The sequence below is a fragment of the Sarcophilus harrisii genome, chromosome 4 (assembly GCF_902635505.1).
Source record: "Sarcophilus harrisii chromosome 4, mSarHar1.11, whole genome shotgun sequence".
In the NCBI taxonomy this organism is placed as follows: domain Eukaryota; kingdom Metazoa; phylum Chordata; class Mammalia; order Dasyuromorphia; family Dasyuridae; genus Sarcophilus; species Sarcophilus harrisii.
The window spans coordinates 413,359,166-413,483,334 of NC_045429.1; the positions used below are offsets into that span (position 1 = coordinate 413,359,166).

The following is a 124,169-nucleotide window of genomic DNA, read 5'->3' on the forward strand; positions in this document are numbered from 1 at the left end:
GTAAGATTCACACAATGTTCATCCCTCTCCCTTCTTTCCCTCAAATGTAATAGGTTTCCTTTGTCTCTTCGTGAGATGTAATTTTCCTCATTTTACCTCCATTTTTCCCTTTTTCTGGTACAATCCCTTTTCCACTTCTAGTTTCTTTTTTATATTATAACAGTAAAAATCAAATTATACATGCATTCTCTATATATATATCCATGACAGAAATATAGTTCTCAAGAGTTCTTTTTAGGCTTCTCTTGAGTCCTATATTTGGAGGTCAAATTTTTTGTTTAGCTCTGGTCTTTTCATCAGAAATAAATGGAATTTACCTGTTTCATTGAATACCCATCTTCTTCCCTAAAAGAAAATGCTCTGTTTAGCAGGGTAGTTTATTTTTGGCTGCATTTCAAGTTTCTTAGCCTTTTAGAATATCAGATTCCAGGCCCTTTAATCCTTTAAGGTGGAAGCTGCTAGATCCTGGGTGATCCTTACTGTGGCTCCTTGGTATTTGAGGTTTTTTTTTCTGGCTGCTTATAATATTTTTTCCTTGGTACAATAGTTCTGAAATTTAGGCACTATATTCCTTAGAGTTTTAATTTTGGGGTTCTCTTTCAGGAGTTGTTCCGTGAGTTCTTTCAATGGCTATTTTTACCTTCCGATTCTATGACATCAGGGTAGTACTCTTTGATGATTTCCTGAAAAATAGTGTCTAGGCTCTTTTTTTCATCATGGTTCTGAGAGTCCAATAATACTTAGATTATCTCTCCAAGATCTATTTTCCAGGGCAGTTGTTTTCCCAAAGGTATTTTACATTTTTCATTTTTTTGGTTTTGCTTGACTGATTCTTAATGTCTCGAGTCATTCATTTCCATTTGTTCAATTCTGATTTTTAGTGAATTATTTTCTACATTTACTTTTTTACTTCTTTCTGTATTTCTCCAATTGAGTTTTTAAATGAGTTGTTTTATTCTATGGAATTTTCTTCCATTTCACAAATTCTGTTTTTTAAGAAATTATTTTCCTTTTCCATTTCACAAATTCTGTTTTTCAGGGAATTGTATTCTTTTCCCACTTTATCAAATCTATCTTCTAATGAGTTACATGCCTTTTCCAACTCCTCTTGCAAAGTTTCTTTTCCCCATTTTTCTTCTAGCTCTCTTTTGAGATCCTTTTTTAATTTCTTCTAGGCGAGCCTTGTGATGGGGACCAGGTTATATCACCTTTTGGAGCTTCATCTAGAGACAATCTGCTTTTAATCTCCTCAGGGTTTGAAATCTGTTCTCTTTCACCATAGAAATTATCTATAGTTAAAGTTCTCTTTGCCTTTTTGCTCCTTTTCTTAAAAACATTAGAATCTGCTTTTAGGGCAAAGGAAGTTTACCAAGCTTCCTCTACAGGCAGCAGCTGCGCTGGGTCAGTGCTGACTCATTCCCAATGCTGGGTGGACATGGCCAGATCTCATGAGACTTCGGCACTTTGGGGTTCACTCTTTAGCTTTTGTGTTTGTGTTGGATGTTTTATAACTTCTCTCCTGATCTACTGGCTTGTAACCAGGGCAGAGTAGCAAACACTGTGGTAGAATCCTCCCCATAGATTCTCCACCACAGGGAGTTTGCACCACCCCACAGAGACCGCACCCTGCCCAAGGTCTGCACAGCATGTATTGGAGTCCTGTGCCTGGCCACCTCCCTGCGCCCAACCAAAACAGACCTTTTCTGGTGATCTTCAAAATTATCTTCTGCTGGTAATTTGCTGCACACCCAATATTCTTAAATTCTGACAATCTAGAACTAATTCAGAGGCTGAATTTAGTAATTAGTTATGGGTCCTAGGAGGAGATTAGAAAGAAGCATGTGTTCTCTCAGCCATCTTGGCTCCGCCCCCAAGCTTTTTATTTTTCAAAACATATGCATGTACAATTCTTCATTAGCTCTTGTAAAACCCTGTGTTCCAATTTCCCCTCTTCCCCCATGCCCTCTCCTAGATGGCAAGTAATCCAATATATGTTAAACATAGTTGAAATACATTAAATCCAATATGTATATACATATTTATATAATTATCATGCCACACAAGAAAAAAGAGAAGCAAAACAAAATGCAAGCAAACAACAACAAAAAGAGTGAAAATGCTGTTGTGAACTACACTCAGTTCCCGTGGCCCTCTCCCTGGGTGTAGATGGTCTCTTCATCATTAAACAATTGGAACTGGTTTGAATCATTTCATTGTTGAAGTGAGTTATGTCCATCAGTATTGATCATTGTATAGTCTTGTAGTTGCCAGTATAATGATCTCCTGGTTCTGCTAATTTCACTTAGCATCAGTTCATGCAAGACTTTCCAGACCTCTCTGAAATCATTCTATTGGTCATTTCTTACAGAACAATAACATTCATGTACCTTAATCTATTCAGCCATTCTCCAATTAATGGGCCTCCACTTAGTTTTCGGTTTCTTGCCACTACAAAAAGGGCTTCCACAAACATATTTGCAAATGTGGGTCCCTTTCCCTCCTTTAAGATCTCTTTGGGATATAAGCCCAGTAGAAACACTGTTGGCTCAAAAGGTATGCACAATTTGATAACTTTTTGAGCATAGTTCCAAACAGCTCTCCAGAATGGGGGGATCTGTTCACAGTTCCACCAACAATGTATTAGTGTCTCTAGAATTGTTTTTAAATTAGCTATCTTTCTTCATTACACTAAAACAATAGCTCTATTTGTTTGAAAGGTGGGAAGTGGTCTAAGTGCTATTTACTCTTTAAAATTATTATTTTTTATTTTAATGATATATTATTTTCCCAATTACAAGTAAAGATGGTTTTCAACATTCATTTTTGTAAAATTTTGAGTTGCCACTTTTTTTTCTCTCTCTCTCATCTCCTTCCATCCCAAGACAGTATGCAAAGTGATATACATTGCATACATGTACAATCAATTATTAATTTATTTCTTATAAGTCATGTTGGGAAAGAAAAATAAAAGCAAAAGTAAAAAATGCAAGAAAACAAGAGACAACAAAGATGAAAATAGTATGCTTCAATACACATTTAGTCTCCATAGTTCTTTTTCTGGATGCAAATGGCATTTTCCATCCCAAGTCTATTGGAATTGTCTTGGATCATTCTATTGTAGAGAATTAAATCTATCATTTCATCATCACACTATCTAGCTCTTGGTGTATATGTTTTTCTGGTTCTTCTAACTTCATTCAGCATCAGTTCACATAAGTTTTTCTAGGCTTCTCTGAAATCAATTCATCTCTGAAATCTATTCATCATTTCTTCCTCTCCCTTTCTCTTTCCCTCTTCTCTTCCCTTATCCCCCCCTCTTTTTTTTCGCTCTCCCTCTCCCTGTTTCTTTTCTCCTTCTCTTCCTTCTTTCTTTTTCTTTGACATATTTTCTGGCTTTTAAAGTCAATCTGCTCTTAGGAAACAGTGGGTGTCTTCCTAAGCTACTCATGTGGCTTTTGCCTTTTGCATGGGAACTGGAGGCTCAACTACTGCTTTGCTGTGCTATAGTTTTATTGAGTCATATTGAGCCAATATTCGGGAATCTCAGTTGATAATCTGCTTTTGCTAAGAACCTTCTACTGGCTTTCCCAGACACCTTCTGCTTTGGGCTACCTCTTCATCCAAATGAGACTGACTTTTCCCAAAATCCTTCTAAGCTACCTTGAGCTGGAAAAATTGTTTTATTCCATCTCTTTGAGAGTTCTGTTGTTCCAGAATCTGTTCAGAGACTTGATTTCATATTGTTTCCTAGGCACTCTGAAGAGAGTTTAAGCAACTTCCTAGGATTCTCTCTGCCATCTTGTCTCCCTCTTTAAATGTTTTACAAATTTTCATTTTTATTTTTTCCTTAAAACAAATTCTATAGAGTGGTAACTCAAAACTCACTAAGATATTTCACCATACATTACTAAGTAAAAATTATTGCTTGCCAAGCTTTTTCATGATTAATCTCCAGTCTCCTTAGTTTCCAAACCTTCAAAATCTAATAGGATGTTTTCAATAATTTTAAAAACAGTAAATTAAAAAAAAATTCTTAAAAAGGAGAAAATTTCTTCTCTTTGATTATCCGACTTTATAATTTCATTTTGGCTGGAACCCAAATGAAAGAGAGAAAATATCTTGCAGGATTGGTTTTTTTGTTTGTTTGCTTTTGATTTTTTTCATAATCTCCTGCAATAGCTTAAAGTGAAATTAGTCTTGCTTACTGAGACAACTACTTCAAGAAAGAAACTCCATTAATCATACCCAGCATTCTAAACTCTTGGGTTGCAGCTTTTTAGCAGTTTTTCTTCAGTTTTTCTGGCTGGGTGATTTTTCCCTTTAAAAATCTTTCACGGCAACAGAATCTACCTACAATACTAAACATGACACAAGAGAAAGATTTGCCTACATTTTACAAAGAAAACAGAAACACAGACAAAACTGTAAGACAAATATATAGATTACAAAAAAAGAAATCAGTTTTAGGAGGAGGTGTGCAGAAACTATCACTTCAAGCTGATCAGCAAAATCAAAAGTTAATTTGATCTGAACGAGATGTTTCAAAGACTAGTCTTAATTTCCTTAATTTTCCATACACACACACACACACACACACACACACACACACAGGCCAATAATAGCCAAATTGGAGGGGTCAAAACAAATCATCACTTGAACTTTTTGCAGATTTATGCCAGATATTACATAATTCAATAATGTATTGTTAATTATTTTGATAACTACTGGAAGCACATTCTGGGCCCACATTATCAAAAGTCTGATTTATTAAAGAGAGAACCCACTAGCATTTTACTACTTCTGAAACACAACTTCCTTTACTTCCTCTGGGAGAAAACTTAAAAATAAAAATAAAACTATTCTAATCCTAAGCCACCCCGCTCCTGGTGAAAATTTAAACTAACTTAAACCATCCGCTTTGAGGCGAACATAATCTAAAACTAAAACTTAGATCAGAACAAATAGGAACCAACTGAAAAAATAGAGAACAGCAGTCCTGAGTACTAAAGCACTAAAGAAAAGTCTTCCATGAAAAAGTCCCTGGTGAAGGATTAACCTGAGTATTCTAGGAAGTTTTTCTGAAAGTCTTTTTGCCCAAGGGTCAGAGTTCTGACTTGACCTGGCTGGCTTTACCAAAGTCTATGGAGGATGAAAGATGAAGTGATTGAGGAAACAAAATTTGAGCTTCTGAGCTTTGACTTTGGCTTATTATGCCAGTTTCCCAACAAATCAAGACAAGATCCCTTCCTCAGCTTAGGGCTGGACCCCCAAATACAAGTTAGGCACATTTTTATACATTAAAAATAAATGAGATCAATTAATTGAAAGCAAACAACTAACTAGAATATTACACTAAGTAATATGATTTCTAATTGAAAGAAAGATTAGTGATTCAGTATTGTAGGAGGAGAATGAACAGATAAAATCCCGACATTACAAAAGGAAATATCCCACTATCCCTTAGTGTCTATCGAGTATCAAAGGAACATGGGAACACTGATTGACCAGAATGGGACCAGTTTTTAGATAAATCAACTGGGTTGACTGAGATGTATAATTGTAAGAAAATTTACTACATCAGTCTTTGGACCTGATTGGGTTTCTGGTCAGCATAATTGAGGTCTAGTTAGTCCTGGTCACTTCCTACTTTTCCAAATCATTCTCAGAATTCAACACAAGTACAGGGGAGAAGTGCAGAGTGGAGAGTGGCTATGGTATGATAGTAAAGATGCTCATCTTCAAGGTTAGAAGACCCGTTTTCAAATCCTTCTCTGGATACTTACTAGCTGCATGATTCCAGATACAATTTCCTCAATCGCACAATGAAGGGATTAGACTCAATGAGCTCTAAGCTTCCTGCTCTGAGCCAATAATGCTGCGATTTCTCCTAGACAAAGGCAGTATTACTTTGTGATCAAGATGTGCCATCCAAGTGAGCTAGCCTCAGGTTCAAATCCCTTGATGCAGAGCTGCTCTTGGACTCCCCATAAGTCTTGAAGACCCAGCATGAAATGGGAGAGCTAAACCTCCATAAGCAGTTTCCTTCTCTGGGAGTTCCCTACATCAAGTAAATTAGAGGTCTAGTCCCTTTCCCTATCTTCTTATCTCTGTAATTCAGGACACTATCCTTTAGCTTAATATATCACATTAATGTACGATTCATATTCAGTTTGTAATCCACTAAAACCCAGATATTTCTACACACTTACTATTACTTTGCCATGGGTCACCTATCTAGTAGTTATGAATTTGTTTTTAAATCTTCAAATAGAACTTCTTTATATTGCTATTAATCTTTAACTAACTTGATTTAGCCCACTGGATATAAAAATCTTAACTTTCCTATCAATGTATTAGCTATTACTTTCAAATTTGTGTCTTCTGTAAACTTCATATATGCAACATATCTTTAAGTTACTGCATAGCACAGGGTCGTTAAAATTCTTAAGGCACTCAACTAAAGAACTTCTTTCAAGCTGACATTAATAATGACATTTTTATTTAACCAGATATGAACCAGATATACTATTATCTACTAAACATCTTATTCACAAGAATGAGACTTTGTAAAATGCTGTTAGTACAGTTGGAGGGATATAAATGGAGAATGTTGCATTATTCATATGATTATTGTCTTGGTTGATGTTGCTGGACTGTTCATTACTGTGATACAAAAATATTTTAATATTACTGAAAAGTAAACTGTGTCCGCAATATTTCCAGCACACTAATCCAGCAATCTTGTTAGGAAAAAAAAAGGTTAGATTGTTCTCAATATACTCATTCTTAATGACCACAGATTTGCCCTGTCATCAAGTCTTATAGCTTTTAAGTTTTTAAGGTAGGATTCGAATTTAGCTTTTCTTGACTCCCCCCCCTCTCCATTGCAGCACTTAAGCCACCTTTCTTAACTCTAGGTGATGTACTCCACATCCTGAATTTCTACTATGGGACCAAGTCACAACACAGATATGCTGGAAATGACATCTACAATCAAATGAGTAAATAAATGCAATGCACTTTGCAAACCTAAACTGTTATATAAATGTTAATATTGTTATCTATGTCCCCAAACTGCCTTCCCTCAAAGGTCAGTAACCAAGGTCAAAAAAGAGGTATTACAAAGGAAATATTGAAACAAAAAGGCTAAACTGTAACAAACTTCCCAGCAATGGCTTTTCACTCCTACATTATGAACCTTTTTAAAGAAAAAAAAAATTTAAGGTTGAAAACTGTCCCAAATCCCAGATGCAACGCAAACCCCTCCTTCAGGGAAAAGGACCTACATGTGCAAAAATGTTTGTAGCAGCTCTTTTTGTGATACCAAAGAATTGGAAGAGGAATGAATGCCCATCACTTGGGGAATGGCTGAACAAATTGTGATATGTGAAGATAATGGAATATTAATGTTCTATAAAATATGGTGAACAAGCTGATGTTTGAAAAGCCTGGAAAAATTCATATGAACTGATACTGAGTTTTCAAAACAGTCATAGGCAGGAATACATTGTATAAAATAGCAAGAATGTGTGGTGATCAACTATGAAAGACTTGGTTCTTCTTAGTGGTTCAGAGCAATCCCAATAGATTTTGGATAGAAATGCCATCTCGATCCAGAAAAAGATCTGAGACTGAATGTAAAACCATACACTGCTGTTCACTTTTTTCTTTTTAATCTTTCCCATAGTTTTTTCCTTTTTGCTCAGATTTTTCTCTTCCAACATGATTCATAAAGCATGTGTGTTAAAATGTAAAAAATACCTCCTCCTAGACAATGGTGGAGAAGCCTCTATAGATCACAGCTAGTAACAGGTTCCAGTTGTTATCTTCACTAGCAGTGCTAATTCATGAACCAATTTTTCTAAGCATCTGATGATGTAAACTTTCTTTTTAAATCAAACTTTTATATATAACTTATCCCTTATCTGCCGTTGCGATCTTCATTAGCATTGTTGATCCATCAATCACTTTTTCTTAGCTTTTGATGGTGTACATCTTTTTAAAGCCAAACTTTACATAACTTTACACTTTATCTGCCCCATCATTTACAAAAGAAAAATCATTTGATGCTACCATGTTTGCTAGCTACTGTCCCTATATCTCTTCTCTCTTTGGTGGCTAACTCATTGAGAATGCTACCCTCTCTGTAAAGATGTATTAGTTGCCAGATCTAATGGTTGTTTCTCAGTCCTCATTCTCACTTGCAGTATCAGAATGCTTTCACTTCTGGATCTTCTCTTTACTAAGCTCTTATGACACTGTCCTCCTGGCTCCCCTCTTACCTGTCCAACAGCTCCTTAAGTTTCCTTTGTTAGTTCTTTATCAGCATCACACTCACTATGGGTTTTGGATGGAATGGTCTGCTCTGTTACCTCTGCCTTTTGTTTCCCTTCATGCAAGACTCAACTCAGTTTGCTTATGCCCCAGATCACCCTTACAATTTTATAGACAAAAGCTAGTACCTTCATATTAGTTTCCTGATAAGCTTACCTACAAATAGCCTGTAGTTAATTACCCAGGTTCACCAGATGCTCATTCTTATACAGACCTCTCATTACATGGCATGGGTGTCTTAATTCTTCCTTTTCTGTTCTTGACATTTTAAAAGACATTTCTTTAGTAAAATCCAGAAAAAAAATACATCATCATCAAATTGCTTAGACAAACTTTTAAAAAATTAATCAGCAATTATTTCTTGGGGCTTTGTCAAGTACTCTTGGATTGGAAATGTTAACCAAATGATTGTGAATCAGTGGGAAAAGGGCTAAGGCTTTCTTCTTAAGAAATTTCAGTATCTTTATACCACCGAGGATAGGGTTAACAGAAAGTCAAGTAGCCAAGAGATCCATCCAGAAAAATGCAATGCCTTTTCAACAAGGATTATTTAGAAAGCTGTACTGAAGGAACAGAACCAAGAGATCCAAACATAAGGATCAATCACGAAGTGAATCACAAAGGCTTAAGAGTGGTCACATTTGGTCAACAATGTTTGTTTGCTTCCTTATGGTCCATGAGCTATTTCCATACACAGATGCCGTCTCTGTGCTTTCATTCTTGTTAACTGCTCATTGCTGAGTTAATGAGACAGCTATATAACCCTCTTTCTTCCCTTAAAGTTAATCCAGTAATCTTTGTCATCACTTCCACTTATATCTTGGTGCTTGAAGCAAATGTTAAGAAATATGATTGATTTTGTAACAGGAAAAAAGTTGAGAATTCATTAAGACTATGCTTTTGCTGCCATCTTCATTAATTAAAGTTAAAGGCCTTGTTCTGAATGCAGTGTATAAAAACACTGCATGGGAATAAATGCCTCAAGTGAAGTTTCAATAGACTAGCCCATTGTCCATTCCAGATTTTTTATTCTCTTAAAATATGCATTAAGAAAATGCTTTCAAGGAAAGACAATTTGCAGTGCTCATCTGATATTTCTCAATAATTCATTTTAATCTACCATGTCGTTTAAATTTTCTTCTTGAACATATTTTCTTTAGCCTTTAGGAATAATAGATTCCATAAATGTATTGAACATTTTTGTTGGTCCAAGAGCTATCTCTTTCAAACATCAAGTAGAGCTTCAATTATTTCATGAGAACACATTCAGATGTCTGCTGTTCATCCACAGCATTCAGAATTTCATAAACTAATCACACTTGCCCTCTCAGCCTTCATTCTTTTCAGATCAGAGTCCTAAGGATTTTTTTTAGCTTTTCTTCATACAGTAGCTTTTCCATTCATACATCATTTCAGCTGCTCTTCCATGGCTTTCTGTAGCTCACTTGCAATTTTCTTGAGGTAAAATTTAGAACCACATTGTGTATTCCAGATGTAGATTTAAATTTTTAATGTTTATTCTTCTTTTTCCAGTATGTTTCCCTTTTGATGTAAGCATTTTATTTTCTTTGATATATTACTGGAAATGTTTTTAGGCCACAGGCTCTAGGGATTTCTAGGTCCTTTACCTGGTTCACAATCAACAGCTCAGATCTTTGGAGCAGAGCAGGAAATGTTTCTCAAATGCTTTTACTCGACTCTCTTGCCCATTGGGCTAATGGTCTAAATGCCACCTTTTGGATCACTCATGAACTTATGAAAGCCTGGAAGATATTCTTTTAGTTTCTTCTGTTCCATCTGGTTATTTTAGTGCTAAGAAAACCTTAGTGTCATCTAAAACTTGGAGATTTAAGTTGAATTTAAACCTGTGAACTGTGAACTTCCCTTAAATGTTAAAGATGTACTGATTCCTGAAAAACTCTTACCATGCAAATTTCTTGATAAAAGATTTATCTTTTCTGCTTTTTAAACCAGTTTCTTTTCAGTGACAAATGTTCCCTAATTCCCTACTAAATTTTTTAAGTAAATAAATCTTTGTCTAAATGATTTTTTAAAAATGGAAGTCAGGCAAAAGTTTTTGAGTCTAGGTTCTTACAAGAAAATGGTAGCCGAGTCTAGGTACCTGATATGGATTTCAATGGCAACATTATTTTGCTTAAAGTCAAATGGGGAACAGATTTTGGTTCAATTACAGTTTTTCAAAAAAATGAAATAAAGTGATCATTATTTCATAAGGCAGCTTGGCAATGCAATTATTCAAGCATAAATTGAATAGCTAACTCTAACCCTAATCTAGCATGAAGTTTCAGAGGGGTTCTAACACACCAGGTAAAATTCTAAAGTCCCTGTCAAATCAAAAACCCTATGATTTTGCATTGATGGTCACCAAAGTTCTTATTTTAAGCAGAACCTATCACTTTAAAGAGACGACTTGCCTTTTGAAAGTGGAAGTAAAATAGGCATGGATGCCTTCCTATTATGAATGTTAATTTCATTGAAAGATGACAATATACATTCATGTAAAAAATAAAAGGCAACTTTATCTCCATAATTTCTCTGGCTTTGCACAATTTCTATGTATTTATGCCTGAGAATTAATCAATTTCTTTTGCAACATCATCTACCCAAAGGCAACTTTCACAACAGCTAATTCTTTTCTTCTCTAGATTCTTTTCAGAACCTTCATCTTTTGTAAATGATTAAGAACCTTAATAGTATATGATTGCTTGTCGAGACAAGGCCTTAAGCAGAGGTCTTGAAAATTCAGCACTCTGATCTCAGGTATGAAATGAAAAGGTAGGAGAGGAAAAGTTCACAAAACTTGGTGCATTTGCCAACTATTTTCCATCTAATTTTCTTTTTTGTTGGACTTGTCTCTTTAAAAATCATTCACAGTTCTTTAAACAGATTCATGATTTTTTAAAAAAAATATTCTTTTCCATGGTTAATTATTGGTTACTTAAATTTCCTAGCTTCAAGAGATGTTCTATAGTAGACACAGCATATTCCAGTGGAAAAAAAATGTAGGGAAGCTCTTTACTTGTAGTAAACCTCTCACTTATCTTTGTTAGATGATGTACTTCAAACATGAGACGAAATTCTCCAAAACTGTTGTAAATATGTAAAGGAGACAATATTGATCCTAAGAAAGTGTCTAATGTTTCATGGCAAAACCAAAGCAGTACTCATCTTCATTCAATGCTTTGACACTGGGAACTTGAGGCCTGTGACTAGTTATCTTTTATCTGGATCTAGTTGATTACATTGTGAAACAAGTAGAGGCATTAGAGGCTCAAAGAATTTGACTTCTTTAACTTTATACTAACAATGTTCCTGACTGAGGTCATGTACAATTATAGTCTGTGGTTTAAAAAAAAAAAAAAAAAAGCTTAATTAACATGTCATTCCCTATGTCTAATTTTGGTTCTAAAGGAGATAACGATGAAAATCTAGAAGTTCCTTGAGTATAGAGAGTATAGAGAATGCTAGAATATAACACTCTCACAATGTACTAGATATATGGTGCTCCAGATAAAACATACACTAATAATTTGCAAGCTGTGAAAACTTTTTGTCGTGTGGAAATCTTTTTGCAGTCCTGTGCACTTCCAGCTGCTTCCATTTAAGAAGGAAAAAAAATAGCAATGATGATATATATGTGTGTGTATGTATGTATGTATGTATGTATGTATAGTCCTTTGGTTTTATTTTCCAAAATTTAAAAAAAAAAAAAAGGAATATGCTTTAAAATGCCTCTCTAGATAATATCCCTAAAAATCACTTATCAAATGGCTTATTACACATCATTTGAGTAACATTATTAAGCAGTGTCTTTGCCTTGATTAAGTGGTTAGAAATCTGAGAGCATAGTAAGAAATTTTCAGGAACAATATTGCCAATCCCTGAGATCATGATCATCACAGATACAGCTTCTCCCTTTGTCATGAATCCTTTGAAAGTAGATGGGTTCTTTCACTGTTAATAAGGCCAGGGGCAGTGTCATAAAGAGTCAGTCCTTGTATATTGGCTTCTATACGTAAGGAAATTTTCTGTAATACAAAAAGAATTACAAACAGCTGTTAGGATTTTAAGGATGGCTTGTGTCTGACATAGTCTTGAACATCATGGATTCACAAGGAATACAAATGGACAATGTGACTGAAATACTTATTCTACTTCTAAAGATATAATCTCTATGCAATAAATAGGCACTATGAACTTCTCAGATATTGGAAGATGCTTTTTTCCCCCCAAATATCTAGTAAAAAGTGATGGTGATATGTAATATTTTAAGTTTTAGTGGGGCTGATACAATTGTGGAACAAGATACGGATCATTATTTTAGAAAACTATTTTTAATAATTCAATAATTTAACTTATCTCTACTTCAAATTAAAAGTCATATTCTATAAAAATCTAATTCTATTATGTTTTGTCACAGGAATTCTTACCTGAAAATCACGAATGTAAGTCAGGAAAAAACCAAAGAAAGAAAAAGACATGGACCATTCTGCTGCAGTGGTGATCATATGAAGTACATATCCCTTGAATTAAAGAGGGAAAAAAGTGAATTGAAATGCTTAGATTTCAAATGGTCCATATTTTATCTTTTATAGAATGATCTAAATTTCTCAATTTTCTGTTCAGATGGAAGAAAGGGTAATCATTATATACAGGCAATAACTAATACTATCAAATGGGAGAAAAAAGTGAGGAAAGACATCCAAAAGCTTCTCTGAATTCATTCTTAAGATGTTAAGAAAGCAAAAGAACTTTCCCAATTGGATAATTAGGATGCAATTTAATTATCTGGAAAGTTACTTGCAGTGAAGATATGACTAAGATTTTGTCCATAAAACTCAAAAAGCTTTCCAAAAATAGTCATGGAAAAATGAAAGTCACTATTCCTTTCATCTTTAAAAGTATATTAGTTCAAATGTGAAGACTGATGTCCAGAGTTTTTTCTCAGAAGATGGTTGAAAATAAAATCAATTCTATTCAGTGCTTTACAAAGAAGCAGCATTTTTAGCTTTTATGTCTATCCTTCTTCAGTAGGATCCAACAATGCTAAGGAATTTTCTTCTTCCAAACATCCTGTGCTCCCCTTCCCCCTAAAAAAATTAAGCTCTTTCTTAGAGACCAAATTGCAAAATAATTAATTCTTCCAGGTTGCTAATAGCAGAAACCAACTTCAATTCAAGGATAAAAATGAGCTTTTTGCAAATAAGAGGATTTTTTTAAAGCACATAGTGACATCAGGTCCAAGGTTTGATCCTATTCAGTCTTGTATCAGAAAAAACCTCCTGATATCACAAACTCAAACTTCAAATGTATTCAACTGTTTTGTAAATGTATGGCACTAATCAGCATGGTATATTGGAGAGGGTGCTGGACTTGGAGACCATAGAGACCCAAGTTCAAACCCTGCCACTAAAATGTACTAGCAGCGTAATTATCGCCAGGCTATCTATCGCCAGGCTATCTCATCTCACCTCTCTTGAGCCTTCATGTCCTGCCTCAAACAGCAAGATGAAGGACAGCTCAGCAAAGGGGGTCAGAGTTTTAGAAAAAACCACGGCTTATCCCAAACAACAAACCCTCCTTCTTGCACTGTTTGGATTTCCGCTATGTGCACCCAAGCAAATGGCAGTGGTCACATTCATTCTTAGCACTTTAGCCAAGGCAATCACTTACTTTGTCCTCAGGGTTCCAGTGGAGTTTCTGTACTATATCAGAACCAAAATGGCCACTGTACAAAAGGGAGGAGCAAGTCAGCACTATAAACAAACAAGTCAAGGAAGTATCACCTACACTGAATTAAGTTCAAAACAAGATTAATGTACAGGGTTCAAAGACGGGGTTTAATCGATTGGTAAAAAATTCAAACTGAAAATTTTCACTGGACAAACTGGGGGTTAGGTTATGGATGATAATGCACACCAGTAGTCAGTGAATAAAAACTTAGAAGAACACAACAGGACAAGATGAGCTTAAGTCTCCTAAAGAAGAAAAGGAGGTAAAGAGCCCCACTTACGCTAAGCTTTGCTAGACATCCTGCGGGTGGAAGCAGGAGTTGTTTCCTCTTCCTCTTGCCACCCTTCCTCCCACCTCCGTGAAGCATGAGCCTGCCGTCCCTCGTTTCTGGTCCAGTTACGGAAGCTGCACTTCACATTTTACACCCTGTGTGCACAGGTATACCCATCCAAAAAGATCCTGCTTTCATCACCCACCCGTTATTCTTCCCCCAAGGGGAGCATAGCCTCTCCCAGGAACCAACAACATTCACTTCACTTTACTGCTTGGTTTACTTCTCCTTATAATCACAGTTTGCTGCAAAGGATACTGCTAAATGCACTCACTCCACACCAGATTACCACCAAAAGTCGGATCCAGAAGATTTGTTTGCTATGAATTTTGGGCTGCATTTTGTAGGAGAGGATTGTCTGAACAAACATATAAATGGAACCCAAGCCAAAAGTGAGCACAGCTCCACATATGTGTGCAGCAAAAATGGTTGTTTTCTGAGGAATAAAAAAGGAAGATGGTTATCTTAGAGTACAATTGAAAATATTTTTGATATTTTCAGAGATTTTCAATTAGGCATTCATTGTTCCAAAAATCTTTGGAAAACCTGTGTACAAATTTTCTCAAAAAGCTAATCATGAGTATTTAAAGATTAAAGTCAAACCTTGTTAAATATTAGGAATTTGATAGTTTAAACATAGGAAAACTTTATTCCCAGCCAAGTAAAAGTAAAATGTTTGAAATAATTTCTTTCCCTATGATATTTTCAAGGCTTAACTCCTACAGAAAAGGAATTCAGCTTTAAAAATCAAGAGCTCCTATAGAGCCCCAAAATTAAGATTCCTATTTGACACCTTCAATCTGAACTCACTTTCAGAATTTGGGGGCTGGAAAGGACCTTGGTAATTTTCTAGTCTATCTACTCAGTCCTAGACCCTAGTCTCCTAACTAATTACTGCATATTAGGAATTTTTTGGCATTTATGATATATCTTACATAATGAATCTTTCAGAAGTGTCATTTTCAAAACAAATTCATCTCATTTACTTATCAGCATTTATATATATCTTAGTTTATAATAGATAACATGTACAATGACATCTTGTCTTTTATTCTACAATCTGACTTTGTCATATCCTTTACAGTGTTCCAAATTAGCAAGGTTTCACTCTACTCCTTGACAGACTGTGAAGTGTCTCTTCCATTTAAAATTCTCTTATACTCTTCTTATTCTATTTTGTGGATGTAGGAAGAAACCCAATCAGTGTAAAAACAAAAGGTGCTTATGGGAATCTAATTTTTTAAAAAATGCTGACATGCCTCAATCTGATTTTATTGGTCAGAGTAGTCCTAATACCTTTAAACTTGAAGCCAATTATTGGGCACTTTGGCAGTTTTTGCAAATATAGCTGTGTAGGGTAAAGAGAATGTCTAGAGTTAGACAAATAAAACCATACATTGAAATTACTTGTATAGCAATGGTTGGCATCTGTTACTGCTATCAATTACTCTCAGCAAAAGAAGTTATCCAAGATTTAGTAATAAGGAACAAAACAAAACAAAAACATCCTTAGAATTGTCCCCTTGAGGTTATATTGCATGAAGTGACAAAACATCATATCACTGTAATGCTACATTTAACAGCAACATAAAGCACAAAACAGCAGCTTTAACAAGAGATGTTTCCAAATATGACATTTCACTTTGCCATTCAGATGACACAAAACAGAAATTTAGAAACACGTATGAATGACATAAAACCAAATAAAATAAAAATGGTGATGATAAAATTTATCTTCCTTTAACATAAAAACTTATTTTTTCCTTCAAAGGTCTATTTGTTTAGGAATTTTCAAATAAGGCAGAAATGAAGTCTTACCTCTCATTGAGTATAATGCTACTTCTCTAGAAATATCATATTCACTTGTATTCACATAAATTTAATTTTAATTTTCCTAAGTCACAAGATTTTTAGATAACAATTGTTCTTTCATTTTGCAAGGTTTGGTAAGTTTAATTAAATTTGGTAAAAAAAAACAAAACAAAAAAAAAAAAAACTTTACTGTCCTAAGCCTCAGATTCCTCATTTATAAAATGAAGGTAGAAATCATTTCTAGTTATTAATGTTGTTGCAGAGGAAACAAATTCCAACCTTGTTCCCTTACTTTTCCCCCACTCTATAAAAAACTTGTTATTAGCAAGCAAGTTTGAAGAATTATTTAAAGCAATGCTGATTCTTACATGAACAATGATCAAATTGGGATCTGCATAAGATAAATCACTCCATGGATATATTAATATTCTTAGAAAGGAAGATCACTACTCCTTTTTGCTCATACAAAGAGACAGTGTACTTAGTCTTTGTTAATGAAAAGGACTGATGAGTCTTCACAAGGGACCAACCGGCAGCTAAAAAGGGCAGGTTTTCACCAAAGATGACTTGCAAGTAAGAAATGGCATAACACATGTCCTTAAGGACATAAATGCTCAAGTGGGAGCTAAGCCATTGATGTAATGAGAGATGGCTAGTCTAAACGTTTACACATCCTTTTTTTTAAACAAATTCTACTGGGGTGCTTATGTCTACCACTGATGTGGGATGCAACTTCTTCCACTTCTTAGTAAATAGTCTTCATAAATTATGGTTGGAAAATTTATAACTGGGGGTCAACTTGGTGATATTTTACAAACTTAACTAGGTTGGTCCTTAGACAAAAGACAAAGTCCATCTCTAGGCTCATCCTTATAGTATCCCTATCTTAGTAGGATCTACCAGGCCAAGCTGCTCATAAATTAGAGAATAATCATTAAGTTTCAAGAACCCAGAGTCCCCTCCATTTCATGAATGATGAAAAAAGAACTTTAGTAGAGGTATTGGTATCCACTGAATATTCAAGTAATCAGAGGAAGGCCTTTAGCACACTGGATATATTCTCCATGTAGGATTTGTAGAAAGAACGAGATTTGCCCAGGATAAGATTAGATAAGCCCTAATCTGTGTACCACATTAAATGGTCATAATGAGTAGTCTTAACAATGAAAATATAAATCTAATTCACTCAAGTATCCTGAAATACAATTTATGAGATTCTTGTTGGGAAAAGAGGTGAGAAATATGAACAGGACTTTATTTCTAGGTGGGATTCACATTTTAAAATAATAACAGATGGAATTTACATAGTACAGTGCTTTAAAGGGTTGTGAAATGCTTTCAATATAGTCTTTCACTTGCTCCTCATAATAAATTCTGAGAAGCAGATACTCCAAGCACTATGAACCATTTTTTTTTCAAACAAGGAAGCAGAATCTCAAAGGCTAAGTGACTTGCCTATGGTCATACAGCTAAAGCCAGTTTCAGATACAGGATTTCAGATCAGTTTTTCCTGTCATTAAGTGCAGCCTACACGTTTTGCCTACATCAATAGAAATCAAAGAATCTAGGTCAAGCAAGAGTCTTTTGTGACCAAAGAAAAAGAAAAGTCAGTCTATAACAGGGTTAATCTCAAACTTTCTCTACCATGGGGAAATATACAAGCTGGGTTTCCAATAGTGAATTTCATTAGGATTCTTAGAAAATTATGAACTATCACACAAACCTGGAAGTTTGCCACGATAGAAAGTCCTAAGCAACTAAGTAATCCAAGTGCAAGGCCAGCCTTGTTTAATTTGGTGATCTGAGGCTCCTCGGGATTGAGAGCATGAACTTGCTTATAACGAACATATATGGTGGCAACACCTAGAAAGAGAATTCAGAAGTAAAAAAGCTTTGAACAAAGGGAAAAAAATCACAAAGTTCATTACCCTCTGGTAATGACCCATTTATGGGTCCCATCTTTAAATGACCCATTTAAAGATAATCTCAAAGAAGAGAGACAAGAACCAAAGATGACCAGAACTGGAAGGGGCCGAGTGTCCCCCTGGCCAGTGCCACCTTCTCTACCATGTCCTGGCAGCTCTGGCCACATTTGTCCTGACTTCCTGGCAATCCATATCCTGTCCCTGCTTGCCTTTCCCCAGACTCCAATCTGGATTATTCTTACCATCTACTTCCTCTGCACCTGCCTAAGTGCTGCTGAACAAGAACAGAGGAAGCCATAACTGCGCCAAGGCCGCCATTCATGCAGTCTCCAGGAGCCTCCCTTGACCGCGGGGAGCCTTCTCTCCTCCCTCGTCTCCACGTCACACCACGATGCGCGGTTCTGGCCTGGGCTTTGGATGGGACGCCCTTTCTCTTCTCTCTGTACACTCACTTGATGGCTTTATCAGCTCCCTGGCTTGTCTCTACTGAAGTTTTCTCCTCTCACCTTCACCACTTCTTTTAAGAGCCAATTCTTTATTTGTTTCAGGATTGAATCTGTATCCCCAGACTCTAGTAAAATATCTGAGACAGAATAGGTGCTTAATGCTTGTTGACTGGATGACTAACTTGAAGACCTCTGATTGGAGGTTCTCCAACTCCCAAAACATAATACAAATTAAATATGCTTTCTCCAGAATAACCATATGAATACTTAAAGACTATCTGCCCTCCCTCTACCTGCCACCCCTAAGTCTTCTTTTGGCTAAACATCCTAAGTTCCTTTGGACAGTCCTCATTTGCCCTCATCTTGTGGCCCTGAAAAATCCTGGTTTCCTTCCTCTGGGGGTTTGGTTCATTGGCATTTTTCAAAATATAGTAAGCAGAAGTGAATCCAATACAGTAGGCATGACATTAGCAGGACATAATACTATAACCATACTATCACCTTTTTAATATGGACATGAAGTTTATCTTAGTGAAGCCCAAGGTCACATTAGCTATTTTGCAAGAGAATATAAGCTCTTAAGATGATTCCCAGACCTCTGTATCCTGTTTTAGTCTCTCTCTTGGGCTGTGGTTTTCCCAATTAAGGAGAAAAGCACCACCATTTTCCCCAAACCCAAACTCACCACCTTAGCATCATTCTTGGTCTTACTATTTCTATTTTCTACATTCATAACAAGTCTTGGATATGTTTCTTTCATTTACATACACAGTCACAAGATTAATTTGGGCCTTTCTTGCCTCTTACCTTTTTTCATGATCCCTTTTCCTCAATTTTCAGCCTACAATCTATTCTCCACTCAGCTGCAGAAGGGACTTTTTTTCTTTCTTTTCTTCCTTTTTTTTCCGGGGGGGGGGGGGGAAGGCAATTGGGGTTAAGTGACTTGGCCAGGGTCACACAGCTAATGTCTGAGGTCAGATTTTAAGTCAGATGTACCTGACTTCATAGATACTGCTCTATCCATTGTGCTACCCATCTGTCCCAATGATGTCATTTTTTCCCTAAAACACAGATTTAAACTATGATAAACTTGGTTCTTCTTAACAATGCAGTGATTCAAGGCAATTCCAATAGACTTGGGCTGGAAAAAGCCAACCAAAATCCAGAGAGAGATCTATGGAGACTGAATATGGATCAAAGCATTATTTTCCTTTCACTTTTTGTTTGTTTTTTTTCTTTCTCATGATTTTTTCCCTTTTGGTATGTTTTTCTTGCACAACATGACAAATATGGAAATACGTTTAAAAGGACTGCACATGTTTAACCTATATCAGATTGCTCGCAGTCTTAGGGAGAGAGAAAATACAGGAGGAGGGAGAGAAAAATTTGGAACAAAAAGTTTTACAAAAACGAATGTTGAAAACCAGTTTTACATATATTTGAAAAGAAAATACTATTGAAAATTAAAAATAAATAAAACAAAGATCTAACCTCCTACCTACCTGATGCCCTGACAGCTCAATGAATTTTTAATAGCTTCTATTACTCCCACAATCAAACATAAACTTCCTTTGTTAGCATCAAAAGGTCTTCATGACCTGACACTTTCCCACTTTTCCAGTCTACTATACTTTACTCTTCTTCACTCATGCTGATTCAGCAACACCTACTATACCTCAATATGATGCACCACTTCCTACCTCCAAAGCTTTGCTTTGGCCATCCCTCACACCTGCATTTCTTCCCACAACTTGTATCTCTGGGTACCTCACTTCCTTTCCCAAGTTTCCTTGCTTAGTGCCTTCCCTCACAGATTCTCTTCTGTGCACCCTTTATCCATCATGTACATGCCTAGAGGTAATAAATTTTAGTGAGCTTGTCAATATATCCACAGTCATGATTCCCTTTATTATGGGCTGCTGGATCTCATACCAACAAAACTGGTATTTTTGAACCAAAATGCTTACATTTGTCTAATGTAATTCATCTTGCTATATTCAGTCATAATTTGTCAAGATCTTTTTAGCTCCTGATACTCTCACCCAATGTTTCCTAATTGTCTAATTTCCATATAACAGCTAAATATGCCAACTCTATCTTTATCTAAGTCATTTTTATTTAAACCACTAATAAAAATGTTTCGGAACACAAGGCCAAATACATATTCACAGAAAATCTTAACATTCAGTACATTCTGAATCCACCACAATAGATGATTGTCTAACCTATGTTTCTCTAGGGTTTTTTCCCCCCAATCCATCAACAGTATTTATTATGACAATGACAGACACTTGTTCTAGGGGCTGGGGATTCAAGTACAAAGAATGAAACAATTCCTCCTCCCAAGGTACTTACATTCTAATATGAAACTATATTTAAAACGATTACTCATGTATAACATATCAGATTGCCTGCTGTAAAGGAGGAAGAAAAACATGGAACTCAAAATTTTATAAAAATGAATGCTGAGAACAATCTTTACAATGTAACTGGAAAAAATAAAAAGCAAGTGGAACTTACGTTCTAATATGGAAAATAACAAGTAAATACATGTACATATACAAATATATGTACATATACAGATATGTGTGTGTATATACACATCTATACCATAAAGAATAAATTAATGCAAATATTTACAAAGTAGTTAAACACAAAGGCCTGATGCAGATGATGATACTGGAGCTATACTTTAAAGGAAGAAAGGGGAGGTTACAAGCAGTGGTGTGTTCAATACATGTGGGGCAGCCAGTACAAATGCTCAGTGATAGGAGGAGCGTGTGTGAGGAGCAGATAGAAGGGGAGTTTACACAGATCAGAGCATGGGGCAACCTGAAATGCAAGCTGCAGACAGTTGTGGCAGTGCTTTGAAAACTAAATTAAATAATTTATGTTTTATCCTAGAAGCAAGAGGAAGCCATTGGAATTGGTTGAGCAGAGGAGACGCATGGTCAACATGTATTTGAGGAAAATTACTTTGAAATATTGATACAGGGAGAGTAGTTAGAAGACTGTGGCAATAAAGGAAGAATGCTATTATCATTACCACCCTAGTTCAGGCCCTGATCACCTCTTGCCTGGTTCTTTACTACTGTCCCCTAGTTAGCCATTTGGCTGTCAGTTTTTCCCATCTGTGACAGTCCTACAGCACAAGTCTGACCAGTGTCAGAGTGAGAAAAAGAGTGAGTAATCAAAGGGAACTCTAAAAGTTGCACTTCTGGATGACTAAGAAAATGGCAATTATTTTGACAGTAATAAGAATAAGTAATAAGAGGCCTAGATGACAGTCACCTTGAGATATCCATAAGGCAATTAGTGATATGGGATAATGCTCAGGAAAGAGAGTAGGGATAGATATTGATATCTGGGAATTATCTCTACAGAGCTGATAACTGAATTCATGGGAATTAATAGGATCAGCAAACAAGACAGTAGAAAGAACAAAGGGGGTGAGAACTTATCATTTCTTACTTATCAGCAAGACCCTGGGTAAACAATGATCATGACCATGACAAAGAATCAGCACAAAGGGACTGAGATGGACTAGATGAACAGAAGGAAGGTGGTCAAGGAAAGAGCACTTAGGAGTTAGTGAGAGCAGAGGATCCAGAAAGAAAAGGTAATCAACAGTATCAAATGCTATAGAGAAATCAAGGAGGATCGGGACTGAGAAAATATAATTTTATTGAGCAATTAAGAGATCATTGGTTAATTCTACAGAAGGGACTTTTTATTTTCAAAACATAAACATGGATAATTTTCAACATTCATCCTTGAAAAACCTGTGTTCCAAATTTTTCCTTCGCTTTTCCCCATCCCCTTCCCTATATGGCAAGTCATCCAATATATGTTAAACATGTACAATTCTTCTCTATATATTTCCACAATTAACATGCTGCACAAGAAAAATCAGATCATAAAGGAAAAAAAATGAAAAAGCAAACAACAACAAAAAGTGAAAATACTACGTTGTAATCCACACTCAGTTCCCACAGTTCTCTTTCTGGGTGCAGATGGCTCTCTTTATCACAAGACCATTGGGACTGGCCTGAGTTATCTCATTGTTTTGTTGTTGTTGTTGTTTTTAAATAATTATAGCTTTTTATTGACAGTACATATGCATGGGCAATTTTTTACATTATTCCTTGCACTCACTTCGGTTCCAATTTTTCCTTTCCCTCCCTCCATCCCCTCCCCTAGATGGCAAGCAGTCTTATACATGTTAAATATGTTATAGTATATCCTAGATACAATATATGTGTGCAGAACTGAATAGTTCTCTTGTTGCACAGGAAGAATTGGATTCAGAAGGTAAAAATAACCTGGGAAGAAAAACAAAAATGCAAACAGTTTACGCTCATTTCCCAGTGTTCCAAGAAAGGACTTTCAAATGAATGATAGGAGTTAGAAGTTAGGTTGCAGAAGATTTTGAAGGAGGAAAAAGGAAGAAATGGAGGCACCTCATGTACAAAAGGCTTTTCTCCAGAAGGAACAGGAAGGGAGCTAGGTTGACAGAGATCAAGTTGAGGGTTTTTAAAGGATAAGAGAGATGGTTATGTCAATAGGCAGCGAGAAAAGTGCTGTGTGTAGGGAGATGCTGAAGATATCTGAAGAATACAGATAAGGTGGAAAAATCAGGAGGAGATGGAAAATTTCATACTGAAAGACTGGATTTGGCAAAGAGAAGAGCTACCACTTCATCCAAAGACCACAGTAAAGGAGGAGATAGTGAAGAAAGATGTCTGAATGAGAGGAATTTGAGGAAGAGGGGAGAAGAGGAAGTCTTAGTGAATGGTCCCAATATTTTTTGGTGAAGCTTGAGGCTATGAGGATGAGGGAATGGTTAAGTATGAACCTGAGAAGAGATGACAAGGTATGGAATAGTCTCCTTAGAGAGTAGGATAGCAAACTGAGAAGAACTTTTGTCTTATTACAGTGAGGCTCAGTTGAGATTATATCCTGTGCATTTGTAGTGCACCCAATCACAATGCAATTTCATAATTTTCTTTAAGGAGCACATGAATATGAGTGAAAGAGGTGGATGATGGGAATGGCATTTGGAAAGGCGTGATCAATGATAAGTGAAGGAGGGGCAAGAGATTTAAGAATGAAGAAGGTGTAAAATTCAGTTGCTTCACTGAGAGATGAGTTAGGGAAGAGAGAATACAGCTATGGCAGGGGTGATGGCCTGGGTTTAGAACTGAGACACGAAGGGAATGGAGATAGTGATGACAAAAGACACTATGACGGACTAACATGGAAACAGACTGATACATTAAAACAGTGGTGGGATACCAACTTCCACAGCCTTCTTAGAGGGACCACAGACACAAATTTTTGTTGTCCAGTCGTTTCAGTGCTGTCCAACTCTGTGACTCCACCTGAATTTCCTTGGCAGATTTAGAGTGTTTTGCCCTTCCTTCTCCAGCTAACTTTACAGGCAAACAGGGTTAAATGGCTTGCCCAGTGTCTTTGCTAGGAAGTGTCTCTGAATTTGGGAAAACAGGTCTTCTCCACTCCAGGCCTGGTGCTCAGTGCACAACAGCCCCATCTAGTGGCCACAATACGACTGCTCTATTTTTAACAGGCCAGAGAATCTGGAAGTTAACAGTTTAACGGTGGTTTTATGAGGAACCTGTAAGGAGAACTGGCAGTTAAATCAACTACTATTCAAATCATTGTTAAGAGGGGAAAAAAAAAGGAAAGAGAACTTGGTATTGCGAGAGAACTGAATGCTGAGATTTTTCCAGAAATGAGGGTTGTCAGTGGTCAAAATGACAGTTAAAGGTGACTTTGGTTGTGAACAACTTCAAGTTGATACGTTGTAAATGACCGTGTATGGCTTTGTGTGTAAATATACACACACTTACATATGTGCGTAGAAACGTGCGCACAAACACACAAACCCCCAGAGACGGGAGCAGGGGGAGGGCAGTGACGTGAAGGGAGGGTTCTCCAGTGGTGGGTGACCCTAAACCACTTACAGGGGCACAACTAGGGCCCTCCACCCGGACCTACTACAGCAGAGCATCTTCCATTATGTTACTGGGTGGGACCAATAGGGCTTCTTGTTTCTCTTTCTCATTGTTCATCACTGACTGTTGGGTAAAATAGGAAGACATATCTATTCAGCTTAGCTGCTTATGACTGACACAATTTCTCCTTGGGTCTAGAAGGGCTGAGAAGAAAAATAGATTGCTTAGTTACTATGAAACTCTCTTATTCTGCAACCCTGTGACCCACAACTACTACTTTAGATAAGCCCTAGCAATATAGCTACTGTAACATTTTGCAAATGTAAATAAAAAAAGAATCAATGTGTATTTATTTACAACTTCAATAATTCAATTGAAAAACAATCTGGATGAAATTTGAAGTAGTTTTTCACCCACTATAACACACACAGGTCTGGTAACAGTTTAAATGTCTGAGGGCAAAGGCCTAGAGCTGTTAAATTGGTCTAGAGCTGTTAAATTGGAAGAGGCTTATTACTATCTGGGCTGCAAGTAAATTTTTCAGCCAAAGCAATTTTTGAAAATGCTTTAGCAAGTTGCTTAAGGGGCTCAGAGATCTGGTTTAATGTGGGAGTTGATGAAATTGTATATTCTTAAAATTGGAAAAAATAAGTAAAATTTTAAAACATAAAGAACAGGCTTAGTTACTACTACTTTTAACTATTTATTTCAATCAACTATTGTCAAAATTCTCTGTGTAGTTACTTGCTACTTAACATAGAAGAAATTAAGACTATTGATATTACTTACATAAGACTGCAGCGATATTTAACATTACCCCAAACAAGCATTTTTCTGGAGCCACTGTTCCAGTGTCACTGAAAGAAAAATATCAGTATGTGGATACTTGAAACAAAAATACTGCCCATTATTCACATGGAGGAAGAAAGGTATGTCAGAATCTTTTATTCTATAGAGAAATTCGTTTTGGTATAATTTTTCTATTGATTTTCCTTTTAAAAAAATATTTAAAATTTTTCTTTTCCCAGTTACATGTAGAACAATTTCCAGATTCTCTCCCTTCCTCTTCACCTCCAACCCCTTTTAAGGAGACACATGTGAAGTTATGCAAAACATTTCCATAAAAGTCTTGTTGTGAAAGAAAACAGATCGCCCCCCCAAAAAAATATCCTCAAGAAAAATAAAGTTTTAAAAGCGTATGCTTCAATCTATACTCAGACAAAATCAGTTCTTTCTCTGGATATGTATAGTAGCTTTAATTAATTCTTCAGAGGAGTTGTGGATGACTCTATTCCTGAAAATAGCAAAGTCATTTAAAGTTTATCATCCCACAACATTGCTATTACTCTATAAAAATTACATTTCACTTTGAGTTCATGCAGGACTTTCCAGGTTTTTCTGAGAGCATTCTGCTCATTACTTCCCACTGAATAATTAATATTCCATCATAATCATATATCACAATTTATTCAATCATTTCCCAACTGTTGAGTATTCCCTCAAATTCCAATTCTTTGCCCTAAAAAGAATTGTTATAAATATTTTTGCACATATAGGTCCTTTCCTCTTTTATAAAACCTCTTTTGGGATTCATATCTAGTAGTAGTATTGTTGGGTCAAAGGATATACATGATTTTATAGTCCTTTAGGTATAATTCATATCTTTTGATTATTTATCAATTGGAGAATGGATCTTATTTTTTTTATAACTCGGTTCCCTATAGATTTAAGAAATGACTTGATCACAGAAACTTGGTTCAAAATACTTTTTAATAATTACCATTGCTAAATATATTTTCCCCATGTTTATTCTATTTTCTCTTTCCTTTCACCCTGTATCTCTTCAAAAGTGTTTTGGTTCTGACCATCCTTTCCCTCAATACGCCCTCTCTTCTATTACCTTCCCCCTTTCTCATATTCCCATTCCTCTCCTACTTTCCTGCAGGATAAGATAGATTTCTATACCTCTGTTGAGCATGTTTGTCATGGCTTTCTTTTTTTTTTCCTTTTTGCTGAGGCAATGCTCTATCTACTATGCTATCTGATTCCCTTCACCCCCTCACTACCATGTTTTCTTAAAGAGAATATAATAATATGATTGGTTTTACATTCTTTTTATTTAAATCTATGTGAATTTACTTATGATCATTTTTTATCCAAATGCCAGAAAGGAAACCTTCATGAGAAGAAAGGAATAATTAATATGATGATTATCATCCCTGGCTTATGAAATATGCCTAATTCAGTATCGGTTAAGCAACTCCAGTGGAGAGCAGAGGAGTCAAACAAATTAAAATGTAATACAATACATATAATATTAATGTATTTTCTCTGAAGCAAGATGAACCAGAATGGATCAAGCTCCTTGACCTGAAGAAGGGAAGAACTAACATCATATCTAGCCTCAGGCACTTACTAGCTCTATCGTCCTAGTCACTTAACCTGATTTGCCTCAATTTCCTTATTTGTAAAATGGAGATAATAGTAGCAGTTATCATACATGGTGGTTGTGAGGATCAAAAGAAAAATTGACTGTAAAATCTTAATTAGCACACAGTACTAGGCACATTGAAAGTGTCATATAAATGTTGGCTATTATTATTATTCATTATTCTTATTTATGGTTCATGACCCCAGTTTGACATTACTAGTTTTGTGAAGACTGCTTAATTCATATACATATAAACAAATAATTTAAAAATATTCTTTCTGATAAGTAAAGATTATGTTATTTATCCATCATCATTACTGGGTCATGGGAACCAATAATAGTGACCTACTACTCTTAATTCATCATGCTTACATGTCAGGTATTACGAATATATAAACTGAATGCCCAGGATGAGGAGAGCTTTTTATGCCAGAAAACAGAGCTTTACTCTATGATTACAACTACTTGAGAGACTAACTTAAAAAACAGCCTCATTTAACTGTAGATTCTATCCACTGATACTCAATTCACAAATATCATCACTGATTTCCAAAATTTTCTGCCTTTTAAGGAAAAAAATTGATGAACCTGATGTTCTATTATCCTAATATGGTATGCATCTGGATAATAGTGCAAAAGGAAGGCTAAAGTTAATGGATCACATGAATTTGGGAGTTGTGAAGCTGCAGTAGGCTAAAACTGAGCAGGTGTCCTTTCTAAGTCCAAATAAATATGCTGAACTCCTGAGGATAATCACCAGACTGCAGGACGGTCAAGTCAATCTAGGTCAGAAAACCTGAACAGAATGAAGCTTCCATATCAATCGATATTAAGGACAAGGTCTGTGAGTGGCTGCTGCAGTTTCAGCCTGAATGAATTAGAAACATCCTGTCTCCAAAAAACAAACAAAAGAAATATCTCACTAAGCTCTATCTACAACACTGTACTTCACAAGGACAACTTCAGAGTATTCTAATTAATGCACCAAGATGCATGTAAGAATCGAGCCAATATAATGGGAATTATTAAACATTCTCTATAAAGATATCTCAGTCATTATCTACAGTGAGAAACTAATAAAAATATTTTAAAACAATAAGTATTCATTCCACAAATATTTAATAAAAATCTAATGTGGGCAAGTCACAATAATGTTTTTGAAAGTAAAGATGACTTCACTGTTACATTTGTATACCCAATGGCTTGCAGGATCTGGCACAGTAGGTGCTTAATCAATATTTGATAATTGACTGAACTAGCCTAAATATAAGCATGTTCTCAAAGGCGATAGAGGAATGAAGAAAACACCCTTTGACAATGATATAAGGAACAATGGAATAAGTGGCAAAAGAAATGTTCTGGCATAATAATGTGAGCAATTTAAGAAATAAAGATCACTTTTAACTTGGTCAGAGGAGTCCTTTGAGGACATTTTTACAGAGGAAGTATCATCTGAATTGGACACTGAAAAAAAAAGGATTTCAATAGATGGAGGTAAGTGTTTGTATGAAAGCACAAACAGCAGTCTGTGGTAAGAGCAGGACAAGAATGAAAAGGCTGCTGTCCAATCTGAACTGAACGCAGACTCAATGAAGAAGAGTTGCATAAGCCAAGCCCGACAGATAAGCTGAAATTGGAATGTAGAAGACCTCAAATATCAGAGTTTGGAGCTTATGTTTTATTGACTGAGAAAGAGATTTTTGATCGGAAGAGCAAGATAACCATAGTGATATTAGAAAGAGTTGGAAAGTAATGTGGACAACGGAAAGAGTAGAGGCAGGAAAACTGTGGAGAGGAATACTACAATGGTGTGGAGAAGAGATGAGGCTCTGAATGAGGATGACAGCAGTGGGGCTTCAGAGAAGGGCCAAGGAGCAACAGAAACTGCTAAAACAGAAATCAATAGATTTGGCAAGATGGGGAAGAAATTAAAGTAATTGCAAAATTAAAGCCTTAGTAAACATGGTGCTTTTAACAAAAATAAACAAACTGGGGGAAAAGCAGATTTAGGTAGGGAAAAAGAAAAGGTCAGTTTTAGAAATGCTGAGTTTGAAGTATCAGCAAACCATTCAGAGGAAGTATATATTAGCAGTTAAAAATATGGAACTGGAACTGAGGAGGTTGCGGTACATTAGATTTAAATTACGAAATCATCTGTATAAAGGTCATTTTTGAAGCCAAAACTGCAAGACAGAAGATAGAAAAGGGTTTATACCAGAATCTTAGGAAACACTTCCATTTAAGGGTTGGAAAGAACATCAGGAAGCTGAAGTAGGTTAAGAGGAGAGTGAACTCTTAAGTGTAATATTACAGAAGACAAGGCTGAGGAGTGTATCAAGAGAAAGATAATCTGTAACTTCTGTCTCCCTCAGTTTCCTCATCTGAAAAATGAAGATAATAATGGTGCCTACCACCTGGGGTTGTGAATATAAAATGAGATTTTTTTAATGCACTTTGAAAACTCTAAAGCAACATATAAATGGTAACTATCATATAAATGATTTAAATATCATCATGTACTGGATTGTCTCATTAGAATCTAAATTCCTTGAGGATACAGACTATCTCTTTTGTGTCTGGATCCCCAAAGCATAAATGTTTAATAAATGCTTTTTCTCTCATTCCCTCTTGCTAAAAGAATAGAGGAAAGTCTGGGTTTCAGTGAGAATACAGGAGATAAAGGAATTCACCAACAATGAATTAAATATTGTTAGCAAAGTAATAGGCAAAGTCATATGGTAAGAATCAAGTGGGAAGAGCAGTATTGGGGTCTGGAGAAGAAAAAAAGTTTAAAAATACCTACTATGGATAGAAGGAAAGAGCCAACAAGTGACTGAACAAAGGATTACTGTGCAGCCATGAGGGCTCAGTTGAGGCAAGAAAGCATAATTATGTAGGAAAACCTATTTAGTGTGATTATATTACTTTCTCTGAAAGTATTCAGCAGGTCAATAGTAGGAACAAAGGAGTTAGGGATTAAACACAGTTGAAAATTAGCAGGATGGAGATAGCAGTTCAAAGGGGCTAAAGATTCATGTGGAAAGAAGGGGATATTACCAAATATGGTAAGCCAAGGACATAATTGAAGTAATCAAGGCTGAGTAGAAAGAAAAATGAGTAAGACTAGAAAGATTAGAAATAAGATAGAAAGATATATAAGAGGTAAACTTCTAAATTTACTTAATTAGTAAATATATAACATGGATTTGCGATGTCAACCACAATTTTTTATCCTACCCTCCTGGTTTACCACCACTGTGCAGAGACCTACACAATCTGGACTACTCTATGGCAGTAATGAAGTGAAACACAGTGAGGATGGATAAACTTAGATTCACTAACACAGTACCCTAACCAACTAAAATAATTGTCTACTAGGTAGGCTAACTGTTCTAAAAGTGAAATAGCAAATAACAAAATCCCTCTGTTATGACAATATCTACATTCCCATAGATAGGACTCTAGATGTCTTTGTTGTTCTAGGGAATTGCTTTGTTCATTTGCCAAAATACAGAAACAAAAATCAAAAAAAGAGCAAAAGAATGGTGATCGGAGTGCTAGGTTTATCAGGAAAACATGCTAGAAACTGAAATGAATGTAAGAAAAGGCAGCAACACCCTATTAACTGGATCATGAGAATTTAAGTGATAAGAGGAATTTAAAACAGAACCAGCAGTGTCCTCAGATAAGGAAGTGAAACCACTAAAAAAATGTTATGGATGCTACTTATCAATCTTCCCATTAAGCACTGAGAAAAAGTGACCAAGTGATTTAATTATATCTTGCTTGGAGATTACAAAAGTAGTGATTTTTAGTTAATTAAAATCTTACAGTTGGGACAGTGAATGCCTAACTCCTTTAGGGATTCAGTTAAGTTTCAGCTCACCCTACTTCCAATCTGCTATCCTCACTCCATTTCTGTATCTATTTGTGTATCTGTCATATCTGGAGATAGACTTGCCCTAAAATTCTAAGTCTAACTCAAGTTTTTCAATGACTTTATGAGTTATGTAAGTTAAACCAGGTGGTTTATAAAAACTCTTAAAAGTTTTTTCCTTTCCAAGAGATCAAGTTTTATTTTTCCAAATCAAAAGAAGAAAAGCAGGAATCATGGGCACCTTGAAAGACACTGTATTTTTAATGATATTTAATTGTAACAGCCAAGCCGGTTTCTATTCTTTCCTATCCAATAGTGTCAATAAAAGAGGGTGCTTCTGGGTAAGAAAAAGCTGTATCAGCTAAGAACATGGAGAAGGAGACAATCATATCCAATAATGGAACTTCAATGAAAAAGGTTTTTTTGGTTTGTTTGTTTTTTTACTGAGGCAAGTGAGGTTAATTGCTCAGGGTCACACAGCTAGGAAGTTTGTTAAGTGTCTGAGACCAGATTTGAATTTAGATCCCCCTGACTTCAGGGCTGGTGCTCCCCCCCCCATTTTTAATGAAAAAGTTTTTTAAGCTTCCTCCTCAGATTTTTAATTCTGAACAAATCTTAATGACTCAATAATTATTTCAGAGGAAAAGGAAGGACCATGAATAGAATTTTGATGTATGAATCTTGTGACATTCTGATGACACTGTTCTATAAAGAAGGAAACTGAAAGATTCTGCTCTGAGTTTCTTTTCTTGTCAAACTCCACCCATGTTTGGGTATTTGTCTGGCTAGCTAACTGGCTATCGTCTTCTCTTTCCAATCATTATTATAGCACTTGCATTAGCATTTACCAATCCAAGAGTCTAGCTCCCAAATACCACTTGCAAAAAACAATGACACCATCATTGCTTCCTCATTATTATAGAGAATCAAATGCCTCCAACATCATACTCTCTAAATGGGAAAATAATGCCCTTTCCTCCAGACTTTATACAGCACTCATGCACCTCTCTAATGCACTTATCATGAAATGTTATTATCTGGATATGTACATTACATCTCTCTTCTAGTCTGTAAGCTCTGGATGGGGAAGGACTAGTGCCTAAATTAAGCACCTCCTCCAGCTCTGCATGCAATGCTGGATTGAATTGTAAAGTTAATGGCACAATGGAAACTAGAAATGATATTATTATTATTATTACTGCTAATTCTTTCCTTCTCTCTCAGGCACAAAAAAGGATGCTACTGGTAGCACTGATTGTTCCCACCAATTTGGCAGACAAGACAAGGCAAAGTGAGAAAACCAGATTTTTTACCACATAAACAAAATTGTCCAAAAAAGAAAAACAAAAAACAAAAAACAAACAAACATATAACTATTCCAAATCATGGTTCATGAATGTGGGATTAAATGGCTATCTAACTCAACCCCATTTTATAAATGGGGAAACTTGAAGTCAGGGAGGTTAAGTGACTTGTCCAATGTCTCTTGGGTAAAAGAGACCAGGGGAAGAATAAGGGTGTGCATCATGGATGGGAGTGGATCTAAGTCCTCTGATGCCAGAACTAGCACCTCTTCTGCCTCCCTCAGGAAAGGCAGCAGACTTAATTCTGATGCCTATAAACCTGGAAATAACAAACATAATTATACAAGAACTAAGTACAGGCTTGACTTCTGCTTGCACATACTTTGTAAGCCTGTGGTTAAGCCACACTCTTCGATGTCTCCTGTACAGTTTTGATTGCAGAGACCAAGGTACTGAATACCTAATTCCTATACGGCATGTACCAAGTTGTAGGGCATGTATGGCAAGTACCATGGTCAAAGAGGGCCATCCCCACAGGGGCTCAAAGGCCCTCTTCCCCTATCCCACAAAACCGAGGACACTCAGAACAGGAATGAAGACTGAGGATCTATATCTGGAAGAGACCTTAGACCATCTAGTTTAACCCCATCATTTTACAGCTGAAGAATCTGAGGGACAAAGGTTAAATGAATTATCTCTCTCAGGTGCCATGCGTTAGGATCTGAAACCAGGTCCACCAATTTCAAATGCAGGGCTCTTTCCACCGTCCCTTAATACCTTCGGTAAAACATGGGAAAAGGGAAAGCCTATGGTGGTAGCTGGAAGGAAGTACAATGGTGTCTATGAGTTAGGACAATAACAAGCAATCCATAAACCCAGTAGTAGTAGTCAAGGGCATAGTAATGGTAACAGGAACAATGGGTAGGCATCCTGTGATTATATCAATTCTCAACCTCCATATTAGCTTTAAGAGCAGCAGAATCATATCATATAATAGGTTACAGGCCTTATACTTGTGACTAAGTTACATTTGCTGCCAGAAAGTTCAGAGCCTTCTAAGAAGTGAATGCAAAAGAAAAAAAATAATTTTAATTCTAAATTTTAAAGATATACCAACACCACTCCACTATCATGTACAAAGAACTGATTCAACTTCATGAAAATTGGCTGAGAAAAAGAATTCCTATATGTGAAACTTCTTTCTTGAGAAGGATAATTTGAGGCCTGCACTTATCTTTTAGCATGTTCTTAAGAAAGAATGTAAGTACATAATCTAGGTAAAGATTCATAGCCTTCTTGGTTTTAACGTAAAAACAAGATTAACCATATTCAAAACCTTAGACATGCATATGCTTGTCTTGCATATTTTGTCCTTTTTGTCAATTAATTTGTTATTTGAATTTTATAGTCTTTTAATCCTTAAAGATATAGTTTTATCATCTAAAGGATGGACTCCAGTTTGTTTTCCAAATGTATAACCATTTTCAATTTCATACAGGTATTAGAAAGCTATAAAATCTCTAATGGATAAACTTTAACGCGAGATATCACTGGAAGTGTGGTCCAAGAACCTTACAATGCTGATCTTCAATCTTTTACCCTCTAATTACTGACCACAGACACCAAATAAAATTGCTTTATATGATTCCAATCCACTACAGTTCATCTTGTGAAAGTTAAGTTTTTGGAGATCTCCTGATTTGAATTAATGAAAATTAGCATCAATCTGGGGAAAAAGTTTATTTTGGTATTTGTATTTAGTATTATGTGTCAGAATTCTTTTTGTGGACTTGGTAGAAGAAAGAAGAGAAATTATCATTTAGGATTAATATGACTACACAATTAGAATGAGTCTAGAAAAAAAATAACTTAAAATACTAGGAAGCTTTGGGACTTCTGGGAAATATAAATATAAGTTCTAATCTTTCCAATAAAATTTTATGAAGAGGTTCCTTTATAGCTCATCATCTTCAAGAAATTCCCTCACCTTTTTCTGGCCTTCAAGTATACTAGGAGAAATTTTGACTAGAAGTGACACTTCTATAGTCAGTCTACTGATTTTTAGCCAAATAAGCTAATCACACCTAAAGAAACCTTTTTTGATTCCCTATTTACTGTTCTCTTCTTTCTCAAATTATCTCGCCTTCCCTTGACTACATACATGTTTTAGCTCTCAGTAGAATCTCAGTTCTGTGATAGCAGGAACTCTCTGGTGTTTGTCTCTGCAACCCCAACACCTGGCAAACAGCTGCACACAAAAGAGGAACTTCATAAATGCTTAGTGAACTGAACAGTTTTCTTTCTCTCTGTGTGTGTCTCTCTCTGTATCTTTTTCTCTCTCTGTCTGTCTCTCTCTCTCATCTAGCCAGTAAGGAATTTCCATCTACAAATCTGTTTTTAATTTGGTTTTCAATTTAAAAGTGATTACAGGAAACAGCACCAGCTAAAGAACAGTCACATCTAGTGTCTGTTATCATAATAACTGCATACACTTTACTGACCTGATATAGGGCAATGCAGGATCCACATGGTGAAGAGTTATCGCAGTAATGTATGAAAAGATGAAAGCAGCAGCTGTCCATATAACAAGGGCTGAAGGGAGAAAGCTGAGTCCTTGCTGAAACCACCACATCTCAATAGGACTTCTGAAGCATAATGGGAAAAGGCAGGAGAAAAATATCCAACATACACATAAGAAAAAGTGGTATAAGTAAGTATGGGAGAGAACACTTCACTTTCCCTTAGGTTGTTCCACTTGTCTGAAACATATTATCTCATGAAATAGAAATTCATGCACAAAAATCACCATTATCTTATCTTAAAATAATCTCTTGAAGAAATAAGGATACCAGCTATTAAATGTTTTAAATGATAAACTCAGATTTGTCACAGTCAATAAGGAACCAATAGTGCATTGAAATTTCAATATACACTAATATTCACACACGTCCATATTACAAATTTCTAATGTCTAATTCAAATATCCATTTTTTAATGTAGAAAAAAATTAGGCGGTTCCCAGGGACAAGAATTTAGTGATGAGGAAAAGTGGTAAATCAGACTTTGAGCAGGGGAGATCTTACCTACACATTACAAACTACTAAAGGGTCCTTCTCACTCTTCTCTTAGGACTACCTTTATCCCTCTCTATTCACCATACCCTAGAACTACTACTCATCATGTACTCCTTTCTCTCAAACTTCAGTCCATATCTAGAGTATCTATACTGTTATAGCTCACTTAACTTCTTTCTCTCAAATGAATTTTAAATCTTATTTCTATAAGTAAATTTCTCTAAGGTTAGTTGAAAAGACATCAGTTATAATTTATATTACTACTTCTTTACTAATGACCTAATTAAATGTATTTGCTCTTTGTTTATATGTATGCTTTGTCTATTTTCTAAAAGCATATACTGAATATGAATATATACATTACTACTGTCTACCTTTAACTACTAGAGGGCCCAACTTTAAAACTCACTTTTCCAAATGCTTAGTATATTAGGCACAGAACAATATTAAATCCTACTGAAGATACTAAAAATATTTTGGGATAATTGAAAGAAACAAGCATTCACATGCTGCCTATTATGTGCCAAACACTGTGCTGGGTGCTTTAAAAAAATACTACCTTATCTGATCCATACAATAAGCCTGAGAGAAGTGTTATTACTCTACTCTTACAGTTGATGAAGCTTAGGCAAAAAGAGGTGAAATGACTTGCCCATAGTTTCACAGCTACTAACTGAGGCTAGAATTTAACTTGGCTTTTCCTGATTCCAGGCCCAACACTTTTCTAATGTGCCACTTAGGTTTGCCATCTAGCAATATAAAAATCTAAAAATAATTGGTACTCACTAACAACATATATGATTTTACTGCCTGCTGACTAAACAACTAAACCAAAACACAAAGACACAATGTGGCTATTCATTTACCATTCTTCAAAGTCACAACCTTCCAAAAAATAGTTTCTTCTTTAAAAGGAATAATAAAATAAGATACTTGCCAAAGTGCCTGAGTAGTAGTGGTAGATGATCTGTAAAAAAAAAAAAAAAAAAAAAAAAAAAAAAAAATTAAACATACATAAAATTCAGTTAACTGTCAGTTTTCCAGGATCAGAGAAAAAAGCAGAAATATGATTAATTAAAATGTTTATCTTATTTAGTATAGAAAATATATTGCTTATTTTATTTACCTCTGAGTATAATACTTTTAAGAAATATCATATGAAGAATTATAATAAAGGGCTCCAGGAATATTTAGCCTGAAAAAAAAAAGTTTTTAATCGCAATCTTCAAATATTTAGAGAACTTAGCTTATGTCATGTTATTTCAAGAAAAAAAATTAGAATCAACATATGGAAGTTACAAAGATGTAGATTTGGATCCTGAGATATAAGAACCTAACTAGTCAATTCTATTAAATTAGTACAGCTATGTTCAGCCCAAGGTAGGCACTTAATTTTTATGTGAACCCAAGAGTCAGATAAACATTCATAAATCCCACTAGAATTTATGCAGTAAGATATCCATATGCTCTCAAATACTAAAATGGATCTGTGATCTTACTGCTATGGAAGTGTTTTCTAACATACATATCATACCTCATTCACATATAACCATCAGATGCAACTCTTATCTTTGTCCTTCCATATATTCATTCAAGAGGTTCATCCAAAATACTGAAGACTTCACTTTCTCCTGATATTACAGCGATACCAATGGAACCCTCTAACCATCCTCACTACACCCTTCACTCTCTCTAGTTGATCAGCTAATCTTCTCTTATCATATAATTCCTCAAAAATATCTTTGACTCTTGTCCTTCTTTGAAGTTCTTATGACTAAAAGTTACAGCTTCACCATAAGCTCTTACATTGCCTTCTGTGTGATATTCATTTTTAATTCTTTGGAGATTTGTATTCCATATTTTATTGTTCTACAGCAATCCCAGTTGAATATTGGACCTTTGCTGTCATGGAAAGCTCATGGTCATTTCCAACCAGCTCTGTTCCTCCTGTTCACTTCTGAGGGACTCCAATTCACTGTTAATCTACATTGCTTCTCCCAAATTAAAATAGCCTAGATGGTCCATCCAATGCACACTATAATCTGGCCAATAGATACTTTTCCCTATTTGGTATGAGCAGGACAAACTCTTAAATGAGTAAAGTTCTCTTCCAGTATGGACTCTGCAGAGCTATGCAGATTTTGATACAAGCAGCACAATACACCCTCTGTTAACAGGAGCATGTGGAGCACTTCAACACCCATGGGCAAGTGTACTTCTGTCTGAGCTGAGCTCTTGATCTCATTCATCACAGTAGAAATTACGAGGATCGAAAAGGATGTTTTGATTGTTATATTATTTGGAAATTCTTGATTGATTTGAAAAGATCAGCGAAAGATACCTTGTTGAAAAACAGCTGGCAAAAAGTATTTTTTTCCACCAAATCAATTGTGTTTTTATAATCAATAACAATAAGCATACTTCAGAACTTCTGCATCTTTCACTCAATTGTGAAATAGTAAAGATGTGATCCCTTGGTGAATACGGCTTGGGAAAGCTTGTTTCTTATGTACATACTCATCAAAGATGGTCTCTCCTTTTTAATAAATAATTCTCATATTTTGGATAAATGGCAGAGTAGGGAAAGTAGGTTGTTGATTACTTGTTATCTTAATTGAGATTTCATTCTAAACTTCTAGTATTCAGACATCATGCATTTCACTCCTCCAAGGCTCTTATAATTACATCACCTCAAGCACAGATCTTTTCTTAGTCCAATCTGGCGATTCTCTCCATCTTTGTTCTCTTTAGTGTTATTATTTCCCTTAATAAGCATATCCAGGTCTTTAGCGTTAAGTCTCCAACTGTGGTGGTCTCACTGCCCTAGATGGAGAAAACAATTTGTCATCGTAATTTTAAAAAATATTTTCCCTTCTTTTTACACTCTTGTCCTATTTTTGCACTTGGGATGATTTTGCTTAGTTGGCTATCTTGCCAAGTTTTCTTTAAACCAACTTTGCCTTACCCTGCTTATCTCTGCTTTTTAAGATGTTACTACTTACAATTTTCCATCATCCTTTATAAGAATGTATAAGTAAGTTCATTTCCTAATTCGGTGTTGCCTTGGGCAGCTGTCTTTCTGTTTGGCTGATTACAAAGTAATCTTTGGGGACTTTCTGAGATCTTTGCTGTGACAATTGAATTGACTGGTTACACTTTTTTAATAAAATCATTAAGTAGTCCCTATCTATTTCCAATTTTGAATTGTCAATTAATTGTTTACATAATTCAGAATTGAATTGTTTCAATTATCTACCAAACTTTTCCTCATTTCATTCTTTTATGTTATACTAATTCTGATCATAACTCTGACAAGTTGGTGTCTGTATACTGACAGCTGATTCAAGAATAAATCTCATCAATATCAAGTCTTTTCCTAGATGTTAAAATATAACCTTTTCTTTTTTGCTACATAATTTGGCAATCATGATGTCTAGCATCTACAAATTCTTTTTTCAAAGCAAGTGTTCATAATGAAAAGGCACAAAGCTTCAGTCTAATTGGCCGGTTTTTGACTCTCATTCCTGCTTCCTGGATCATGCTTTACCTTGTACTCATCTTTTTCTACCTTTGCATTGAACTCAAGTATTGGGGTATATATTGATTTAATTTGGAGAGCCTTATCAGAAGTTCTTTATAGAATTTCTTTCTCCTCATCCTTAGTAGCTGATCTTGGTGTATGAGTTGCAATTTCTTGCAATGGTCTTTTTTGCAAATATTTATCACTGGTACTGCAATATATAATGATTAAAGAATCTCACGAAATAATGCTTCTTGTTGCCTTTGGGAATTTAATAAAACATAATCTGTCATCTCCTTTTTTGTTCATGATGCTCATGACCTTTATGAATACCTTTTTCCATGGAATAGACATTGATTCTTCCTTCTGCTTTCATTTACAGCAAGAATGTCAAGATTTATACGGTTTGGCTTTTAAACAATATCATATTCTGTGGTCACAGGATTTTACATTTATAGCACCAATAGTCAATGTAAAGTTTTTAAAAACTCCAAAACTGTGTTGTACTTAGCACTTGCTGCCCCCTTTCTCACTTGGCTGCCAACACTGTAGGAGAATTGAGATGTATGACTGAAGGTCATAATGTACTACTCTTTGTTTCTTTGTTACAACAGCCAAAAACTGCCAAGTGATCCGCTTGCTGGCATTGTATCTCTCCATACTTAGGCTGGTCCTCAGAAAAAAAGTTGGCTTTTTGCCCAAGACATGTATATACTTCACTATCATAACCTCAGACATTAAAGGGTCACTTCCACACCACAATAAGTCCTTAGGAAATAGATTCTGTGAAATATTTCCTTAAATGAAAAATAAAGTAGAATAAATTAAGGTTACCAAGTTATCACTAATGACTGCAAATTTGGCCCAGCAACTAGATGAGGAAAACTGTTTCCTAGTAAATTGGAAATTTGGCTAACATATGACCAGTAAGCAAACAGAAAAAATAAAATCTTACAAGTATATCCAATATAAACCAAAATCTGCTTGGTACAAGGCAAATACAGCAAGGAAATAATGTTTTATAGATCATTGCTCCATGTTCTAGCTTTACTATACATCTCTATGAGCCTAAAGTCCAATAATGTTTTCTAAAACTCATAAATACAATTGTAATAATAAGAATTTTTTATCTTGTCAGGTCTCTGAGTCGTCTATTAAGAAGCATTAAAACATAATCAATAAACATTAAGTGTTTTATCAATTGTGCCAAGCACTAAGCTAAGGGTACAAGAGATTCACTGAAAGACAAAAACTAGGTCCCTTCTATCAAGGAGTTTACAATCTAATGAGGAAGATAAAAAGCAAGCAACTATGTATAAAAAGACATATACAATATAAATGTGATATAATCCCAGAGGGAAAATTCTAGCATTAAGGGTGAAATAGGGGTGGGATTGGGGAAGAGAGAAAGAAGGAAAGGTGAGTTCTGAGCTGAGTCTTACAGCTGAGAGATTATTCCAGGCATGAGAGAAAATCATATGTAAAAGACATGGATCTGGTAGATATAACACAGAGAAGAGCAGGGCAGACACTTTCATTGTTACTGACACATAGAGTAAGGAGAGGGTGATACCGTATAAACCAAACAAAAGATTTTATAACTGATCCCTGATATAACAGGAGCAGCTGAGGTTCACTTGGGAAGGTCGGAGGGGATAATCAGCCTAGCACTTCAGAAAGACCATTCTGGCAACTGAGTGGAGAATGGACTGGAGAGGAAAAAGACTTAGGCCAAGGACACCAATCAGAAAGCTCTCTTGTTGCTAAGGCCATGAGATGCTAAGGCTGCATCAGGGTGGTAGCTATGTGAGTGGAGAGAAGGGGAAAAATAATGGAGATGTTTTAAAGGTAGAAAAGGTAAGATATGACATCACTTTGGATATGTGGGTGAGGTTAATTTAAGGAAGAAAAAGATCATGAACCTTGGTGACTGGGGAAAGGATGGGGATGCCCTCAACAGAAATCAGGAAGTTCAGAAGAGGAAGGGATGGGGAGGAAAGATGAGTTCCATCTTGGACATGTTGCATAAGACCTCTAGAGAACTTCCCATTCAAGATTCCAATAGGTACAAGGTGATGTGAGACTAGATAAACATGATAATTTAAACCATAGGAACTGATAAGATTTGCCCAAATGAGACAGCATAAAGGGAGAACAGATCCAAGGATTGACCCTTGGGCAATGGATGTGAACTAAATGAAGACTGAGCAAAGGAGACCGAGGAGGAGCAGGCAGACCGGAGGAGAACCAGGAGAAAAGTATCATGGAAAGCTAGAGAACAAGTACGTGAAGGAGGTGTGAGTGACAGTGGTAAAAGAGGTTAGATGGAGGATTAAGAAAAGGCCATTCGTTTTGGCAGGTGAAAGACCATTCACTTTGAAGTGGGCGATTTCATTAGGTTAAGGAGGTCCAAAGCCAGATTGCAGAGGGTTTAGAAGACAGAAGGAAAAGTACAAACAGCTTGCAGACGAATTTCTCAAGAAACTGAGTCATGAAAGAAGAGAAATAGGCGCTAGCTAGCTGGGCTGGTCGGATCAAAGGAGGGTTTTTTCAAGGAAGGAAGGCGAGGTTCAATATTAGAGAAAGAGAGGCGATGGATGAGCCATCTCTGCAGAAAAGGATAGGCCGGGCTGGGACCAACGGGGCACGGAGGGGGGGTTGCTTTTCATGCCCGAAGAGGCTGTGTGATGCGTCCGTGCTCCAGCAGACAAGGGACGCTCCCGTACATCAACTACTAGTTTGCTAAGGTACTGACCAGGTTGGCTAGTTTTTCAAAACAGTCCAAGCATCCTTCAGCCCCTCGTTTCCCGCACACCGGAGGGGCGAGCCGCGGGGGAGGGGAAGGAGCACCTTCGGGTCCGATGCAGACTTTGGGAGGGGGCGGAATCGCGAAGCCGCTTCGGGAACTGAGCCTGGCAGGAAGCGCAGCCCGGCGCGGTTTCTGGGACGCGAGGCCCGTTCCCACGCGTCCCACGGCGAAGCCTCGGGCCCCGGAGGATGCTGCAGGGGCCACAAGTGACCGCTCCCTCTCCTCGCCTTCCCGCAGGATGCGGATGCGGGGCCTGGGGCCGCTCCTCCTGCTCCCGCCGAGGCGCCGGTCCGGGGCCCGGGCAAGGTCAGGGCTCCAAGGACGCCCGCGGGAGACGGAGCCTCAGCGGCCGCCTTTCCCGGAAGGGAAGCGGCCCAGACCGAGGGCCGGGCCCCCGCCGCGCTCCCCAGTCCGCGGCTGTGCAAGGGAGAGCAGCCGCGCGCCCGGAGACCCGCTCTCGGCTCCTCCTCCTCCCCGCCCGCCCGTCGCGGTTCCCAGCCCCGGCCTACCGGGCTAGCCGCACCCGCCGCCGCGGGCCACGCTCGGAGCTCCTCGCCTCCTCCGGCCCGCAAGATGGGGCTTGGGGCGGGGCCGGGGGCACGCGCCTGCGAGAGGCCCCAGCCCCTCCTCCGGGAGCGCGCCCGGGGAGGCCGCCCCGCCCCCTCCCTCCGCCTCCGCGGCGGCGAGTGCGTCCGCGCCCCCGCCGCCGCCGCCCCCGCCCACTCCGGCCGCGTCTGCCTTTACGGCAACTGCGAAAGTGTCGCGAACGCGCCGCTGCCGCCGAGCAGAGTCACCCGGACGGCCCAAGTGGAAGGTGCAGACCTGTGAGGGGTGCCGGGTCTCGCGCGGGATGGGGTGGGGTGGGACTGGCGGCCTTCGCTGCGAAGTGGGGAGGGGGTGGCGGGGAGGGGGTGGCGGGGAGGGGGCCGCCGCTTCCGGAGCGGGGAAACCGGAGGGGCAGGTGATGGGTGCCCGAGGGGCGAGCCCCGGGGGAGGGGAAGGAGCACGAGGGGCCCGGCCGCGAGGGTCGGTGAAAGGGGACGGGGTCATGGAGAGGGGGAGCGGGGGCGGCCGCCGCCGAGGCGCGCGGGGGCGCTGGGACCCCGCGGGGGCCTGCCGGGCCACGCTTCCGTGTCCGCCGCCCGCCGGTGGGGAGGCGACCTTGTCTGTGCACGTCTGCAGCAAGGCGGCCCCGCCAACCCGGGAGCCTCCGGGAGCTGCCGGGGTCGGGGCTCTGTGACTTCTCTCTGCGTGTTCTCCCAGTGTCCCTTTTCTCTCCTCTCTGCCTCCCTCCCTCTTTGTCTTCCTTTTTCCCTCTCCCTCACTCTCCCTGCACTCCCTCGCTCCCTTTCTCTGAGAGAACTGAGACAGTCAGTCAGTTTTGAGGGAATTGCGACGGGCTGGGTGCCATTTCGGTTAGGCTTCAGCGCTATTCTTGGAAAGAAGGGACCAGAGAACTGCCGGAATTGGCCCGTGTTCCGGGGATCCCTGGACCAGCGGGGCTTTGCATTGCCTCTTGCCTGCGAGGCTTGGCTTGGCTTTTGCGTCTTGGTGTAGTTACACAGATTCCCTCCACCAGATTCTCTATGGATTCCGCCACGAATAACTTTAAGATCTCCTGGGAGTCTACTTGAAAACTCTTGCTTAAAATAAAGCCACGTTGTAGTCCCCTTTGGTGGCAATCGAATAACATTTCAGCAGACATTTGCTGTAATAATGCTTAGATTTATAGAGGCTCTAAAGTTTACAAAGTGCTTCAACAGACTACCTTGTCAGAGGTAGCAAGGTGTAGAGAACTAGATGTAGCATTAGGAAGTACCGAAGGCCCCGTCAGATTGTGGCTTTTGTGATCCTGGGCAAATCACTTTAACCCCTTCACATTTAATTTTCTCCTCTGAAAAATGGGATGATAATACCCATCTCTCAGTGTAGTTGTACAGATCAAATGAAATGATACCTAGAAGCACCATACAAATGTTAGCTTGATGTCATTTTAGTGCCATAGGGGGGATCAAAAGAAATACTAACACTTCATCCTAAACCTTTGGGATTAAAAAAAAAAAAAAAAAACAGGTAGCACACAAGTTACAATGTTAGACGGCATGTAACAAGTACTAGAAGAATAATAGTTGGGGAAAATCACCTCAAATTGTACAATTTCAAAAAAAATTTTGCCACATTTTTTATGTTGTGCGTTTGGTAGAGCTCAAATTCCAAAAGTGGAAGAATTTTTAAAAATGATTATATTTATACATATCTAGTGTTTAGTTCTAGACCAAATGTCTTCACATTCTTCCATACACTCATTTCTATTTTTCTCACTATAGTCCCCATTTAAAGAGGGAAGGAGGATGGCTTAATGGAAAGAATAGTGGACTAGGAGTAAGAAAATCTCCAATAGTTTATGAAATTTTAAATTCTTGTGAAATTATAATCAATAATATATTTACTTTCTCACTTACCCTTCCAATAAGACAGTTATCAGTATATCTGACTTTTTATGAACTGCCTATGTTAAATATTTCTATATTTTTAGGTAGCAATAAAGAATGAGCACTAAAACAACATAAGGCCATCTGGTCCCAATTCTGCCATTATGTGCAACATAACTCTGGACTTGGGCTTCGGTTTCTGCATATATACAAATGAAAGCTTTAGATTCTCTAATCATTAAAATACCTTAAAGCTTTAAAAAGTCTCTGACATTTTTTTAAGCTAGGTCGGCTATTTTTCCAATTTTGGGGGGATTTATCGAATTATCTATTCCTATATGCTTTCTTTTCCATATGAAATACTTTCCCTAAACGTTTAGTAAGCATTACTTATTTACAAGCACTGGATAGGCCTTTAAAAACCCAAGGGACATTTTGCATTATATTGGATTTAAATTGTGGTACTTTTAATGCAAGCCTGCTGAAAACCATTTATTTTGTGTGTGTGGCTAAGTAATACTGAAATTAAATTTCTCTATTCGTTTTTTAACTATTTGTCATTTTTATCATATCTCTGATAGCCTGGGGTGATAAATGATTTCTTTCAGCAATTTCTCAAAAGCTTAAGAGATCTACTAATTAGCCACTCCCCTTTATAAATTCTATACACCATACTGCTAAGTCAGTGCAGCTCATAAAAACAGTTGCTGGAGGTTTGCCCATTTTCAGGAGGAAGAGTCCATATCCCTGGCATCCAGACATAGGAGGATGGGGATGCTGGAATGACATGCTACAGGTTGCATACTGTGCTATCCTTCTTTGTAGTATAAATTTTTTTCTGATTGTGATCATTTAAGATATTTTAAATGTTTTTTAATTTTGAAGTTTACTTGTATTAAAGATTCCATTATTCTCAACTGCCATTTATTGTCTTCACCTGAATTTGTAGGTGACTTGGAATTTGGGACTGAGTTTAAAAGTATTAATATGATGACATAAATCCTGGATTTAAATGGATAGTTTTGTTTTTATTAATTGCTTAATTGCTCTAGCAAATACTTTTGCCAAACACATTGGTAATGAAAACCTTAAAAACTAATTGCACCTAATTTATTATAAATTATGTGATCACAGGTTGCACTTATACTGGAAAAGTTTCTAAAAACACAATTTCTAACCGATAAAAATCTAGGTCAGAGAAAAAACACAGAAGGAAAGTATCAGTTTATCAGATTGTCCTGCCAAATGCACAAACTTAAAGCCATTCGGATCAGTTGCTCTCCTAGCTGTCTCAGGGCCAAAAAACAGATCAGCTGCTTTCAGCAGTAAGAAAAATGGAATAATAGTAAAATATGAAGTCGATTTAACTAGCTAGGTTTTCACTCTAATTTTAAATTAATTTTAAAAGTTGCTACCAGGCCCCCACCCATTATGTTAATTAATTAGTCTGATTAGTGACATTTTCTATTAATTTTTCACTCTTTGATCTTCTAATTTAAATGCTTTCTGCCTGCTTGGATTACCTTGTTCCCCAATGCCAATAGAATGTAAGCTTCTTATGCATGAGGACTGAGTTGTTTATGGTTTGTTTGTGGTTTATAAGGGGGGAAAGGAGATAGCTGTTTACCGAGTGCCTTACACAAAATATGCATAAGAATTCTTTGCTGAGTTGAAGAATGTGTCAACTCAATTACTAGATTTGCAATTTAATCTAAAGTGACCATCAGCTACCGGTTACAAACATAGCCTAAAGTGAGTTGTGATTTAATTCAATTTATGCCAGTTAATGAATGCTGGAATATTTGAGCCAGACTAAAGCTTGGAACAAGGAAGTAAATCTGGTTTTGTACCCTAGTTGAGAAACTAGGATGTTATTTTAATATTTTTCTTATCAGCATATTCCCATTTCTTTCAATACTACCTACTCTCTATCTCTCAGGTAAATAATCTTGAAGGTTTTTTTTCCCCTTATTCATCTTCACCTTGCAGATACTATAATTTGTTATTTACTGTTGCTTCTTTGTATTAAGGCTTTTACTCACAGATTCCCACCTGTTTAGCTTTCTCCCTTTTTTTGTTGTTGTTGTTCAATTCATTTCAATTCATACTTTGTACCTTCCTGATTAACTTTTTGGCCTTTCTCATCCTCATTTGAAATGTTTATTCCCCCCTCTCCACTTCTGTACATCTTCTCTTTCCTGCAACTCTTGTTTTAAGATCTAACCTTCCCTAATTAACTTCAGCTCAGGGTTCTTTAATTCCTGTAGAATTTAGGATTTGCTACAGCCTCAAGTTTGACTATGTTGGTTCCTTCCTCATATTTTATATATTTTTTCCTCCAACAGGAATATAAATTTCTCAAGGGGAAAGACCTTGCTATCTACTGTTGTAAATTAATTTTATATCCTTATCACCTAGTGCAGTTTTGAGGCAGGTTATAGATGTTATCAATGTTTATTAAATGATTAATAAGTGAAAGAGAAGGGAAGAATTTTAAATAACAAAAATTAAGGGTTAAAGGAAATGTAACTGGGAAGCACTTTAAACTTAACAATTTTATCATTTGACAAGGGGAGCCCCGAAATTCTTCCTCTCTGATGTAGGGGGTGAGCCATGATATAAAGCACTTGAGAAGCTCCTTGAAGGAGAAAGTCTCCTTGAATCCTGGCCTTTGTAAAGACCCCATCCAAAAGGAAACAAGACAAACAGCTTCTTTCTGTTATCTAGGTGGGGCTAGTTGATTCCGGAATTGGAAATTCTAATCCCATTGAATTGGAGATTAATCAAGAAACACTCATTCAATTCTCAAATTCCAGCTCAAACTCCACCCACCTGCCCCCATCAAGTGCAACCCCAGCTTGTAGCCAAGATTTCTATTATAAAAAGAGCCAATTTTAAACCCAGTCCTTGAAGAGGATGGAACATGCCATGCCATGCATAGCCTCAACCCTCTGCCTGCTGGAATGATATTTTCTTTCAGTGGTACCCTCTCTTTATCCGCACCTATTTCCCTAACTAACTTTCTCCTTTAGGGAGCTTCTCAAGTGCTTTACCTCATGGCTCACCCCTAAGTCAGAGAGAGAAAGAGTTTCAGGGCTTTCCTCGTCAATTTGGTTTTTCTGCCTGAAAAATAGGGCTAGATTTGTTCTCTTGACACCTCAAATTAGTGGAGAAACAGGGATGGGACTCAAGTTTTTTTGTTCCCTATCTGATGAATTTATTGTAAATGTTTAGTTTATGTGTTGTTTTGTTGTTATTATTTTATATCATGTCCTCATATCCCACTGCACTACCATCCCTACTATTGAAAAAGAATAGTTAAATGCAAACAATAACATGGCAGTAGCTAATCTCATCCAGAAATTCTTTACTCTTTTAAGAGAAGGAAGGGGGTACTGGTTATGGACTATAGACCAAATACTCCGGAACCAAGACTGGTACAGTTGATCTAGGTTGTTGTTGTTTTTTTTTTTTTTTTTTTTTTTTTTTTTTTTTGTCGGGTTTTTATTTATCTCATGAAGTAGTGGTGTGGCCCTGTTTGTTTAATATGCTGCATTTCTGCCTAAAGTCCTCCTGTGTTTCTCTGAATCATGCTTATCATTTCTTATAACAATCATATTCCATTAGATTCATGTACCACAAGTAATGAGCATCCATTTTGTTTCCATCTTCTCTTCACGTATAGAGTTTTGCTATGAATGTCTTGTTATATATGGAACTTTTGTAAGCATTTTTTTAACCATAAACTTCTTGGAGTTTCATTTAAGATTCAAAATGGGAATATACAGATATTGTTTTTCTTTTCCCCCTTCAGATTTAAAAAAAAAAAAAAAAAAAGCAGCTAATAGAAGACAGGAGCTATAAAGATCCATGAGTGGGCATCGATCTACAAGAAAACGATGTGGGGATCCTCACCAGGAGGTCCCTGTGGGCTTCGGGCATGTGAATGCCTCAGGATGTGTATTAAGTAAGTTGCTTCAGTTGCCTACCCCACCATTGTCAAAACACCAGCTAAAGCGCCTAGAAGAACACAGATATCAAAGTGCTGGACGATCCTTGCTTGAACCCTTAATGCAAGGTTACTGGGAATGGCTAGTTGGAAGAGTTCCATCCTGGATTGCCCCAAATCTCATCACCATCATTGGACTATCAATAAACATCTGTACGACTGTTTTGTTAATATACTATTGTCCCACAGCTACAGAACAGGTAAGAGGGGTGTCTTAATAGCATCAGATATAACATTTGTTACAGATATTAGGAAACATTACTTGTTTTGATTAAGGAGTTAATCTGCAAAAAGCACATTTTTGTGTCAGAATCTCAAAAGAAATTTTTAATTATCACTTTATAGTATAAAGATTGAAGAAAGTAGTAACATAAATAAACTTTGTTAGAATTATAAAAGAGATCTGCAGTAGAAGTTGCAAGTGATTTGAATCTTGAGGTAGATGACTTGGCTATATTTGTGATGGCATCACTCGAAGCGTTTACTAAATATCTACTCTATAAAAAGTACTCGTTAAGCATGGAAATAGTGAAATAATCCATAATCACAAAGAATTTACATTCTAAAAGAGTAGAAAACGTGTGTGTGTCTCTAATATAAAGGGAATAAATACAAAGTAATTTGGGACCAAGAGTCCTAGTAAGTGAAATTCATGAAAGGCCACATGTAGAAGGTAATACTTATGTTGGGTCTTAAGGGATTTTATGATGTAGAGTTGAGGAAGGATAGTATTTCCAGGCATGGAAGGAATGATCCTTGTACAAATGGGGAGTGGTCATGTATAAGGATCAAAGAAAAGGCCATTTTGGCTAAATCATAGGCGTGGAAAGAGGGTCTATCAAGCCCAGTTGGTGACTAAAATAAAAACTAAATAGAAAAGTTTGTGTTTTATTCTGGAGGGAACAGGAAACTGCTGAAAAGGAGTGGCTATTAACTAGTTTTTTGTTTTTAATCTGAGTGCCTTTGGATATCTTCCTGCTGCTCTTACCATATTTCTAAATGACTCTCCCTTGGTCTATTTCTCTGATTCTGGTAGGCCAAAAGAAACAGGAAAAAATCAGTACAATTCCTGTTAAGTAGGATGTGGCAGCCTCCACACTCTAATCTCCCTAGTTCACATACTAGTGATGCTATCCTGGCTGCTTCTTCTGTCACCAGCCTTCAGTGGGGAGAAGCAAAGGACAGGTTGTACCCTGAATAAGAAAACCAATAAATTTCTAACTTTATTAGTAGTACAAAGTTTATATCATTTCCTAGTTGACATGAACCAGAGTTGCTTTTCATGAAAAAAGAATTGAAAATATTGTGCTTCACATAAGCAAAAAATATTGTTCTGAGCGCTGCCCTTGCTCACTATGGTAATAGCATTTGCCTACAACTATCACATGTAATTACTGAATCACAATGACTACTTTTGAATTCTGACAGTTTAACCATTCCAGATGCATCAAATTGTACTCTGGCCTACCGCATATCTCTCCATCTTTTCCACAAGAACAGTCATGGTAAATTCTGTGTGCAGAATCTCCCTGTTTACTAGTCCAGTAAACATTCATGTTTTTAGAAAAGGAAATAAGGTTTGGCCGATATGACCTGTTCTTGATAAAACCATCCAGTTTTGTGTTCACCATTTTCTTGTCTGGATTTTCTCTAACTTCCTGTTCTATCTTCATCTCCTTGCAGTGATAAATTAGGTCACTGTTTACTTTCCTCAATCTGTTGGTACCTTTTCTGTTACCTTTTGTGTTTATTATTGTTGTTCAGTTGTTTCCTAGTCTTTATGACCTCATTACTTGGCAAAGATACTAGAAAGGTTTACCATTTCCTTCTCCAACTATTTTTACAGTTAAAAAAAACTGAGGCAAACAGGGTTCAATGACTTGCCCAGTGTCAAACCGGTTTTTAAGAGTCTGAAGCTGGATTTGAACTCAAGTTTTTCTCCCTAATTCCATGGCTGGCCCTATCTATCTACTACTATCTAGCTGACCTGCCTATTAAAGGTCACCGATGGACTCAGCAATCACTTCAACCAGTACTTGAGGGACCTGAGGTTAGAGTTCATCTAGGCCATGGATGATTTTCCTTGATCAAGCTTGACTTTAAAGATTTCTTTCTGTCTCATTACTTACCTTTAGTGTTGTCTTGAGTCCAAAAGTCACACTCCTTCTCAGAAACAAAATGGGAATTGATCATCTCTGCCTATTTTTTTGTGGTCCTATTTCCCCACCCCCAGAACTTCAGAAAAAGCTTTAAAATAAAAAAAAAAAAAAACAAGCACACAAACCCCCAGCCCCTCTTTATTATCCTGGATTTCCTTGCCAGCCTTTGCTTATTTAAACACTGTCAGCTAGTAGTGATGAAGCACCTGTGCTAGGGACTGTGCTTAGGTACTGTGGATATAGAGATACAATGAGACAGTCCCTGCCCATCATCTATTTCGATGAACACCATGCCAAAGTGGATGCAAGGTGACTTTCAGGGGAAGACCCTAGAGGGTCTTTGTGGCATTTGAGCTGATTCCTGGAAGGGAAAAGAGAGTCCCTTCCACATGGAGAAGAGTCAGGTCAGAGGCTCAAGAGGCAGGAAGGCTATTTTGACTAGATCAAGTCCTTGAATGGAAGTGAAATGATAAGGCAGGAAAATAAATGATTATGAATCCATGTTTTGAAGAGCTGTGTGCTAGATGAACATTTATTTGATGCTTCAAGGCAGTGAGAGGGCAGCATAGAGTACAGTATGCTGAATCCAGTCTCATATACTTATTGGCTATGTGACTTGCCTAGGCAAGTCACTTAATCTCTGCCTTATTTTCCTCAGCTGTTAAGTTGGGGTAATAAAATACTTATCTATAGGGCTTTGTCAAAATCAAAGAGATTAATATTTGTTTTAAAAACAAACAAACAAAAATTTAAGACAGTTCCTGGTACAAATGTGCACTTTTCTTCCCCCTTTCCAACCAGCAGACAAATTGGCAGCCATTAGAACTTATTAAAAAGGGAGGTACATTGTAGGAACTCCGTTTTGACATTCTTTTAGAAGATGGATAGATGTGGAGAAAGACTTGAAGCAAGAAGGAAGTTATTGCTGTTGTCCTCTATGAGAGGTGATAGGGGCCTGAACCAAGAGATGGGCTGTGTGAGTAGAGAGGGACCTAATTCAAGAGGTGTTTTGTAGATAGAAATTTGAAGACAGGCTGGTGTGTGGAAAATTGAAGCTTCTTACAAAACCTTGGTTATCCAAGATCATAGAGCCAGAGCAGCTGAACTTAAGGGAGGTTTAGTCACTTGCCTCAAGTTCCACAGATGTTCATCCTCAGTTACTGACCTTTTCATCCTCTCTGTATGTTCTTTTTAAAATCTTAAGTGGGTGGCTGAGTTCCCTGTACATCTGTCTCTTTATACAGCTTTCCCTTTTTCTTTGTCAAAATTGTTTCTCTTTGTGTCTTCAGAATTTTATTCTTGAGAACTTTCTCTTCACCTGACTTTCCCTATAGAATTTTAAGATATGGGTTTCTACCTCTGTATCTTTGAAATTTTTTCTCCCGAAATCTAGGGCACATGTCAGCATATTTCTGATTTTGCTTCACCTCTCTATCTAGAAACTCCATCAGTGGCCACTTCCTACCAAGGTTCTCATGATTTCTACCCCATTAAACAGTAATATCCTGTTCATGACAATCAGATTTTCAGTAGAATTTTATTTTAATAGTTCCTCTTCCAAGTTAGAAATAGTTATCATTATTGTAAATCAAGAAGTTGTCAGCTGTTTTTCTCCTGACAGATGGCCATATTGTAGAAGTCTTCCACCTACACTCTATCATGTTTTGTTTTTGGTTTTGGTTTTTTTGTTTGTTTTGTGGTAGGCTTATGATCTGGTGCCTGGACTTATTATCTTATTGCTTCTTTCTTTAGTGGTCTCAATAGCATGACAGCAGCACTCCTCTTTCTGCATTTCTTGTGGTTCAGTTGTTTGTGACCCTATTGGGGATTTTCTTGACAAAGATACTGACGTGATCTGCCATTTCCTTCTCCAGCCCATTTTACAGATGAGGAAAGAGAGACAAGCAGGATTAAATGACTTGCCCAGGGTCGAACAGCTAGTAACTAACTATCTGAGACCAGATTTGACTCTGCAAAATGAGTTTCCCAGACTTTGGTCCTGGCACTCCATTCTCTGCACCAGCTGCTGCATCTGTCTTCCTTGATCTTTACTTAAATTCCATTTTCTTTCCTCTCTTTTAGTTCCTAGATTGCCTTTCACATGAATATAGTTTCCTGGTATACAATGCTACATCTTGCCTTTTTACCTGTCCTATTACTTTTGAATAAGATTCAACTTCCCAGAGCCAAATTCCAGTTCAATTCAACAAACATTGAAATTTTGACCATGTGCCGGTTATTATGCTAAGTGCTGAGTGTGCAAAGACAAAGATGAAAGAATCCCTGGCCTTGAGATGCTTTTATTTTACTGAGGAAAAAAAAAAAAAAAACAACTTGTTTAACAAAGGAATAATTATAACATGTTTACAGAGTGCGTAATTTGGGGGAGATAGGAAAAGCCCTGCCAACTTTTAAGTATCCTGAAGGACTTCCTCTGGTAGTTGGCACCTCAAGCCAAGTCTTGAAGAAAACTTGGAATTCCAAGGGAGAAGTAAAAGAAAGAACATTTTATGATAAAAGTGAAGTGTGGGGAGGGAGAGGGAAAAAGGGGGGCCACTTTGATTGGAAAACAGTTTGTGAAGGGTAATGATTTGATTATATTAGAGCCACATTGCAAATATTTGTAGTTGAAACTAGAGGCAGTAAAAAGCCACTAAAGCTGTGCCTTCTTGGTTTATAAACTTTGTAACTATTTGAAAGATGAATTGGAGAGGGCAGAAAATGAAGGTAGACTAATTAGGACACTTGGACAAAAGCCCCAGCAAGAGGTAGATTATGAGGGCCCAGAACTAGAATGACAGCTGTGAGAGCAGAGGGAACACGATGGTTTTGGGACTAGTAGTAGAATTGGTGAGACTTGGCAACTGCTTAGATATATGGAAGGCAAGGAGAAATCTGAGAGTGAGCCTGGGAGAATGGAAAGACAGGAATCAGGAAGTTAGGAAGGTTGATAGGTTTCAAGCCTTAAATCATAAGGCCCATTTTACTTTCTTAGATAAGGAAGATCTCTATCATTTAGATTTTTATCAGCTATTCTGCTAAAATTTGAATAAAGTAAATCTTCAAATCAATTGATTGATGCTGTCAAAATAGGTAAAAATGAAAGTCCTAAGGCATAATTTGTTTTTGCTGAGATTAATGCCTGCTTTTTTAGCTACTCTCTACAGTTCTAGAATTTTGCAAGAAAAATGTCTTAGGCTCATTGTGCTATTATACTTTACAAACTATTTCATTGTCCTTTGAAAATTAGAACCATATTTGATTTTTTTTCCACTAGTCCTTCATTCTTAAATATTTTCCAAAGATAACTGACTGTGGCTCTCAGCATGCTTTTCTGCCAATTCTGTTCTTATTAAGGAAATAGTACCTTGAAGTCCTCAATGGCACTAGATGTTTTTATACAAACTTTAGCTTGTATATAAAACTGGGGGTGGGGTGGGGATTAGCATATCAAAATAGCATATCAGTTTGTTATTTACAAATAGAAGTATTGAAAACTAAATTTTACAAGATGAAAGATAATCAAATTTAAGATAGTAATTCTAATCTTATAATGTCTGTTTAAAAGTACCATGATCAGTATTATTCTCCTGAATTGTTTCCACTATGTATAGCCAACAGATGTTATTACTTATCATTAAATGTGAATAATACTGAAATGACCCTCCCAGAATAAGCTATGTAGTTGTTTTAATTTTAATTCCTGTCAACGAAAAGAATCTGATAAACATACAAAATTAGGGGCAAAATCTACTCCAGGTCCATAACTTTTAATAATGCAGTGCTAATTAAATTAACATTTTGAAAAATTATGAAAAATTTACTAAAAGCTATTAAAACAACATTCTTAGGTGCATGAAGGAGTGTTAATTAGCATCAAAATGATTTTGGTTAATTCTGCCATTATTTTGTAATACAGAGCTATCTTAAATCTTTATCATAAAAGAAAGAGATCAGGTAATTCACAAAATAATAAAAAGTTGTTCTGGATGTCATTTCTTCTTAGGGTTGTTTTTTAATAGTAAATTTAGAAAATCTTGATTGATGGTAGATGGTTTGAGAGAAAAATATTAACCTAGTGACCTGAGGGAATGTGATACTAAGCAGTAATAAAAAGGAATATGTAAACAAAAATAAATAGCACTATGAAGATTGATAAAAAGAAACTTTTTTTTTTTTCCTGAGGCAATTGGGGTTAAGTGACTCTGGGGACTTGCCCAGAGTCTGAGATCTGATTTGAACTCAGATTCTCCTGACTTCAGGGATGCTGCTGGATCCACTGCGCCACCTGGCTGCCCCTAAAAAGAAACTTTTGAGAGAAATTCATTTCATCAACCTATGTTTTTTCTGTGTTAATAACTAGAGTTTTGTGTCTTGCAAATGCTTAAATTGATAGTCACAGTCTTGTGCTTGAGAAAATATTAAAATTTATAAGTGACACCATTTGGAATGTAAAAGATTGCTTATTGGAATTTTCACTGAAATTATGAATTTTTAAAAATATTTTTTCCCTAATCCTTTTTTAAGAAATGTAATGAGACCAAATCATTACTTAAAATTTTCATTGTGCTTGACCTACATAGGAACCTGTCTGTGTAAGGTTTTTCAAGTTGGTTAAGATAATGGATGTTCCAGGATTTAGCAATTCTGTAAACACATCAGCATTCCCTATAGCCAATGTGAGTTCATTCATACATATGGCCTTCTCAAGATCTTATCCCACAGTGACTCATACTCCATCATCTTCACATCCAAGAGATTCTTCATGAGGCACCTCTGAGGGTGGGGTGGGTAGGGAAGGGAGAAACACAAAAAGACTTGTGTTATTTTGAATATTGAAATTCTAAGCTTCCTACCCTTTTGGGGAATTGCTAGAGATATAAGGAATGTGGTTAAAAAAAAAAAAAAAAAAGAACTCCCACCATCCTGATCCATATAGGTTTTATGAGAGTGATGACAAGAATCACAGTTATACAACTTAGTTGCAAACACTGGTATATTCATATATATCATATTTATCCCTCACAAAGGCTTGTCGTTGTTTATAATCTAAGGAAATTTGTAACTATGAATAGGAAAATCCAATAGGAAAATCATCTGATTTGATAACATCTGAGAAAATATCAAGTATTGGTGTCTTGCCTCTTAACAAATATTTTTTGAACAGATTTGATAATTTAAAAAAAAAAAAAACTGTTTCAAGAGCATGAAAAACTTGTCTTCCAAAAAAGCCTTAAAGTATCTGTCACCACCCTGTTTCTCTCTCTCTTCCCTCCCTCCTTCCTTCTCTGTTTCTCTCTCTCTCTCTCATTTGTGCTTTGAGAACAAAGAAGCTGTTTCTTGAGACACTATAAATACTTAAATATTAGTGTTCCCTTCTTTCTGGTTATTTATTAACAATTAGGATAGTGGAATATGATGTCTTTATGTAGCATCTAACTATTGATTCATGTTTTTAATAAACTCATTTATTATCTTTCTTATTTTTTCTCCTAGGCACCTCTGTGGGCATATATTGCCTGTGCATGTGGCCTTTTCATTTATCAGTCTTTGGATGCTATAGATGGGAAACAAGCAAGAAGAACCAACAGTAGTTCTCCTTTGGGAGAACTTTTTGACCATGGCTGTGATTCACTTTCTACAGGTACTGCATAATAATCATTCTTCTAATAATGTTGTATGTATAACAGGTTAAAGGCATATGAGGAGTAGAGTTCAACTTAAATATTATAATACATGCCAGATCAAGTAGTTTTATATTCAACTTTAGTATCTTTGAGTGTGAATTGAATTGTTTGTCATTAGGACTTTTACTAAATTTAGAAATGCAATATAAAATGACTTTAACTTTAATTATTTTTAAAAATGATTTTAATTCAGAATGTTTTTCAATTACTGGTTTTTAAAGTTCTTAAGATTAAATAGGTAGCCTAAAATTACAGTCTTTATCTAATCAGGCCTCCTAAAAAGTACTTGATTCCTCTTTTTTCTTGTAACACTACTAAGTTTTAAACAAGTTTTCTGTCATCTAAGTTAGGGTGGTAAAGTCAGATCTGTGGTATCAGTGTGGGGCATGGTTTAACCTTGGTCACCCAGCCAATACATGACAAAAGCAGTATTTGAACCCCCAGTTCATCTGGCTCCATGTCCAACTCTTTTTAATGCTATGTTGTTTCTCCTCTTGTAAAAAAAATGAGTCATTCAGATCTCATCACTTTAGAGCCAAATTGTGTATACTTATTTATATGTACTGGGTATATATGTTCACAGTTAAATGACTTTGTCTACAGAAAAATTCAAAATTCTTATAGATGATGGAGCCCTTAAAAATAAATATAAAACAAACCAAGAAAAGCTAAAAATCTGAATAGGTAAATATTGACTGAATGTTTCTAAAAGCTTACAACTTAACCACAATGTAACTTACTGAATGCTAGTATGTGATTCTCTTTTTGTCCCTGGGAGATGAAATGTTTGAGCTGTCGTTACATTGTTTGAGACTTCTCCTAGCAATTTCCTAGCATGTCTGTATGACTAAAGTAATAGCTGTTATAGGATAACAACCAGCTCTTTGTCACTTAGGAGTAAATTTGAAGATTATCCAAATAATTTGATTTTCTTTCTTTTTTTTTTTTTTTCTTTTTCTTTTTTTTTTTTTTTTTTTTGCCATTGTGCCAGTTAGCTGACTCAGTGGATAGAGGGCTGGACTTGGAGTTAGAATGACTGAAGTTCAGATGTGGCCTCAGACACTAGCTAACTGTGTTTTCCTGGGCAAGTCATGTAATTTCTATTTGCTTCAGTTTCCTCAACTATGAAATGGAAATAACAAAGCACCTACCTCTCAGGGTTGTGGTCGAATGAAATAGTATAACTAAAGCACTTAGCATAGTGCCTAATATGTAATAGGCAATTAATAAATACTTGCTTCCTTTATTCCTTACATTAATTACTAGTACTGCGATTGATCAGTGGATAGTAAAAATCTTAAATTAGGAAAGAAAACGTATCCAATTCTTTGTAAGATTGATTTTGATCAGAATTTTCTAGGAAATTTTAAGTTATGAACTAAAGTTAAAGTTGAGATTATCTGTGGATTTGTTTAGTTATCCCCTTTTCCTTTACAGTAGAAAACTGAAAGCTGCTGATAAAGTAACAATAGAATTTTCTCAGATTTCTCTTATTTAACTTTTTTCTTGCTATTAGTAAGAGTTAAAATGTTCAATTAATTATGACATGTTTCTCCTGCAGTCTTTGTAGTTCTTGGAACCTGCATTGCAGTGCAGCTAGGAACCAACCCTGACTGGATGTTTTTCTGTTGTTTTGCTGGGACTTTCATGTTTTACTGTGCACACTGGCAAACGTATGTTTCTGGAACATTGCGATTTGGAATGTAAGTACAAAAATGACATTTAAAAAACACTCTGAAGTGCTGTGAGTGGTTTGGATTTGTGTGTTTTTAGCAAGCTGTAACATTACTAAATTCATTAAATAAAGCATCTCCAGACTGTCACTCTTTTAACTTTTACCTGTCATCTCTTTTTTAGCATCCATTTTTAGAAAAATAAATATTAAAACATTTCATCTACAAGAAGGAAAAAACGTACTCCTTCTACATAAACAAACAAAAAACAATCCCTCATCCATTCTACTTTGGGATTTGATGATCATTGAATGTTCAATAAATGATAACTAAGAATGGTTCTGATAATTATGCGTGGTTCTCCAGAATAGAGAAAGTTCTTTTTAAACGATAAAGGGCAATTTATTTCTCTAAACACCAGGGCTTACAGTAATTTATTTCTTACATATATTTACCAGAATGCAATAACAAGATCCATGAGTTTCTTGTGAATAATGAGCATGCTATATTGATTATTATTGCTAAGGAAACATCCAAGAATTTTGTAGACATGAGAAGAAAATCATGTGGTTTTATTAGTATTTAACAGGATTTTTAATAAGTATTAAAAACAATTAGATCAGTACTCCAATTTTTGTTATCATATAATAGATCCACATGTGTATGCTTGTTATATTCTATCTTTTTTAAGATTCCAAAAGAAAACCTTGTATACTTTTGCAAACTTAAAAAAAAAATTAAAGACCTCTGGGGCAGTTAGGTGGCCCAGTGAACAGAGCACCAGCCCTGAAGTCAGAAGGACCCGAGTTCAAATGTGGCCTCAGACACCACTTCCTAGCTGTGTGACCCTGGGCAAGTCACTTAATCCCAATTGCCTCAGCCAAAAAAAAAATTAAAGACCTCAAAATAATATTAATGACATTTGACAGGGAAGTAAGTCAAATAATTTGCAGCAAAGAATCTTTTAAATTTAGAATCCCAAATAAGCATTCTCTTCTTAGTTTATATTAATTTTAATTGAGAAATTTTATTGCTTAACTTATTAGCAGTGACAGTAATCATGAGCATTTCAAATAAGTATCAAAGGGGACAAGACATGTAGATGAAGGAAGTTACAGTCATTTGTGTTGCACTTTTATTAACAATTTATTTTATCTGTATAGTATTAAAATTTAACTGTTAAACCAGAAAATATTCAAAATTTCTAACAGTTGAGGGGGATGTAACTTACAGAATACTGAAAGTATTTTTTCTAATAAACCATGAGAACCAAAACTATTATATTAGTAGGCCCCTTTGAGACCACATGCTTTTCTTGGTCCATTTTTTATTATTTCCCTATTTAATTTGGAGATTATGACTCAGTTGTTACAAATATCACAGTTTAGATTTTGTATTACCTGAAATCCATAGCAACTCATACTCATTTTTGTGGTTGATTTCATTCCACAGATTTTTTTTCCCACCCCTTTTCCAAAAGAAATCAATATGGTGGCAAAAGTATTGATCAGCGTCTATTTGCTGTTTATTTTCTCTCTTCTTGGTAAAGAGACACTATTCATAGAAAAGTGGAACATAGGAAGAAGAAAGAGAGAATATTGGACCAACTATATGCTTAGTGTTTTGAAGGAAGTGTCATAGTTTCCTGCTTATCAAGTTTTTAATTTCTCAGGTCATTTTTTTGCTCTTGTCATACTTCTCTTGTGGATATCTGACTTTTTGTTATGGGACACATTTGAATGAAAATAGATGACAGGGTTGTGTAATGGTTGATATGGGCCTTCAATATTTGCTGGGTAGCAAGACTGGCTGGACTATTGGAAAGTTGTTAAAAATAAAAAAAACAAAGTCAGTTGGGAGTGAGAAAATGTGTCCTATAAAAATCTCAAATAGTTAAAGAATGGGAATGAAGATTAAAAAAGCTATGAACTGGTATGATTAAGAATAGTCTTTGCCACAGAGCTCTACTATGGAATGGAGTGAAAAAGAAGATATTCAAGTAGGAAAAAGGATGATTTCTGAAAAGGATTGCACAAGGTAACCCAAAAAAGAGTTAGATAAGTTAACATGAAAAATGAAAAGGAAAGCAATTCATATGGTAGAAGAAAACAATCTTTAAGTAGAATGAATAAACGATAACAGTCTCAAAATATTAGTATAGATTTAAAACTTAGAAATCAAATTTGACATTGCAGAGAATATGATTTCAGAAAATTTTTGCCATAAAATATTCTGAAATATTTAAAAAAAGGCCTTTTAATAGTGTAATGTCAGATATGAAGCTATGATATTCATAGTAAAGATAATGTAAGTTTTTTTTAGGTTCAGTGAGGTAATGACTGAGTTTTTTATAATTAGCTACCATTTTGGATAGTCCAGAGAGAGAGTCCAGTGGCAATGAAAATTCATAGATTAGTGTTTTCACTTTGCTGAAAGCTTTTCTCCTTTTACTTTGTTTATTGCCAAGGGAACATTTCAAATAATACCTCATTCAGATACTCTAAAATAATACTTAAAGATGCCACTTAAAGGATCTCTTCCTATAGAATTTCCAGGGGCCTGCCTTTTCTTATTACTGTTCAATGAGACCGTAGCCCAGGCAGATAAAGAGACACATAATTAATTGCTGATTTCAACATATGTTTATGGTAAGAAGGAGAAAGTTCAGTTTCTGTTTTCCATAAGTAGGGGAAAAGAGGTAATCACTGAAATGTAATTTCAATAACAAGGGGATATCTATAACTTAAAAAAATAAAGAATAAGAATTTAGAAATTCCCTCTTTTTTATACAAATTCTTGAGGGTTTGGTCTAAACTCTGTTTAATTGTTTTTTTTCATATTACATTTATTTTGTTTTATCAAGTGGTATTCCATATTTGTTAACAATCAAATTTTCTTTTATACATATATATGTGTGTGTGTGTGTGTGAATAGTTTTCATTGTAGGGATTTTTTATCATTTAAAAATTTTAAAAATAGAGTATTTGTGAAATTAAGATTTGCTACCTCCATTTAAAAGTTGCTTTTTTAACATTTTGCTGGTCTTTTCTTGCCATAAGTTCAGAGGAACACATCAGTGTTAACTTTTGCTAGTAACTATAATTCTTGCATTATAGAATAAGCATAGAATTCTGGGAAAGTAAGTAATAGTTTTAAATAATTTTAAGAGGAGGAAAGTAAGATTCAGATTAGGTGATTTGTCAAAGGTCACAAAGCTTGTAAATAGTAGTTTATTTTCTGGTTAAAAGAGAGAGCTTGGTTAATTAAGGTAATTTGTTCAGTAAAAAGAGCCCTACTCCCCCCCCAAAAAAAAAAAAAAAAAATCCCAAACATTGTTGAGTTGAAATCTGATCAACAATATCCTATCCCAAGTGTTTTATTGATTTTTCTCTAAACTTTACTGCCCATAATTATGACTCACTATATATTTGTGGTGTAACCTGAAATAAATTGTTGTCCCTCTAAACCAGTTTACTCAGCTATAAAATGAATGGGTTGGACTATTGACCTTAAAGGTCCCTTCTTACTCTAAAAATCAAGTAATTCTGTTTTTAAATTAGATTGCAAAGTTAATAGTTACTCAAAATTATTATTGTTTGAGGTATTTCCTATGTATATCTCTTATAGAAGGAAATTTTCACAATTGTTATGATTTGTACAGTTTGTTGCATAAGACTGACATTAATTAAAAATCATATTAACAAAAATTAGTCATGTCATTATAAGTAAATTGTATAACAGTTGCTGATCTATTTTGGTAGAAAGCATTTTACTCACCTGTATCTGTTAAAATCACAGATCTAGACCAAAAACAAATAGAAAAGTGTTGGATTTGAATACATATAAAGTTTTTAACATATATTAAAATTTAAAAGTTCTAATTTGAAGTCATTATCTATTAAAGGGTTTTTTTTTAATTTATTCATGCATTTTTCTCTTTAACAGTTCCAGCAAACTTTAACACAGCCCAGTCATCATAATTTAGACCTCTTAATTTTATTTGCTATAGGCAATATCCTCAACAGCCCACTCTGAATTATTTGAAATAATAACAAGAATGCAGGAACCCAAGTGAAAACATATTCTTAAAACATTAAGTAAAATCTTTCCTTCTTCATGTTAGAATTGTGCTTTGTAGTTGGCAGCCTCTGCTAATTTGATCATTTTTGACTAGCTAGCTAGTATCCTATACCCTCCAAAACTACTGAGCCAATGACATTAAGGAAATAGTCATTGGAGCAAAAGTTAGAAGACCTGGATTCTAGGGCCATCTGTACTGCCAAAGTACTCTGTGAACTCAAACAAAGCTATTAGGCCTTTTCAGGCCCATATTTCTCAATTTGTTGTAATAACAATAATCTAGTTAACAATTATATATTGCTTTTAAGTTTGCAAAAGTCTATGTCTGTCTCACCTCCTTTACTTACCCTGTGAAATAAGCATGATTGTTATCCCCATTTTACAGATAAGGAAAGAAAATGGGAAGAGAATAAATGATTTGCCCAGTGTGTCACAGACCAGATCCCAGGTCAATTCTTCTTGACTTCAAGCCCAGGGCCTTCTTTTCTCTCCCATACCTCTTTTGATAAAAATAATATTTACTTACATTTATATGGCAATTTAAGGCTTGTAAAATGTTTTCCTCACAACAAACCACATGATGCAGGTAGTGGATATATTACTATACCTATTTTACAAATAAAAATGGAATTAAAAAGACTTATCCAAGGTCACTCTTAGTAAGTGGTAGAAACAGGACTTGTATACCTTATCCCATACCACTTCCCTTTTTCCATCTATAAAATTTTAGGACACTAAGATAATTTTCTCCTCTGGAACAAAGACAGCAAAAAAATGTAAATGTTAGGTTAGAAAGAAAAGAATTTGAGTTGGAATTCATAAGGAAATAAGTCTTAGGATCAAGGCACAGTCAATTTAGCTTTTGTTATGATCATATCCAGAGATGAGTGTATACTTTTAATATTTGAGATTTCTTCCCCTTACCATTTCTTAATAGCTCTCATTTCTGTCCCTTCCCTTTTGCATGCCTGTTGCAATTTCTCTCCATGAGAAAATAGTGGGAGTATGTTAGCAATATGTTGGGATGGAAGAGAAGAGACTCTTTAAGCATTATATAGGTATTTTTGTCCTAGTGCCACTCTAGAAATAATACACCAAAGAGATACATGATTAGATGTCAGTGTACACTCTAAAGGATTCTGTAAAGCATACAGATTGTGGTTATTTGCTAACTGGATGGTTCTTCCACAGGTAATTGAGAAGCGGATAAAGTGTGGCTAATCTGGTTGTATTTCCAAATCACTTTGCAGTTTAGCTAATAAATATATTTTTGTACCTTCAGGCAATAAAAATATTGCCACATAAAGCATATCACCTAATCTCTGTCATCTTAAAGGCTGTTCCTTTTAAATGAAATTTTGGTGTTACTTGTTTTGGTGGGGCTGTTTGGTAGAAGTTCCAAAAAAAGTTATTTCAGTTTCACATAGTTTCGGTGTTAAAGAGCCCCAAACCATAACATGCCAGCTTCTCACAGGAACCCTGGGGCCCTGGTTCTGGAACTTCATAGGTTGTTTGGTTGATGCTCTGAATAAAGTTATTTCAAAATGTTTTTTCCCTCACACATAGATTCGATGTTACAGAGTCCCAGATCCTAATTATAACTTCCCAGCTTCTCACAGGAACCCTGGGGCCCTGGTTCTGGAACTTCACGGTAACTGTGCTAGTATTAATGCGCCCAATGAAGAATGGCATGGACTCTGCAAAAGGCAGCCCCTTTGTCATGCACAGAGCAACTATGCAAATCAAAGTTTCGAAACAAATTGGCTCACCAGGGAAAAAAAGAAAAGGAAAGGGGAAAAAAAGCAATCTAAAAGCATAATAGGGCAATAAAAATCCATCCTATTGGAAACAGATTTTTAAAATCATCCTTTTGATGATTACCTGAATATAAAATTAGTCTTTTTCAGTAGGAAAATGATTAGACAGAAGCACCTCTGATAGACAAAATCTTTGTTTAAATGTTGGTTATTTTTGGTCTAACACTATTTTAAGTAAAACCTTTCCACCATTAAATAGGATCATTTGGGTGTTTTTATGTTTTGGGAAATAGGAAGATTGCTAGTAGAATATGATTATGGCTCAAGGTAATTCGGGAATATTCTGCTTTCTCTCCACCTCTTTCCCCTCCTCAGTTGCCTTTAAGTTTTTCTCATTTGAAGCCTGTCCAAAGAAGTTTGTTTTGAATATTTTATCAAAAAGAAAGCACATCTTTATTTTCCAGCTTTATTTCATTTGCTGTTCACTGCATTCCAATACTACAATTTTCATCTGTCTTTTTCTATTAAAAAGTCATGATCATATTTTTCCTCTTTAGTGCTTTAAACTAAACTCAGTATTATCAACCTTTCAGTTCATGTTAGTTGTCCTTTGAGCACTCTTCTTTTGTTGGGATTTTTTTTTTAAGAGACTACCACATCTTCCTGATAATGTTATATAAGGAATTAGTATGTCCATTGCCCCATAGCTCAGAATTAACAGTAGCCCTAGACAGTAAAAATATATTGTTAGTAGAAAAATTTATTTTCCAAAGTGGTAGTGCCTTAATCTTCATTCCCCCTCCTTTCTCTCTTTTCTTTTTTTTTTTTGGTCACAGGAATAGCAGTGCTTCATTTTTATAATTTAACAATGGGAAAAATCTTCTGAATGAAATCTGATAGTTGGCTCTGTATAGCTAGGTGAATCATTTGGCCATCTAGGGGCTTCCATTAGTTTTCTCACATAAGTAAAATGGAATTGGAAATACAAAGCTTTTGATATTCTTTTCACACTAGGAACAGTGATGTCTCATGTCATTTGAGAGTTATGACTCCAGTGATTAAATAGTAGTAGCATAGACTTTGGACTGAAAAATGACTAAGTAATGATCCTCTCTTAATCTAAACTTAAAATGTCAATAGTACTTGGAAAGCAGCTAATTAAGGCAGTTTAAGAACACAGAGGTCATTTTGCACATTAGTTATGATTAATTGGTACAACTCTATCTTAGGTGGCCAGTTATCACCCCAATCTTAAATGTTCTTGCCTTTCTCTTGGTAGCTTCTCCTTATACCTTCAGCTTAAATCTTCTAGAAGTAAAAGGATAATTTTAGCCCCTAAGGTTTTTTTTTTTATTTTCTATATCACTATTCACAATGAGTAGATAATGAATGAATGAATGATTGATGAAACATTTTACTGGTATACTTTTTCCTTTTCAAAGCTCTCTACATACTTTACTTTTATGGAGTACTGTCTTTGAAATATTTTTTAGCAGCAAATGCATTTTAAATGACAAAATGCCATTTTAAAATTGTTTCCATTTTCCCCTATATTTGAGTGGGGTATGTGTGTGTGTGTGTGTGTGTGTGTTTAATAACTTTTTATTGACAGAACCCATGCCAGGGTAATTTTTTACAACATTATCCCTTGCACTCACTTCTGTTCCAATTTTTCCCCTTCCTCCTTCCTCCCCCTCCCCCAGATGGCAAGCAATCCTATACATGTAAATAGGTTCATTTTCCCCTGTATTTGAATGAATGCTTACTGCTTACACAAACTTATATTTTTAAATTTATGCTGGTATCATCATCATATGAAGAGAAATTTTAAAATTTACCTCAAATGCCCATATTTAGCAGCATTTAGGAGTAACTTCTAGGAAAGTCCTTTGGTATTTTAAAACTTTGTCTTCAAATACACAGATGAGGCTTCTTTCTATTATTGAAAATCATTCAGTGCATCTTAAAGATTTTTTTATGGATAGAACATTTGAGTTGAAATTATGTATTCATATATATATATCATCCAGTCAATTATAGAATTACCTAACTTATTCTGAAGCTTTTGTTGTTGTGTCTGATACTTCGTTATACCTCATGTGGGATTGTCTTAGCAAAGATACTGGTTTGCTTTTCTAAGCTCATTTTACAGATGAGAAAACAAAGGGCAAACTGTTGTTCAGGGTCACAAAGCTAGTATCAGAGGCTAGATTTGAACTCAGGAAGAGGAGAATTCTTGACTTTAGGGCTGGCACTCCATCTACTCTGCTTCTTAGCCATAACTGTTTCAACTCCATAGCTTTCATAAAAACAAAGTAGATTAATGATGAAAAGATAAGATGAATTTATAGGTTTCATCCTCTATTTGTTAATAAGGATAACATTGCTTTTTGCAAGTCTTTTATTACTCTTCTAGTCCCTGAGAATTTTTTATTAGTGATTATTGATAAACCAGTCATTTGATTAGTTGGTGCCTTAATAATTAAGTCAGTATCTTCAAATGGACAAACTTAGTTACCTTTAGAAATCAGGCTACAGATTTGCATTTTCTTTGTGTCACTCAGGATGCATTTGTTAAGCATTTACTATGTTCCAAGCAGTTTTGCTAAGAGTCAAGAATATAAAGAAAGGCAAAAGCCAGTTTTTGTTCTCAAGGAGCTTTAATAAATGTCCTTCATAATATGAGCTCATTCTTAACAAGGCTGATTACTTGCTCAAATTATACTGCATCTGCATTTGTCACTTTAAATTATTTTAAATAAGCACATAATGTATGTATATCTGCCCATACATGCATGTATCTCATATACATAGAGGTGATACAGTAGCTAGTGCTCAGGACTTGGGATATGAAAGATCCCTGATTTCTAATCCTTTCTCAGACACTTAATATACTGTGTGGCTCTGGGCAAATCACTTAACTTTTCTTCCTCAATTTTCTCACCTGTAAAATGGGGATGATAGTAGCACCCATCTTACAGGATTCTTGTGAGTATAAAATTAATATAATATTGTAAACCAGTATTTAAATACAAAGCTGTTATTATTTTAAAAAATCTTTGAAACCCTTGTATCTTATATAGTAGAAAAATTAAGTGGCACAATTTCTTGATTGTTTTGAGAAATACTTTTCATAAACTATTAAAGATTCTAGCAAAGAGCTTTTTACTAGGTGGGTGATGAAATGAATAGAGAACTGGGTCTAAAGAAGATTCCATTTTCCTGAGTTCACAATCTGGTTTCAGACCCTTACCAGCTTTGCGATCCTGGACAAGTCACCTTACCCTGTTTGCCTCAGTTTCCTCATCTATAAAATGAGCTGAAGAAAGAAATGTCAAATCCCTCCAGTATCTTTGCCATGAAAACCCCAAGTGGGCTCATATATAGTTAGACACAATTGAAATGCCTCAATAACAATATTGATAATTCTTATCTCTACTTAAAATGATCTGAAATCTTCCCTCAGTCATTTTTGATGTCTGTGACTTGTCAAGATAGGCAGAGGACCATACTGGTTAGAGAACTGTCCTTGGAGTCTGAAAATATGAGTTTCCTACCTCTGACATTTCCTGGCTGGTCATTTTATTTCCGTGGACTCCAGGCAGTTCTCTAAGGCTTTAAATTGCAAGTGAGTTGCCAGTTTACTTGTAGTTGGAGTCCTGATGAAATCATTCCTTTGAACCACAGTCTTGTTGAATTTTTATCTTTCTTTATTCTCCTTCAAAGTGCTCATTTAGTGTGTTTCGAGTTAGGTAGCTGTCTCACATTTGTTGGCTTTATCCCTAGTTTCTTCCCATGATTGATAGAAGGCCATAGTTCCCCCCTAACTCTCAGTCTGAGGGACCCCGTTTCATGGAGGAAAACTACTGGGTCATTTAACAGACTTCCTTTTTTTCCCCTCCAATCAAGGAGGATTTGGCTTTAGGTATTTGACATTGACAGTAAAATATTATTTCAACTTTTGGTTGCAAGAACTCCACACAAATGTCAGATTGATAGTCCTGAAGCACAAGTCTGTGTTGCTGCTTACTACCTTGTTGAGGAAGCCAGAGTGCTGGGCTGTTACTCTCCACAATGTGACTCCCTAACTCCAACTGTCTCTCTAGGCTGATTGCAGTCCAAGCAGCCTCCTTGCTGTGATTTGTACATGACTTCCCTTTCACCTGGTTCTGGACCTTTGTCTTGGTGTTCCCCTAAGCCGCTCAGTGCAGCTGCCTTCTCCAAGGGACTCTATTGCTTCATCCTTACCTGTCACTTTGTATTTCTTTTCTCTATATATAAGTTGTATCTTCTTTCTCCCAGTAAGAATGTAAACTTCTCATACCAACTTCCACACTGTGCCTAGCACATAGCATTTTCAAAGATGTATTGATTTAAAACAAAAAAAGTATCATGTGGATATCCTCAAACAGAAGATGAAATTTCTTGACTCATTTTTTCTTACCTTCTTTTTTCTCTGGCAACCAATAGAAAGTTTGTTTGGCTTTACCTTTTTAATATAAGAATAATTGTACTACATCAGAACAGGACATCTAGAATTTTTAGATGAAGTTCTCTTTTATTCCTTTGCAGCCTCTTTAGAATTCTATTTATATTAAAAGAGAAATGCCAGTGGCCACAAATGATCAGTTTTTTTTTCTAATTTCAGATTTCTTTCTGTCTCAATAGCTGCCGTCAGATTAAAACTTTACACTTAATTTTTGCCCAAAAAGTTTTCATTTAGACATTTTGAAATTGTGAAAGGTATAAGTACTGTTTATAAAGTTCTCTTTAGAAAAGAACTCCAATTTTTAGGTGCTTTGCTACTTCTTTTTTTTACAAGGTGTAGTTTGTGAGAACTGGCTTCAGTGCCTTAAAATACTGGCACATTTCAACCAACAATTCTCATTTTAATAATAAGTAGTTAAGTCAGAACTTATTTAAAGCTATCTATTGAATCCATTGAAATCGAATCCTGCAAGCTAAACTCCTGACTTGTTTTCTTCCTTCTGAACACAATTCCTTTTCTTTGTGACTCAAAGGAGATTAAAGTGACCTACTTCTTTATAGCAGCTCTAATGAAAAAATCCAGAGATTTTTATTCATGGAAAAAGGAAAAAAGGGGTAGATATTGACTGTTTTATGATTATGTCTGCACACAAAACATAGTTTTGTTCTCTTAAACTTGCTTTAGTTCATATCCTTGGGCATTAATTCAGGAAGTCTTTTCACTGGTAGTCAAGGTTGGTGCCACATCTTCAGGCGCTAGACAGCAAGTCCCAAAGATTTTAGCTTTCTGACAGCAGAGAACAGTCAACCTCAAGTAAGGTATTTTAAATTAAAAGGCTGAAAAAGCAGTCCATAACTACCTAGTATACAAGATGGCTCTGCTTCTCCCCTTTAGGATATTGGTGGTCTAAATGCAAGGACAAGAGCCAAAATGCTTTTTAAAAGATTTTGATTGTGAACATTTTAAAATGGGACAGTCCAGAAAAAAAAATTTAATTTCTCTTTGGCACTTTGCAGTGATAATTAATGAGGACTTTAATGTTAGGTATGATTAGCAGAAGAATTGATAAAAAATCTTTTAGGCAACCAAGAAGACTCTGCTATTGGAGATCAATTTAGTTCCTTGGTTTCACTCTCTAAAGATAATCCACTCAGAAATCCAAGTTATGTCAAGAGCCTGAGGCTAAATTTCCCCTATAAAACAACTTCTAGTTCATGGCTTTGCTGCTGCCTTTCTTTGGGTCATCCTGACACAGCATTCTGCCTTGTGGTATCTTTTCCCCTCTCTCTCTGCACTCCTCCTCCCCACCCCCCATGTCACATGGTATCTTCCCTAACTACACTATGCTCCTCAACCCCACCTGGTTCTTCTCCTTTCAGCTAACTTAATCTTTTAGGGTGCTAAATCCCTTTCATAATTTAGCCTAACAGCTAAGGGCATGCCCCAACTTCAAGGGGTGCTTCTTTCTACTGGGTACTTGTGAGTTCCAGTGAGGAACTTTCATATATATGGTCTCCCACTCTATTTCATATTTACCATTCCATGTCTATTAAATCCCTTCATTTTATCTGTAACCTATTCCCCCTCAATAAATCTATCTTTGCCAAAGAGAATGTCCATTGTGAATTTTTCAGAAGACCAAACCCCAACTTTTGGTAGCCAAAACCACATTATAGATCATACCAATAACCATTTTGTACGTTGCATTCACTGTTGTAAATTCAACCAGGGCAGAAGAGTTATGTGTCATTTTCATACGTTTTTGTTTTGTATACATTTAGCCCTTTCTCTTCCAAATGGCTTACTTCAAATGTCTATCCAGTAAAAAGCTATAAAATGTGTACCTCTCCACTAACCCCTCCAAGGTTGAGCAACTCATGTTTGATCCCTGCTTATTTTCCAGCCTACTACTCAGTCTCTTGGCGACTCTATGCATCACATCAGTCATTCAGATTCTAGTTAGTCTAATTCATGTATGTGTACCAAAGTTACTCCCTCCCTGCCTAGAATCAATTTTCAAGCAGTAGTGATTTTGAACTGAGAATTGTGGAGGATTTGTTTGAATCCAAAGAGTCAGTTACAGGGAAGTGGAGAATTTTAATTGTGTTAATCTCACAAACTCATAACTTTGAGGGCCTTTGCTGCACTTGCTTTCCGCTTTTCTCAGACCTCTTTCTTACCCAGTTCCTCCTACGAACTTTGCGTGAGATCATGAATTTACTCTAACACACCTTTAGGAAGAAATGAATAATAGACTTCCCATTCTCTCTCTCTGAATCTTTTTTTATCCCTGTTCCCTTAACACTTTTCTGGCTTTTAAGTTTTACAGCACTCATTTTTCTGATAAGATCATTTCTGCTTGACTGTGACACCATTTGCAGTATTCCCAAAGCTAAATTGTAGTTCTTTCAAAGAAAACTTTGAAGAAGTCTTAAGTGAATTTTTCAGTGATTAGGTAGATGATTAATGAGAACAAGAAATACAATAATGTGTGAAGGCTTGTTTTTCCCCACTTTTATTGTGGTGGACAATTTCATTCTTTAAAAGGCAACAGGTTCATGCAAAGTCATACATAGTGTTTTATTTATTGCATTTTAATTGAAGTGCCTAATTTTTCTAACTACTTTGCTCTCTGATATTGCAAAGTATTTCATAAGTTTATTTATGACATACATACACTCCTTTTGGGGCAGTTAACACTCAAAATTGTTCTCTTTTTTGGTGAGAAAGGTTGAACTTTGAAAGAACTTTTTTGTTCATTTGGTTGGATTTGTTTTGCTTCTGTTTCACACAAAATGAGTCCAAAAATCCCTTTCACAAAAGGTGAGGTTTTTATTGCTCTGTGAAATTTATCAAATTAAACTAAAGAATTTTTATGGGTTTTTATTTGAATTTTCCTCAACAAATTATTGGTATGTTCTCCATTTCGTTCTATTCCTTCCCCAATATTTTGGAGAATTTTCAGTGGTGCATGAGAGAGGAGAGCTGCTAAGCTTGCAGGTGATTAACTTGAAATTGTTTTGAGTAATTCTGCTTTTTTGGCTTTTTGTACCTAATTAGAATTGATGTGACTGAAGTGCAAATCTTCATAATAATCATGCATTTGCTGGCAGTGATTGGAGGACCACCTTTTTGGCAATCTATGGTAATTTTGTTCACATTGTATATCCCATGTAATGCATGTTATGTATCCTGCTTGTGTTTTCAAATGCTGTATAATCCAATTAAACAGTAACATGTAAAGTTATTTCATCCTCCTTGTTACCAAAAACCTCAGTAACAATAAGACATAGGTATTTTTCTTTAAATCATGATGAATGTCAGTCACCTTTTTGACAATCAATGGGTATTTGGTTTGATTCCACGACAATCCTGAAGGTCTTTGAGAATTTATGCCCTTTCTCAGAGCTGGTGGCTGTCTCATTTTTGCAAATGAGTAAGTGGGCTGCAGGTAATACATCAAGATGCCTCAAAAGTGAGGATGGTTCAAATTTTTTATTTCCTTTTCTGAATAAATGGAATCCATTAAACTCTCCTTTTACACATTTAAAAAGTATAGAAGTATAATGGACAGAGTAGTATGCTTCCCCCCAGAATAGAATTAACATTTCCCTTAAAAGCAGTGCTAAAGGACTTTTTTTTTTTTTTTTTTTGAAGCAGTTGTTAGACCTTTGGTTTTTCCACCTTATCCAAAATCTAGATAAGTCTATAACATAGTATACCTCTTCTTCACAAATTGCTGGCAGCATATTGTACAGAGATTTGGGCAAAACAATTTCTGCCTCCTTATCATTGGATCTGTAACTGGATTGTTACTTCTACCCTCTCCCCTCCTCCTTCTCTCCACCCCTCCCCCCCTCCCAGTAATTTAATGGTTATTTTAAGGAAGCTCTTGAGCTAGAAATAAACCTTTTTTTTTTTTTTAATTCTGTTTAATTTAAAAGCAAAATAGAGGGGGGAAAATCACTTCATTTGCCCCTGCTACACTTCCCTAAGCATTTACTACCAGGGAAAGGTAGGGAGAACATAATAAAACTACAACCAATATATTATCCGAGTAGAGTATTTAAAGCCTTTTTACCATATTGTTTATATAGTACCCCAAATAATGTCTGTAAGAACTTGATTTTTATTACTTTAAGCCCTCAAATAGATTCTACCACTTTGTTTTTAATTTAAATTTGAAAACTGAATTCTAGGAAATATTTCCCTCGGTGTCCTCATGGTATTAACATATTGGCATGGATTTCTGTCCTGAGATTTTAAAGTGAAGTGCATTAAAAATAAGGACCAGTAATGTCAACGTTAAATAGAAATAGGTCACTAAACTGTAGTAAGGATAGATCATTATATTGATTTAGATATCCACATATTAAAATCTGAACTTTTTTTTTTTTTTAATATTTGTTAAATATTTCCCAGTTACATTTTAAATTCTGGAGGGACTTGGGAATATTTGACCCTTCTCTGATTCAGTGCCCAGCACAGCTTTCTGTAATTAACATAAAACTGCCACATTTGGAGCATGTGGTTTCATTATTGAATAATAGCAAAGATATTATTTCAGAGCTTGACACTATGTTCATTCTGGCACTGTAGACATTTATACATGGTGAAAGTGGAAGGTAATATGATAGGATCAGGAATATAATTTTCTTGTAGGTTTTGGTAGTTGGCTACAACTGATAAATGACTTGGCTACCTTAGAATCAAAGACAAATTTGGGGAATACAAATTCAGTGGTTCCTTTTATTGTAGTATTAAAGAAAGTAGATTTATAATATAAAGAGCAGAACCTAAATTTTAAACACAGGAAATTTATACCTATTTGCCCAGGCAAGCAGTCCATTACTAAGCTGTTTTCAGAGAATTAGCTAGTTTTTGTTTTGTTTTATATTTTTAAAAAATTAAATATGCCCTTCTGAATTTGAGACTTAATTTCTGGCTCTTTTGTTTGTTTGTTTGGTAGAAACAGATTTTCATCAAGATAAATAGAATGACCACAATGTCCTTATATTGCTGGGTTTTGTTTTCAAATATAAGAACCTTTTTCTTGAACAGCTGCATTTGTATTCAGTTACCAAGTTATAGACCATAAAAGGTTTTGGATTTTGTTAACTTTCACTAAAGTTCTACTCCAGTGCCATCTCAAGGCATAGTGGTAATGCTGAGAATTCATGAAGGCTGGACCAGGGGAGTGTTAGCTCTAACAGACCCATCCAAACTGGAAAGAATTTGAATGTGATGATTATTCTTGTCTTACCCCAAGATTGGCTTAGCCATTAGTGGAGGTGTTCTTCTGCAGATTGGCCTGGAATGATGAATTTTTCAGTCACTGTAATTATTGAAAACAATCGACAAAATTGTTAAGGAGTTGTCATATATGCATTGATGGAGGGAACTTCCAGCAACTGAGAAAATTGTGATTCTTATCATATGGAAAAAGGAGTTTTGTATTGTTACTGAAAAGGCATATTTTATTGGCACTCCTCAGAACCATCTTCAATCATTCCAGTTTGATGAAAAACAAATTCAGGGCCTTCATAATATTGGGATAAGTCTATATAGAATTGCAGTCATACTTCCTCAATTGGATTTCAGATCCATTTCTCTTTTTAAGTCAAATTGCTATTTTGATTTATGATAATGTGTAGTATTTTAAGGTTTTAAGAGTGCTTTCTGCATATTAAACTCTTATTCTTTGACGTGTTTCAGAAGTAATTGTGTACAAACGAATATTTCTCTGATAAAATTCTTTTAATAGTAAGATTAGGCTCAAGTTTCCAGAGCCTAGTGTGCCTCAATTTCATCAATTCTATTGATGAAATTAAGAGATAAGATTAAGCTTGTTTTAGAAATACTCTTACTATTTCAACAATTTGAAAACATTGTTGGTTATCATTCAATACCTGATAAGGCTTGGTACCATCTTAAAATATATGATTCCCAAATTCTTTGAAAAAGGGATAGTAGCTGAGTCCAATATGATGATGATATCTATTTATGTTTGAATTTACTAAGTACATAGTGTTTTTTCAGCCATCACATTACATTGCTGTTGTATTGGTAAAATACAGTACCCGTTGTAAATACCATTGGTAACATAGAAAATCAGTTTTCCTTTTCTAAGACACAAGACCAACTGCTCTATCCTAACTCCATTTCCAATGTCAAATTGAATGAGTATCATCAGCCACATTAGAACTTAAATGTGGTCAAAGGAGTTCTCTTTTGACGTAAGGAACCTAACCTGTCCTCTCCAATCTTAAAGGATACCTATTTCCACATGAAAGAGACTGGGGTCCTCAAGGTTAGAGGTAATGTGTGGTCAGCAAAGCTCTCACTGTCAGCATATTTTCAGAGATGACAGCCCAGTGGCTCTCTTTGCTTCTGAGATGCAAAAGGACATTGCTAGAGAAATTAAGGCAAAGGAAAGTTGCAGGTGTCTGCTACTGTCATTATGCCCCCAATTGTAAGGGGAAAAGAAAATGTGGGTTAAGTAGTGGCACCTAAGTATTATATCTCAGTGTAGGCCTTGGGGGAGATACTCTTGAGGCTGAAAGTTCTCCTGGCCCTAGTCCTTCCTCCTCTGCGACTCTGAAGCTGACTTCTTGCCTCCCTCATGCAAGGGCAGGGTGCCTGGGCTCCTGTATAATGGTTCTTCTACAGAGAAGGTAAGAGAAAGGAGGAGAACAGCTTATATTTTTCCCTCTAGGCCTGCTGCCCTTTTCTCTGCTTTGTGGCCCAGGCCATGTACTAATTTGCCTGGCTATACTAATGCTCTATATTCTTTTTTCTTCTTTCATAGGGCACCAATATGAGCTTCCATGACCCTAAAGTGATTTCATCAAATTTTAAATACAGTAGAACTCTGTTATGGCACAGATCTTTATTACACAGATTTGGATGTATACCATGGGTCAAATCGTGTCCCCCAAAACATAAAAACTACGTACAGTAAAAGCCTGTTATATCAAGGTTAGCCTATACCATGGGTATTAGCTCCAGTGTGGTGTAGGGGTTTCCCTGTATTTAGTGCTCATTGCAAAATGGGGGAAGATGGCATTTTTGTCTTTGCCAAAGGTTTTCTTTGTCCCTGTGGAGGAAAACACAGTGATTAAAAATATATATATATATATATAGTGAGAGGTGAATTGAATTTCAGCCAGATTTCATTGACTTGATATAATCTTAAGATTTTTCTGAGCTGGGACAAAGTTAATTTTAGGAGCTCAAAACAGCAGTACTGTTCCCCCTAAATTGAAAATGAATTTTGAATTGGGAGAGGGAAATGTAAAGGGAGCAGTTCAGTGTTGTGCCAGATAGAATTTGAGAAAATGTTGTCATTTTTTAAACTGGACCAGCATGTGGAATTCATGAAATTAAAATCTTCCACAGTGCAACAGAACATCAACAGATGCTTTGAAAAAAACAACTTAGCAGTACAATTTTGCAAGAGGTCATAGAGTTCTATAAATAAATGGAGTTCTTCAGTGTTTTGAAGGAATGAAGTAAAATGAGACATTTGTGAAATAATGACAGTTCCCTAGGTTTAATATGGCTTTTGTCTACACTCTATTCCCTTTTGAATTGGGATTGATAATGAAATCAGATCTTAATGGCTACATTTCGTATTCTCACTCATACTCTTACTTGCTTTATACTGTAAGAAAACAGGGTAAATAAGTCGTTGGTGATCTTTTCATCTTGCATCTATATTCTTCTGTGAATGCAATTGACTACTAGAATGTTTCTATTCCATTTTACTATCACCATGTTTTAAAATTGGATGTGATATCAAAAAACTATACTACAGGGAAAACTTAATTGGGGGGAAGGGATAGAAATTTGTGGAGAGGACTTTTTAATGAAATATGGACTTTTAAAAACTCATTGCAAGTATACCTCACTTTATATGATAGTTACATGTCTGATGGATTATCAATTAGGAGCACAAAGTCTCAAAGTCCCTGCAGACTAGTCTCCATCTCCTTAACAGTGGATTCTGCTGTAACATTCATGACAACTGGTCTTCCATCTAGGCTTTGCTCAAAGAGCTTTTATGATGCCAGAGGAGGCAGCCCATTCTGTCTTGGTCTAGCCTTAGTTATTAGGAACTTCTTTATAGCTTACTAAAACATGCCTCCCTGTCTGCTCTCCATTTCTTCAAGTTTGCCTTCAGAGGCCTGGGAGAACAAGTCCTCTTCTACATAACAGCCTTTCCCATGTTAAGATTGCTATCAGGTTCTCCCCAATTCTCCATGCTAAATGGCTCCACTTTCTTCAACTACTATTTGTGGTATAATCCCCAGTTCTATGAACTATGCTAGGGTTGCTTTCCTATGTAGACTTGTCAGCATACTTCCTTCAGTTATTGATGAAGTTTTTTTTTTTTTTGTTTTGTTTTTTAACAGCAACTAAATCTTAATTGGAAACAATCTGCTGATTAAAGGAACTATTTAGTAAATCCTTGAATGAAGTGAATAATCTCCCACTGGAAAAAACATGTTGTGTTAGCATTTTTCTTTTTAGGCTCATAGTAAAGTGAGGTATAATTGGGTGAATTTGTTGGGGGCCTTCTTGCCTGCTTTTCTTTTAGTTTCCTCCTCAGTGGCCTTTGGCTTGTACTAACAACTTCAATTCTGTGGGGTTAGGATTCTTCTCTAGGAGCCATTATGTTTTAAATCCAGCCCAAGACTTTGTTCTCTCATGTTTGAAATGTTTTCTTCCACTGCTCTTAAATAACCAGTGATTGGCGAATAGAGGTCAAAAGGAACAGGGTATGTATCATAAAAGCCTGACGAGAGTTCATTGTGTGATTCACTCCAGGCTACTTTTGCCTTACACTGGAACTTAGTTGTGTTGCTCACTCATGAAAGAGCTTCTACTATTGTCTTATTTTGCCAAAAAAAAGATGTCAAGGCAAATGTGACTTGATGCTGTTCAATCTCATTCTCTGAAGTGTGGCAGCATTGTCTCTTGATAGGAAAAAACGAGAAAAGATACTTGGTTATTGTTGTTTCAAATGAGAGCTATTATTCCTGAAATGGGGCCACAAGGATATAGGAGAGGATGATGCTTATAAATTTAGGAACTTGGTTTTAAAGTATTTAAATTCACTGAACAAATATAAAGAAGCTTATTTTGTGTTATACATGTTTTAATTTTGTTCTCTTTCTCCCATTAAAGATTCCAGTGCTGAATATTCAAATGAAAATTTTTCCAGCACTTTGTACTGTAGCAGGGACCATATTCTCCTGTACAAATTATTTCCGTGTAATCTTCACAGGTGGTGTTGGCAAAAACGGATCAACCATAGCAGTAAGTATACTTTCACTTGCTATTTCTGGTTCTGATTTGAGCTAAGATTTAGAAGAGCTGCACTTTCATTTTTTCATTTGAAACTTTTTCTTATAAAAAATATAGCCATAGTTATATTAACTTACAGTTTTCACCCTTAGACTTAATAACAAACAAACAATAACTTTAGGGGTGCATGGCTTAGTAAGTTTGAATTCACAGGAAAATTCCTGTTTTACTTTTGAGGGTGGGGTTTTTTGTTTTTTTTGTTTTTGTTTTTGTTTTTGACTTAATCCATTTTGCCATTGCTTTAGTCAGCTGCTCCTTTGTTCAACTGAAGAACAAAGTGCTGTCAAGCACAGTTTCCACAAATTTCAGATTTGGAATTTGAGGCGAACCGAGTCTGCTCAGATTTCTCAGCAAATCCATTTGGTGTTGTTGGGGTACAGTGTGTTAACTCTCTTCTTCTCTTGATTCTATATAGGGAACAAGTGTCCTTTCTCCATTTCTCCATATTGGATCAGTGATTACATTAGCTGCAATGATCTACAAGAAGTCAGCTGTTCAGCTCTTTGAAAAACATCCCTGTCTTTATATACTGACATTTGGTTTTGTAGCTGCTAAAATCACTAACAAACTTGTGGTAAGCACTAAATTAAAACTCCTCATTTTTGTTTGTTTAGATTTTGCCTGTATATCAAGCCTGTAATTGCTAAGCTTTGTTATCTTGCAGTTCTCTGGGACCTCCTTCAGGCTCGTTTTCCCTTTCCTCCAAATTCTCAAAGTGTATCTTAAAGGTAGTCCCCACTCATTAGACTGTGGGCTCCTTGAGGACAGCCCCTGTCCTTTTGCCATCCTTTGTATCCCTAGCACTTAGAGTAATGCCAGGAGCATCGTAGATGATTAATAAGTGCTTATTGATGAGGAAGGTCCAAGAGGATCCAGATTCACTTTTGATCTTATAGTTTGATATGTTACTAATATCCTATAGCTACAGGTTTACATTTCAGTTGCTAGAAGTCACTGCATCCCTCAGTTTAAGGATTTGGACAATACCACATTTTGCTGAGAGGGAACACCACCCTTAGAGCAGTCTCAGAGCTGTAGTAAGCCTGGACCTTAGTCACCTTCCCTGTTTGTCCTGGTGCCATTGGCAGGCAGCTGAGTTCTCTTCTGAGAACTTGTTTCCATTTCCACATTTTCTGTATGTAAGAGTGAGGGTCTTTGTTCCTTTCCCTCCTCACATACGTCTGTCCTCTGACCTTAGTCCCTCTGTGTGCCCTTGCATTCTTATCCTTTTGTCTCCAGCCTCTGATTCTTCCTGTCCAAAGCAGCCCAAGATTAAGTAGCCATGAGCAAGCTGGAGTGGAGAGTCTGTAAAATCACAGCTTCATTCAGTGACCTTGGAAGACTCTGCCCCTCTGGGCAGCCAGCCCTGCTTGTCACTGTGGCCAAAGATTCACTTGTACAAAGGTCATTTTTCTCTCCTGATAGAAGGTTGAGAGACTTGCCTCTCATTTCCCAAGTTCATTTTGTACCTTGACTTGAATTTGAGCTTCAGTTCAGCCATTTGATTTGTGATTTCAGATGAGTCATTGTATTTCCATGAATATCAAGTGATGCATGCGTCTGATGGGACAGTCACTCTCGTATTACCTACCTTAGGATTGTTAAGGATGGGGAAGTCAGTCTGTACATGTAAAACCCTGCATCAGTGTCAGCCTAGGTTATTACTGCCTCCCTTGGGAATTGTTCACAAAACCAAGAGTTTTATCGTCATGTTGGTTGTGCAGTTCTTGGTGCAAAGCACCGGGACCACGCACAGCCCTGCCCCAGGGAGCCTCCACAGGAAGGGGGTGTCCGCTGAGCCTCAGAAAGGGCCAGGGAAACCTGAGAGGCCGGCAAATGGGGCACACGGTGCCATTTTCAAGGCCTGCTTGTGGAATTAATGAGAGTGAGACAAGGTGAGGTGGGAGGGGGTAAGGTTGACGACCTGACCCTTTATATTCGATTCTATAAGTAATAGGGAGCCTTTACATAGAAAGAACTCAATACCTAAAAGGAGAATCCCTTCTTATTTAGTCTTTGAAAACTCTCAGGAGGCAGAATTCATTGTCTCCTTAGATTGCTGGTCCCTGCTTTTGCATAGCTCTAATTATTAGGGGTTTGGAAGGCTTTGGGATTGATGCCTCATCACAGTTTAGATGTGACTTCAGACTTTCTGAAGTAATAGCCAAGGGACCAAGCTGTGGCACATTCTGTCAAGCTAGAAAGATTTTGAAGGTGGGTCTGGTGAGGGTCTGTGGTCAGAGAAATAGCCCAGCACTTGAGAGGCTCCTTCCCATATGCTGTAATTTTGAAGTACCCAGCAAATCTCAAAGATTTACTAAGTCATGGAAGAGTTGTGGAAAATAGCAGATTATTGAAATAGTGAAATTTATTTCCTATGTAATAAGTTTTTGTTTTTGTTTATGCAGCTGAATAATGTCTGAAAACAAATTCTGGCACCACACTGTTAGCCAGTGTGAAGGTACGCTGCTAAATTCTCTTTTACTCATAGGTTGCACACATGACCAAGAGTGAAATGAGTCTACACGACACAGCCTTCATAGGTCCTGCCCTTTTGTTTCTGGACCAGTACTTTAACAGCTTTATTGATGAATATATTGTACTTTGGATTGCTCTGGTAAGTGGTATGCCTTGTTTACCTCATTAAGTAAAAGTAACTTCATTTTGAGGAACCAGCCTGTAATTTCTAATGGAAACCTGGTTTATCTAATAATGATGCACACAGGCTTGTTGTTGATAGAATTTGTAATGAACGTGAATTAATTTGGGACCATCAGAACACAATAATGCCTCCTAGGGCTTTGTAGAATACCATTTCTTGGTTTAATTATCCTGTCTATTTAATAGTCATATTTGATTCCCACTTTCAGTAGCTACAAACCATAACTAATAATGGCTTGTAAGCTAGTCAACCTCTTGCAAATATTATGGTTAAAGAAAGGGAACCTGCAGAAATTATGTTCATTTGGGCTTTTCGGGGATTAAGTGGGATTCTGGAAAAGAGATAAATCTCTTAAGAAGGTCTAAACACTTTGTAAAATTCTAAAAAGCTCTTTTCTTTGCAGGTCTTCTCCTTATTTGATTTAATTCGCTACTGTGTCAGTGTCTGCAATCAGATTGCTTCCCACCTGCGCATACATGTCTTCAGAATCAAGGCCTCCACAGTACATTCTAATCATCATTAGTGACTTAATTGTTATTGTAATAAGAAATAGGAAGCAGATATTTCTGCAGGAAAGAATCAGAAAACATTGACAAGAATGGGGGTGGATAAGAACAAATCTAATTTATAATAATCAATGTTGTATAACTTCTAGTCTTCGTTCTTGGTAACACTCCTTAACTAGCCTCTGTGAGAAAGGGGAATTCCAAGTCCTATCCTGTAAAACATACATGTAGTCCTACTGGTTTTGGCCCAAGAAAGCATGCAGGAAATAATGCCTTGTCTTTGTCATTACCTTTGAATACTGAATAAACTTGTCCTGGGGAGCAGAGCCGCAGCAATGGAAAATTTCTAATGTAAACTATTTACAGACCACAAGACTGCTACTTTATAATTTTAATAAATCATCATCTTTTAGTGAAATGCTTGTTTAGTGTTCACTCAGATTTTCTTTACTAAGGAGCTCAGCTCATGGCACTCTAGTTCCTGTGGCTGTGCTAGTGCTGGGGACTGTGAGACTGGGTTGAAGGGGTTCCTGTGTTTACATTACTGGGGAAGGCCGAGTGTTACTGAAGAATGAGTGATGGCCTTCTGGGCCTGGGGAGAGCCTCTCAGCATGAAGTATAATGTGGTATCTTTTGTCAATTACTTTTATTTTTTTAAATAAATATATTCTCTAAAAGCCAACTTATTTCTCAATTTTATTCCAGTGGAAAAACTTTAAAAACTAAGTTTTAATGTTTGGGTTTTTTTTGTATGAAATTTAAGCAAAATTTATTTCTGCTCTTTAATAAATAAGGAAATTCTATGAGTTGTGTTGTCTTCATCTGTACTGTGACCCTTCTGTATTGTGTAAACATTTTGCTGGCTTGTGGAAAGAGAAATTGAAGCTTTTAGTGTGGGTTTTAAAAAAAAACATCTGTGTTAACCTTTCAAAAACTGGTGGTGTAGAGATACCAAATCCCTATACAAATAGAATAATCAGTGGGTTGCTTTTTTTGCTCTTTACTTAGAATAACTAAGATACTGTTAGAAATTTGATACTTTGTATCCCTGTTCCAATGGTCTTACAAGAAGAGTTTTTACTGCTTTCATTGTGGGGAAGAGAGACTAATACAAGCTCTTTTAACAGAAAAAGTTTAAACCATTGTGACTAAACTGCATTTTTTATTTCCCTTATCTGAATTTTAGTTTGCTTGGGATCTGCATTATTCATTACCCGGGATTGTCAATAGCTGCATTTGCTTTTCAAAGTCCATGTGAGTTAAGCAAGATCTTTAGTTCCTCTGTTAAATGGAGATAATGGTCTAAGTTGTTGTGAGTAAGGTGCTTCAGTGAGATACTATTATGTTTCTCTTACAGAGAAGAAAACTGAGACTCAGAAAGGTTATGGCCCAAAGTTCAGTGCCAGTTAAAGTTGTAGTGCCAGGACGATAGCAGATTCCCCAAACCCTAGTGCAGAATCTTTTCTAAGACCTCCCGGTTCATACTGTCAGCCTGAGAGAGACTATATTCAATGACTGGCTAACCAATTTTCCTTCCCAACTCTTGCCTTGATACCAAGGGACTTCCACAACTTAATGATACTCCCTGAAATACTTTTACATACACCTCCCTCCCCAAGTCTTTAACTTATTTGCCATGACCTACTCTTCCACCCACCTCAGATACACAAATGATGACACTCTTGATCTTACTGTCGCTCCACTTGCATGTTCATGAACCCTGAAATTCTCTCACCCAATCACAACCTGCTGTCAGTCTACCTTTTTGCCTAACTACCTCCTCCTATCCCTTTACCTATCTGTTTTTTCCCAGCCACTATCCCAGCACTGAGTACAGTGAATCAGTCCAATTGTACACTCTTATTCTTTTGAGTCTTGCGTGTCTTATGTTGTTGCTAATCTTGCCCTGCCAATCTTCATTATTCTTATATTATTCCCACTTGCTGCCTTTGGTTTTAGTATGCTTCCAAACAAAGCTAGTGAAAAATTGCAAAATCATGCTAATGGAAATGAAGAGGTTGAAGATTTTCTCCTTTAAGGATTTTTAGAGTTTCAGGGTCCCCTCTTCATTATCACAACAGATTTGTATGTTTTCTAACCCAGAACCTCTGCATCAAGACAGTCTTTTTTTACACTCCAAAGTTGACTCGCTGAACCCTTCACCACAGCAACTCTTCCACATCTTTTCATTCCTCTTTAAACTGCCCATAGTTCACCATCCTGCCAGCTGGGAACCTTGCTTCTTTCACAGACAAAACTGAGGTCATTCACTGAAAATTTTTTCTCAATTCAACCCTTCCCAGATGCCTCCTGTCACGTGTCTGCCTCCATTCCCATTTCACTGAAGAGATGAACCAATGAGCCTTCTCTTGGCCAAAGGCATAGGCCAGCTAACCCCATTCCATCCCATCCTCTCCAGCAGATGGCCACCTCTCATTCTAGTCTCCCTACCATCCCAAATAGGACCTTGTTTTCACTAGCCTTAACAAAGAAACAAAAGCAGCCTCACTTGGTGCGTCCATCCCTGCCAATTATCACCACAAATCTCTCTTCCTTCTTGTGGCAAAACCAGAGAAGACCTACTACAAATAGCGGTCTCCTTTTCCATTCCTCTCACTAATTACAGATTAGTTTCTGATGTCATTCAAGCCAAGCTGATCTCTCCGTTATGAATCATTTCTTGCCAAATCCAATGGCAGTCCTCCTCCTTGCCACCTCTGCAGCCTTTGACATCGGCAGTCACCCATTTCTTGATACTCTAGGTTTTTGTCTCCCAATTCTATCTGACTGCTCCTTTGCTGGATCTTCATCCTTGTTATGCCCAATAAGTAGCTGAACCATGAGGTTCTGTCTAGGGGGTGATTTGCAGGCCCATACCCAGGAACCATCTGGACAGAGAATGGACATCCTATCAGTTATAGAGGTTATAGCGGTGAGAGGTTGCATGAATTGTGCTCTAAAATCATTACAACTCTTAGTTTTCTATGATCCTATTCTCTTAGTGAGAAGAAAACATTTATAGCCGAACGGAGCTTTTTTCAGGTCAATCATGAGAATATCCAAATGTGGAGATTGGCTAAATTGATGGGGAAATGGGATATTAGCAGCCCCACCCCAGCCCAGGGAAAATGAGTGTAACATTATCTTTTTTCCCTTATTTCTTGTTTTCCCTGAAACTTAATTGTTTCTGTAACTTGACGGTATCGATCCCTGGTTTTCTTTAGCTTCATTCACTTGTCTCACCAAACCCCGTAAGCACAGGGGCAGAGCAGAGTGTTTCATATTTGGTATTCTCATGGATTTAGGCTACCCTTAGTGGTGGGAGAATCCCCTAAACAGTCCCCTCACTGCCATTCTTCCATGGCCTATACTAGAGCTTCTGTTGGGGAGCATCAGCCTAAAGTTCAAGTCCTGCAGACCTGAAATGGCTCTGTTCTTAAGAGCATCCATGTAAAGATGGAAAGTACTAGAGTTCATTCAGTCCAACATCCCTTTCTCTCTGCCCTTCTTTTCCCCCCATTTTCCAGTTAGGAAAATGAGGTCCAGAAAATGACTTGCTGACAGTCATATAAAGTAACTAAGGATTGAACCCATGTCCTCAAATCCAAGCCTCTTTTCCCTTTATCACCAACGGTTGAGACCATTTCCCACGAACAGATCTTCCTTGGACTTCCCCATAATACTCTGGCCAAAATCACAGCCAAGGCAGTGCCATCCCCAAGGAAACGACAGCCATAGTGTCGGCATTCGTGGGTCCCGCTCTCTACAAAGCTCAGATGATGCAAGTGGGTAAAAAGGCCAACAATGCTGGGGACATATGGTGAACTGACATTATTCATCAGCCCAGACGACCAAAAGTCTGCCTAATAGTATAAAGGGAAGTGTTGAACATCAAATGGTTCTGGAAAACCATGCATTCCAACTGTGCATCTCTGCTGGGATACTCAAGAGAGATACCTGATCACATGAGCATTTTCCACCTTTATTCACATTCTCACAGGTTTGGCTTATTAAGGGTCTGGCCCTCTGGGTGAAAGCCATTCTCTGTGCTTCTGGTCCTGGATACTGAGAATACTAGTCCCTAAGAAAGAAGCAAGGCACCAGGTTCAGAATTTCTAGGACAGAGAATACCCAGGGGAGTCACAGCTGCTATTACCTAATCATTGCCCAGTTTGGCACCGTCTTCCAAAAAACAAGGAGTGAGAGTCCTGGGGTTTTTTCTTGGGAAGGAAGAAGCTGGGCCCCAGAAAAATCCTCCAAGTACCAGCTTGAAACAGGGCTCGGATGCCAAAGGTAACCCATCCTTGAACCTAACAGTGCTGGGGTCCTGAAACCAAACCAGTTCTGGCCCAGGACAAACTCCAAGTCCACTCCAGACAGAGCTGGGATGCAGGCTGAGGCACTCCTGCCTCCCACACCACTTATTTCACAGTCTTTTCCTTTGGTTTCTTCTGTTTCTTCTGTTCCTCATATTCAGTGATTTTCTGTCGGAAGTATCCTGTAAACCCAGACACACTGTCAGGTAATGCACTTATGCCACAGGAGAAGAAAATAGCCATCTACCCTCCAACTGCCCACCCTGGGCTCTGGCCCCTTAAATCTTCCCAGGGTTACTTAGCTTTTCTCTAAGGCCGAGAGAATGGAAATACAGAACACTCAGAGCCCTGAGGTCTGATGTAACCAGACCTGAGCCTTTGTGCAATCGCATCCTGGGGGTTCTGAAGATGCTGCCCAGGGACCAATGGATCCACAAGCATTTATTAAGAGGCGCTGCACTCTGTGAGCAAAGCAGGAGTGAACAAGCCCAAAAGAAACATGAGATGTGCAAAGGGAGAGAAAATGGTCCAAGGGACTAAATGTGTCCCAGCTCGACTTGGTCCGATCCGCCCTGACACACCTGACCCCAAGGTCATTTTGGCTCTCTCAGAGAACGGAGGACAACAACCCCCCACCTGGTAGCCTGGTAAGTGCCATGGGGAGCACCCAGGGTACAAGGGAGGCAGAAGAGGGTCTCTGCAGACCCTCAGGTAACTCGTGAGGGTGAGGAGAGGAAGAAGTCTGATGGGGATGCTCCCCTTGGGCAGGCTGCGACGAGCACGGGCACTTGGCAAAGCAGTGAATAAACAAACAGAAAGGCAGCCCCAGGCTCAAGGAGCTTCTCCTAATGGAGAGAGCTGAGAAGGAAGGGAGGGGAGAGAAGGAACCCATGGTGGGCCATGGTGTTGAAGTCCTGGAATTGGAAGTAGAGCCAAAAAGAAATAGCTGACCTGGGCCACTCTCCAAAGTGGAGGGAACCACCAATGGGAGAAGTGGCCATCGAGACAAGGATTGCTCCCCTCACCCTAAATTGTGGTGAGAAAGAGACCCTCTGCTTCCTGACAGGATGTAGAAGCACAGAGCCCTTTCCAGATAGCTTTTCCTAGAAAAATCAAGGTTGCTGTCCCCTTCTCCAATAACTCCACTTTCCCTCCCTATTAGAGACACACTGCCTTGTGCACATACTCTCTTTCTCGCCCTCCTTCTCTCCTTTCCTCCCTCTCCCTCTTCCCCCCTCCTTTTTTTGTCTCTATTCCTCTGTCTCCTTCCCTTCCTTCCTTTTTCCCTCTCTGCTCCCTCCTTCTACTTCCCTTCCTCCTTCCTTCTCTTTCCTCCTTCTCTCTCTCTCCCTCTCTCTCTCTCTCTCCCTCTCTCTCTCTGTCTCTGTCTCTGTCTCTTTCTCTGTCTGTCTCTCTCTTTCTCTCTCTTTCCCCCTCCCTCCCTCTCTCCTCTTTCTTTGTCTCTGTCTTTCTCTGTCTCTGTCTCTCCGTCCCTTTGTCTCTCTCCTCTCTCTCTTTGTCTCTTTCTGTCTCTGTCTCTCTGTCTCTATCTCTCTTTGTCTTTCTGTCTGTCTCTCTGTCTCTCTCTCTCTGTGTCTGTCTCTCTTTGTCTCTCTCTCTCTCTCTCGCTCTCGCTCTTGCTCTCATATTGTAGAACAAGACAACTATATCAAAATCTACACTGGTGTGAACCTGCAAGTGCTCACCTGCATGAGATGTCCTGCTCTTCTCTGCTTCCTGGATGAAAAGGGAAAACAGTTGCGTCTTTACAAATTTCTTCACAAACCGGCGGCTTGTTTTAGAAGGCAGGGCCTTACAGAAGGGTCTCTCCTGGAAGCTGCCTTGCCCATCTGGCCCCCGTTTGAGGTAAGAGGCATAGTGGCCCACCGTCCGGATGAAGAACTGCACAAAGGGTCCCGAGACGTGCTCATTGACCTGCTCCAAAGCTGCAAGGACGCAGAGATTCTTTGAAAATAGGGTCTTTCACCGTCCCTCATACCCAGAAGGAAGAAGTGAGGCTGTATACAATTTGTACCAAGTGCAGTCTTTACTAAGGATTCCTTGGGTGTCTCAAAATTGCACATTTAAGTGAGAGATTGGAGAGTGGTATCTTCCCTCTTTGGCCATGTGACAATGTGGAAGCAGGGACATATGGTCCACAAATTTTATGGATCTGGGACCAAAGTGCTTGATGAAAATGTTGTAAAGTGGACTAATGTTTCCCCCTAAAAGAATCTATCTTATGATGAAGGGCCCAAGTTCTCTTGGATCCCCTCAGTCCTGTAGTGCTGAGTAGAGAAAGCAAAAAAGTGAATTGGAGGAAGGAGGTGGGATTCTTGGACTTACTCTTTAGGTCACTATTCCCCTGGGCAAGAGAAGACAAAATATCATTCTGCAGCTTGGGGGGTAAGACATCCCCTTCATCTCCAACCTAGGAGAGGATGAAGAATTAGCTCATGGGACAAATGGGAAGGTAGAAGGGTGGGAAGTGGGGAAGGGAAGGGGCTAGTAGAAGACTGACAAGAGTGGGAAATCAAATCATATCCTAAAAACATATTAGCTGTGTGACTGTGGGCAAATCACAATCTTTTATTGGCTTTAAACAACTCTAAATAGAGCCTCTGTGCAATATAGAAAAGTTCCTTATCCTGGTGAAATCACAGATCTAGACCCATTGCCATTCCTCCTAAAAAACAGATCTTTCCAAAAGAGAGAAAGAAAAGGAAGGAAGGGGAGGGAAGGGGGGAGAGGTGGAGGAAGGAAAAGGAAAGAAGGAAGATAAGGAAAAAAGTAAGATGAAGGGAGGGAAGTAAGAAGTAAGTAGGGAGGGAAGTAAAAAAAAAAAGTAAGAAGGAAGGAAGGAAGGAAGGAAGGAAGGGAGGGAGGGAGGGAGGGAGGGAGGAAGGAAGGAAGGAAGGAAGGAAGGAAGGAAGGAAGGAAGGAAGGAAGGAAGGGAGGGAGGGAGTCCAAAAAACACCTAACAAAACACTCTCCCCTATAATTCTTTTGTTTATATTACTTATGTGCCATTTATTCTTTTCTTGCCTTTATGTTTTAGAAGTTACCTGTATGTACATCTCAATGCTCAGCTAGGCTAAAAAGTTCCCAGAGAACAAGAACTGTGTCTGGAGACGTCTTCCTGCCCTCAGCATCTAGCAGGCTGCCTTCCCTACAACTGGTGCCCAATGTAGATGTGTTGGACGGTCAAATGAAAGGTGCAGGAATGATAAAGAGGGAGATAGTGGGACAAGGGGGTCTGACTTACCGATTTTAAGAAGGTGCCTTCACACAGATCCACCAGAAGAACCTGAAACAAATAGGAAATGAAGTTCCAAGGGACTTAACCACTTCCAAATCCTCAGGTGAGATCACATTTGTCAATGCTTAGCACAAAGGCTGGCGCATAGTAGGTGCCATAAAAAATGCTCCTTCCCTTCCCCTCCTACCTTTTGGCTGTGTTCCCCCCTCAGTCCCAGGGGAACCTCCGCACTCTTCCTGACTGCAGCCAAGCACATTAGGGCGAGCTGAGAGCCAAGGGAAGATTCTGTCTCTATTTCCAGAGCTTTGTATATACTATATAGTAGATTCTTAACAAATGTTTTTGTTTAATTGAATAATAAGGACGTTCTTCAAAACCAATGCAAAAGCAGAGTCAGTTCATCACCACCTCAATCCATTTATTCTGAATCCCAGTCTCCATGAGAAATACAGGTAGATATGAGGAAAAAGGGGGAATGAGTCCTGAAGGGGCTCACCTGGAATAGATCCACTGAGATAAAGGGGGAACAGTGGGAAAAGAGTCGGAAAGCTGACATCTGGTAGCTTCCAGCTAACCAGATACTAATCTCAGTTGTTTCTGTGCCAGTAAATGACTGAACATGCTATAAATTTTTGTCCTGGGGCAAAGTCTCTTTGGCCCTCTCCTAGGAACAGCCCCGCTCCGCAGTACTCTCCCAGTCTCCATGATTCTCTATGTCTTGGGACGGGCACTGAAAAGCAGACTTCAAGTCTGGATAGATAAATCCTCATTAATTTCTGTGACTCACCCCGTGGCAGAGAAGTGGAGGAGGGGGTGAGAGAGGGAGGAAGAGACACGTTCTAGGGAAAAGAAGGACTCAAATGTTGACCGGTTTGGGGTAATGATGACGACACCTGATGAAAAGCAAGGTGATGTGGTGAGAAGAGGAAGATCTAAGTTCAAATCCTATCTTTGACATATCCAGCTGGGTGACTCAGACTACTATTCAAAACGTTTAAGTTAGAGTTAACAATCTGCCTTGGTGGGAAGAGTATCCACCTTGAGAATACTGCACATCAATAAGATCATATGTCCAGACTAAAAATAAACCAATTACCATTTATATAGTGCTTTGTAGAAAGGCAGAATGAACAAACATCTCAGTCTAAGAAATATATAATCACTAGGTTAGATTTTAATGGTCTTAAAGACTTTTCTACAGGGGAAGTTGACTTAGTTTGGGGGAACAATCCTTGTAACTCCCCCCAAGAATGCATACACTTACTAGATTTTATTTGTACATCATTTTGTCTGTATGTTGTTTCTCCCATTAGTGTCTGCTCCTCAGTGTCTTTTTCCTTTCTTTGTATCCCCAGTGTTCAGCACAGTGCCTAACACATTGTAAACATTTACTAAATGCTTGTTGTCTTAACTTTCTAACATTCTGAAATTTTTTTTAATATGCAGCTCCCCAAAAATTAAAATCCATGAGGATGGAGGAATTCTTCCCTCCACTGGCTTGTTTAACTGACAATTCTGCAAAGCTGCCAAGAGACTTGGCAGGGTGGGTGAGAATCTGTGTATCTGTGTATCTGTGTATGTGGCACAGGGGCAGGGGGTAGGGGAGAGAGTAAGGAGAAAGAGAATTAATGGAGGAAGGGGTGTTGCTTCCTCTCTAGCATCCAGAAAAGCCACAGTTCCCGGACACCTTGGAATTGAAGTCAGGAAATTTCAAAACCTCAGAAATTAGAACATTTTAACTTATTGCCCAACACACAAGGAGTTCTCTCCTACTTCCACCCCCAAGTCATGAGGTCAAGGCTGTTCTGTAAATGAGAATATTGGCATCCAAGTAAGTAGAACAGAAATTTGTGTGGGGAGAGAAAAGGAAGAGAAATGAGTGACTAAAAGACCAGCTTTCCAGTTTTATGCTCTCTAATAACTATAATGCAAGAACAAGCTAAGTTTCAGCAGGACTTAGGGTCTTCGCACATTGGCTGGGTAAGTTTCTTCAGCTATGAAATGTGCCTCAGTTTTCTCCTTTGTAAAATGGGGAACCAGGCTGGATCTCTACCTATACCAATAATCTACTTGTAAGAAACTAGAGCTATTTTATTGGAACTTCTGTCGACATGGGGTGTGTCCATTGTTAGCCAGTGTACACACAAGCAAAGAACAACACTGGTTTAAGGTATAATAATATTTTCTAGAGAGGAGCATTCTCATCTACCCTCCATAGGAAAAGTCTTTTTAGAGGGGTATGGATAGTGAAGGGGAGACATGTGTAAAAGAGCCGGTTAACAGAGTTTCCCTCTCTGGTGATGGAGAAAAGTGTCTCACTAGCTCACAAAAGCCTCAAACCCATGTCCTCCTTAGTTTTTATTCTAAAGTAATTTATTTAGCCCATCCAGTGGATAGCCACTCAAGTTCTCAGGTTAGAAACCAACCCCAGATTTTTAATGCAGGTGATAATGGCAATACTTTCAAGGAAAAATTTCTGGTAGGGTTTCTACTGTGTAGACTTGGCCATTAGTCATTGACCAGCAGTTTTAGGGTCAGCTAGGAGTACCATCCCTTTTCCCTGAGTCAGAACAAGGAGCAGGGTGGTGTCCTTCCACTCCATCATGAAGAAAAGCGGGGGTGCTCTGTAAGGAGGAGACCGTACCTCTTCCATAGGGCTGTCCAGAACCTCCTGAATAAATCGCTTTTGAACGCCGACCATGAAGGGAGTGGGAGAGCAGACAGTGGCCAGAAGGCTCTCGGGGACCACAGGGATGTAGGTGTGGGCCCAGCTGAAGGGGTAGAGCAGCGCGGCGGCAGCGTGGATGCACTGGGACAGGGTGCTGGGGATGACAACATGGGAGAAGACAGATGGGGACCCAGGCGAGGTCCAGCCTGGCAGGCAAAGGCCACCCCCAAGTCAGTCAGAAGCAGCCTCTGGCCACTTCTTTACCTTTGCTAATATGAGGAAACATACAGGATAGAGGGCAAAGGGCACTGGTTTTAGGGCCAAATTCTGGCTCTACTACTGCCTCTTTGTGTCCCCTGCTGCAAGTTTCATCTATTTTGTTTGACCTTAGTTTCCTTATCTGTAAAATGAGACAGATTAGATCAAAGTTCTTAATTTTTTCTTATGCTATAGAACCCTCTGGAGAGGGTCTGGTAAAACCAATGGGCCCAAAATCAGAATAATTTATGCTTTTAGATGCATAAAATCAAATTAAACATTACAAAGAAAACCCATTATGTTGAAATACAGTTATCAAAATATTAACAAAAATAGTCATAACTCTGGACTAAGCAACCTCTTAAGGTCCTTTCCATTTCTAAATCCCATGTCCTCGAGTCCTTGTGTCATTGTTTTAACAGGCCTAACTATTGGGGGGTCACCACTGAATGGGGTTAGAAGAAGGGCAAGATGGTAGACATACTTGGAAGGCCTCCAAAAGGCCGTGAGTGTGAGCGGCTGCTGTCACTCACCTGAGCTAGGTGGGGGACTCAACAGGACCTTCCCTTTCCCCACACCAGTTCTTCATCAACCAGAGTCAGAAGTAGACTTTGGGGTCATGAAGTGTACCTACTCCATCTTCTTACCAGAGCATTATCTATTTCTGCTCTCTGCTCGAGTGCTTTCTCTCCCTCTTCTTGTTCCCCCTTCCCTCTCTCTTTGCCCTCAATACTACATCCAGGGTCAAGAAGCTCAGGCTGGCACCTAGATGTCTCTGGGAAACTCCTAAGCTCCAGGAATACTCCACCCAACCCTTCCTAGATGGAAAGTCCCCCAGAGATGGAGCTTCTCCCTTCCCCTGAAGCCTTCTCCTGAGTACTGGCTCCCTCACCCACAGCAGCCTCTGTGCCCCTATCCTTGCTCCCCCCCAGCCTTCACAGATCTCTAGGTCATAACTGTCAGTTGTTCCCCAAGGTGAAGGTCAGTAACAAGCAGGTAGAAAAGTCATTCTCATTTCCAGGCTTCCTAAGAGCGAAGTCATGAAATACTCAGCACCTGGCCAAAATCCAGCCTGACTGGGAAGTCCCCTCCCTGATTCAACTGGGAAGATCCCAAAGCCTGGAATGGGAAGGAAGATGGGAAATAGTGGGTTCTTTCCACAGAATTTTTAGGCCAACGGGAGGCTGCCAGGAAGCTCCCCCTTCTTCCTAAGTCTAGTGGAGAGCTGAGGGGGAGGAGAAAGGAAACACAGGATATGGGGAAATATTTGTTAGCCCCCACTTTCTGTGCTCTGTTCAAATCCCAGAGCAGAGGCGGGGACCGCACAGAGGAGCTGCCAGACACGCGTCTGAAGTTACTTTCACTTCCTGAGCACAGGAAAAGGCAGAGGGTCCGGGCTCGCACCACTGCCAGGAATTCCTCCTCCTTGTTCCTGTACCGGGGGAGAGGGGCAGGGGAGGCTGCTTCCAGAGACCGTCTCTGAATTTTCAAGAATCGCCCTTGGTTTTCAGCACTTTAGCCCCAAACTCTCTCCATTCACCTTTCTTTGATACTTCCAGTTGGTGGTGCTCTCTTTCCTCAATTAACCTGGTTTTATGGTATTTTATATATGTTATCTCCCATCACCAGCATCCCCTCCTCCTGGAGGAACGGCAGCTCTGGGATGGCACAGGCTATTTTATTTTTCATCTTTACCTTCCAGCACCTAGAACAATGTTTTGTATGGGATAGATACTTAAGAAAAGATTGAGCTGAATTAATTTTTGACCCAAAATCTTGATTCCTCTCCTGACGCAAGAACAGCGCTCTCGACCTAACCTCTCAATGCCCAGCTTTCTCTCTCTTTTCTCTGACATGAATTCAAGGTCTATCGACTTGTTGCCCTCCAAAAGGCAGAGGTCTTATCTAGGTTTTTTTAGTCTGTGTCCCTGTGAGGCTGGCTGGAGAATTCAGAGCCATCAACAAGGATTCCAAGCTCAAGCTCCACAGTGCTCCATGATCTTTTCCTAACTATGTCCTCTCTTAATTGCTTATTTCCAACTGCCCCAAAAATACAATTATATCTGCCCACACAGTGATTCATGACCCCTCCCTAATGATGGGATGCCTTTCTCAACACGGGCTCGTAGGGAAGTAAGAAACCTCTTGCAGAAGATGGGTGGATTACAGAGAACTCATTAGGAAATCCAAGTTTGATAACTTTTGCCCCCAGGATTAAAGTGCCAAACAGCAGGCCTAGAGGAATGGAGAATTGGGAGCAGGAGCCCTTAGGAAAATGCATGTTTCCTTTTGGGAAACCCCTATCTGGTCCCTGAATCCCAGGGCAGCTGGATCCAGAAATGGCTGAGCCTACCTGAGGTCCTCGGCCAGGAAGATAATCCGTCTCTCGAGGACCGCAGAGGCGAAGATGTGTAGGATCTGCTCGTGGTTAAGGCATCCCAACAGGGATCGGAGATCCACATGCTCCAGGCGGGAGTCCAAGGGTCGCGTCAGGGAGATGAACTGCAAGGGGACATGGCGGGTCACCAAGGAGCGGGCCTTTGGGGTACCTCCCGCCAAGGCATGGTACCTTTGTGGGCTATAGACTGGGAGCTCGGAGGCTGGTGAGAAAGACACAGTGACAGGAAGGCAGGAGGCCAGAGAGGAGGACACAGGCCCAAAAGACAAGAGCATCCAAGAGGGAAAGCGACTGGCGTTTTGTGGCCCACATAGGCTAAGGTAACTAGCTTCCATCACGTCAAGTATCACACTTCTGAAAGCCGGAGTCCTTGTGGGCCTGATTCTATTTGTGATTGATGCTCCAGGGGATAGAGCAGACGGGAAATCAGAAAGACTCATCTTCCCGGGTCTGAGTTCAAATCTGATCCAGGCAAGCCACTTACTCCTGTTTGCCTCAGTTCCTCATCCGCAAAATGGAACGGAGAAAGAAACGGCAAAGCGCGCGATGGCTTTGCCAAGAAAACGACCAAATCACAACGGATACTCCCAACCTAACCCGCCGCCGGCCCCTCCTCAATTTTCCATCCACCAAGTGGAAGCATCTGAATGACCAGAGAAAGAATCAGCAGAAAGAGGAGAAGGCAGGGGCGCACCCATCAGTCTGAGGGACCCCAGCAAGGGTGCGGGGGCGTGCCGCTCTTAGAGCCTCCACCGAGCCCACCCGGCCTACCTCCGTGCCAGAGTCAGGGATGAAGCTCTTGAGGGTGACCGTCTTCCCGGGAGCGGGGAAGGCAGACTCCCGGAGACCCTGCATGAATGGATAGATCACGGCCATGGAGATCTGGTGCCGCTTTTCCACCTCATCCAGGATCTATAGGAATATTCAGGTCAGAGAAAATACAGAGAAAGAAGGCAAAACCTCCACCCCCAGGTATTGATCTGGAACAGGGCAAGAGGCAGCTGGGGACCCTGGCCAGAGTGCCCTCAGACACAAGTTGTGTGACCCTGATCTATATAATAATGGCCCCTACCAATTTAATCAATTGCTCTGAAGTCTTCTTGGTCCTCCCTCCCCTGTCTAGGCCCTCCATTCCAAATAAAATCAAGAGTTCTGAATATGGGGCCCATAGATTCCCCCCAAAGGGTACATCTAATAGATTTCGGGGGGGGGTGTATATTTATATATGTATTTAATATATATATATAATATACATATAATATATATATATTTAAATTAGATATAATTGTATTATCTTTCTTTTCACTAGCCTCTGACTAAAATTGAGCATTTCCTTTACTTACTTTAAACACTATTCTGACAAAAATTCCATAGGCTTCACTAAATTGGCAAAGGAGTATAAATAAAACAGAAATGGTTAAGAACCTCTGAACTAAATTAACTGGGCTTCTGTATGATATAACAGAAATTTAGAGTTCAGAGGACTAAATTCAATGCTTTTGAACATTGTTTTTTACAAATGTACTTTTTTTCATGGCAAAGTTCTGCTCGCCCTGCCACATAGATATTTATTCTCCAGGGAGTCAAGTCAAACTGTCATGACAAAAGCTCACTTCCACCAGGAGAAATAAGAGGGTGGAATTTTCAGACCTTGTACTAGATGTTGTACTAGATCTCTAAGGTCTCCCTCAACCCTAAATCTGTTTTTCCATAATTTTGTTGGGTCTTCTCAACCTCCCAATGACAAAGGGCAAACTGATTTTTTTTTTTCACAATAATGGATGGAGCAGTGAATTTGAAGCAAGTTGAATATGGATTTGATTCCTGCCCCACTATTGTGACCATATGGACCCCATCACTGCTCTCTTGGACTCTAACTCCATGCTCTCTTGGACTCTAACTCCGATCCCGCCCCATCTGCTGTGCTTTGTTTTTTGTTTTGTTAAGTGAGCGGGATGGAAGGCAGCTCCTCTTGACACCTTAATTGCATTTCTAACCTCAAACCCTAAAGAGGCAGCTGAGGGAGCTGAGGCTAGACAGGGAGGGCACAAGGCAGAGAAGGGCTGTCAAGCCGGATTAACAGGCCCAAAGCCCAGCTGGGGAATCCCTGCCCCACCCCTACCTTGGAGAACAAGCCGAAGCAGCCGATGCAGCTGATGATACAGTACACGATCGGGAGCCGGGGGCCAGGGCCAGCAGGCTGCAGACAAAGACACGGAGGCTACTTCTCAACTTGGGAACTTCTCCTGGGAACCCCCCTAACTGAGGCTAATGGAGTCAGGGGCCTTGGCTCACAAAATAGCCCAAAAGGAAAAGGGGCTGACCGCGGAAGGCTTAAGGAGAATGAACAGTCACTATTTGGTAACTGACTTATTCATGGACATAAGATAGGGAAGCAGTAAAGGTTATTTACTGATGGGGAAACAGGAAAGGAGAAAAGGACTAGATTGGTCAATGGGGGAAAGAACCAAAGGTAATCCCTAAGCAGGAACTGAACCCAGAATGATACAGATGATACAATGAGAAGGATAAAACCAAAACAGTGAGGGTATCCAATAATAAGGATGATCCCCTAAGGGGATCTGCAACCCCGGCTCCAGCAAGGGATGTGGTACAAGATCGGGGAGAAGGATGTCTAGCCCTAAATTCCCCTGCAGACCTCAGTGGGGTGTGCCATGGGTGGGGTGGTCCCGGTTCCTTCCATAGTCTAGAATTAAGGGAACTTTGAAGGGTCCCCAGGTAAAGGAAATGGAGAATATGGGGAGCAGAATGGTGAGCAGTACCAAGAGTCGCCTGCAGTAGCCAATCTTCCTGGTCCCATCCACATTGGTTAGAACGAAAGAAAACGTCTCCCTAAAATTGAGAAAGGGAGGGAGAGAGAGTGACGTTTTCAGACTAGACTCTGAAACAGGAGAACAGCTAATGGCCAAATCACTCGAGTTCCTGCCTACCTAGACCTGTCTTTCAAAGCTCACCCACAGTACCTGTTACTGAAGCAGATTCTGGGGTCTGGGGCAAACTCTGAGATGAGATAAAGGGATGATTACAGCTTGTGGAGTAGCTTGTGGAAGGGGATGAGATACACTCTCTCTACAAGGAGGGGCAGCTGGCTGGTTTAGCTTTTTAGTGTTTCATGCCCAAAGAAGAATTCATATCCTCCCCCAAAGGAGAGAGTCTACAGTCTGCCAACTATAGTCCAACGAGTTTAACTTTGCTGGAAAAATTCTGAAATGTAACTAGAGGGATGATTGGTGAACATCTAGAAAAGCAAACAGAAATCATAAAGAACAAACACGACTTCATTAAGAATGGGTTATGCTATATGAAGTTTACTTTCTTTATTAAAAATGTTACTAGAGTAGTGCATCAGGAGTAATGTTATAGGATAATTTATCTAGGTTTTAAGAAAGCATTTGACAAAATCTCTCATGCTACAGAGATATAGGATAGATGGCAATGGAAGCAGAGCTGGTTGAACAGCCAGGCCCCAAAAGTAATTATTAATGGATCCATGTCAGCTTGAAAAGAGGTTTCCAGTGAATGCCCAAAGGATTTGGGCTGGTCTCTGTGTATTTTTATCAGTGACTCAGCAAAAAGCTTATCAACTTTTAAGATAACAAAACTATTAGGGGTAGCCAACTCCCTGGATTAAAGGAATTGTGATCACCAAAAAAGCTAAATAGGTTAGAATTTGGGACTAAATCTAAAAAGATAAAATTTAATGTAGATAAACACGTGGGTTTGAAAATCTTTACAAGAAAAAAAAAAATCAGGGAGGCATGATTCATCTGAACAAGAACAATGTGTTTTCATGAATTACAAAATTTAAAATACGTCAATAATAATTAGACATGGCAGATAAAACAACTGTGATCTTGAGCCCCATTAAGAGAGGTTTAATATCCAGGACTAGTAAGGGGGTAAATCCCAATTTTAAAACTAAAAGAGATTCCACAACCAGGATCAATAGGGGCCTTGAGATCGTACCATATGAGAGTTCATTGAAGACATTTGCTATGTTAAATATGGAGAAGGGAAGTCTGGGAAAGAACATAATACCTGTCTTCACCTATAAATGTTTGTCACAGAAAATAGTTTTGCATTATCTCCTGAGGGCAGAACTAAAAAACAAAGAAATTAGAGAGACAAATTTCAGCTTCATATAAGGGGAAAATGTTGGGCTATTTCAAGAAGTAGTTAGTGGCTTCTCATTCACAGCAAGCTTCTAGCAGAGGCTATTAAATGCTTCGTATGTGATAGTGAGGTTCTTATTCAGTTATCTACCTCACATCTCTATAGCGTGAGAGAGTTTGTCAAATACTTAAAAAAAAAAAACTCTGTAAACTGTACTGTAACATTCCCTCTGATGTACCAGTCCAGTAACCCTTTCAATAAAAATGAACTCCATTCGTCATGACCTGTCCTTAATGAAGCTATCTTGGCCCTTTGTTATTACTGTTTCCTTTTCTAGAAGTTCACTAACGATCCCTCTAATAACATGTTCTTGAATTTTGCCAGAAAACAAAGTCAAACTTGTTGGACTATAATTGGCAGACTCTGGTTGCCTCCCTTTGGGGGAGCCTGTGAACTTAGTTTCATTGGACATGGGACTCTAACTAAATGGCAGGTAAAATTCCTCCCAAATCTCAAGAGTTTATGACATGAATCGTAATATCCTGTATTAGAGAATATGTGTATAAACTCAGGGCAAAGTATTCCAAAAAGAAGATAAAAATGGTATATATCATATATATGTCACACACATATATGTCAAAGATATATATATATATGTACATGTATATGTGTGAGAGATAGAGACAGAAAGATAGGAGGAGAGATATGAAAGAAAGAGATGGAGGGAGGGAAGGAAGGAAGACGTGAGGGAGAAAGAAAGAGAGAGACAAGGATAGAGAAATAGGAGAAGAGATGTGAGAGAAAGACAGAGAGAGGAGGGAAGGGGGGAAAGAGGAAGAGGAGCAGATGGGGAGGGAGAAAGAAACAGAGAGTCAGGGATAGAGACAGAGACAGAGAAATAGGAGGAGAGATGTGAAAGACAGAGAGGGGGTAAGGGAGGGAGAAAGAGAGGAGGAGGAGGAGAAGGGAAGGTGGGAAGGAAGAAAGAAAGAAACAGAGACAGGAATAGAGAGACAGAGACAAAGAAATAGGAGGAGAGATGTGAGAGAAAGACAGGTTGGGGAGAGAGGGAGAAAGAGAGGGAGAGGGGGAGATAGGGGGGGAGAAAGAGAAACAGAAAAATAGGAATTGAGAGACAGACACAGAGAGGAGTAGAGACAATATAGAAAAACAATGAGCAAAATAGTAAAAGAGATAAAGAAAGATAAGAGAGAGGGAAATGCACACACATAGAGGGGAAAAAGAGAAAGAGAGATGGGGTGGAGAGGGGGAGGGAGAAGGAAAGAGACAGAGAGGCAGTAGAGACAATATAGAAAAACAATGAGCCAAACAGTAAAAGAGATATAGAAAGATAAGGGAGAGGGAAAACAGAGGGAGAGAGAGGCAGTATGGTTAGTGGTTAGAAAGCAGACCTCAAAATCAGGAAGATCTGGTTCCAAGTTCTGCACAGTACACAGTGACTATGGGACCCTCTCAGTGCCCCCAGGCTACTCTCTAAAATGATGGATTCAGAGAAGGTGCCCATCTGTGTTGGAGGAAGATGTTTCTCACAAAATCTCCCTAAATCAATGAAACCATAGATCTGGTTTAAAACAAACAAATAAACGAATGAATGAATAAATGATTGAATAAATAAATGAACAAATAAATGTGTATATAACTACATATGAAAAACATATGTATATATGTAGACATACATCTATGCTTACAAATATATGAGTATAGTGTATATTTATGTATACATACATATTTATCATCTATCTATCCAAATTCAGGATGTCTCAAAAGTTTTAGTGGCACATTAAGCTCTAACAATCAAAATTCTGTATGTCTACCAATAAATATAAAACAGGCCCACAAAAAGACTCCCCAAAGGAGGAGGAAGAACTACTTCTCACAAATTACCTAAGGTCCCTGGGACCCTCTCTCCAGCTCCTACTTCTCCCTTGCCTCAAGGCAGGGCCATACCTGGGGTAATCCGTGAGGGGTGCCCACTCGTTGCCATCGGGGAAACAGAACAGAGGAATGGCCCCGTGCAATCGTTCCTCTTCCTCCTGCTGGCCCCGGAGCAGATTCTCTCGCTGTAAGGGAAAGATGGTCAAAAGTGTATGACCAGGAAGGCTAGCTTCTGAGGTCTTGGGGACCCTAGGTCAGCCGCCTTGTTCCAGAATAAACACCTGGACTAAGGCCTGGCTATGGATTCTTCCAGACTGAGACTTCCCCATCTGGCCCAGTCTTCACTGGGGGGACCAAAGTTTCACTTCCATTTTGCTGATTTCCCTCTTGTCCATGCAAGACAAAGGCCAGGGCCAGCCCGAGGTCAGAAATTTCTGTATCATGTGGGAATCTGAAGGTAATAGCTATAAACCCAGAAGGGATCCTTTTACACCCCCTTTTACAGATGAGGAACCTGACTCCCAATAAGATAAAGTGACTTAATTCAAAGTCCCACAGGAGTGGGATCTGAATCCTGTCCCTCTGACTCTACAGTTAAGGTTCTTTCTGCTGAATCTTGTATCCCTCCACATAGAGAAAACCCCTACGGTGGCCACTTTTCTCAGGAGTGTCCCGGAGCACACGTTCCCCCATGGTGTTCTCAAGCCCAACATCCACATACATACATAATCTCTGCCTTGCTCTCTCTCTGTCTGTGTTACCTTTCCCCTCCACACCCCTGACAACCACAGCAAAGAGCAGGACAAGAAGGGTTAGCAGGATTAACAGGAAAGGCAGTTCTAGGGACCTGGCACAGGAAACAGACCCACACTGTAAAGCATCAGCCCCCAGTAGCCTCAGGCAAAAAAGGTGGCTAAATTGGGAGATTATCTGAAGAATATTCTGTATTCTGTGGGGTCTGGGGGACACTCAGGGTACCACGGTGAGAGAGGAGGGAGCATGGGACCTAGGATGTCTGCTAGGAAGGTCCAAGGCACTTCCTGGGGGACTCAGTTCAGACAGCAAAGGGAAGTTCCTGCACATGGGCTGCTGATGGTGGCAGAAATTAGGCTTCAGTTTAGGAAGAATTATCAAGGGAACAAAGTCAATAAGGAAAGGCAAAACTTCTCCTCCCATTCCCCAAGAAACCCTGTATAATAAACCAAGATGCTCCTTACCTTTGGGAACTGGTAGGTTATTGTAGGTTCATAATCATCCCCCGAATGGGTTCTTTTCAAAGAAACCACAAAGAGATATTCAAAAAAGTGTGGTCCTCCTGTGTAGCTGGACAGGGAGGGCTCTCTGATATTCTCTAATGTTTCCTTCCTGCTTTCTCCTCGGGTTTCCTCAGCAGGAACTGAAACAGAGATACCAGAGCTCACTCACACAGAGTTCCAGAGGCCTACTGAGTGGGGGCCCTAAGCAACCAGGAGACCCCCATGTACCCTTCCATCAAACCTAAGAAAGAGGGCCGTAAAGCAGGACTCTGGCATAGGAGCCATCAGCCAGCTTAGGAGAGCCGGGGTAGGGAGTTGAAAAGAGAAAGTTATCCACAGGAACAAGGAAAGCCCCGAGGTTCCTCTGGACCACTCCATCCCCCTGCCCACTTCAGATCTGAAGCAGCCCCGAGAAGCCTAAGAAAACCAAGACCAGCCAAGCCCTACTTCAACATCTGCCTAGATTCTAATTCTATCTGAGCTTTTTGAGAAGGAGTTTCAGGGTTCCTGGATGTAAGTCCCTAACAAGGACCTCAGAGATTTCTTAGTCTATCTCCTTCCTTAAAGATACTGAGGCTCACTGAGGAGAATTACATAGGAAAGAGCCCAAAATGACATAGATAGGAAGCATCAGAAATGAGATTCAAACTCAGAGCCATTGACTCTCAAATTTAATATTCTTTCTACTCCCTTCATGTGACTGAGACGCAGAGGGGGAGGAAGTGACTTCCTGAAAGTCACATAACCAGCTAATAGCAACAGGTCGGGGTGGGGAGAGGGAAGCTCACTCATGCAGGAGAGGAGGAGGGCAAAATACACGGGGAGAAACCAGACAAAAACAGAGAAATCAGTCAGATGAAGAGGGGAAGATGGATGCTATCATCCTGTAAACAGAGACAGACCTGTCCATCTTGATCTCCGGGGCATCCAAGGACCCAGGAGTCTGAATACTCTGCCAACCCCCGGTCTATCCATCTTCCCAGAGCCTGAGACATCAGCAGCGAGGTCCTACATTCCACCAAGGCAGGACACAAACATCCACACCTCTGTGAGAAGTTTACGTCTCCCCCTGAAGTCCTACACACCATGGCCCTGGCAAGGGAGATCCATTTCCCTCCCTGCGTACCCACGAGCCGTGTGAGAAGGATGTGGCAGGACCAGGAAGACAGCAGCAGCCCAGTCCTGACAAAGAGAGCATCCTGGCAGAGCAGTTCAAACACCAGCTCCTCCCAAGAGCCTCCGGGTGTGGTGAGAGAAAGGTTATGAGCAAACACCTCCAAGACCCAGCTGCTCCCAGGCCCGGGACCTCATGCAGCTTGCAGATTGTGCAATGGGGTTATTTGCTGATGAATGACTGAGAAATACTGATAGCATCTAATTTCATGTAGGAGAACCTGATCAGCTCCGGGAGAGTCATCTCAAGTTTGGGCATCTTCATTCTTGGCCTTTCACTTATTCAGCTCAACGACAGCAAAACAAACAAATAAAAAACCCCTAAAAGTTCAGTGAACTTTGGGTTTTCCGGGATTTCAAGTTTGAACCAAGGGCTCAGGCACTGGGTATTTACTTCATTTAGCAGTTGCCAAACTTCCTAATAGAACAATTATAGCTAGATAATTATCTAAATCAATTAATGATTCTGACCAGGAACAGCTTTGGCAATTACCGAGAGCTTTAAGTGTGCATCTTTTGATAATGAAACACAGATCAGAGTCCAACTCTGGGCCCTGTTCCCGCCAGTCCTCAGCTGTTCCAACAAGGAAATGACATCAGGAGCCCCTGCCACGCTGGCCAGAGAAGTAGCCAATTATTTGCAGTCCTCTCATTCCCACCCTAGTACTTCCTATATTGACATATGGGGATTACCAGCCAAAATAGTAGGACTTGTTCCAAGACTTCATTGAACTATCTAGCAGTTTAATTTAGGAAGCCACAGATTAATTCATTCAGTAAACACTTATGGATGTGTGGGTGCTGTGATGGCACTGGGGTGCCCAAGACTTGGCTACATGACCATGTAGCCAAAGGAGAATACATCCACAGCTCTAGAAGGATTCCCTCAATGGAAGCTCCTGTTGTTCTTCTGGGGGCTCTGATGAAAAGACAGACCAAAATTTCCTGTTCGAGCCAGGACTGGCAGCAACCCCATGGCTGAGTCCCAAGGGTGATCCCTGCCTGGCTTCTTCAGTTCTTCATGAAGAACTGAACAGCTGCTGTGCCCTGGGACTCAGTCAACAAGAGTCACTCAGAAAAACTGGCTTTTTCTCCTTCTAAATAAAATGACTTTTGTCAAACAGGCAATCACAACATTATGAGATTTATGTGAAAACCAAGTTGATGTGAAGAGGAATGTTCAAACATAAAATGACTCAGATGTAAGAGAATCAAATTTAGAATCACAGAAAGTCTGAGTTGGGAGGATCTTTACTTGGATAGGCCCATAAAAATGGGCCACGTAGAAGTGAAAGGAGATCTTGGGATGGAAGAAGACCGGGGAATAAAGACAAATGTTTAACAACTAACCAAAAAAAAAAAAAATATATATATATATATATATATATATATATATATACATACACACACACACACATATATATATACATATTTATATTTTAGTTTAATCTGTATTATTCTCACTTATCTATCAATAGAATAACAAATTAAGGTCTGATTGGTAACGTTTGTCAATGCTCACATTGAAAATTTAACCCTAGATTCTAGAGAAACAGATCTGATTTGACTTTTGGATAGCTCTAATTATTTGGGAATGTTTCCTCACAAGTCTGTTTCTCTGGAACTTCTTTTAATGCCCCCTTCTATGGACAATCAGGACAAGGGAGAATTATACATCCAGTTGTGATGATGGCAGCAATGGAAGGGGAAGATGTAATTTGGAATTGGGTCCTGCAACTATCTAACAGAAGGAACCAAGCTGCTCTGAAATCAAGAGGCTGAGGAGTTGGGGCTCAGTGAAGGGCGCTTAGAAGATAGTGGAAAGAAAAAGCCTCAAGACTAGTAGCAAAGTCAAATACTAAGAACTGAAATTTTCCAGGAAATGGAGTCATGAAGATAAGATAATATTCAAGCTGGGAAGGACTTTGGACATAATCTAGTACAGCATTTCTTAACTATTTTTATGTTTTAGTCCCCTTAGACAATCTGGTGAAGTTTAAGGAACCTTTTGCAGAAAAATGTTTTCAAATGCATAAATATAAAATAGGAATATAAAGAAAACTAATTACATAAAAATATAGTTATCAAAATATATATATTTTTAAAGTTAATGGGATGGGGCAGCTAGGTAGTGCAGTGGATAGAGGACCAGCCTTGAAATCAGGAGGACCTGAGTTCAAATATGATCTCAGACACTTAACACTTTATCTGTGAGACCCTGGGCAAGTCACTTAATCCCAATTGTCTCAGCCAAAAAAAAAAAAACAAAAAAAAAAGTTGATGGGGGACACCTAGGTGATTTAGTAAATGGAGCACCAGCTCTAAAGTCAAGAGGAACTGAGTTAAAATCTGAGGTCAGATGCTTGAACCTGGGAAGTCACTTAACCCAGATTGTCTTGAAAAAAAAAAAAAAAAAAAAAAAAAAAAAAAAAAAAAAAAGTTGATGGACCCAAAGTTGCAAACTGCTAATTGAATCCAACTTCCTCTTTTTATAAGAGAAATGACCTGACTTGCCTAAAGTTACATAGCTAGTATGTAACAAGGATTTGAACCCAGCTTGTCTCCCAATTCTTGTGCCTTTATGATACAACCTCTCACGTATTCTCTATGATGAACAAAGCCTGGTTGGGAAAACTACCTGAAACCAGGGTCAGAGACACAACTCAGAGGGAAGATGGTACCCATGCTTTTGCTTGCCAGGCTCACTCACAGCCATGGCTGGCACACAACCTTTTGTCTTTCGGGAAGACAGCAGGAAAAATGGACAGGGAAAAGGAGGACTGAGCCTCTCTACCAAGGGATCAAGTTCTCTGGGACATTCCCCAATTTGGAGGATGGCCCAAATACTAGGCAAAAACAACCTGGGCTAATGCTGGTAATTAGAGGGATGGTTAACGACCATGACAGCTAGAATATCCACCACACCTTTCTCCCAAAGGTTTCATAAATAATATCTCATTTCAAAACCACTTCCTCGTCAGAGAAATTTCATCTCCTGATTACAAATGGGGTAGTTAGGTAGTACGGTGGATAGAATTTCAAGCCTGCAACCAGGAAGCCTCATCTTCTTGAGTTCAAATCCAGCCTCAGAAACATTAACTGTGTGACCCTAGACAAGTCACTTAACTATGTGCCTCAGTTTCCTCATCTGCAAAGTGAGCTGAAGAACGGAATGGCAGACTACTTCGACATCTTTGCAAAGAAAATCCCAAATAGGGTCATAAAAAGTAGACACCACTGAAACAATCAAATATGACAAATAGGGAAACTGAGGGGAAAATAAATGAAAAAATAAGAATGAGAAATCTTGAGGGGATCTTGAGAGGTCATCCAGGTTTTTGAATGGAAATACAATTTAGCACTTACTAGCTAAGTGACCTTGGGCAAGACACTACCAAAAAAGAAAAAAAAAAACACTCAAAAAATAAAGAAATACAATTTAACTATCCTGAACATGTCAGAATAACTCCTGTTAGTAAAAATTTTAAAACACTTTAGATAACATTCTTCAGTGTTCAACAACCTTCAGGAAATCCTTCTCCTTCATAAATACCTTATGATGCATTTCTAATCCATTTCCTCTTGTTTTATTCTCATCAGAGTCATAAGGGCAGAACATCTTATGGCAAAGGTGTCAGGATCTGGGGGTAGGGGTGGGGACTGGCTCTAGTTATTATACATCAGGCCCAGAAGGGAATGCTCTTTCTTTCCTCTTTATTTTAGGGTAGACCAAAGGAATAATATAGAATAGCTGCCGAGCTGGGCATCTGAAATAGAGAGCTGGAGACCAATGGTATAGGGAAGCAGAAACTCCTAGAAGCATTCAGGTTAAACACCAGATAGGGTCTGGAACTGAAGCGGGTTGTGGTCCCTTTAAGAAACTGTATTTCTTTTTGATCTGTGATCCTTTTCAGAGTCTTCCTGGGCATATCTCCCTAGATAAGTTATCTTTCCAGGATGCCAAGGCCTTTGATTCAATTGGAAATCCTGGTCAAAAAGCACCCTTTGAAGTATTGTAAATTCCAATAGGAGATCAGGGCTGTCCCAGCCCCAACTGGGTCTGACCTGCTTGAGCTGTCCCAGCCCCCACCAAGACACATAATATAATAGCTTCCTTCGACGAAGGTCTTTTGCAGATGGACCTCAGGAGCTCACTCAGCTGTCAGGACCCTTCTGTCCACTGAGAACTGCATGCTCAGTGCAAAACTCCATTTTCCATAGATCTGCCACTATAGGTGTCAGTCTCTAGGTAACTGATTTCTATACAACAATAAACTTTCATTTTGTATCAATAATTCCATGATTAGTGAATTCTTTCACTCCTAAAACCTGTGGCCAATTTAAAGGGGATTCTTAACAATTTTCTTATAGCCACTAACCTCTAGACCACCAGGAATCTAGAGCACTCAGAACACATCAGGAAGACCTGAATTCATACCGGCCTCTGATACTTCCTAGCTATATGACTCTGGTCAATTAACTTCTGTGTGCCTCAGTTTCCTTTTCTGTAAAACAGGATAGACATAGAGTACCGAACCTGGAATCAACAAGACTTATCTCTCTGAGTTTAAATCTGGCTTCAAGACACTTTCCAGCTGTGTGATTCTGGGCAAGTCACTTTAACCTTTTTGCCTCAATTTCCTCATTTGGAAAATGAGTTGGAGAAGGAAATAGCAAATCATTCTAGTAGTTTTGCCAAGAAAACCCCAATGGGATCAGGAAGAATTGGACAGAATTGAAATGATTGAACAATAACAAACTACCATTTGGATCAAATGATGTAAATAATTGTAAAGCTCCTCAATATAGAATCTGCCACATAGTAATGAATATATACATGTTGGCTATCATCATCACGTTTAACAACATTCCTGGTACACAGTAGGTATTTAATAAATGCTTTTTTCCTTCCCTCCTTGAATATAGTGGTGATACTTTGAATCTTCAGCACCTAGCAGAGTATCTGGCAAATCACTTAATCCCACTTAAGCAACTCTAGGTTGAAATGGACTGGATGAAGATCATTTTCCCATAGAACGCTTTTCTGAGCAGCCAGGCAATAAGATGAATTATTTAGCCAACAAAGAACTAAGGCTATATCCCCTTTCCCATCCCCCAAAGAGCTCACTTCACTGAAAAGGGAGCATCAGGGTAAAGTGTGAAAAAAAGAATTGATCTGAAATCAGAAGACCTTAATTCAAATACTAATTCTGCCACTTCCCAAGTGATTAATTTAACTTGGACAATTCAGTTTCCTCATCTGTAAAATCAGGCGGTTAGATGGAGAGTCACTATAATTGTTTCCAGTATTAAAGTGGATGCTCGGGTGACTATTAGAAATATAATAGCTCAAGCCTTTTTCCTCCTTTCTGTTCAGCTGCTCTCCACCTGAGGACTATCTCGGGGTGCCCCTCCCGCTGAAATAAAAAACCACTCTACTTTCTCCCCTTCTCCACCGAACTGAACTAAACCCAAGAGGCACAAAGGAGGGAGCTTAAGTCCAGGAGTCTCCTAAGGAGAAGAGAAGGAGGGAAGGAGGGGGAAGGCACAGGCACACCCTCTTGCCTGGGCAGGATGCCAAACCCCAATACAGGTAAGACTGGCTGCTCTACCATTTCCAATATTTCAGTGTTCCCTCTCTCTGCTACCAGGAATAGCTGCTGAGGACAAGAAATACTTTAATTCTCCAAAATTCTCCCTAGATTTCCTCACAACCACCACCAAACATGGCATGACACGGGGAAGAGGGCATTGTGAACAGAGACTGCTTTTCTAAACCTGGCAATCAGGTTTGGGAAACTGGGGGCTCATTTACACAGATTCCCATAAAATTGGGAAAGATCTGTAAGGGTCCTGACTCAGATCTGTCTAGAACACCCCAGCCAACCTACTCCCTTTCCTTTCTTTAAAAGGGATTTTATGATCCAGTAAAAGAGCAATCATGGAATATCCTATCCCTCCCAAACACCCCCCCCCCCAATACATCTGCTTAGGAGAATCTACAAAACATGGGGAATGGCCAAACCATTGGGGCAGGAAGATAAAGAGTTATGGGGGGGGGGGGATAAAAGGGGGAAGGAGAATCATGAACAAAATGAGTGCAATATTGAAACAGAGATGAGTAGGAACGGACCAATCTTCCTCCTTTTGAAGGGATGCTGTGGGAGGAGGGGAAATTAAGTTGAGAAGGTGCTGATTCATTTAGACTCTTTGACTTGTCATAACTAGAGAGGAAAGCAAGGCTGTTTTTCTGCCCCAGAGATAACCAAGAGTATCCTGCAGAGCTATCTCCCTATTACCACGGCCAACCTGCAGGATGCCAGGCCACTTCCTATCCCACAGTGCCAGGCTGTGCGCATTATACCTTAAGCTTCACTCGGGTCATGGACACACTCCCCCGTTTCTAAAAGGGCTCCTGGTGGGGTAGGGAGGGGAGCTACCGGCGACCTCATTAGGTACGGTGAATCTGGAAGCGAGACCTGCAGAACGCCCAGTTCCGGGGAGGAAGGGGCCCAAGTGCTTGGTTCTGGGTCCCAAGTGCCTGGTTCTGGGTCCCAAACGCGGTCAGGGGCCACGCAGGGCTGAGAACGCTCACATATCGCTGACACCGAAGTACTTGGAGTCCCTGCCGAGCTGTGAAAGGTAAGGGGGGTCTGGACTCCCGGGACCGGGAGATTCGGGACTAGGCTCGGGACCAAAGACATCTCCCGCGGGCACGAAGTGCTACTATGCATTGTCAGTGGTTGCACCACCAGCTTCCTGCGCAGAGGCACACGTGGCCCTGGGCCCCACGACAGCTTCCTCAGCAAACGGTGGGTTTCGCCACCCAGCTCCTCCCGGATCTGAGCCTCCGTAGGACCCCCCCCCCCGCCAACCATCCGATTACCGAGGTTCGCCGGCCCCGCCTTCCTCTTGTTCTACCAGATTCCCCCCCCCTCTTTTTTCCTACCCCGCTCCCCGCTAGTCCCTTCTTAACCCCAAACTTCCAAGACCCCATCGCCCTCACTCCACGAAACCCCCAGCCCGCTCAGCTCCTGGTCCCGGGCACCCTGACCCGCTCAGTCCCGGCTTCGGGTGCCCCGAAGCCCTTTCCCGCTGACCTCCCCACTAGCTTCCCTCATCCCCGCCCTGCCCCAGTGCCCCGCACTGACCCCAGCTGCGGCGCTTCAGTCTCAGGCTGGCTCGGAGGCGGCGGCTGAGCCCGTCCATGGCCCCGCAGGCTGCGGGACTCCGCGGGCTGCGGGACTCCGCCGGCTGCGGGTTCCCCACCTTCCCCGCCCCCCTACTCCTCTCCCCCCCCCCCCCCCACTGCAGCCACGGCACTTTCACTTTCACGGAGGGAAGGAGAGAAGAGGGCGGGCCCGGGGCGGGGCGGCTCACCTTCCGGGCCCCGGAGCCGCCCTCTCTCACCTGCCCGAGGACTTAGCCCCGACTTCGGGGCTGCAGCCGGGGCGGCTGACTGCCCGTCAGCGCCCGGCTCTCCGGGAACGGGGCGGTGCTGAATCCCGGGGGCTGGGCTCTCCCGACCCTCTGAAGCAGAGTTTGACTGTGGGATCTCCTCCTCTCCCCGCCCCCTCAAAAGGAGAGGTGGAGCGGAGATCCAGATAGTGAGTGTTCTAATCTCCCTGCCTGGGTCAGGCTCAATCCCGTCAATCCCGGCGTTGGGGAAAACATTGTCGATCTGGAAACCATCCAGGGGAGAATGACTAGTCCGTTGGGAGCGCTGGATCCCGCTCCATACAAGGATAGTCCGGAGGAATTGACTGTAGACTAGAAAAGGTTGAGGGTAGGGAATAGAGATGGGGAGGGGGACAAGAACTCACTGATAGGGTCATCAAATAGGAGAGTCTGCGATTAAGAGGAATTCTGCTTTGCACTAAAGGCTCAAAGACCAATGGGTCCACTAGATAGGAACACTTCCTGGAGATTAGAGTTGTCCAGAAGTGAGATATCTGTCCCTAGAGGTAGCAATTTTTCCTTCACTGGAGATGTTTAGAGAATCACAGATTCGGGGCGGGGGGCAGGGGGGGAGGAACTTTAGAAACTGGCTAATCAGATCTTTGATTTCATAGATGAAGAAATGGGCCCCCCAAAAGTTCAGTGACCGTTTGCACCAGGTCACACAGATATGACAAAGGCAGGATTTAAACTGAGTCAAATGTTGCAGTGGATAGAGCACCGACCCTGGAATCATGAGATCCTGAGTTCAAAAGAGAGCTCAGGATACTACTGAGCAAGTCACTTAACCCTGATTGCTTTATTAAAAATAAACAACAAATTGAGGTTTTTTGATTCTCAGAACACTGCACCACCGCCAGGAAAGGCTGGATGAAGACTTGCAGGGATTCTTCGAATGACTTTCTAAGTATTGGTTGGAATACTTTTGGGGTCCCTTCTCACTTTATGATTCTTTCAAGGAGGAAAAATATCCTCTCTCATAGATCCAGAAATTTACCATGGTATTCCATAGTATCTAGATCAGAACCAAACGATCATGCCTTTCTTTTCCCAACACTTCTTAGCTCTTGTTCATTTCCCAATTCCTACTCTTTTTTCTTTTTTGGGGGGGGACTGCTGGAATTAGGTCATGTGATAGAGTAAAAAGAGCTCTCAATTAGAGGACTTGAATTCCCTTCTCTGAAGTTTACTACCTTTGTGGTCTTGGGCAAGTGATCTCCCCAGTCGTAGGGACCTCATCTGCAAATAAAGAAATCAGTTTAGATGACTTCTGAAACTCCTCTTCAATTCTGAATTTATTATCGTAACCCATCTCCACCAATGTCCCTAGTCTATGCTGTATTTTCAGCCATCCTACTCCCCACAAGATCTTCCTCTTCCTTGGTTTCCTGTTCTCCCTTTTTCACCTCACTCCATCCTTGGGCTCCTTTCCCTCATCCCCAAATCTGCTCAGACCTTTAAACCTCATTTAAGTGGAGATGAACCTCAAAATTTGCAGAATTCTACCCTTTTGACAAATCCAACCTTCTACCCCCTAAAATGGCTCACCTCAATCTCCAAGGCCTTCTGTTGATAGATCTTCTGTCATGGTTCTGTCCCCAACACTGCTGATAACCGAAGGTTATAGCACCCTATTTCATTTTGATTACGGAAATTTGATGAGACTCTATAGAAATAGAGTTAAAATGCAAATCCTCTCTATCCTACCTTGAAACCTCTTCCAAGCAACATTTTGAATACAGATGATCCAACTTTGGGTGGGGAGATGGGAGGTTGGAGGTAGAAATTCCAACCCTAACATTAAATAGTCTAGTCTCAGTTCAAAAGAGTCTGCAGCATTTTAAGTCTGTAATATGCAATTTAGGCTTAATTATATACTGGCTTGTATTGTTTTCTGGTCCATGCATGTATGTCTCCCTCCAAAATCCACCCACCCTCAACTAACTCATAAGCTTCTTAAAGGAAGGGATTTTACCATATAATTTTTGTGCGTCCCCCCACATAGATTTAAGGGAACAAACTAGAGACTCAATGAAAGATGGATTACTTGATTATTACTTCTCTATTACATTAGACCAGATGAGATATGGTGAAAATGGCTGTGTGAGTAGATAGAAGGGAATAAATGAATGAAATTTTGTAGAGGTAGAATTGACAAGGCTTGCCACTAATTGGGTGCAGGACAAGGATGAGGAAAAGCAAGCAGGTAAAGATCGGGGGCGGAGGGGGGGGAAGGAGGGAAGGGGTCTCAACTTTTGCCCAAATTTTCCACCTTCATTCCACATCTTTCTCTTCTTTTGAATCACAATTCAAATTCCTTTCTCCAGTCACTCTTCTTCAATTACTCTTCAGTAATCAGTCTATCTTTATGTTTTAATATGTCAGGGATACATAATTTCATTGGTAAAAGTATTCTTTCTACCTATGCAGAAAGCAACCCTTCCATCATTTCATCAATTAACTCAAATCATTCACTCAAGTTACCAATGGTAGCTTAACTAGCAAATGTGCTGGCTGTTTCTCAATTCTTATTATCCTTCTTGAACTCTTTGAAGCATTTGGTACCAGTACACACCCTCTTCTCCTGGTTATTCTTTCTTCTTTTGGTTTTCATGATCTACTTCTTTCTTGGATCTTTTCCTACCTGATTACTCCTCAATATTCTGCCTTCTAACTATGAGTGTATCCTAAGGTTCTATTCTGGGCCTTTTCTCTATATATTCTCTGAGTAATCTCACTAGTGACTACAATTTCAATTATCAGCACTACAAAGATTGCTTCTAGACCCCCATACATACATACATATATATATTTACTTATTTCCAGGTCTACTCTCTTTTTTGAACTCCAGTCCCATATGAACAATTAAATTGTATGTCCCATAGACATCTCACACTCAACATATCCAAGCCAGAATTCATAATCTTTCTCTTCCAAACCAATTTTTCTCGCATCTGTTGAGAATACTACTATTTTTTTTCAGCCACCAGGAAGCATAACTTGAAAGTAATCCTCACCTATTTGTTCCCTCTCACCCACTTCTCACACCCACTTGGTGACAAGCCTTGACAATTCTAACATTTCATCCATCTGTCCCCTTCTATCTATTCACAGAGCCATCTCATCCCATCTCATCTGTTCTAGTACAATAGCTTCCTGATCGGTCTACTTACTGTTAAGTCTACCAAGCTGCTTCCATGGCTGTTCAAATAATTTTTCTGTAGATACTGTTCTGACCACATCACTCCAATGCTTAATAGATTCTATGGATTCTCTATTGCTTGTAGGATCAATCAATAATTTCCCCTGTGTGGAATTTAAAATCTTTTTTTATTTGGTTCTAGCCTACATATATAGGTTTATGACATATATTATTCCCCTCTCACATTGTAGAGTCCATCCAAACTGGCTTTCCTGCTTTCTCACGCATGACTTTTCATCTTTCACTTCTTTGGATCTGCTGAAACCGTGGTCTGCGTTGAAAAATGTACTTGTTCCTCATCTTCACAGCTCAAATCAAGGTCCCCTTCTCTATGAAGTCTTTCCTGACCCTCTTCCTCCCTCCTGTTCTGCTAATACTTCACTCTCAAGATTAATGTGCCTTTATTTTGAATATATTTTGTATCTTCTTCCAGAAGCACATGTAGTCTCCCTCCTCAGAATGTAAGCTCGCTGAGAACAGGAATAATTTTATTTTCTTCTTTGTGTCCTGATGCCTGACATACAGTGAGTCCTTAATAAATAAATATCTATGGATTGGTTGACTTAATAGATTGTCTTTGAGAATTTCTGTGATCAAAAATTTCATCAACCTGTGAGGAGCCTCTAAACTACACAGTCCCTGGGAAAACAGCCAAGCATGTACCCAAAACATTTCCAGTTTACAAACTACCAGGTTAAATATTCTCCTGGCACAGTTTTCAAGAACTCAAAGTCCACTCCACATGGCGATGAGAATTAGAGTTATTGTTGTTATCATTCATCCTTCATTTTCCAAGAGGACCAATGACATCATGGGGTGAAACCTTGATTTGTGTGTGATTTGGGACAGAGTTGCACAAAGTCATCAGTCTCATTCTCTCTTCCAGAATCTTTGATGTACAGTGGAAAGACAAAGTTGGGATGATTGGTGATGGCACAGGATGCAGTGGATGACCTTGATGTCTTACCAAGCTCTAAGCACTCCACAACGCTTGTTTGACCATTAGAACAAATTGTTCTTATCTACCCATTCTGCTGGGGGAGTCTTCACATGCTTGGAGTATTCATCCCCCTAATTCAATGACAGGTTTGAGGTCTATTGATTACCTCCAACCTGGTTTAGTCCATCTCTAGAGACTGTTGACTGGGATGTTGCCACTGGCTTCTTGGAGTCACAGGTGAGTGTTGGACTCCAAAGATGGATGAATAAAGAAATAATCATTTCTCTCATTAATAATCAATTATTTATTAGGACCAAAATTTTTTTCAGAAACCTAAAGTTTAGTCTTAGAAGGACATTGCTGATAATGAGTGAATTCAATTTCTCCTCACTCTTGTTCAGATCCCATCCACCTCACAAGGAATTTAATCTAAGGTAGAGAAGTCCATTGTGCTTTACACAGGTATGGGGGGGGGGGGTAAATTCTTTGACTGAAATGCCCAAAACTGGATAATTTAGAAGGAAATGACATAAAGTTATATTCCCCTTGTCCCTCATTAGAATAGGTCTACCTCTGACTGCAATATTCATTCTCTCTCATTAATTGTTAAGCAATTAGAATTGATTGTCATCCTCAGGAATACCCACTCTTCCAAGGACATATAAACTGTGAGCTCACTGCCTCAATTCATCTTTGGCATTTAAGAATGTCACTAATTCAATTTATTAGTAATATGCTAGCATTATTGATAAAAATGATTAATTAAACAGAAAGTATGTCTTTCAAAGTTTTTAAATGTCACAGCAGGCATGTAAAGGGCTCACATACCCCATATACCCTAAGACATTAGAGTAGTTTCTCGGTGGAGGACCTTTAATTATATTGCATGTATTTTAGTCTATAATTTTCTTTCTCTGTTTTCAACCTACATGGTTTAGGCATCAGTACTATGTCTGTGTCATAAAAGAAATTTGGTAGGACTCCTTCATTCCCTATTTTTTCAAATAGTTTATATCGCATTGGGGCTAATTGTTCTTTGAATGTTTGGTAGAATTCACATGTAAATCCATCTGGTCCTGGGGATTTTTTTTAGGAAGTATTGCATGTATTTTAAATTGACTACATGTCCTATCTGTCCTATCTCTGTAAAAGACAACAAGTTCTTGAGTACTAGAACATTGACTGTTATTGAATTTGTTCCCCAAGGAACTACTTTACTTTCTGTGGGTATTGTATAATAAAGATCTCTTCCTTGTGCCATCACAGCATGTCATATTTCTTTATAATACACTTAATGTAAAGTTGTGTCCTATAGAAGAGGGGTCTAAGGAGGGATGAATTTTTCAGTTACAACAGCTCCCCAAAGCTATTTACTATGACTCAATGGGTTTAGTATATCTGCTTTAGTGGAGATGGACTCTTAGAAAATCACAAATCCTTGCAATAGCTTCATGAGGGCACAGATTATATCTTTTCTAAAGTTTTTATCTTTTCCATCCTGTGCTTAGCAGAATACTCTGAATTCCCTAGACACTTATTAAGTCATAAGGACAAAAATTTCAAACTAGAAGAGATCCTAGAGACTTGTGAATATGACTCTTTCATTTAGTCATCTGTTCTTTCATTTAACAGATGAGGAAACTAAGGCACAGTGAAGTATTCTGTCCTAGGAGCACAGAATTAATAAATGTTTGAGATAAACCAGGGTTTTAGAATCTGTTTCAAAGGTCTTTCTGTTTATTTAAATGAAATATTGAATATATGTATGTTTTCTTGTCCTCACTAGACTGACATCTCACTAAGGTTAGGGGAAATAAAAATTTATCTTTATTGGGACACAAATGGTGCTCAGCAGTCCCGCTCCATTTATTCTACTCCCATTCCCCACCGTGATCATTCCAAACCTTTTTTTTTCTCATTAAGGAAATTTAATCCTACCCCAACACTATAATGATTAGTTAGTTTTCTATCACACTGAAAAGATTTCTTTCCTCTACAATTCATGTTTCTCAGTGACAAAAAGATGAGTCCTTGCTAAGTCTAATTTCTCTATATTGATCACTGATCTCCCCTTTCTCACTATTCTAGGATTTTACTATTTCACTATTTCTCTATTTTAAAGTAAATTTTCTATTTACTATCTTACTAAAATTTAAATTTTATGTAAATTTTCTATTTACTATCTCACTATTTCTAGGATTTTATTCTAGGATTCATCCCTTCTCTATGTACATCAATACCTCTGTCTCCATTGGCATTTTCTTTCTGCCTTAAAAAAAATGCTGAAGTCTCTTCAAACTTAAAATACTTGTCCCCACTTCTTCTATACCAGATATTATTACTCTCTCTCTCTCTCTCTCTCTCTCTCTCTCTCTCTCTCTTTCTCTTTCTCTTTCTCTCTCTTTGTGTGTGTGTGTGTGTGTGTGTGTGTGTGTGTGCATGTGTATGTGTGTGTGTGTATCATGAAACCCTTTTGTCAGTCGGGTAAAAACCCTAGACCCCTTTTCAGAATAACATTTTTAAGTGCATAAACCAAAATACATAGGATTACAAAGAAACCAATAATTTGGAGGGAGAGAATGTATTTTTTGCCCTCCAAGTTAACACACTCCTTGAAATCTGTCTAAGGATATTTTTGCGTCTGTAAGCCCCAATTTTAAGACTATCTGCTCTATACTATCTAATTATTGACCCCATCTCTTTCTTTTTTAAAAATATGATTTTATTTTTTCCCATTACATGTCAAAAAATTTTTAGCATTCATTTTTACAGGATTCTGAGTTCCAAATTTGACCCATCTCTTTCTTTGCTTCCCTTCCATTACAAACTTCTTGAAAAAAGTCTTCTATATTCAGTTCTTCTATTTCCTCTCCACCCACTCTTTCCTCAACCCATTGCAATCTGTCTTCCTTCCTTATCATCATTCTAAAACTGTTCTTTCAAAGATTGCTAATAACCTCCCAAACACCCTCTCTGAAGACTTTTTTTCACTTTTTATCATCTTTAATAGCATTTGACTCAGCTCTTCCTTTTTAATATTCTTTCTTCCTTAATCACCCCCCTTAGCCATCTTCTTGTCATATGTTTTGTCAATTAATGCATCATCTGGATCACTAGATATCTTGAGTCATAACATGGGGGATTTAACCCATTAAACTCTGAAACTCCAAGGGTCCATGCTGTTTTGATTGATGACTGGGAACTCAAAGCCACATGTTTAGATGGACTACAGTTGCAACAAGTCATAGCAGTAAAGTAGCACCTTGTGGATAAAGTGATGGACCTGGAATCAGGAGTCTGAATTCAAATTTGACCTCAGATATTTACTATCTATGTAACCCTGAGCAAGTCCCTTAACCCTATTTGCCTCAGATTCTTCAGCTGTAGCATGATCTAGAGAAGGAAATGGCAATCCACTTCAGTATCTTTGCTAAGAAAACCCCAAATGGGGTCAGGAAGAGTCAGACATAACTTGAAACTACTCAACAACAAATAGCCATATCATCACATTCCACCCCAACTAATTTCCTTTTTTTTTTTTTTTAAACAACTTTTAACAAAAGGAAGTTTACTTAATAATAGAATGAAAAGGATATTCAGCAAAGCTGCAGTATTGGTTCAATTGGTAACATTCTCCTCCCCTGCACACAAACCATTGCAGCCTACCCAATCAGATGGATGATACCCAAATGTTCATGAGAAATATGTGAAGCTTAAGGAGATCAAATTATTCATGTGTTGGTTAAAAAAAAAAAAAAAAAAAAAAAAAAAACTTTAAGTGACCAGGAAGCTGTATTACTTGGATTAGTTAAATCTCAAGAATGTTTTTATTCCCTTTTTTTATATGGGCATGAGGGGTATTTTAGTTTTTTTTTTTTATTCTGAACTAAACAAGTGCCAAATAAGATTAACATTTCCATTTTCATTGCAAGCCTCTATTGTACAGAGCTTGCTTTTCTTTTGAAGCATGTAACAAATTCAGTATGTAATTTTTTTCTACTTTTTTGTAATTTGCTCTTGCCTCATTCCTGAATTTAGAAGAAATAAAGAAAAAAATTTCCTGTACCATATAAGCATATTCAAGCAGAATGAATCTAAATAGTGGCTTTTTCTGTGTCCTTCATCTCTTTGTTAGTTAATAACCTTTTCAGAATTTTTCTACAGACATAGTTCAGAGTTGTTGTTTGTCTTTACAATGCAGATTTCCTTATAAAAATTATTCAGTTCCTATTGTCCAATGTTTTATGAAATAGCCTTTCATCAATTTTCACAAGTGAAGAGTATATTTATATGCCACATTTTATTCAGCTGTTTTCCAGTTATTTAGGAGAAAATCCAACGCATTTCCTCGGATTCTGTTATATCAAAACCTTTGCTTTACAGGAGACAGAGCATTGGATCTGGAGTCAGACAAGAGATTAAATCCAGAATCTCACAATTATTGACTGTGTCAAGTCACTTAACCCTGTTTGTCTCAGTTTCCTCATTCATCAAATGAGATGGAGAAGGAAATTGCAAACAACTCCACTATTTTTGCCACGAAACCCTCAAATGGGATCATGTAGAAATGGATACAAGTGAAACAACTCAACAACAACAAAAACAACAATGTTTCCCAAGTATCATCTTCTCACTTATTGTTGCCCCTCTCACCATTGTTTTCTATTGAGTTTGATATTTTTTCTACAACAAACTTTCAGTGCATGTATGTGTTCAACTTTTTTTTTCCATTTTAGATAAGTGTGTAGTTCATTGGATTCTTATTCCCTTGCTATTTCCTACTTCTCATATATCCCAATTTGGAGAAATAGCAAGTTCTGCCCCCTTCTTCCTTCTTTCTACACTGATATATTATATTACTTTTGCTCTTCCCTTGATTTCTCCTTTAAAAACCTCAGAACAGAACCAATCTCCCTTAGGATACTCTGTTCTTTCTTTTTTAAGTCCTTTATTATTCTTTGAAGATTTGTAGGTTCTGGAGAAACATTTGCCTCTTCTCTCCCTATTAGAATGTTAGCACTAAATCATCATGAGCCTTTTTCACCAGCATGCAATCTTGAAAGCTGACTTGATTAGCCATGATTTATTTTTGGCCTTTCTTTTGTTCTCTTCATTTTAAAGAAAAAGAGAGAAAAAACCCTTGTAACAAAATTGAAAAGTCAAGGAAAAAATTCATACACTGGCTTGTCCAAAATCTCTCTCTTATTCTGCATCTTGAGTCTATCACCATTCTGTCTTGAGTGGGAACATGTTCATCATTAGTCCTCTGAAACCATGAGTGGTCATTGAAGTGATCAAAATTCTTAAGTCTTTCAAAAATTTTTGCCTTTATAGTTTTATTATGATTGTATGAATTGTTGTGGTTCTTTTTATTTTAATCTGGACCCATTCATACAAATCTCCCCAGATTTCTCTGAAACTCTCCTTTTTATCATTTCTTGTGACCTAGTAATATCACTTTATATTCACAGACCACAATTTGTTCAGCCATTCTCCCAGCTGATGGGGACCCACCTTAGTTTCTAATTTTTTGCTTTAACAAAAAGAACTACTATGTATATTTTTGTATACCTAGGTCTCTTTTCTTTTTTCTTTACCTCCTTGGGACACAATTCATTAATGACATCCATTCCTATCAACATCCTCTCCTACACAAATACATTCGACAACTTCTGAGAATTTTTATCAAATCAATACCACCTGGAAAGTACATGAAAATCAAATCCCCACTGGCCCCACTCTTTATGATGTCCCAACCCAAAACACAACTTTCTGGATGTTTTCTCCCTCTATTGTAATATAATCTCCTTAAGGACAAGGACATGCTCCCTTTTTTTGTTTGAATCTTTAGTGCTTAGCACAGTACCTGGAACACAATAAGGGCTTAATAAATGCTTTTCATTCATTAATTTGTTTATTGCTCCAATGTTTTAAAATCAGATCTCCTCAATTCTAAAAAACAACTTTTACTTGATATTTCTATCTACCCAACTACTGTCCTATACTCTTTTCTTCTTCACTGGCAAGCATGTTTTAAAAAAGCTATCTATACAAAATGTTTCCATTTATTCATCTTGCTATCTGGCTTCTATCTTTCTCACATTAGCGATATCGTCTCCTCCAAATCAGCCTCTGATGGTCAAATTGTATTGTCTCTCACTCAATGTTGGTTATCTTCTTTATCTTTCCATCTTTCAAACCATCCTTCTCTGCCTCCTTTGATGGCAACTTAACACCTAAAAATCAGTGTTCTCCAAAGGACAGTCTATCTCAGATCTGTGGAGAAAGTAGAAATTTATGGCCAAAGAAAAACTAGAGAACATAATGAAATGAAAAATGAATAAGTTTGATTATATTAGATTAAAAAGATTTTGAATAAACAAAACTAATGCAGCCATGATTAGAATGGAAACAGAACGCTTGGGTGGGAGAGAAATATATAGCCAGTGTTTTTGATAAAGGCTTCATTTCTAAAATACATAGAGAATTGACTCAACTTTAAAAGAATACAAGCCATTCCCCAAATAATAAAGGTCAAAGGATTTGAATAGACAATTTTCAGATGAAGAAATTAAAAGCCATTTTTAGTCATATGAAAAAATTGCTCTAAATCACTCTTGATTAGAGAATTGCAAATTAAGACAGTTCTGAAGTACCACTTCACACCTCTCAGATTGGCTAAAATGACAGGAAAAGAAAATGACAAATGTTGGAGGGGGTATGGGAAAACTGGGACACATACATTTTTGGTGGAGTTGTGAAATGATCCAACCATTCTGAAGAATAATTTGAAACTGTGCTCAACAGGTTATCAAACTGTCCATACCCTTTGATCCAACAGTGTTTCTACTGAGTCTGTATCCAAAGAGATCTTAAAAGAGGGAAAAAGAATCACATGTGCAAATATGTTTGTAGCAGCCCCTTTTGTGGTGATAAGGAACTGAATATTGAGTGGAGGTTCCTCAGTTGGGGAATGTCTGAATAAGTTATGGTATATGAATGTAATGGAATATCATGGTTTTATAAAAAAATGATGAACAGGCTGATGAAAAGCCTGGAAAGACATGAACTGATGCTGAACAGAACTAAGAGAACATTGTACCCAGTAACAAGAAGATTATGTGATGGTCAACTGTGATGGATGTGGCTCTTTTCAATAATGAGGTGAATCAAGGCAATTCCAATAGACTTGTGACAGAAAGTGCCAGAGAGAGAACTATGAACAGTGAATTAAAGCATAGTATTTTCACCTTTTTTGTTGTTTGATTTGTTTTTTTTTTTCTTCTTTCCTTTTTCATGCTTTGATCTGATTTTATTTGCACAGTATGATGCATATGGAAATACATTTAGAAGAACTGCACATGTTTAACCTATATTGGATTACTTGCTATCTTGGGGATGGGGAATAAGAGGGAGAAAAATTTGAAACACAAGGTTTTGCAAAAGTAAATATTGAAAATTATCTTTGCATGTGTTTGGAAAGATAAAATACTATTAAAATTAAAAATTTATTTTTAAAAAGAACAGTATTCTCCAAGAATCTATTCTTAGTGCCTTTTCTCTTTATATATTCTTCCTTGACAATATCTTTTGCTCCCTGGCTTTAACTATTTTATTCCACAAACATTTATGGAATGGTATTTGTTACATATCTGCTATGTATAACATATTGTCCTGGGTGCTGGAATATGAAAATGAGGCAGTTTCTATCCTCAAGTATACAGGTTTCATGAAGGAGCTAGCACTTGAAATGAAGAAAAAAACATTTATTAAGCACTTATCATGTGCCAAGCACTTTATAAATATTATATCATTGATCCTTATAGCAACTCTGTAAGGTAGATGTCCAATTTACTGTTGGGGAAACTGAGGTAGACAGAGATTAAATGACTTGCCCAGGATCACACAGATATTAAGTCTCTGAGGCCAAATTTGAACTTCAACCTCAGGGCTCCTTCCACTGTTCCACTTGTCAGAAGAACCCTAAAGAAAGATGAAAATTCTGAAATATATAGATGAGAAAAGAGAGCACTTAAAGTTTGTACAATTACACAGAAGTGGGAGACAATGTTATATTGGGGATACACTTAGGGATCTAATAGGGCTGGAATTGAAAGTGTGTGATAGAGAGTTAACTTTTATAAGGATCACTCTCAGATCTATATCTCCAGCCATGAGCTCTATCAAGCTCCAAATTTGATACAATGAAGAGAGGAGTAGATTTATAATGAAGATTTCCATGTTCAGATGCTAAATCTACTATTGGCTGTGCTACCCATACGAACTTAGAAAAATCATTTTACCTCTAAGGTAATGGGATTGAACTAGAAGATGATCTTTAAAGACTTCTTCAGTTCTCAATCACCTGATGCTTATCTCCAAGGGCCAAGGGGACATAAGATTTCAAATCTAATGGAACCTTAGAATTCACTTGGTCATGTAGTGAGATATTTGTAAAGTACTTAGCAGAATACCTAGCACATTATTAGGAACTTGTTTCTCCCTTATTTCCCATCTTGTTCAACATCAAACAAGAAGTAAACAGAAGAGCCAAGTTTTAAAACTGATCCTTTTTACTTCTATATCTAGTGATCTTTCCACTACACCAGGCTTTTTCTCTACTGGCACCTCAAAAATGCCAAAACCCAAGTTTACTACCTTTCTTTGTAAACATAATCCTTTTCTTGCCTTCACTTATTTACAATTACATAGGAGAAAAACATTAAATACCCTACAAAAGATAAATTTTATGTTTTTTTAATCATTCTCCCCATCCCTCTCCCTCCCTTTCTTCTTTTCTTTTTCTTCCTCCCTCCCTCCTTTTCTCTTTCCCTCTTTCCCTTGTGCTCTCTCTCTCTCTCTTTCTTGCTTGCTTTCAAACATGTTGCTTTTTGAAACTCTTCCTCCATCCAGATCTTCTGAATTCTAAGTAATATAAATAAAAATTAGTTTCATCCAAGTACTTTGATGAGGCTATGTAAGATTAGCTAAAAGTTACAGAGAATGGACTTTCTCCACCTTTATAATTCTTCTCTAAAGAGAATTACACACATACAGAATTTCAGTTGGAAGGGCCATCTGGTCAACCCATACCTGCAAAAAGAATTCCCACACTCAGCAAATGGGCAATTAGCATTTGCTTGAAGAATTCCAGTCAAGGGGTGCACCTACCTTAGAAAGTAGTCCAGCCAACTTTTGAATAACTTTAATCATTAGGAAATATTTTCTTACATCAAATCCAAATTTCCCTCTTTGCAATATCCACTTATTTCATTATTCCTAGATCTGCCTTCTAGAGACAAGTAAAATACAATAAATCCCTCTTCCGTATTACAGTCTTTCTAGTACCTGAAGATAGCAGTGTCCCTGATTGGCTTTTTTTTTTCTTCAGAGTAAATATAACCATTTCTTTTGATTGAATATCATCTGGTATAAAGTGACACTCCAGCATTCTGATTATTCTCTGCATGCTCTCCAGTTTATAAACATCCTTTCTAAGACATGGCCCCCAAAACTGAGTACAATGCTCCAGATATGGTCTAACTAGGATAGAGTAGGGGCACAAAATATAGTTATCTCCTTATTCTTAGAAACTATGCTTCTTAATTACAGCACAAGATTGCATTTCTGATTACAATATCACACCATTAATCTTGAGGTCTACTAAACCCCCCATCTTTTTCAGCCACTTGTTATCTGTGTCTTCTTCATTTTCTACTTGTGACATTAATAGTATATTCATCAAGCCATATCAGGATGGAATAGATCCATCTTTTTTTCTCATTACTACATCACTTAGAAATGTTCCTTTGTCACCATTCCTCAGATTCACTCAAGCATCTGTTCTTAGATGTTCTATCTCTATGGCTGTCCACCCTCATTACGATGTTGATGGCATTGTTCTTCAGAGGTTCAATAATTCTCTTGGGGAGGTCAATCAATAGCCTAATGGCCAAAGTCCTCAGAAGGGAGCCTCTGTTGTTCAGATAACAGTCTACTATACTTATTTGTAGATATCAACTTAATAATTTGGCGTTGCTTTATTGATGATTCTGATATGCTTTCTGTTTATAGTCTCATCTCTCCTATTTCCTAACATGAAATGCTTATAAAAATAGCAACTTCATGCACTTTTTTGTTTTGTTTTGTTTGAAATTGGGACTCCTTGACTCTCTCAGACTAGAATTGTATTAACCACTAATCACATCAAGTCAATGAACATTTATTGAGCATTAAGTCTATATGTCAGGCTTCATGCTAAGTGCTGAGAATACAAAATAAGGCACAAAAAAACTAGACTATTTTCTCAAGGAGCCTGACAGATAAAGGAGACTATATATAGACAATGATGTATCTTGGAGATATTGTTGGTTCAGTTCCAGATTATTGCAATAAAGAGAATATAGCAATAAAATGGGTCAAATGAATTTTTTGGTTCCCCAGTACATACAAAAGTTAAGTTTGCAGTATAACATAGTCTTTTAGTAAGATATACAATAGTATTATGTCTAAAAAACAATGTACATATAGTAATTACTATATGTACATTATTATATATTAAAAGTATATTAAAAATAGTATATTAAAGTATACTATTATATTAAAAGTATACTTTTAGTATACGTTAGTATACAAAGTATATTAAAAATACTTTCTTGCTTAAAAATGTTGTCATCTGAATCTTTAGTGAATCATAATCTTTTCACTCGGGGAGGGTCTTGCCTCTAAGTTAAAGGCTGCTGACTGATCAGGGTGGTCATTGCTGAAAGTTGGGATGCTGTAATAATTTCTTAAAA

At 38.3% G+C, this 124,169-nt stretch overlaps 3 protein-coding genes across 14 annotated transcripts; 1 reads left to right on the top strand and 2 right to left on the bottom strand.

The window, feature by feature from the left end:
- Positions 1-6,477: 6,477 nt before the first annotated feature.
- On the bottom strand, positions 6,478-42,256 carry DRAM2 (DNA damage regulated autophagy modulator 2). 10 transcript variants are annotated; one of them, XM_031967266.1, is made up of 11 exons: positions 42,102-42,256; positions 37,954-38,086; positions 36,390-36,458; positions 36,201-36,230; positions 34,691-34,834; positions 25,367-25,434; positions 17,955-18,094; positions 14,678-14,855; positions 14,029-14,111; positions 12,786-12,878; positions 6,478-12,383 (listed from the first exon to the last, which is right to left on the bottom strand). In XM_031967266.1, exons 5-11 carry the CDS (start codon positions 34,819-34,821, stop codon positions 12,276-12,278), a joined length of 801 nt encoding a protein of 266 aa, XP_031823126.1. In that variant the 5' UTR covers positions 34,822-34,834; positions 36,201-36,230; positions 36,390-36,458; positions 37,954-38,086; positions 42,102-42,256; the 3' UTR covers positions 6,478-12,275. The 10 variants fall into 10 exon arrangements, with proteins under 10 accessions (XP_031823126.1, XP_031823125.1, XP_012405057.1 ...); XM_031967265.1 differs by lacking the exon at positions 36,390-36,458; XM_012549603.3 differs by lacking the exons at positions 36,390-36,458; positions 42,102-42,256 and adding an exon at positions 41,539-42,066.
- Positions 42,257-42,317: 61 nt separating this feature from the next.
- On the top strand, positions 42,318-81,218 carry CEPT1 (choline/ethanolamine phosphotransferase 1). Of its 2 annotated transcripts, none has more exons than XM_031967263.1 (9): positions 42,318-42,406; positions 47,839-48,233; positions 55,689-55,836; positions 57,441-57,582; positions 63,199-63,283; positions 77,068-77,199; positions 77,663-77,821; positions 79,739-79,864; positions 80,313-81,218. In XM_031967263.1, exons 2-9 carry the CDS (start codon positions 47,895-47,897, stop codon positions 80,430-80,432), a joined length of 1,251 nt encoding a protein of 416 aa, XP_031823123.1. In that variant the 5' UTR covers positions 42,318-42,406; positions 47,839-47,894; the 3' UTR covers positions 80,433-81,218. The 2 variants fall into 2 exon arrangements, with proteins under 2 accessions (XP_031823123.1, XP_031823122.1); XM_031967262.1 differs by lacking the exon at positions 63,199-63,283 and adding an exon at positions 70,939-71,023.
- A 3,158-nt stretch (positions 81,219-84,376) lies between these two features.
- On the bottom strand, positions 84,377-109,056 carry DENND2D (DENN domain containing 2D). Of its 2 annotated transcripts, none has more exons than XM_003769763.4 (12): positions 108,925-109,056; positions 100,562-100,740; positions 99,417-99,529; positions 96,098-96,167; positions 95,437-95,514; positions 94,086-94,226; positions 93,270-93,418; positions 90,635-90,812; positions 87,997-88,038; positions 87,078-87,162; positions 86,438-86,677; positions 84,377-84,913 (listed from the first exon to the last, which is right to left on the bottom strand). In XM_003769763.4, exons 1-12 carry the CDS (start codon positions 108,980-108,982, stop codon positions 84,837-84,839), a joined length of 1,410 nt encoding a protein of 469 aa, XP_003769811.1. In that variant the 5' UTR covers positions 108,983-109,056; the 3' UTR covers positions 84,377-84,836. The 2 variants fall into 2 exon arrangements, with proteins under 2 accessions (XP_003769811.1, XP_012405042.1); XM_012549588.3 differs by lacking the exon at positions 108,925-109,056 and adding an exon at positions 101,503-102,238.
- Between the last annotated feature and the right edge of the window lie 15,113 nt (positions 109,057-124,169).

Coding starts and splice junctions, on each gene's coding strand:
- DRAM2 (XM_031967264.1), bottom strand. CDS start 34,821: ATGTGGTGGTTTCAGCAAGGACTCAGCTTTCTCCCTTCAGCCCTTGTT. Junction 14,112..14,677: donor TGGAGTGAGTGCATTTAGCA/GTATCCTTTGCA, acceptor GTTTGTTTATAG/TGCTGACTTGCTCCTCCCTT. Junction 12,879..14,028: donor ACTGGAACCCTGAGGACAAA/GTAAGTGATTGC, acceptor CTTTAATTCAAG/GGATATGTACTTCATATGAT.
- CEPT1 (XM_031967263.1), top strand. CDS start 47,895: ATGAGTGGGCATCGATCTACAAGAAAACGATGTGGGGATCCTCACCAG. Junction 57,583..63,198: donor GGAACATTGCGATTTGGAAT/GTAAGTACAAAA, acceptor CCTCACACATAG/ATTCGATGTTACAGAGTCCC. Junction 63,284..77,067: donor CCTGGTTCTGGAACTTCACG/GTAACTGTGCTA, acceptor CTCCCATTAAAG/ATTCCAGTGCTGAATATTCA.
- DENND2D (XM_012549588.3), bottom strand. CDS start 101,575: ATGGATAGACCGGGGGTTGGCAGAGTATTCAGACTCCTGGGTCCTTGG. Junction 99,530..100,561: donor TAACCTACCAGTTCCCAAAG/GTAAGGAGCATC, acceptor TTTCCCTTACAG/CGAGAGAATCTGCTCCGGGG. Junction 94,227..95,436: donor GCTTCGGCTTGTTCTCCAAG/GTAGGGGTGGGG, acceptor ATATTCCTATAG/ATCCTGGATGAGGTGGAAAA.